We start from the raw sequence: 125,454 nt of genomic DNA on the forward strand, positions 1-125,454 counted from the left end.
AGACAAAACTAGGGACATCCCCTCTGCCCGTATCAACGCCCGAAAGAGTATCCAACAAACCGTCCAACATGTTGTTGTGTCAACAACCTACTGACGAAATTCAATTGCTTGGAGGAAGACTTCCGGCGCTATCTCACGAGCTCCAAACTCAAGTAAGTCTGACTGAACAGCCCTCTATACAGTCAGTCATTTCTCGTCATAACCCGTCATGGGGACTCGACACGATTACCGAGCGCGATGCCGTCAAAAGCTGTGAATGGAACGCCGGGCCCTTCAAGCGTTTCGCCAAGGATTTGAAAATTTCCCTTGAAGATGACGAAAACAGGAACCGAGTGATTGCACAACAACCAAACCCGTTCCAGATCGGAGATATGGTGGTCAGGGCTTCCTCGTTTCAAGTCGGAAAGATGACAGTGAATATGACGGTTCAAAAGATCCCTCCTGAAGGAAAGGAGGACGAACCATATATGGTGGCCCACATCCTTCTAAGCGGTTATTGCAATCTCATCAACACGGACAAACTGGAAGGCGTGGTGGTCCACTCACGATGGATCGAACCCTTCAGTACCTGAAATGCCACACTACCTCACTTTCCGACATCCACTCTTTGATATTTCCTTCAGCAATTTCTCTTTTCACCATTACAATTGTATTCCCCCGAGATAAATGCACCACTTGCATTTATCCAGCAGGGTTCCAGTTTTCTTTTACTAAGCAATCTTATCTTTTCCCTCCAGTAAAATCTCCGAATCAATTTTTTTTCTTCCTTTTTACCCATCCAAACTAATCTGAAATCAAAACCATACCAAGAAGACCAGTTTCAGTCAACTAGATGCTCCAATAAAGACAACACATAAATCAAGACAATCCTTTCCGATAGAAGTCTCGGGTTTATAAGTTTTATTCAGTATGAAGCCACAAGAAGTTCAGCATGAATACAAAAAGGAGGATTGCAAAACGTCAAAACAACTAAGCGACAAGAAAAAACAGCAAAAGAGAAAAACTATTCGCCAGCAAAGACTCGAATCCCTGGCGCCCCTATTTAAGCTGCTTCAGACACTTTCCCCAGCAATCCATCGGGAAGCAAAGATTCCACAAGAAAGGCGTGTCAACAATAACTGCCTCCATGTCCCACCTGGACACCGTCCCAGCAGCAGCGATGTCTAATCCCTTCCTGGCTTCCACTCCAGCAGTTGATCTGATATGCACCACCATGATTTCCCCCAGCATAACCAGCAAAATTTCTGCCGTACGTCTCAGAAACTTTCTTAGTATCCTTTTGAGGAAGATACCCTGACTCACCCATGTCGGAATCCATAGAAGTCTGGGCTTTCGCCTGTATCTTGCATGGGTAGACGGAAGGAATATCCTGGATGATTGCTCTGATTTCGCAAAACAGTGACCCGATCCTGTCCAGCGACTCCTCATGATAGGAGGACCGGCCTCCATCAACCCCACGACATCTCTCCAAAGACCTGGCGGTGCCATCATTACTAGGAGACTCCATCACGGTATCAAGAGAAGAACAGGGTTTACCCTACCTACAATCACTGGAAAGAGGAAGATGACGCAATTTCACCAGCAGTATATATATATTATACAAACCTTAAAAAAGAAGAAAGGAAAGAAGAAATGACGGGTGTAACGCTTCCGGATTTTGAATTATAAAAGAATGTCTTGATTAAAGCCGTGCATGAAGGAAGGAAATCGGGCCCACAAGGAAAAATCTCTCCACTCCCAAAGAATACGCATCTCCCTTGCTAACACCGGCTCTACCAAGTTCCAAGCTAAGCAGGGGACTTAATGTTGATGGTGGTTTTTAGACAAGGGTAAAATTGTAAAACCTTACGCATATCATGACGTCACCGGTGACGCTAAACACATTTATTAGAACATTTAATTCACTTATGTAAAAAATTACCAGGGTATCTTTTTTCAAATGCTAAACTAGGGTTTCGACACACAAAACCCTAAGCCGCACAACAGCTGCGCATCATGGCAACTATGCCAAAACCAAATCCGCACAATCGCTGCGCATCATGGCAACAATGCCAAAGCCAAAGCCGCACAATCGCTGCGCATCATGGAAACTATGCCAAAACCAAAGCTGCACAATCGCTGCGCATCATGGCAACTATGCCAAAACCAAAGCCGCACAATCGCTGCGCATCATGAAAACTATGCCAAAACCAAAGCCGCACAATCGCTGCGCATTATGGCAACTATGCCAAAACCAAAGCCGCACAATCGTTGCGCATCATGGCAACCATGCCAAAACCAAGCCGAATAATCATTGCGCTTCACGGCAACCGTGCCAAATTCGAGCTGCACAATCATTGTGCTTCACGGCAACCGTGCCAAATTCGAGCTGCACAATCATTGCGCCACACGCGCCATTGGCACATGCCAAGCGACGCTTGCGACCTATCATGCCAAGCCGTGCAAACCTAGGGCCAAGCCGTCACACGCGCCATTGGCACATTCCAAGCGACGCTTGCGACCTAGCATGCCAAGCCGTGCAAACCTAGGGCCAAGCCGCCACACGCGCCATTGGCACATGCCAAGCGACGCTTGCGACCTAGCATGCAAAGTCGTGCAAACCTAGGGCCAATCCAACACACGCGCCATTGGCACATGCCAAGCGACGCTTGCGAACTAGCATGCCTAGCCGTGCAAACCTAGGGCCAAGCCTCCACAAGCGCCAGTGCCACATGCCAAGCGACGCTTGCAACCTAACATGCCAAGCCGTGCAAACCTAGTGCCAAGCCGCCAAACGCGCCATTGGCACATGCCAGGCGACCCTTGCAACCTAGCATGCCAAGACGTGCAAACCTAGGGCCAAAGCCGCTACGCGCGCCATTGGCACATGCCAGGCAACACTTGCATTTTGGCATTGCCACCTGCACCTGATACGCAACCTACATCCAAGGCATTCCACACAAGCCATTGGCACATGCCATGCAACCCTTGCACTTTGGCATGCCGCGCCTACATCAAAGGACACGATTCCTCTCAAGATGCAAAATCTCGACCGTCGAAGGTCGCCACTGAGCCGGCACATCTCTCAAGCTCAACTTATCAAACACCAGCGACATGCTACACGTTTTCCACGAAAACACTTGAGACATCAATACATTTACAAACTGGGGGATGCTTTTTAGGGTTTTGATTTGGCGGTTTACAGCGTGCGTCATATACAAATGCCCGTTTCAAGACAGTGTATTAAGAATAAAACGGTTAGTAAATGCAGGAAGTAATGGTGAAACGCTCTTTAATTATGGAACATCAATTCCATCAAATTCCATCAATACCAAGCGTTACCACCTCTTCTCATTTAACTCATCTGTTTCTTTTTCTTACGAGGCCAGAGTACGTTTCACTTAGACTTGTATAAATAGGTCTTACCTATTTCCACCAAGACAACAAGTTTTTGGTCAGGATAAATACAATACTCAGAAAGGCAACTTTTATAGCTTCCCCAAAAGCTTTCACCTTCTGATACAAGTCAAGTACTATTCTTCCAGAATTTTTCTGGTCTCAACACTCTCTTCGCTTCCCTCCCTAAACCAGCCCTTCTTCTCCTCTTTGTGACCGAAGCAAATCCGGAATGGTCATTTCTTGGTTTAGGCCGGAGTTGTACAGATTGATCTCTCGAATCTAAAATACTCCCGAGCAGTACATTTGTTTAGGGTTTAGATTTGTTTCTCACTCACCTACCGAAATTACCAAAATCGGAAGAAACGAATTCACCCATAAACAATTACATACTTGATCATATATACCTTCCTACACTATCCTGTTATGCATAAATTCTTCTTCCTTCTAATGGAAAAAATTAACAACATGAATAAAAGGACAACATTATGCATAAATATATGAACATTCAACCAAGAAAATAACAAATTCCTTATGCACAAAGAACTACTAAATAATGCTGGGATCAAATACTTCATTCTAAACATCTCATACTTCACACCATACCGTCATTCAAATAAAATGTGCAAGCAATCTAACCAATGATTATGAACTTTAAAAATTTCTAACTATGCAGCTGATATTTGAGTTGTTTCACACAACGATTAGATATAACCATATTACTCCTCCTACAAAATTTTCAACCTTACTTAGCTAGAATTGACCCTCACATGATGAATCAAATAGAAATCATAATTTACAAATTCATAAATACTAAGCATACAACTTCAAAGCGGGTTTTACTTCATTAAGAATATCAGAAAAACATATCTAGATGCTAATTATACAAATTAAATCAGCAAATACACCTTATACATGACACCAATCATACAAAATACAACAAAACCATACAAATCCACGCATTACTGAACATGTTCTTCATACCGAAACAATTAGAAAGTGAATATACCTCAAGCTCTTCCAGAAATCCAGTAAACCCTGTCAATAAAAAAACAAATGATAATTAAAACCTAAAAATAAACAAGAAGAACAACAAATCAGAAAAGGGGATTTTTAGAAAAACCCTAGAAATTACAAACCCCAACTCTAGCATGAAAAAAATCAAAGAAGAACAAAAACGAACAAAAAAGGGGGTTGTTTTTCAAAACCCTGATTTTGAAATTACAAACCCTAACTCTACCATGATTAAAATCATAGAAGAACTGCAAAACCCTAACTTTACCTTTAATAAACGAGTTTTGATGATGAATGGTTTCATAGAAATATGGTTCAATGGTGTTTGATGATAAATGGTTTCAGAGAAATAGGGTTCAATGGTGTTATTTCTCTGATTTGGGTTTGGGTGAGAGCTGGAGTGAGACTTGAGAGAGTGAGAAGGAGTGAAAAGTGAAGTGAGAGATGTGGGAAGGATGTAGAAAGAAGAGGAATTAGAAAAGTATTTTACTCGATACTAAGGAGTTACTCTCCTAACCACACAAAGTGGGGGGAAAAGTCGCGCTAAAAAAATCTACCAGTGAAACGATCCTACCCAAGTGTCGTTGCACAAGTCAACAAAGGTCCAGCCAATATGACGAATTGACTTTAGTCAACGACCCAATATATTGTGTCCTTGTAAAAGTCAATTAAAGTCCAACCATAACGACCACTTGACCTTAGTCAACGACGCGTTACGTGTATAACGATTTTTAGATACACTTTCTGTGTCGTTTCATAATGTACCAGATACCTCATTTTCCACTAGTGAACTTCGTAAAGACGAAGACAAGATCCGATGCTCCCAATTGGAGAAAGACTAACTTGCAAAAGAATAGTCAATCCAATTCTCTTCCGAGAATTCTAGAAGAGAGTGATGGAAAGAAGGTTCCGACTCTTCCTAAACGCACTCAGAAGTGGATACCGAAGAAATACAATGATGTTTTGAGTGTGAAAAGGAATGATCTTCCATAAAACTCCATGGTTATGGAAAAGGCAGTATCCATGATGTTGGAACTTAACAAGTTTTTTGGAAAAAAGGAATTGGATGTGAAAGGTTCTAAAACTGATCTCTTTCATGATAATCCAAAGGTCACTTATAGTGAGCAAGACTTTGTTCACCCCAACGCAACTTGATTGTGTTGGAAGTGCATCCTCACCAATGAATGCCCTGCTTTGTATATGGTGAGGGAAGCATAAGAATTGGGGCACACAGATTATGTTCGCTAAGGTGGTAGAATTCAATTGTATTCATATAAAAAGGTATGTCTATAAAATTGAGCATGATTTGTACTTTTATTTGCTTGGAGAACTTATAGTGATTCACATACCTTACTAATCGTTTTTTTCTACCTAACTTGATCTTTGTTTAAGGTTCTTAAATGTTTAAGTTTGAAAATATTAGTTCGGGATGTTTGGACTACATGGTACACATACCAGGTATGCATAACATTATTTAAAATCAAAATTCAGGGGTTTAAGTTCGCGGACTTGAAAAATTCGTTTGCAAACCCGTATGCATATTTTCCTGTAGACGTCGATATTCGGTGAACTTGTTTTGGACGTAACTTCTTCGTCCGAACTCGGAATGAACTCATTCTTTTTGCATTATCTTCCTCTTTAAATTATCTTGAAAATGGAAGGCGTGGTGGTCCACTCACGATGGATCGAACCCTTCAGTACCTGAAATGCCACACTACCTCACTGGTGTGACAAGCAAAGACACACAAAAGCTTGCAAGTATACAAGGCCAAGTTATGATATAGAAGGTAAGCAGGGGGTCAGTCCACAGGGATTGGGAGCATACAAGAGAAACCTAATCTAGCAAATGATGTAAAACAAGGCAAAGCAATATGGCATACAGACAAGAACCACAGCAGCAAGGAAAGAACCTAGTAAAGAACCACAGCAGCAAGGAAAACAGACAAGAACCAAGGCTTGGAAGCCAAGGGAAGGTGAGGATTGTGCACTGATTTCAGTGCACAAAGCTACAAATTCAGGAAAAAAAGAAAAAGGCAAGGAAAATAACTGAATTGAAAGCACACAGAACTGAAAATGTAAGTGACTGAGAAGGAATTGGTGGGTAAGCCAAGGCTTAGGATCCACCTTGTGTCCTAACCAAATGACATGTTTCTAGGTTGAGTTTGATCCTATGCATACATCTAGAAATAGAAGAATACTAAATTGCTCAATAGTCTGCCCCTAGCATTGGCTGTCTTTTGACAGCACAGCCAATCACAGGCACTATGTGCATTGGTATCTCCCATTTGCTCAAGCAAAACAGAGCATGGAAGTAACTATCCTAGCTTCTAGTCACTTGACAGTGCACAAGGCTTCAGCTGAGCCTTGGCCTGATGCTATTTAGCTCATGCTAAACATGGATAAAGCAATAACATTCATCATATGTGATAATTCAGATACAACTAGCAACATTTGAGATAACTAAAAACATATGCAACTTTCAACTGTCAACAGTTATGCAAAAATCAGAAATTGGAATTGCAAAATTAAAATTGTTCTAATTCTCTACTGGCTAGTCCAGAGAGATACACAGTGTCTTTCACACACTCCACATAACACCAATTTATACCCCCCTATCAGAATTAGGGTTCACAGCCCCTTTTCCCCAAAATCAGAAAATCAGGTGAAATTGATTTACCTAATGTTGATGAGATACTCGCTCCATCTCGTCGACCCACTCTCCAATTACTTCTTCTCGTTCATCTCCTGCTCCAATTGCTGCTCTAACATCAACTTATATCCCCAATTTCTCACCTAGGGTTTCAGTGATGAGAGATGAGAAATTGAGGAGATTAGTTGATGAAAAAGAGGTAAAACGTGATAGTGATGATGGGTTTAGGTGTGGTGGTGGTAGAGTGATTTGGGGAGAAGATAGTGGAGTGATTTGGGGGAAGGTAGTGGTGATGGAGACGGACATGGTGGTACTGTTGCAGAGAGGGGGGGGGGGGGAGGAGATGGAAGGGTGTGTTTAGGGTATAGGTATAGGTACTAGGGTGTTGAGCAGGTGTAGAGGATTTTGATGTTTCGCGAAGCTGGACCGATGGATGGGAAGATGGTAGATCTGACGGCGATGGAGGAGGCTGAGCGACCGTCGGATGAATACAACGAAACGAACTACGATGGAGTTAGGTGTGTAGTGTAAGGCGGAGATATCAAACTTCGATGCACAGCAAGGGAGCGACCGTCGGATGCTTCTGAGAACTGATCTGACGGCTGAAGACGCAAGCGGGTATGGATTTGGGTTTTAGGCTTTTGGGTATAGAATATGGGTTTGGGAAATGAGTTTGGGCTTGGAAAACCTTGAGCCCACTTCTTCTTTAAGAACAACTTTCTTCTTCTTGAGCCCATTTCCAGCTTTTTGGACGTGCGCTCCATTCTTTGCGGCTTCCTTGCGTAATTTCTCCCGGCTTTTCACCACTTTTCTGCTCTTTTTGCTCCGCAACTCATCCAATCTTTATTTATTACCTAAAAATGCAAAATTAAGTAAGAAAAATATTTATTCTTGAAAACAATGAAAATACAGAATATGGGATAAAATGTAGAATTAATGCATAAAAGATGAGTTAAATGCCAACAAAAAGGGATAAATATATACAATATTTGGCACTCATCAAATACCCCCAAACCTGAATTTTACTTGTCCTCAAGTAAAACAAAACTAAGGAAATCCTAACTATACCACTGTCGCTGGTCTCTCGAATGCATTTAGCGTATGCACTAAGCCTTTTAAACCACTAAGTGTCCCTAGTGGACGAGTTGAAGTCTCGTGAAGGTTTGCTTAGAACGTACCTACAAAGTTCTAGGTCAAAATATAAGCTCAGATTCCATCAAATGTGACATGTGCAAAACAGTTTAAGCTCACAGCAAAATGGAGATGTCAATCTAGCTATCGAAGGCACAATCCTAGCACTGATAACAAAAAAAGACATGTGATAAGAGTGTAAAGTGTATCTACACATGTGTAAAGAAAGATCTGAAGTTGACTACTAATCACCAAGAGATAGTTTCTCAGGCTAAGAACTGAGGTCGAAATCTAGCTAGCTGTCCGGACTTTACGAGAATTGTGAATGAGTTGGAGGTATTTCACAATTACTCGCGTTGTACATCAATGGCATACACCCTCCTTGCTTATTACAAAAACAACAAAATGACTATTTACATGACTCTTATTTACATTGACTATTCTCTTTTTATTTTTGGAACAAGAGATGATGGAATTGATAAATACTTGATTTTTTTGTATTTTTCTGATATTTTTTTTTTTTTTTTTTTTTTTTTTTGAATATACATCGTTTTTTTTTTTTTTTTTTTTTTTTTAAGGAAACACTTTTGATACATATACAAAAGGAAACAAAATTACATGACACTTTGCAAGAGGTAGCCCTTTTTGATGCACCCAGTTAAATTCGATGGTTGTCTTTCTTAATGTAACCTCCACCTTCTATCCCAACCAACCAAAGAACAAGCTAGTCAAGTTTCGTTCAGTATTCTAAAGTGATTGGCAATCGTAACTTCCTATCAAACACCTTGAAGATCGAGGCCATACATGTATTGGTAGATCGTGCGCGTGCAAATTTCTTATCACTATGTGAATTGTGCTAGAATCAGGGTGCCTAAATATCTAGACTAAGACTCCTAATAAAATACATATTTGCACAAGAGTCAACATTTCAAGGTAAATGAGCTCCATTTTTATGATTTTTTTTTTTTTTAATTTTTTTTGATTTTTAATTTTTTTTTTGGAATTTTTCAATTTTTTCAAAAAGAAGAAGGAGTTCGTTTTCAATTATGGCAATTATCATGGTATCTACTCTATACCCCCAAACCTAAACTAAACATTGTCCTCAATGTTTCAAAATATGGAAAGAATTATAAAACAATATATGAAGAGGAACATGCTGAGTAGAGTAAAAGGAGAGAGAATACCCGATTGTACGGCGGCAGCTCGATTAAAACTCCGTTATTCAAGGCAAAAATCCATCATATTAGGAGTCACAATGGATGAGCACAAAATATACAAAAGGAAATTTAACTAACACATTATCTACAAGAAAATTTGGTTTTTAATGGGATTGGACTTTTTGGAAAAAATTTGGTTTTGTTGGGAAAATTTGGTTTTGATGGGAAAACGAAAAATTTTGGTTTTTAGGGAAAGATTTGGAAAACTTTTTTTATTTAGGGAAAGAGTGGACCAGTTTAGTCCACATAGACTGGGTCCTCCAGGTTGGTTGTTTCAATGTCGGGTGGAAATGGCTCAAGGAATGGCTTTAATCTCTGCCCGTTGACTTTGAAAACGTTCTTGTTGGAGACATCCTCCAGCTCTACAGCTCCATGAGGAAAAACTGTGCGTACTAGGTACGGACCCTTCCATCTGGAACGCAGTTTTCCTGGAAAAAGATGTAATCGGGAGTCATACAGCAAGACTTTCTGACCAGGAGTGAAGGATTTGCGCAGAATACGCTTATCATGAAATCTTCATCTTTGCTTGTACAGCTTGGCACTGTCATAAGCCTCATTTCTCAATTCTTCCAACTCGTTGAGTTGAAGTTTCCTTTGAATTCCAGCTTCGTCCAGAGAAAGTTCAGCTCTTTGATTGCCCAGTAGGCACGATGTTCTAATTCCACAGGTAGATGGCACGGCTTTCCATACACTAGACGATAGGGGGACATGCCAATTGGTGTCTTATAAGCTGTTCTATAGGCCCACAAAGCATCATTCAATCTCAATGACCAATCTTTCCTGGACGGGTTGACCGTCTTCTCCAGAATGTGCTTAATTTCCCTATTAGACACTTCCACTTGTCCACTAGTCTGAGGGTGGTACGGAGTAGCAACCTTGTGAGTTATGCCATACTTGCGTACTAAAGACTCAAAGTACTTGTTACGAAAATGTGAACCGCCGTCACTGATGATAGCTCTAGGGGTACCAAAACGTGCAAATATGTTCCTTTAGAAATGAAAGTACCACCTTGTGGTCATTTGTTCTGGTTGCTATGGCTTCTACCCACTTAGAAACGTAATCAACTGCGACTAGGATGTACAACTTGCTGTCAGACATGGGAAATGGACCCATGAAGTCTATCCCCCAAACATCAAAAATCTCCACAATCAAAATGGGGTTCAATGGCATCATGTTTCTCCTCGAAATGCTTCCTAGCTTTTGACAGCGTTCACAAGCAACACAATAATCATGGCAATCCTTGAACAATGATGGCCAATAGAATCCACACTGCAAGATCTTTGCAGCGGTTTTCTTGGCACTGAAATGGCCTCCACATGCTTGGTCATGACAGAAAGATATCACATCTTTCTGTTCAGTGTTGGGGACACATCTCCTAATGATTTGGTCTGGACAGTACTTAAACAAATATGGGTCATCCCAAAGGAAATGTTTGACTTCAGCCAGGAATTTAGAGCGGTCTTGTCTCGACCAACGTGAGGGCATCCTACCTGTAGCGAGGTAGTTAACAATATCAGCAAACCAAGGAAGGTCTGAGATAGACATCAGCTGTTCATCTGGGAATGATTCTCTAATCAGCTCACATTCATCAATAGACTCTAAAGTTAATCTAGACAAATGATCAGCAACCACATTCTCACAACCTTTCTTATCACGGATTTCGAGATCGAATTCCTGTAATAAGAGTATCCATCGAATAAGGCGAGCTTTAGCATCCTTCTTGGAAAGAAGATACTTCAAAGCCGCATGGTCTGTGTATATGATGATCTTAGACCCTATCAGATAAGATCTAAACTTGTCTAATGCGAAAACGACGGCAAGCAATTCCTTCTCGGTAGTTGAATAATTGAGTTGGGCATCATTAAGGGTTTTGCTAGCATAGTATATCACATATGGTAGTCTATCAACTCGCTGTCCTAAAACAGCACCAACAGCATAATCAGAGGCATCACACATAAGTTCGAACGGAAGCTTCCAATCGGGTGGTCGGACTATAGGAGCGGTGGTGAGAAGGGTTTTTAATTCCTCCCATGCCTTCACACAAGCAGCATCGAAATTGAAGGCAACATCTTTGGAGAGAAGACTGCACAGAGGTCTGGAGATTTTGCTGAAATCTTTGATGAATCGCCGGTAAAAACCAGCATGACCTAGAAATGATCTGATCTCCTTCACAGAGCAAGGTTGTGGTAGATGTTGAATGAGGTCAACTTTAGCTTTATCCACTTCAATTCCTTTTCTGAGATGATGTGTCCTAGAACTATTCCTGAATTCACCATAAAATGGCATTTTTCCCAATTTAGAACAAGGTTCTTTTCTTTACATCTGGATATCACGAGGGCAAGATGCTTCAAACATTCGTCAAACGAGGAACCAAAAACAGAGAAATCATCCATAAAGATCTCGAGAAAACTATCTATCATGTCAGAAAAAATGCTCATCATGCAACGCTGAAAAGTAGCAGGTGCATTACACAACCCGAAGGGCATACGTCTATAAGCAAACGTCCCAAATGGACACGTGAATGTAGTTTTTTCCTGATCTTCCGGAGCAATGTGAATTTGGTTATAACCGGAAAAGCCATCTAGAAAACAGTAGTGACTGTGTCCAGACACACGTTCTAGCATTTGGTCAATGAAAGGGAGCGGGAAGTGATCCTTCCTTGTTACTGTGTTCAACTTCCTGTAGTCGATGCATACTCGCCATCCTGTGGTTGTACGAGTAGGGACTAATTCATTCTTGTCGTTCTGAACTACAGTAATGCCTGACTTCTTAGGCACAACTTGAATGGGACTAACCCATTTGCTATCGGGAATTGGGTATATGATACCCGCATCAAGTAGTTTCAGGATCTCTCCTTTGACTACATCTCTCATGTTAGGATTAAGTCTCCTTTGCATTTCCCTCGATGGTTTGGCATTCTCTTCAAGGTTAATGTGGTGCATGCAAATGGTGGGACTAATTCCTTTGAGATCTGAGATGGTCCATCCTAAGGCCTCTTTGTGTTCCTTAAGTACTTCTAAAAGCTTACTTTCCTGTTCCGTGTCTAAACATGATGAAATAATGACAGGTAAAGTATCAGAAGAACCTAGGAATGCGTACTTCAACGTACTAGGCAATGTTTTCAATTCAAGCTTGGGTGGCTCAACAATGGATGGAATAAGCTTGGAATCAGAGAGTAGGGGTTGTTCCACTTCATATTTCCTTTCAGTGACGTCCATTTGAGGTACAGATTCGAGCAGAGATAGGACGTCACTACAGTATGCATCATCATAGGAATCAGGGTTAAAGTTCTCCATACATGCTTGAAAGGGGTCGACGGATAGAATGTTAGTCAACGAATCTTGCATTAATCCTTCAATCATATTAACTTCATGCACATCATCATCATCAAGATTCACAGGTTGTTGACTAATATCGAACACATTCAATTCTACCGTCATGTTACCAAAAGACAGTTTTAACACTCTCCATTCCGACAGTTGATGATCGCGTTGGACGTAGCCAAGAAAGGACGTCCTAAGATGACAGGAATGTGACAGTCTGGGTTTTGTACAGGTTGAGTGTCTAAGACAATGAAGTCTACGGGAAAATAGAATTTGTCAACCTTGATCAAAACGTCTTCGACCACTCCACGAGGAATCTTGACAGATCGGTCTGCCAGTTGTAGAGTGATAGATGTTGGTTTCAACTCCCCAAGACCTAACTGCTCATAAACAGAATATGGCAGTAGGTTAACACTTGCACCTAGGTCTAATAACGCTTTATTGACCGTGTGTTCTCCTATAGTGCAAGAAATTGTTGGACATCCTGGATCCCTAAACTTGGGTGGAGTTTTGTTCAGAATGATGGAACTCACCTGCTCAGCTAAGAAAGCACGTTTTTGCACATTGAGCTTGCGCTTTTGAGTACACAAGTCTTTGAGGAATTTGGCATAAGCAGGGATTTGCTTGATTGCTTCAAGAAAAGGAATGTTGATGTTGACTCTCTTGAACAGATCTAACATCTCATTGTAATGGGTACTTTTCTGTTGATAGATCAATCTTTGAGGAAATGGGGCAACAGGAAGATGAGTTGGCAAAGGGACATTCACAGCAGTAGAATTGTCAGATTTTCCAACTTGCTCAGATTCTTTGGTTTTCTGGGGTTGTGGAGACAGCGTGGAATTTGTATCAGATTCATTAGGTTCGCCCACGTTGTTCTCGATGACTTTACCACTTCGGAGGGTGGTAATGGCATGGATTTGATCAGGTGAGGTTTCAGTGCAGGATGTTGTGCCTGTTTGAAATATCCTCTTTGGATTTTGTTGGGGTTGGCTCGGAAGTTTACCCTTTTCTCTCTCACATATTTGATCCATCTTTTGATCTAGATTTTTCTGACTTTGCATCAAACTCTGGAACATTTCCTCTAGGGTGGATAATCTCTTGTCGGTATTGTGTTGAGGATATGATTGTTGTTGAGAGTTTGATTGTTGTTGAGGGTTTCTCGGGTGTTGATAACCTTGATTGTTCTGATATCCCTGATTGTTTTGATAGCTCTGATTGGGTTGAGATGGTCCTCCTTGAGTGGGTCCTTTTGACCATGAAAAGTTAGGGTGGTTTCTCCATCCTGGATTGTAGGTCTGTGAATAAGGGTTATGCTCTGGTTTTTGAAACATGGCATGTGCCTGTTCAAGCCTAGACTCCTGGACTGCAAGCAAATCTGGACAATTTTGGAATTGATGGTTGGGGTCGTTACAAGCAGCACAAACAGACGAAGCGACATGTTCTCGGAGAGTAGTGGTGGAAGGTTTTGAATTTTTATGTAGTTCTAACTCTTCTAATCTCCTAACTATTGATGCCATGTTTGCTCTTCCCTCAAAATCCGCTTCAATCCTAAAAGCCTTTGCTTCGGATGTAGTCTTTCTGGTTTCACGGATGGATTCCCACTGTTGCGTCTTTTCAGCTACTTCAATCAAGAAGTCCCAAGACGCGTCAGCAGTTTTATCTACGAATAGACCATTACACATCGACTCAACCGTTGTTCGGGTGGACACATCTAGACCTTCATACAAAATTTGCACAAGTCTCCATTTTTCAAAACCATGATGGGGACATTGGAGCAATAATTCATTGAATCTCTCCAGGTATCTAGCTAAGGTCTCACCTTCTAATTGCACAAAGCTATTCAGACTTTGACGAATTGTCGCAGTCTTGTGGTTCGGGAAAAACTTTTTGAAAAACTCCTTTATGAGGTCATCCCATGTCATGATGGATTGAGGCTGTAAAGCATAGAGCCAGGCCTTTGCCTTATCTTTCAGGGAGAAAGGAAAAAGCCTTAACTTCAGGGTTTCGTCGGTCATTTGAGTGAAACGCAGAGTTCCACAAATTTCCTCGAATTCTCTCACGTGGTGGTACGGGTTTTCATTCTCAACACCTCTAAAAATAGGAAGCATCTGTATTGTGCTTGATTTCAGCTCATAATGGCCATTAGCCTCGGGCAGCAAATACAAGAAGGTTGACTGGCTCTAGTTGGGTACATATAATCCTTGAGGGTACGGGGTTCTCCCATTGTTTCTGGTTGATCTGGACTGTCTCCCTCAGAACTTAGAATTTCGATAGGTTCGTCTGGGTTAATTCTAACAAGTCTGTTTGTCTGGTCTCTGTAGGTCACAATCATGTCCTAGTAGGTACCTTAACTAACATGTTGGTCAGACAGAGCAATCGGAAACAATTTGGCCCACAAGGGTTATGAAGATTTGGTTTTGAATGGGTTTTGGTTTAAAAAGGGATTTTGTTTTGGTTTAAAATTGGGCTTTGGAAAATTTTGAACTAAACCTAGCATAAATTAGCACAACTCATAAAAGAAAATAAAAACAATAATAATAATTAAGACAAGCCCATAAAAGAAAAAGAAAAATAAAAAAAAAAAAAAAAAAAACAAAAAAATAATTACAGTCCCAAATATAAAAAAAAAAAAAAGAAAAAGAAATAAATAAAAATTATTACAATCCCATAAATAATTAAATTAATTATTACAAGCCCGAATTTGAATTTAAATGAGGCCCAAGTGGGTTAACTCATGGGTTAGGCTTACTTGTTTTTGGAGGGAAGCCCAAAAATAGGCTTTTAGTCCCCTTTTAGTTGCACAGCCCAGTTGGGCTTTATGATCGTCCTAAGCAGCTCACGCTCAAGCCCAGCAGCAATTGAAGTGACTCAGCAACACAAGCCCAGCAGAATCTGCAGCGAAGCCCAGCAGAGAATGAGGTTACTAAGCCCAGCTCAGTTGGTTGAAGCCCAGCAACAAAGGTTGGATCAGAGCCCAGCAGCAGAGGGTGCACAAGCCCAGTTGACAGCTTCAGTTGGCAGCCCAGTTGGCTTGGCAGCAGGTTTGGCAGCAACAACAGCAGCAGCAGCAACAACAGCAGCAGCAGCTTGGCAGAGAAAGCACCAACAGCAGCAGCAACAGAGAAAGCACCAGCAGCAGCAACAGCAACAGCAGGCTTTGGCTTTGGCTTGGCAGCAGCACCAGCAGCAGCAACAGCAGCAGCAGCAGCTCAGGCAAGGTGGTACCTGCAATGATCACAGAGTGCAAAGATAGTCAGGCAAGTGTGCAATGATCTGCTGCAATGATTGCAAGCAGAGGGTTGCAATGATAGTGAAGCAGGCCTGCAATGATTGCAAGGCAGAGATGCTAATGGAACTCAGCAGTGGCAACACCACTCCCCGGCAGCGGCGCCAAAAACTTGGTGTGACAAGCAAAGACACACAAAAGCTTGCAAGTATACAAGGCCAAGTTATGATATAGAAGGTAAGCAGGGGGTCAGTCCACAGGGAGTGGGAGCATACAAGAGAAACCTAAGCTAGCAAATGATGTAAAACAAGGCAAAGCAATATGGCATACAGACAAGAACCACAGCAGCAAGGAAAGAACCTAGTAAAGAACCACAGCAGCAAGGAAAACAGACAAGAACCAAGGCTTGGAAGCCAAGGGCAAGGTGAGGATTGTGCACTGATTTCAGTGCACAACAGCTACAAATTTCAGGAATTTAAACAAGAAAAACAGGCAAGGAAAATAACTGAATTGAAAGCACACAGAACTGAAAATGTAAGTGACTGAGAAGGAATTGGTGGGTAAGCCAAGGCTTAGGATCCACCTTGTGTCCTAATCAAATGACATGTTTCTAGGTTGAGTTTGATCCTATGCATACATCTAGAAATAAAAGAATACTAAATTGCTCAATAGTCTGCCCCTAGCATTGGCTGTCTTTTGTCAGCACAGCCAATCACAGGCACTATGTGCATTGGTATCTCCCATTTGCTCAAGCAAAACAGGGCACAAAAGAACTATCCTAGCAACCTGTCAATTGACAGTACACAAGGCTTCAACTGAGCCTTAGCTTAGTGATATTTAGCTCATGCTAAACATGGATAAAGCAATAACATTCATCATATGTGATAATTCAGACACAACTAGCAACATTTGAGATAACTAAAAACATAAGCAACTTTCAACTGTTAACTGATAAGCAACTGAAATTGAAATTCATTAACTAAAAATGGTCTCAATTCTCTACTGGCTAATCCAGAGAGATACACAGTGTCCTTCACACACTCCACATAACACCAATTTATACCCCCCCTATCAGAATTAGGGTTCACAGCCCCTTTTCCCCAAAATCAGAAAATCAGGTGAAATTGATTTACCTAATGTTGATGAGATACTCGCTCCATCTCGTCGACCCACTCTCCAATTACTTCTTCTCGTTCATCTCCTGCTCCAATTGCTGCTCTAACATCAACTTATATCCCCAATTTCTCACCTAGGGTTTCAGTGATGAGAGATGAGAAATTGAGGAGATTAGTTGATGAAAAAGAGGTAAAACGTGATAGTGATGATGGGTTTAGGTGTGGTGGTGGTAGAGTGATTTGGGGAGAAGATAGTGGAGTGATTTGGGGGAAGGTAGTGGTGATGGAGACGGACATGGTGGTACTGTTGCAGAGTGGGGGAGGGGAAGAAGAAAGAAAGAGGAGAAGAATGGGTCGATAGTTTAGGGTATAGGTATAGGTTGCTAGGGTGTTGAGCAGGTGTAGAGGATTTTGATGTTTCGCGAAGCTGGACCGATGGATGGGAAGATGGCAGAACAATCTGACGGCGAGATGGAGTGAAGCTTGTAGCGACCGCTGGATTATATAATACAACAAAATCAACGACGCCAGATGGAGTTAGGTGTTGTAGTGTTAGGCGGAGATATCAAACTTCGATGTACAGCAAGGGAGCGACCGTCGGATGCTTCTGAGAACTGATCTGACGGCTGAAGACGCAAGCGGGTATGGATTTGGGTTTTAGGCTTTTGGGTATAGAATATGGGTTTGGGAAATGAGTTTGGGCTTGGAAAACCTTGAGCCCACTTCTTCTTTAAGAGCAACTTTCTTCTTCTTGAGCCCATTTCCAGCTTTTTGGACGTGCGCTCCATTCTTTGCGGCTTCCTTGCGTAATTTCTCCCGGCTTTTCACCATTTTTCTGCTCTTTTTGCTCCGCAACTCATCCAATCTTTATTTATTACCTAAAAATGCAAAATTAAGTAAGAAAAATATTTATTCTTGAAAACAATGAAAATACAGAATATGGGATAAAATGTAGAATTAATGCATAAAAGATGAGTTAAATGCCAACAAAAAGGGATAAATATATACAATATTTGGCACTCATCACTCACTTTCCGACATCCACTCTTTGATATTTCCTTCAGCAATTTCCCTTTTCACCATTACAATTGTATTCCCCCGAGATAAATGCACCACTTGCATTTATCCAGCAGGGTTCCAGTTTTCTTTTACTAAGCAATCTTATCTTTTCCCTCCAGTAAAATCTCTGAATCAATTTTTTTTCTTCCTTTTTACCCATCCAAACTAATCTGAAATCAAAACCATACCAAGAAGACCAGTTTCAGTCAACTAGATGCTCCAATAAAGACAACACATAAATCAAGACAATCCTTTCCGATAGAAGTCTCGGGTTTATAAGTTTTATTCAGTATGAAGCCACAAGAAGTTCAGCATGAATACAAAAAGGAGGATTGCAAAACGTCAAAACAACTAAGCGACAAGAAAAAACAGCAAAAGAGAAAAACTATTCGCCAGCAAAGACTCGAATCCCTGGCGCCCCTATTTAATCTGCTTCAGACACTTTCCCCAGCAATCCATCGGGAAGCAAAGATTCCACAAGAAAGGCGTGTCAACAATAACTGCCTCCATGTCCCACCTGGACACCGTCCCAGCAGCAGCGATGTCTAATCCCTTCCTGGCTTCCACTCCAGCAGTTGATCTGATATGCACCACCATGATTTCCCCTAGCATAACCAGCAAAATTTCTGCCGTACATCTCAGAAACTTTCTTAGTATCCTTTTGAGGAAGATACCCTGACTCACCCATGTCGGAATCCATAGAAGTCTGGGCTTTCGCCTGTATCTTGCATGGGTAGACGGAAGGAATATCCTGGATGATTGCTCTGATTTCACAAAACAGTGACCCGATCCTGTCCAGCGACTCCTCATGATAGGAGGACCGGCCTCCATCAACCCCACGACATCTCTCCAAAGACCTGGCGGTGCCATCATTACTAGGAGACTCCATCACGGTATCAAGAGAAGAACAGGGTTTACCCTACCTACAATCACTGGAAAGAGGAAGATGACGCAATTTCACCAGCAGTATATATATATTATACAAACCTTAAAAAAGAAGAAAGGAAAGAAGAAATGACGGGTGTAACGCTTCCGGATTTTGAATTATAAAAGAATGTCTTGATTAAAGCCGTGCATGAAGGAAGGAAATCGGGACCACAAGGAAAAATCTCTCCACCCCCAAAGCATACGCATCTCCCTTGCTAACACCGGCTCTACCAAGTTCCAAGCTAAGCAGGGGACTTAATGTTGATGGTGGTTTTTAGACAAGGGTAAAATTGTAAAACCTTACGCATATCATGACGTCACCGGTGACGCTAAACACATTTATTAGAACATTTAATGCACTTATGTAAAAAATTACCAGGGTATCTTTTTTCAAATGCTAAACTAGGGTTTCGACACACAAAACCCTAAGCCGCACAACAGCTGCGCATCATGGCAACTATGCCAAAACCAAATCCGCACAATCGCTGCGCATCATGGCAACAATGCCAAAGCCAAAGCCGCACAATCGCTGCGCATCATGGAAACTATGCCAAAACCAAAGCTGCACAATCGCTGCGCATCATGGCAACTATGCCAAAACCAAAGCCGCACAATCGCTGCGCATCATGATAACTATGCCAAAACCAAAGCCGCACAATCGCTGCACATTATGGCAACTATGCCAAAACCAAAGCCGCACAATCGCTGCGCATCATGGCAACCATGCCAAAACCAAGCCGAATAATCATTGCGCTTCACGGCAACCGTGCCAAATTCGAGCTGCACAATCATTGTGCTTCACGACAACCGTGCCAAATTCGAGCTGCACAATCATTGCGCCACACGCGCCATTGGCACATGCTAAGCGACGCTTGCGACCTATCATGCCAAGCCGTGCAAACCTAGGGCCAAGCCTCCACACGCGCCATTGGCACATTCCAAGCGACGCTTGAGACCTAGCATGCCAAGCCGTGCAAACCTAGGGCCAATCCGCCACACGCGCCATTGGCACATGCCAAGTGACGCTTGCGACCTAGCATGCTAAGTCGTGCAAACCTAGGGCCAATCCAACACACGCGCCATTGGCACATGCCAAGCGACGCTTGCGACCTAGCATGCCTAGCCGTGCAAACCTAGGGCCAAGCCTCCACAAGCGCCAGTGCCACATGCCAAGCGACGCTTGCAACCTAGCATGCCAAGCCGTGCAAACCTAGTGCCAAGCCGCCAAACGCGCCATTGGCACATGCCAGGCGACCCTTGCAACCTAGCATGCCAAGCCGTGCAAACCTAGGGCCAAAGCCGCTACGCGCGCCATTAGCACATGCCAGGCAACACTTGCATTTTGGCATTGCCACCTGCACCTGATGCGCAACCTACATCCAAGGCATTCCACACAAGCCATTGGCACATGCCATGCAACCCTTGCACTTTGGCATGCCGCGCCTACATCAAAGGACACGATTCCTCTCAAGATGCAAAATCTCGACCGTCGAAGGTCGCCACTGAGCCGGCACATCTCTCAAGCTCAACTTATCAAACACCAGCGACATGCTACACGTTTTCCACGAAAACACTTGAGACATCAATACATTTACAAACTGGGGGATGCTCTTTAGGGTTTTGATTTGGCGGTTTACAGCGTGCGTCATATACAAATGCCCGTTTCAAGACAGTGTATTAAGAATAAAACGGAGGAAATGCAGGAAGTAATGGTGAAACCGCTTTCATTATGGAACATCATTCCATCAAATTCCATCAATACCAAGCGTTACCACCTCTTCTCATTTAACTCATATGTTTCTTTTCTTACGAGGCCAGAGTACGTTTCACTTAGACTGTATAAATAGGTCTTACCTATTCCACCAAGACAACAAGTTTTTGGTCAGGAAAGCATATACTCAGAAAGGCAACTTCTATCTCCCCAAAAGATTTCACCTTCTGATACAAGTCAAGTACTATTCTTTCCAGAATTTTCTTCTGGTCTCAACACTCTCTGCGCTTCCCCCCCTAAACCAGCCCTTCTTCTCCTCTTTGTGACCGAAGCAATCCGGAATGGTCATTTCTTGGTTTAGGCCGGAGTGTACAGATTGATCTCTCGAATCTAAAGTACTCCCGAGCATACATTTGTTTAGGGTTTAGATTTGTGTTCTCACTCACCTACCGAAATTACCAAAATCGGAAGAAACGAATTCACCCATAAACATTACATACTTGATCATATATACCTTCCACACTATCTGTTATGCATAATCTTCTTCCTTCTAATGGAAAAAATTAACAACATGAATAAAGGACAACATTATGCATAAATATATGAACATCAACCAAGAAAATAACAAATTCCTTATGCACAAAGAACTACTAAATAATGCTGGGATCAAATACTTCATTCTACATCTCATACTTCACACCATACCGTCATTCAAATAAAATGTGCAAGCAATCTAACCAATGATTATGAACTTTAAAAATTTTAACTATGCAGCTGATATTTGAGTTGTTTCACACAACGATTAGATATAACCATATTACTCCTCCTACAAAATTTTCAACCTTACTTAGCTAGAATTGACCCTCACATGATGAATCAAATAGAAATCATAATTTACAAATTCCTAAATACTAAGCATACACTTCAAAGCGGGTTTTACTTCATTAAGAATATCAGAAAAACATCTAGATGCTAATTATACAAATTAAATCAGCAAATACACCTTATACATGACACCAATCATACAAAATACAACAAAACCATACAAATCCACGCATTACTGAACATGTTCTTCATACCGAAACAATTAGAAAGTGAATAATACCTCAAGCTCTTCCAGAAATCCAGTAAACCCTGTCAATAAAAAACAAATGATAATTAAAACCTGAAAAAAAACAAGAAGAACAACAAATCAGAAAAGGGGATTTTTAGAAAAACCCTAGAAATTACAAACCCAACTCTAGCATGAAAAAAAAAAAAATCAGAAGAACAAAACGAACAAAAAGGGGGTTGTTTTTCAAAACCCTGATTTGAAATTACAAACCCTAACTCTACCATGATTAAATCAAGAAGAACTGCAAAACCCTAACTTTACCTTTAATACGAGTTTTGATGATGAATGGTTTCATAGATATGGTTCAATGGTGTTGATGATAAATGGGTTTCAGAGAAATAGGTTTCAATGGTGTTATTTCTCTGATTTGGGGGTGGGTGAGAGCTGGAGTGAGACTTGAGAGAGTGAGAAGGAGTGAAAGTGAAGTGAGAGATGTGGGAAGGATGTAGAAAAGAGGAATTAGAAAGTATTTTACTCGATACTAAGGAGTTACTCTCCTAACCACACAAGTGGGGGGAAAAGTCGCGCTAAAAAAAATCTACCATGAAACGATCCTACCCAAGTGTCGTTGCAACAAGTCAACAAAGGTCCAGCCAATATGACGAATTGACTTTAGTCAACGACCCAATATATTGTGTCCTTAAAACAACTAAAGTCCAACCATAACGACCCGACCTTAGTCACGACGCGTTACGTGTATAACGATTTAGATACACTTTCGTCGTTTCATAATGTACCAGATACCTCATTTTCCACTAGTGAACGTCGTAAAGACGAAGACAAGATCCGATGCTCCCAATTGGAGAAGACTAACTTGCAAAAGAATAGTCAATCCAATTCTCTTCCGAGAATTCTAGAAGAGAGTGATGGGAAGAAGGTTCCGACTCTTTCTAAACGCACTCAGAAGTGGATACCGAAGAAATACAATGATGTTTTGAGTGTGAAAAGGAATGATCTTCCATAAAACTCCATGGTTATGGAAAAGGCAGTATCCATGATGTTGGAACTTAACAAGTTTTTTGGAAAAAAGGAATTGGATGTGAAAGGTTCTAAAACTGATCTCTTTCATGATAATCCAAAGGTCACTTATAGTGAGCAAGACTTTGTTCACCCCAACGCAACTTGATTGTGTTGGAAGTGCATCCTCACCAATGAATGCCCTGCTTTGTATATGGTGAGGGAAGCATAAGAATTGGGACACACAGATTATGTTCGCTAAGGTGGTAGAATTCAATTGTATTCATATAAAAAGGTATGTCTATAAAATTGAGCATGATTTGTACTTTTATTTGCTTGGAGAACTTATAATGATTCACATACCTTACTAATCGTTTTTTTCTACCTAACTTGATCTTTGTTTAAGGTTCTTAAATGTTTAAGTTTGAAAATATTAGTTCGGGATGTTTGGACTACATGATACACATACCAGGTATGCATAACATTATTTAAAATCAAAATTCAGGGGATTAAGTTCGCGGACTTGAAAAATTCGTTTGCAAACCCGTATGCATATTTTCCTGTAGACGTCGATATTCGGTGAACTTTTTTTGGACGTAACTTCTTCGTCCGAACTCGGAATGAACTCATTCTTTTTGCATTATCTTCCTCTTTGAATTATCTTGAAAATGGAGATTAGAACCATTGAATTTGGATGAGTTAAGATTGGTATTTGTCCTGTATCTTGTTTTTGAGTGTTTTGCGCCGTTTTGTTGCACTTGTTCCACTTCTCTTGGACTTAGGCACTTGGATTCATGGAGTAGTACTCTTCTAAGCTCATTTATATCTTTAACAAGAATATTTTTGGTAAATCACAAAGAAGGAAGTTCAAGAATGGGCAGTAGTACGCATTAATATGGGAGACTTGAATGTTCACAATCATGGTGCATGGTCGTTAATGACTTTGTATGTTCTTCTTTGAAAATATTTTTATACGCCTTTGGTAGCTATTATTGGTGTAAATACGGGCGAAAAAGATTGGTTCTACCCTCTAAGGACAAATCATCTTATATGTGCATTACAATCGATTTGTTATATTGCAATTTGATTATGGGATATGTATTGTTTGCGTCCGTGAACTTGTAGGTCCCATATGCTGTCAAAAGTAAAGTCGTTCATGAATTGGTATTCGTATTGATGAAAGTACGAATGGACTTTTGACAATTACAAATGTTATGCCTATGCAGTCATGTATTTGATGGAAAATATGACAAAATCTTTTGTTTGACAAGGATAAAGTCTATTATGTCGTTATGATGGAAAATAAAATAGATCCTTGTATGTTATCCACGATATTTATCTTCATTATCCATTTTGTTATGTTTCACCGTGAAGGCTTCATTCTGTGTCGTATGTTGAGCACGATACAACTAAGTCGATTCCTTATTGGATTTGTCGGTTGTTCCATAAGATGCTATATGTTGAGCATTATGAACTAAATTAATCATCAAGGTTGGTTATTTAGTTATTTGCTCCGAAAGTCTTCTTTTGTCGAGCAAAATCTTTTGACAATTAAATTGATTACTTTTGTGATTAGTTTGGTTGTTTGTATTCTAATTAGATTAACTATGGGTTCTCTTGTAATTAGTCTACTTGAGTTTTCATATGTTCCACAAATCCTTGTTTTGAGTATATGAATGGCTATACTAATCATGTTCTTTTGGTTAATGTAGTCGTATATTCCGTAAGGTTTTTCCTTATGTTGAGTATGTGAACGATTAAGTTAGTCATCTCCGTATGATTACCTTAGTCGTAGCTCCGTAAGTTTACTTATGTTGAGCACTTTCAATTAAATTGATCACTTTTGTGGTTTGATTTAGTTGCGTATTCCAATTAAATTAATCATGGGTTTTCTTGTGATTAATTTGGTTGAGTTTTGGATATAGAAAATCATCTCTATGGTTTTTACTGTCCAATTAAAATATCTTTCTTTTCTTTTGAAATTAAGGTCGCTCTAGTTGTTCTTTCGGGAATGACATCAAATGGGGGAGAGTTATTTTGAACTTGTGCTTAATGGTAATATCTTGCGGGGTGTGCGGCTGTGGAATTCTATAGGGGTTATCTTGTATCTTAAAACTCCTTGATGAATGCATTTAGCTTCGGTTTTAAGATTGCATCTAAATTAAGTTGGTATGTATTTTCTTTTAGTCTATGAAATGTCTCTTGTGGAAATTTCATTATGATCCCGTTCTTGTACCTTTGCCAATTTTATTGACAAAAAGGGGGAGAAATAATGTAGTTCACACTACAAATACATAAGGTTTTCGGATCATTGTGTAAGTGGGAGTGGTTTCCATGATCGAGATGGAGTATTGACTAAAGGGGAGTGATACATATCATTGTAGTATTATTGTTAAAGTAGTGATACAAATGGATTTTGATGTTACATAATAATACCATGACACTGTATAATGATGATCGAGAATCTCGATTTCTCTCATTGTTATAGCTATGGATCTTCAACAACGGTGATGCTAAACTTACAACCTTTGGGATCATTAGAGTACTTGGAACGACGAATATTTCAGGGAACGTTGAAGATTAGACTATGGAATAGGATCCACTAAAGTTTATCTTTTTTGTATTCCATATGTATTAATAGTTTTGTCACTAAAATTGACAAAGGGGGATATTGTTAGAGCATAGCTAGGCCAACCTCGCATGCGTTGCTATCTCAAGCATGTATGTCAATGTTAGTGATCAAAACTATGAGTCTTGATTTCTAGCCTACATAGCTAAGTCTCGGACTAGGATAAAAAAGTGTAGTTGATCTCAAGGACTTCATGGAGATTTATCATACAACGAGAAGATCTATACAAGGAACCATGGAACTTCATCAAAAAAAAAGTATGTGAAGACTTGAACATATCTATCACTCAAAAGTCTATCTATTCTATCTCCTACTTCTTATGAGAAAAAAGTCGTATGCTATATAGACTAGATCATACACATTTGACATTTCAAGCTGAGCATTCACTGCTTATCTTTTTCTCGAAATCATGTGTTGGTAAAGCGTTTCGCTTTGATAAGTTTATCTTCACCTAGTGACGAAAGTCATGAAAAGTTTCAATCACTTTGAGAATTGCTCTGACGTGAATCGGTTTGTGAATAACGTCTACATAGCGTCCTCTGAGAATGTCTCAATGATTGAAATGAGAGTTTAGATCACATAACCATGTATTCCTTGAACCGAAGTTTTCGAACTTTGTTGATCAAGATAAATCAGAAGGATTGTGGAATTGGCTTGCCAAGTCCGCGAACCCAGTCCGCAGACTCGGTCCGCGAACTGTCGGAAGTTCTCGACCGAGAATTTCTGCTGGATTTTCCAAAACTCGTTTGTGTGCCCAGTCCGCGAACTCAGTCCGCGAACCCAGTCCGCGAAATGGCGGAAGTTATCTTTCCGAGAATTTCTGCTGAGTTTGGAAAACTCAACCGATTAAGTTAAGTCCGCGAACTTGTTTGTGAACTTAAGAGGTTATGATCTAAAGATGTGCTCTGAACATGAAACATTAAATTACTAAGGAATGTTTTATGCAAACCGTGGCTATAATGTTCATGAGACGATTCAATCGAATCAAATCATCTTTGTTTCAATTGTGTCTTGTGTAGTTACATAAGATCTCATAGCAATTGAACAACTCTTTAACTAGTTCATTTGAGTCAATTGAACTAGTTATGGTGAAGAAGAACAAGGGTAATATGAAATGCTCATATGGTTAACCTTTTTGGTTACTATGTTGAACCAACATACACGTACACGTTTGGGCATGGTTTTCGCAAACCCAGTAAACGTTTACCCAAGTGTGTGTCACAAGCTAAGTTTTTGATCTAACGGTTGAGAAATATTAGCTTGAATCTAAATCAGGTTTTCATCTAACGGTGAATAAGGATTGCTTTGTAACTAAGTCAAAACCTTGATTTGAAGGTTATATAAAGGAGACATCTATCTTTGAGCAAAACTAATCCCCACACGTCCGTGTGATACTAGTGCGCTCGCTAGAGTCGATTCTCCTTTAACCTTTGGTTTTCTTCTCTAAAACCAGGTTAACGACTTAAAGATTTCAGTGGGATTGTGAAGCCAGACCGATACTACTTTTATCGTAGTTGTGTGATACGATCTTGCATCTTCTATCGTACGAGTACAATCGATTGATTGGCTTGAGATCGTGAGAGTTCTCTTATAGGCAAGATAAAGAAGTGATAAACATCTTCGCCTCACTATTTATGATTCCTCGAAAAACTTCCTGTGTAGTTAGGAAGGATTGTATAGAGGTGATTAATTAATCTAGGTTGTTCTTCGGGAATATAAGACCGGATTATCAATTGGTTCCTGTTCACCTTGATTTTATATCTTAAGATGGAACAAAACCTAGGGTTTATCTGTGGGAGACAGATTTATCCTTTGATAGACTTTTCTGTGTGAGTAAGATATGTTTATTATCAAGTCTGTGATTTTTGGTTGCAGCAACTCTTGGTTGTGGGTGAGATCAGCTAAGGGAATCAAGTGCGTAGTATCCTGTTGGGATCAGAGGAGTATGAGTACAACTGTACCTTGGATCGGTGGGAGACTGATTGGGGTTCAATTATAGTTAAATATGAAGTTGGCTTGGAGTAGGATAGTGTATGTAGCGGCTTAATACAGTGTGTATTCAATCTGGACTAGGTCCCGGGGTTTTTCTGCATTTGCGGTTTTCCTCGTTAACAAAATTTCTGGTGTCTGTGTTATTTCTTTTCTGCATTATATTTTATATAATTGAAATAATACAGGTTGTGCGTTCGTGATCATCAATTGGAAATCCAACCTCTGGTTGTTGATTGATATTGATTGATCCTTGAACATTGGTCTTTGGTACCGTCCAAATTATCTCTCTTTGATAAAGACTCACAGATTTCTATTAGCTTGAGTAAAGATCAAATCGAGAGATTGAGATATAAATTCTTTGATATATCTTTTTATTGATTGAGTCTGACTGTCTAGTTGATTCTCATAAAAAGTATATTGGATTTTGTCCATACAGATTGCTAAGCGAAATATTGGGTGTTCTTGTTAGACCCCCGCTTTTTCAGTATGCAATTTGGTGTATATAGATTCCCAATGGAACATGATAAGGAAACATTTCTTCCCAATGGATACCAAGTTCACCGAATTAACATCCAAGATGAAAGCTGAGACCAAGAAGTTGACTCTTGAGGCCATTGTCCAGTCCATAGGAAAATACGTAGGGTCTGAAATGAGGAAAAATGACAAAAATAACCATAATGATGAAAATGTTAAAGAGGATAGTTTAGAAGAGGTTAAAGATGACATTTTCGATGAAATGGGAGAGACCATGGCACGAGAAAAACAATTGTCCCAGAGGCTCAAAAAGATTGAAAGGACCTTTCAGAAAATGGGTGAAGGTACAATAGATACACATGAGCGATATCCTTATCCCGATATACGTTTTCCTCCTTGCTTCAAATTTCCGAAATGGATAGACATTATGGATCTGGATGCCCGAAAACCCATATTCGTATGTATGTCGGGTATTTAAAACCATTGGGCATTAATGATGAGTTATTAGTACAGTTATTTCAGAAAAGTTTGGCCGGTACGGCCTTAAAGTGGATGATGAAGACAGACCCAAGTCTAGTTTCGACTTGGCAGGATATGGTCGATATGTTTGTGAGACGGTTTATGTTGGTCCCTGAAATTCAGTTTACTCGGAAACACCTGGAGGCAGTCAGAGAAGAACCCAATGAGGCATTTACAAAATTCTTTCCACGTTGGAGGACCAAGTCGTTAGAGATCGATGAGAAATTAACCGAAGAAGAGATGGTAGATATTATAATGAATTGTTTTAACCATGAATATTGGAACCGACTGCTATCATATTACCATTCAACATTACATTCTTTATGGAAGGCGGGTTCACAGATTGATAATGCATCGGACACGGGAAGAATGACAAAATTGACCAACCTAGAGGACTCTAATGGAAATAATTACGGAAGGGCCACATTTACAGCCTTGATAAAACAGATTAGGAAATATTTGATATCTACTCTTTCTAAGAATAATCATAAGGGGGTGCAATACACAGATTACAAAAATTAATACATCAAATAGACATCGCTAAAATCAGGCTGGATAATCTTTATAGATAATTGTTTCAAGAAAAAGGATTTATTTATGAGCTAGCTTTCATTTATTATTTTCACTTTCTGATGTTCGACTAGTCTTGTACCTTTGATTTCTAGGCATTTGTGTCGGGTATTATTTGTACCTGATTCTTTAAGCATATATATGAATTCAAGAGTTCTTTTTCTTATAAATCTGCTCCTTAATACTACCTTCGTTTCTGGAAAAATATTAGTTTTACTTTTTCATTTTAGCTTAAAACTAGGCCAAATTGAAAACGTGGAAATAACATTTTTCTAGAAATGGAGGGAGTAATTATTTAGTTAGAATGAGACAGAGAAGACAAATATTGTTTTGCACACAAGTCATCACCATGACACCATTCATTCACTAGTGAGTTGTTATGGTTTAACGCTGAGTAAAGCCCAAGCTAAACGTATTGTCATTTGTTGTTCAATGGTTCTATTTCTTCTTACAAAGCCCATAACTACTGTTTTTTCTTCTTTTTATGAAGCATGCCAATAACTACTTGTACCACGTTCGAATAACACTTTCGACGTTGAATTTATACCTTGCCTAGTTTCCATAAATGCAGGGTCGGACCTGAGATTTGGCTGCCCCGAAGTGATGGTAAAATAGTTGCCCCATCCACACTGATACCCTTAGTATCCTTTGTTAGTCTTGATGAAAAATCAAGGTATAGAGAGACAGAACAAAGAGGAAGAACAGACGGAAAAGAAGAGAGACTACATTGTGTTTACTTATTTTCACTATCATTAACAAAGGAAAAAACAGATGCCTTTATAGGACATTACAACCACGACTCATCACGTTAAGCTACCCTAAAGACTAGGAACCATTAACACCGTAACTACACGATTCTTAACAGAGTCCCAACTACTGACAATATGTGTCCGTGTTAATACTAGTCACACAAGACCAAGTCTAAGACTTACCGAGTAGTTTCACCAAACCCCTTCTTTAACAAGCTAGAGCTGCGACTCTTTTCAAACCAAATCTATTCTCTCTAATACTAAAATTGGGATTTAAAGTTGTTTATGAACAAATACTAAATCAGTAAACAATGAACAATTGAATTGAGCATCTAAAGTTTTTCCCTAAAATATTAAATTTGGATTTTTGACTTGGAAAACTCAAAAAATTAAATTGAATATATATCATGATCTTTGTATCTATATAATGAATATCTTGCATCAGTAATAGTTTATCTCACCATTCAGTTAATGGTCGTCGAGTCTGGTCGATGGCACTGACGGTAACAAAGAAAGAGAAAAGGGTCTTAAACCAGAGAGAGAACTATTGGGGGCTTGAGGCTAAATTATGATTTTGACATTTTTTTAGTCTTCTATATTACTACTTATTTACAGTGGAGGGTCTTTGAACAAAATTTATATTTTTATTCTGCTACTTCACTTTCTTACTTATTAGTCCTTATTTCATTTCTAATCACAGTTTAAACCAGTTTTCTTTTGTTATTCACGGTGATAAATGCCTTTAGAAAATTACTTCTTTTTAACCCTTACAGTTGGTCTAATTTAACTGAAAAGTAAAAACAGCTAGCAAACTTATGGTAGGTGGTCTGCCTCTAAAAAAATTGCACAATCAATGTTTTGATGTGCACTTTCTTCTAGTTTTTATCTATTCTAAAAATGCACCACCATCAGTCATTTCATAAGTTCCATTATCCCTTTGTTGGCCAAACTTCCAACCAATATCCCTTTAACACCCTCATAAGAGTTTGAGCAGTGATCTACCTTGACCCCAATCACCATTACCATTACTAGTTTTGCACTTAATAATCATAATCTCCATTTTGCAATGGAAAATGATGTCATAATCCATGATAATTACCTTGTCTTACACTCTTTAACATAATCACAATATGACTTTTAACACCAAAGTTAACTTAATTAACCAATCGACTTGTTACTAGTACGGTGAATTGTAACGAACGCAAAGCGTGACTAGTGTCGTAATACAGTGCCCAAACTATCGGTCGAATCAAAGACGCCATATCATATTTTTAATTAAAAACTTAGAAAAATTTAAGGTGTTTATCATAAGAAACAGTCGAAAGTACTTAAGAAAAGGCGATTGAAGAATGCAAGTCGTGGCGTTATGCAAGTGATGGGGAGGTGGGCATTGTCCAAAAATGTAGTTTTCATGGCTACTTTCAGGTTAACATCATCAACCTAATCAAATATACAAATGCATATGGCTAATGGTAGGAATATATAATGATATCCTAGTCAGACGCATTAGAAATTGTTGGGCATCAAACTAACACCTAACTAAATATTACATAAAATTTTCTCAAAACCGCAGTAGTTTCATTTGGTTTGAAACTGTGTATAAATAGTGCCTGTTTTAGTGTAAAAATCAGAATCAACAACTTCTTACTCCTGAAGTTTGAATCAATACACAGGGAATGGATTAACCATGCTGGAGAAGCAGGGCACGTGCCGACCGATCTTCTTGTTGAGAGACGGAGCTCCGCACGTGCACTAGCTCTCCATCTTGGTTCCATTCCCTTGAAGGCAAATTGCAGAATTCATCTGTTCTGTCATGGCGATTCCATCCAGATAGTTTGCATTATTTACTGAGGTCAGCTTCGTTCTTGTTATTTGATTTTGACGAATTTATCCTCGGATCATTTTTATTTTTTCTTTAAAATAACAGGGTATTTTAGTAAAAAACCACAAAATCGTCATTAAAAATTGAGTTCTTTAAATTACCACCATATATATATATATATATATATACTAGCATTTAAGCTAGTGCATGGGACTCCATTTCGGCTCGAACAAGGTTAGCATAAGCACCATCAGGATGGGAATCCATGAGTTGTTGGTGACTACCAAACTCAACTACAGAACCACTTTGGACCACAGCTATGCGGTCTGCCTCTCTGATGGTTGAGAGTCTATGAGCCACCACTATAGTGGTGGATAACTTCGAAACCCTCTTTAGAGCCTCCTGAACATGTTTCTCTGATTCCAAGTCCAATGCACTGCTTGCTTCATCTAGCAATAATACATTTGATTTCTTCAGTATGGCTCTGGCTATCGCAATCCTCTGTTTCTGTCCACCTGATAATTGCACTCCACTTTCTCCTACCTGCATTTCCAAATCATAAAATTTTCATCAGAAGGTTCAGGGATCAGGATTCAGGCTACCGGCTAGCCAATATCAGAGGGTTCAGAATTCAGGATTCAGATTACTGACTAGCCAGTATCAGAAGGTTCAGAATTAAGGGTTCAGGGTAATGCACCTCTTCATGCACTCATACATATAGGTCGTGATTTTTGGTATAAATTTATAAAAAAATTCAATGTGTAATGCAGGATTACCTCGGTGTCATATCCTTGAGGCAGACTACTGATGAATTTGTGAATATAAGCTTCTTTTGCAGCTTCTTCAATTTCAGCCCAAGATGCATTCGGTTTGCCAAATGCAATATTCTCTCTTATAGTTCCAGCAAACAATGCCGGTTCTTGTCCAACCAAAGCTATTTGTTCCCTCAACCCCTTCACATTCATCTCCCTGATATCCACCCCTCCTATCATAATCCTCCCTCCATTTGGATCATAAAACCTCTGAACCAACCAAACCACGGTCGATTTCCCAGACCCGCTTCCTCCGACAAGAGCCACCATAGTCCCTCCTTTCACCTTCAATGAAAAATCTCTCAACACAATCACCTCTGGCCTTGATGGGTACCAAAATGTCACCTTCTTGAAGTCAACATTTAATGGTTTCGATCCGTCAATCTTGTTTCCCTTCCCTTTGTCGCCATCAATCAACGGTTTGCGGTTAATGATATCAAAAACCTCTGGAACAGCAGTAGCGGCCCTCGATGTGTCAGGTGCAAGACCTGCTAATTGGCCGACTGAGAATGAACTTAGAACCAAAATTAAGAAAATCTTCGATACTTCACCAAAACTTGCTTGGTCGCTCTTTATCAAATAAGCTCCGAACCATAACGTTAACGTGTAAGCCCCGTACATGGAACCTTGAGAGAATCCGAGTGCTAAACCTAAGATTTGTGACCGTTTCGCAGATTTCTTCTGCGGCTCTGACAAAGCTTGGTGGAAAGAAGAAACTAATCTTTCCTGAGCTGAAAATGTTGCGACTGTACGAATATTCGAGACTGCACTTGCCGCAATATTACTAGCTTTCGCGTAGGAACTGTTGTCTAATCGTGGTCCGACATTTATGATCAAGCTGAGATAACTTGCTCCAAGAGTGAACGGAGTTAAAGCCGCGGACAACAGTGTCAGTCTCCAGTTAAGGACGAATGATATTGCAAGTCCAACAGCAGCAGAGGCTACGCCCATTAATAACACCGAATATCTATCGCCAAGAACGGAACGGCAGCCGACACAGTCCATCGACAGCCTCGAAACAAGAACTCCGGTGGAATTCTCGTCAAGATCGAACCAACCTGGTTCTTGCTTTAGGATTGATTGAAATAGCAAGTCTCTCACTCTCTTTGTGAGTTTTGTTCCAGCCCAGCCACATAAACCTTGTTGTCCTGTCATAGAAATGATACACCCAATGCCCAAACCAACCAAAGCTAAACAAAGAACCCCAACATCTTTTTCGATTTTGGAAGTCTCGTCATTGAAGTAGATTTCGAGAGCTTGGCCTAGAATTAGTGGGAAAATAGAGAGTATTGCGCCAGCATGCATACCCAACAGAAACCCTAGCATGAGTTTAAGAAGCTCCGGTTTTTGCAACTTCCATATCTCCAACATTTGAATCTTACTTGGTTTGGCTTTCTGCGTATCGTCTTCTGCATCTATTTGATGTTTGCGTATGGGCTTTGCATAACTCGTTCTCGATATATCATCATCAAAGGATTGATCATAAGCTGATGAATTCTGCGCCATACTGTGTTTTGGGTCTGGTTGAGGTGCTGTTTCAGAAGCAAGCTTGACGAGGTTGAAATATGGTCCAGCTCTGCCCATTAACTGATTGTGATCACCAATGTCAACTACCGAGCCATTGCTGAGGACAGCAATGGTGTGTGCATGTCTAACTGTTGCTAGCCGGTGAGCAATGACTAGAGTTGTACGGCCAGCGGATATCCTGTCGATGGATTTTTGAACAAGAGTCTCTGACTCGGGGTCTAATGCACTGGTGGGTTCGTCTAGCAGAAGGATTCTGGGATTTTTCACCATAGCCCGGGCAAGCGCTATTCTCTGCTTCTGTCCTCCAGAGAGTTGAGTTCCACCAACCTGCACACAAGTGCCAAATGTTCCATTATCCGAGTCAGATGTCGTTTGTGAGTTAGGTTTGACTCGCGACTTGACTCAGACACGTTTGAGTCAGAAAATAAAATGTTCCTGACTCATGCGAATAAGCCACTGACTCACATATTTTTGAGTCGGTTGAATCAAATCTGATTCAAAAAACAAACACATTGATTTAAATCACGACGAGCTAAATGATTTCTGTCATATCCAGATGAGTCAAATTTAAAAGAAAAAAGAAAAAACATGATGGAACTGTACAACAGTCTGGCATCTTATAAATCTTGATTCTAGAGAGGCAGGGAGATACAGACCTGAGTGTCATAACCTAGCGGAAGCGCAGAGATGAAGCTGTGGCAATTTGAAGCAATACAAGCAGAGATAGCATCATTCTTAGTTGCATTTTCATGACCCATCATCACATTCTCTAGTATTGTACTGGCAAATAGAACCGGCTCTTGGCCAACCATGCCTATCTGGTCCCTCAACCACTTCACTTGAAGTGTCCTTAAATCATGACCATCCAATTTGACCGTACCTTGAGTAGGATCGTAAAACCGCTCGATTAATGCAAAAAGAGTCGACTTGCCGCCACCACTGGGTCCAACCAGTGCAAGAGTCTTTGAAAGTGGAACAACCAAGTTTAAGGCTTGAATGATCTGCGACATGGGTCTAGAAGGGTACGCGAAACTCACATCTTTGAACTCAATCTTCCCTTTAACCACACTTGAAGGAAGACTCTTCCCTTCTTTCATGTTGTATGGATCAATCTCTGGGATTCTGTCAATGATTTCAAACACACGACTCGCTGCCACCGTTCCTTGCGAAAATTGTGCCAAATACGATAGCGACAATGCCAAACTCCTACACAAAGAAAAATGGTGGTGGCAAAATGTTATATACCTACAAAGTGACTCCATGTCTGGATCTGACTCGGCACGAGTCTGTTTTTCGGTTTGAGTTAGAAACCTGACTCGAGATCTGACTCAAGCCAGTTGAGTCAAAGAATAAATTGCCCATGTCTTGCATATTTTTGAATCAGTTGGAATCTGACTCAATAAACATACACATTGAGTCAAATCCAGATGAATCAGGTGATTTCAGTTAGATTCATACGAGTCAAACCCATAAAATAAAATAAAAACAAACATACGTCGGTAATAAACAAAGATGCAAGTACTGAGTGAGTGAGAGAGTACCTTCCCCCCACATTGACACCGAAGAAACAAGCAATGGCTGCACCACCAGATATCTCATTTCTAGCAACTAACTTAGAACCATACCAGAAAGCTAAAGCCCACGTCGAGTAAGTAACCAAATAGATGACTCCAATACCAGCACCTTTAGCAAAACCAATCTTAATCCCAGAAGGAACTGATTCCTCCAACAACGTCCTGTATTTGTGTACCAAACGGTTCTCGGCCACAAATGAGATGACTGTTCTAATCGAGCTTATGGCTTGCTCTGCTATGTTACCTGCTTTTCTATATGAAAGTTCTTCTTTTGTACTTAAACCAACGTAGATTGCTTTATACGCGAAACCGCAAAACATAGTCACTGGGGTAACTGACAGAATGACTAGTGCAACCTTGTATGACTTGATGAATCCAACAATGTATCCGCAAATGAAGGTGAATATGTGATGTACAAAATGAGGCATCTGTAGCAAATCCAAGTATCATTTATGTGATTCAACGCAGTAATAAACATCGAAAGTTGCAGTAAGAAAACAAATTACATATTTTCTAGTTTTTACATCTACTGTAAATTAGTTCTAAAAAGCGTATAACCATGCTCTCTCCGTTTCAGAAAAAATGATACTATTATTCTTTTTTGCAAAAATATAAAAGCTATCAGTTTTTTTTTTTTTTTTTCTGAAATGGAGGTAGTATATGCCTAGCATCATTGAGTATACAACATCATACAAGTCAATATAACAAATATTTTTTGTCAGTGTCATCCGGCCGGCTGTTTCAAAAATACAATATATATATATATATATATATATATATATTTTGTTAACTGTTGAAATTTTCTTAGAAATATCCAATCATTTTCATTGTTAACTGGAGATTAATATTAGATAATTCCCATAGGAGCTAACAATCTGACATTAGTCCAATTTTAGCTATTTTTAGTATACTCATGAACAGATAGCTAATCGAAGTAATCGAACAAAACAAATGAAAAAAACAAGCTAGGGAGATATTAAAGAGGGAGAAATTGTTTACCTTTTCTCCCATGACTTCTTGGATATGAGCAACATCGCTTGAAATGCCATGCATGATATCACCAGTGCTAAGATTGGTGTCAAAAAACCCAACATCTTGTCTTAGTACTGCTCGTAAATACTCTCTTCGAATACGTTGCGCTGATCTCTCCCCGACCATTCTCCAGCATGTTATCTCTGCACATAAACATATACAGTACATGAAAATGCCATCTATACATGCATCCGTGTATGCATGAACTAGGCTAGTTCAACTAGCTCTGGTTGTCTTACCCATGTATGCTCCAACTGCCACTAGAGCTGCAAGTCCAGCCATGAATAGTGACACCTGAAACAACAATCAAGTCCGTAAACAGAATCAGAAAACGAAGATAAAATTGCAAAAACAATAAAGAAATTTCTTTTTTTTTTTTGCAAGGAATCAGTTTACCGAAAATTGATAAATATTCTTTTGTTTCAGGAAAAATGATACTTTCACTAAATTTGGTGCATTTTTATGTAAAAACAAAAAAAAAAAATGAAAATATCACTTTTTCTGAAACTGAAGTAGTAAAATATCGGAAGAGTTGAACATGTATACCTTCCCCACGTCATGCATCATCTTGTTCTTGTCGTCCGTAGCTTCGATAGCAATCTTGTTAACAAACTCCCCAAATAGAAATGAATACCAAGGAAGTGATCCTCCATTGATGAGAGCTCCCAAACAACCAAATATTATGAGAAGTATATCAAACTTTGTGGAGTATTTGAACAAACTCAACAGCCCAATTTGCTTACTTATTATCCTTCTATCATCCTCGTCTTCTTCGTCATCATCGAACCTTGAATCTTTACTAGAAACATCAAACCTTGAATCTTTACTAGAAACATCATCGTCGTCGTATATATCGTTATGATCAGCACCACCCATGTGTTTCCAGGGAGCAGCATGACCATGGCCATCATGACTGCGTTGTTCAGAAACAGCTGCACTATAGGCATCATTGTCGATAACCACCATGTTCTTTTCTTCAAGATGCTCTTCACCATAATTGTATCTTTGTTTCCGAGCAGGCAACGTATACTCATGGCCATAATCAATATCATCATCATATTTTTCCGCTAAAGGACTATTACCAGCATCAACACTCTCTCTGATGATCCTCAGCCGGTTCGGAACGTCATGACGCTTCCAATGCTTAGTACTAGCCACAGAATCATCACCATGGTTACTATAACTTTGGACAAACGATGAACTAATATTATCCCTAGCTACATAGCTCTTTAGCTCAAGCCTACTAGACGATGAAGGTGTGTTGTATGTGGCTGAATACGCAGGATTAGTGTAGCCACGGTGAGAAAGGTAAAAATCATTGGCCGAGCGTCTAAAAACACGAGAACCTTCAAAAGGTGTATTGGTACCAGTGTTAGACCAAGGTGCAGGGCTGAAAACAGCGCCAAGGACGTTGTTATCGTCACGCCATCCATTGGTAGGGTTGAAGTGCCATGAAACTTCATCTTGCCATGATGTGTCATTAGGTGCTGAGATATATGTACTTGCAGGAGATGGGTGGCGTCCGAATCTGCTGCTACGCCTTGAATGCGTACGAGATCTAGAGCCAACTGGTGTAGTCGAAATAGATTGCTGGCGTGAATCGGCTGGTGTGGTGTAGTGGCGTTGGCGGCGATACTCACGGGATCGACTCGAGGTAGAGTAGAATGAATCACCCATCTCTCATGAATAGATGAGCAATATTGAAATCTGAAATGGTGATGAGCTAAAAAAAAAAACCAAAACTGATTCTTGATGATGATAAATTATGGATGGTGGGTAAAATATGGATATATAAGGAGTAGAAAACGTATTGTCGAGAACAAGGGACAGCAACTTAGGATTAAAATATGATGAATTACTATTCAACTTTTGGAATGCAATGTCTTGGATTAACCCGCCTGCATGTCCAGAATAAATAATCAATGGCCTACGTTAGATAAAGAATCAAATCTTGCAATAATTTGATGACATGCAAATGGGTAATAACAAGCTGCAATAACATGCCAATAGTACTAACCGAGTAAAATAACCAACCAGAATAGCCTAGTTGGCTAAGGGCCTCAAATTCATAGTTTGAGTTTCAATTCCAGTTTGTTGATCCATTGAAAACTTCATTTTTAACTAGAAAAATATAAAATTCACGAGCAACGAACGTTTATATGGATAATGATTTTTTTTCCTTATAACATCTAAACAGACCCACTATTTAGACAGCTTAAAAACTGACTCTCCTTTTAGGATACTCGGAGCAGAAGTTAATATCCAAAATAAAAAAAGAAAATTTCTATTTTTGTAAAAGTTCTTCCCAAATTTATTCCCAACTTTAGTTTATGATTTTTCTAACTGCTTCTAAAATTCAAAAAGCCACAGTGCGCAACTATTTATTTATTTATTTATTTATTTTCTGCGAAATGGTTCTTTTATAAGAAGTGATTTGCAACTGGTATCTACAGGTTCGGAGCAAGATAAAAATCCCTCACCGACTTGGTCCATATGAAATCACTCGTTCCTTTACTCTTTGGCCCTTTTTGCTTGGTTTGTTCACTGATGTTCAGGTTTTGGAAGAGCCAGATTCTATTAAAACAAATAGTGTGTCAAAAATCATTCCTTAATAAGAGTTTTCTTCTTGTCATTCTAATTGATTGATGTCACATACGTAATTCATATAACCAGCTGATAAGCATGTTTAAGGGTAATGATAAAATATAGCCGACGACCCATGATCAAATCGGCATGTTCACTTATTCAGAATGATCCAAGGGAGTAAAATGAAGCCGGCTAGAGATACCTCAGAGGATTGTTCATTTGAATTCTTGACAAAAATTTTATCGGATCAAGGAAACTTTTGTACTGTAACTCTGTAACTTCGCTTTTGACTCACCGGAGGTAGGTTTTCCGGCAGGATTCAGGCGCACGAAAGTCAACTGTATTTGACCAAAGTCAATCACTTATCTGTAACATAACAGTTAGTGTGCACACAACAAGCTCCATCACTATATCGTGTCATAAGACACATAACAGTTGGCGCAAAGAAGCCCAGTCGCTATCCCGTGGTTGAAACAGTTGGTGCATATACAAGAAGAGAAAACGACAGGTTTTGATAGGATTCTTGCTGTTTCAAGTAATTCAGTTTCATTGTAAAATGAAATCTACAACATTATCAGCAAACATCAATACAAACAAAATGAGATTCTCCCTTCTCGATGAATCTACAACCTGTAAAATGAGATCCTTAATGTAAAATAAAATTATTTCGCATTGATTTGTTTTTATTTTTCCTCCTGTAACAAGTTTCTTTCGCATTGATAAGCACGGCAAGGGGCCCTAAAGAGACAAACTCATTCAACAAGGCTAACTAATATCACATTGTTGACAGTATCCAAAAAAACCGACAGTTTTGCCATAAAAAGAAAACTAAAGACTAAGTGGAGATATATTTGAGAAAACATACTAATTTATTTTCCTCTGACTTTAACATCTAAAGTCCATCGAACCTTTCCCTCTGGCAGCGGAATTGACTTCGGCAGATGCAGTGGCACCTCAAATGAGCCCACAGTTGAGAAGGGCTCAGGTAAGTACAAGTTTTCTGGCTGGATATTCACACAAAGTTGCCTTGCCACCTGACATGGTGTATGAACAATATTAACATTTTGAGGACAAAAGCTACAGCGAGGGTTATCATCCGCAGATGAATTCTTTTATTAATACAACATTTTTCCCTAACAGTGTACATAAACCGTTTAACCATATTTCAGTAAAAAGGGAGGCCCTGATCTGGAAACATACTGCCACTTCAATATGTCATTACCAATCAGTGTGGACTCAACAAGTTCTGAACAGCAATGAGTGGTTGTAAGCCAATTACCTTAGAGGTTAAAAATGACAGAGCCCTAAATCACATTTTGAGCCTCTCTTCCAAAAAGATGCTAAATTCCTAGGCATTTGTTATGAGAAAATATTTACAGAGAAAAAAAGAGGATGCGTACCTCAGCCGCAAGCTCATCTCTGGTCACAGGTGATTGTAATTCATATACGGTCGTACCCGACTCTTTGTTTACCCGAATCTGCCTCCTTAGTACCTATAAAATTCACATCACTAGGGTTATGCTAAATTGAAATATCTACATAACATCATATCTACATCATCAAAAAAGATGAAAAAATACAAAATGAGTGAAGCATCAACCGGTCATTCATTAACTACCAGTTCGCAGCACCAAGCTGGAAAAGTTCAAACTTGGCTTAAACTCTAGTTTACACACCCAACAACCATGCATTACAAACAAAGCAGTAATTGCATCCCTGGCAGTGCAGATGTGACAAGGTCTAACATAACCCCACACCTTAACTCTGTCATACACAAAATTAAGTTGATCATATACTATCTAATTGATACAGTTGAGTAAAAAATAAAAGAAATGGGGGAATTTGCATACTAATATCAGTCCAGCAGGCAGATACCATGGAGCTCAATGATCTAAAAGTGCGGTAAAAGACACATTCCAACTGAAGCAAAAGCACTCATGGAAGCTATCGTACCGGCCAAAACAACTACAATTGCAAGTTCTGGGGATTGTATAATTGTAATGGATGCTGTACATCAATATCTAAACTAAGATGGAAAGATTCAATCCTTATCCCGGATTTCCTTCTGACAAGTCTCCTTTGCAAAATTGAAATGTACGTAAAACTCTAAATGGGATAACAGCTTAGTTAAATAACACCAATGCACAAATTGTAAGTTTAATAAAAGTTCTGTTTTTCACAAATGAAAGAAAGAAGAAAGAGAACCCACCAGTCGAGCATTATCTAAGCGTTTAGCTGCTGTTTGATATTCTTTCATCTTATCTTCCTTCGTCTTAGGAACAACTTTCACCACCGTCTCCACTTCCTCAGGCTGCTGAAGCTGGTCAAACCATTTAAACAAGTTAACGAATGTAAATCTAGCTGCTCATAAAGCTGCACTTAGAAGTTCATGACTAAGTCTTGACAAGAACATATATATAGAATTATGAAATGATTATTCAAGCTGGCACATAAGCATCAATGGATTTTCAGTGCTACGCATGCTTGAATTTACTCATTTTATCTAGGGAATTGAGAAGGAGATCCAAAATAATTTCCAACCATGTAAGTAAAAAAAAACGAACTACTGCTTAACAACTCTAATTGTGAGAAGATGTTTGAAACAGCACAGAACGGGAGAAAACAACAGAATAATGAGAACCTCCACCAAACAACCCTCACTACTCGTCAAAAAGTGGTAACAAGAACAAAATAGTTATCAGACAAGTCAAGTGAATACTACCATGATAAAACTTTTCATAAAGGGTTCTTTGCTAAATAGTCATAATGAGCTTGACTACCATGATAACACTTGTCATAAAGGGTTCTTTGCTCAATACTCATAGTGAGCTTGCCGATGCACCCGATAAAAAGCTTACAATGGCTGAACAAATTTTTAAGCCAAGGTGTTCTCCTAAATGAGTGGTTCCAAAAATATGAGGCGCAAGTAGAAGGGAGAAATGACATCCCAGTGCAACCCATCCGCGCATAATATCAGCATTTCTAATTCACAACAACTATTTGTTATAGATGCGCCTAAGTGACAAAGTAATTAAAACTACTACAGAACAGAACGGAAAATACTAGGAGTACTGAGAACTTCCACTTAACAACTCTCACTGCTTGTCACAAGGCTGTTACCGTAAAATAAAGCAGTAATCAGATGAGTCGAGTAAATATTAACTACAATGACAAAACTTGTCATAAGGAGTTCTTCGCCCTGGGAAAGCTTACAACAAATGGCGGCACCATTTGCAGGAATACATTCAGAGCATAGGGTGTTCTCCTAAAATGTGAAGTAGTCAAATATGGTCCCTAAAATAAGCGAGCACATGACAACACAGTAAAGTACATCAGAGGCAAAGTAGAAGGGATATGATGACATCCCAACGCAAGCACCTTTGCCCATAATATAAGCATTTGTAATTCACAACACCTATTTTTTACAGAATCAAAACAAACCTACTCAATCAAATTAAAACATCCACAGGGTACAAAATTGAAGATGAAAAACCTTGCGTTGTTGTCTGATAAGGTAGGCATACTTTTCGATATTTGGTACAGCAAACATCTTCGGCATCAAGTGATTCCTGAAATATCCAGGAGCTACCTCCACAGTCTCACCAGCCTTCCCAAGCTTCTCCACACTCTAATAAACAATCATAACATAAAACACCAAATCCCTAATTATCAATAAGACCAAATCACAAAACTATTAAAACTGAAAAATCTCACAGAACATTAATCATTATCATCATATAAATCTGCTTACCGTAGTAAGAATGACTTCCAATTTTCTATATCTAAGTCCTTGACTAGCAAACAGCAGCGGATGAGTTATCGAATCGGAACACCGTTGTGGCCTAATGAGTCCCCGTAGAACATTTCTGCCACATCGAATGTGAGCAGCCATTGTTGAAATCCTTCTACTAATCCTTGATTACCTTTCCTCCTGTATCAATCAAATCGACAAAAAAAAAAATCAAATCGATAAAAACAATGTTCGCAAAACCCCTAAATTAAGAAAAAATTGGGGAAAATTGGAAGAAAAAAAAAACAAGAAGAAAGGATTATTATGATACTGACCTTAGAATCTTACTGTGAATGTTGAGGAATTGAAATATTGGATCCTGATTTTGGATTTGATGATGAATCTCCTCGCTCAGCGATAAAAGTCTAAAACCCTCTTTGGCTCTGTGTTCTGAGAAAGTGAAAATGAAGACGAAAATGTGATATGGTGTTTCGGAAGGGTATTAAAGTTACGGCGATCCTTAAATCAGAGCCTTTAGATTGGGGTGGGTAGAGGAATAGAGGTTTTGAATCCGTCGGTTTTATAAAGTAGGAATTACCTATAGGTACTAATATAGTGGTATTAGTTAGTGGCAGGTCCACCCACTAAAGCCCAGTAATCGGAGGTCCATAATTAGGCCTGTCAATATTTGTTTGATATCCGGTATCCGTTTCCGAGTATTCGAGATCCTATAGGATTTTATCCGTTTTATATGATATCGGATATCAGATCGGATATTTTATCGGATATTTCTTCCTTAACATATCGGAAACGGATTAGACCCTATCCGAAATGTTAATATCTGATATCCGATAGTATAGGAACTTATTTGTAATTTATCCTAATTTCGAGTCTAGTATCGGATATTGTCGGATAAATATCCCATAAGTGTCAATTCTGAAAATGTTTTACAAGGGTTTTTAAGCTTTTTTGTTATAACCGGATACTATCCGATATTTATCGGATATCCGACGGCTTAGCCTATCGGAATCGATATCTGATTTTGATATCCTATAGGATATTATCGGATATCGAATATTCGGTAATGCTTAACATGTCGGATATCGGATTTCTAAATATCCGACGGATATTCTTCCATTGACAGGCCTATCCATAATTAAAAAAAAACATAAAAATGGACCCAGTTTGTTAAGTCCAGGTCTTGTACACGTGCGGAACCTATTAAGTAGATATTCAAATTTCCCGAAATAGCCTTCTACTATAACACAAATATAATCTAGGTATTTTCATTTTTCTTTTCATGCTCAGATCCGTTATTCTCTCTCCCTCTCATCTTCTCTGCTACTGCCTCTTACGAAATCTTCTCTCCAATTCATTTTTTCTATGAAGATTGCTTACGAATATCTTTCGTGGTTTCCAGGTAATCTTCTCTCCATATTTTTTTTTTGTTTCTCAACTGAAACATGAAGATCTGATCGAGTTCGTGACGTTTTCATCTTCGTATAATGGATGCTTGATTGTTCTTTTAGGGTTTTTAATATCTAATCGTTTTATGAATGCTTGGTTGTTTATTTTATTTTTACGAAAATAGTTCAGATCTAGATGAATAATCACGTTTTTTGTTCATTTCTTCAGTAGATTTGATTATATCAGTTTCATCTTGTTGGTTTTAGATTTGTTTGAGTTTGTTTTTGTGTATGAATCGACAGTACGTATCTACAGTACTGACAAAAACCTAGCTTTACAAACTTTTTTTATTTGATTCACAATTACATATACAAAATATATAAATAAAAGTGTTTCAATTCTGTTTTTGCATAGATTCGTTAGTTGTTTTTGACATACAACTGATTTTTAGATTATGAATCAGCAGTACATATATGGCATACTGAAAAATTCTGCTTTGATTTTGTTAGTTTTTTATAGTATTATCACTTTTTTTTGTCTGATCCAGAAGTATATATATATGAAATACTGAAATAAAAGTGTTCAGATTCTGATTTTTCATATATACATTAATTACTGCTTTGGTTTGTTATTATTTTTTATAGAATTTTATCACTTTTATTGTTTAATCCAGGAGTACATATATGGAATACTGAGATAAAAGCTTTTCAGAAGTACATATACGTCATACTGGAAAATATTTGCTTTTGATTTTCTCACTTTTCAGAAGTACATATATGGCATACTGAAAAATATTGCAGTACATAGATGGCATACTGAAAATTTTGTTAATTTTTATGGTTTTGTTGCCTTTTTTTTTGTTTTATCCAGAAGTACATATATGGAATACTGAAATACAAGAGTTTCAGAAGTACATATATAGCATACTGAAAAATATTGCAGTACATATATGGCATACCGAAGAATATTGATTTTATTTTTTTATTTTTTTTTATAGTTTTATTACTTTTTTGTTTGATCCAGAAGTACATATATGGAATACTGAAATAAAAGTGTGCAATTCTGTTTTCACAGATTCATTACTTATTTTTGACATGAAATTAATTTTTAAGTTATGAATCAGTAGTACGTATATGGTATACTGAAAATTGCTGCTTTGGTTTTGCTATTTATATAGTTTTATCTTCTTCTTCTCCTTTTTAATTCGGAAGTACATATATGGAATACTGAAACAAAAGTGTTTCAATTCTGCTTATTCATAGATTCATGAGTTTTCTTTGACATGCAGTTGATTTTTAGATTATGAATGCAGTAGTACATATATGACATACTGAAAAATACTGGTTTGATTTGGTTTTGGATTCTCTGAAATCGATTTCCGAATGTTATAGCCTAATAAATATTGAACCTTTTTTTGCAGGTGGTGTTTGTATGGGAAATTAAAGGAGAAATGAGAGTGTGGGATACAAGTCTATTGCTAGTTTGTTTGTTTTTTTTTTTAAATAGTTTTATCATTTTTTTGTATAATCCAGAAGTACGTATATGAAATACTGAAATAAAAGTGTTTCAGTACTGTAATTTTATAGATTCATTACTTGTTTTTGACATGCAGTTGATTTTTAGATTATGAATCAGCAGTACATATATGGAGTACTGAAATATACTGCTTTGGTTTTGTTATTCTTTATAGTTTTATTAAAAAAAAAATTTGATCCACAAGTATATGTATATGGAATACTGAAATTAAGAAATAAAAGTGTTCGATTCTGTTTTTCATAGACTTATTACTTGTTTTTAACATCTATTTGTTTTTTAGATTATAGATCACCAGTACATATATGGAATACTGAGAAATATGTTGTTTCACACGTGTTTAGTTGTAGGGTATAGTAGTCATTTTCTTGATTTAAAAAACTTTGGACTTTAGGATAAAGATAAAATCCGGTTGGACCTTACTATAAATAACTATATGGGCTTAGGACCAAACAACAAATTTTCCTTTTATAAACGAACTTTGATCTGAATCTTATTCAGTATCTTGACTTGCTTAAGTAAAATGTTAATCTATTTTTTTTAACTAATGTATATTTTTTTAATCTTCTATTAAAATAATAAGTGTCATCCGAGGCTTTTATTAAAACAAAGCAAAAAGTGTTATTTACACGTAAACGGGTGGGAGTCAAACCTAACGTATGAAAAAGAGATCCGCCTACTTTGTTATTAATGTCATAGTTAGTTAAGCAGTTCCTCAATCTCTTCATCAGAATAATCAAATCATCTCCAAGCTCACCCAAAGTTGAGAATGCTAAGGCTAAGCTATGGTCTTCTAGTCTAACAGCTAGATTACCATTCCACGTCAGCTGGGGTCACTTCCCAGCGTTGTTTGGTTCAGTGCTTTAAATTTCAGCCGTCAGAACGAATTTTGTGATTTTTGTGATCCGTGTGATTTTTGTGAGCGCTGAACCTTTCTGCGTTGTTTGGTTCAGCGCTTTAAATTTTTGTGAGCGCTGAACCTTTTTGTGATCTATGTGATATTTGTGATTTTTGTAATTGGTGAACCGTTATGCGCTAAGGTCACTTTTTCAGTTGAATCATTCATCGTTTCAATCTTGGTGTCAGTTGAACTGCGAGCACATGTTAGGAGAGAGAACTAATGTTAACTTTTAGACAACATTTTTTTTTTGAGTTGCAATACTTAATTGCCAATCTAACAGCTCAATCTAGATCATAGGGCTTAGCCTAAGGCACTGAAGCAATAACCCTGAGATGTACACTTGTCTAGATATTTGTTACGTTTATGAGTCACTGCTGCAGAAATCGCTTTCCCTGGTGTAAAGGTGTGAATGCCACCACCAGAGAAAGGTGAAACTTGAGTGACGTCGAGACAAGTATCCTGACCATTTTCCCAGTTGTATATGAGTAAGTCAGCGGGCATGAGTCCGTTGTTGTTTTCGGACCAAAAACCTAATGACACCTACTTCCAGGCAGCCACGCCACATCTATAGCAAATATCCATCAGTACATCTTGTACTATAGCAAAAACATGCATATCGCGCCCGCAACATGAACATGTAGCGTCTTCAGGGAATAGAGGTATGCCTAAACGGTACATTGCAACTGCCCGGAACTGGCGTGGCCCAAGTGTTTGATTAATGACCGGTATGGGAATTGCCTTTAAAAAATCCATTGCGTGATCCATTTTATTAATCTTCCATAAAATTCTGTCTCTAGCTGTTAGTGCGAACTTGGATGGAATCTCCTTCCGTACAACTTCCAAGAACTATGGTGCAATTGTTTTCATAGGATGTGGGGTAACACGGTTTACGTCGAACTCCGAGAGATGACAGGCCTGCATGTAATTGCTGAGAGCGTATTGATAGTTGTAGCTTGGCGTAGATGAATTTCAAAATGGTAGATTGCAGGTGTTGTGTCTGGGTGTGAGAGGTTAGATAGCAATAATGGCTAGTATCGGCCATGGTGTATACACCAAAACCTCCGTCTTTAATAGGAAGTGTCATTAATCTATACTGAAGAGGACCGAAACCTGTGTCGTCGCCTGTAACCAGATGCCGAAGGATATAGAAACAAATGCTGGTCGTAGAAACGTGTAACCTCATGTATGACATCAGGTTTAGTGGTACGCAAGGTGAAATATAACCTTGAAACTCCGGTGCAATTGCGCAATAAAAGAAGTTCACTTTGTGGACCCTTTAGCTTCCTTACGGAGTTCATAAGGTGGACTGTCTTCTCAACTGTCCGAATTACCAGATTGCTGCAGTAGTGAGTATCAAGACTATCACATGCCCTCCTAATAATTTGACACCATTGCTGGGTCGTCCTATATTAGCAGGGAAATCCCCGGCTGTTAAGCTTCTCGCATATGTGTTCGGGCAGAATATGTCAGTCTTGCTAATATTCAAATGCAACCCTCTTGCAGCACCTTCCCTGCGTATTATGTTGAGAGCCTTTGCTACCTCCATTGTGTCGCCTATGATCGATGATACCATCATCAAGGTATCAGGAATGCATGTCTAAAGAACATTGGGCAGCAATATTACGTACTAAAGGATGTAGAACAAGAGCAAAAAAGAGAGGTCCAAGGGGGTCTCCTTGTTGTACTCTTTGAGAAGAAGACATAATATGGTCATTGTAATATAGCTTTGCAGGTTGAGAGCATAGCGGAATTCAACCCATTTGGATATTCTAGGACATCTAGTTCTAACCTCTCTAAGTAAACATGTTCTATCATCCATGTTAATCTATTTGTTTTTTTTATTAGTATTATACTAGATCGAAGTATTGAAGGACTTTTCAAACCTATTTTTAGATCAGAAGGCAATTTATGATTTTGTTAACACATCACGTTTTATGTGTAATTAATCATAAGTGGGAATGAATTGTGGTATGCATGTATAATCCAAGGCAATTGAAGATCTAAAGATAAGAATATTTTTCTAATTGGTTTCCGTATCTCGTGATATTTGCGCATAGTATTGATCGACTGGTATTTGACTAAGATCTAATTTATCATTGGTAAATTTGATGAATCGTCGTGGAAAACTTCGGTTTAATAATTTTTGGATGGACCATGATGTAAGTAGGTGAGTCGACCTTATCAACATTAATTTGTTATTAGACCTCACATTTATTTAATCGCCAGAAGCTGGGGAATTGGGTGACATCGACATGACATGTAGTGCAACTGCAGTTCCCGCAACATAAAGTAGCAAATATGCTTTCTTTTTATAAAGTAAAAACAAGTACGAGGTTGGTGGCACGGTGTGTTCAAGGAAACTGCTTAAAATCAAAATAAAATAAGATGGATTGGGTAGGACCATCCTACTGTCCAGAACGAAAAGCTAGCTAACACTACAAAACACAAGGCTTCTAGGGACGGCCATTTCTGAAAAACCGTCCCTAGAAAGTAGTAGTTGGGACAGCCACATTGTAACCGTTCCAAGTGACGTGTATTTGGGACGGTAAGCACAAATCATCCCTATTGCTCCATTAGTTGGGACGGTTTGTATCTGAGCGTCATTACTGGTCCACTAGTTTTCGACAATTTTTCTACCAATTCTCTCTCATGGTTATAATTTCATCTTCTTTTTCTTCTTCTGAAATCAGTTTTGAAATCCCTAGAATTAAACCTAGACTTTTCTTTAGAAACTTCTCAATTCCAGATCTCTTTTTGTGAAATCGATCTTCACTTTCATCTCCATCTCCGCGAAGTCGTTCACATCTAGCAGACTCATTATGCAAACTTGGGTAAAAATCTCATTCTCCTTCTCTTTCCCTTTGAATTTTTTTCGATCTGTTGTTTGAAGCGAAGAATTTAAGGTTGTTCTCGGGAATTCGCAGTGTATTATCGACTCATTTGCTCGATTTTGAGTTGAATATGTTATTCGTTTGTTCAATTGGAGAATCTTATTCATTGAGTTTGATAATTTTGAGTTGAATCTGTTATTTTTTTGTTTAATTGGAGCGTTTTAATGATTGACTTTGATAAGTTTGAATTGAATCTGTTATAATGCAGGATTTATTGAATCTAGGGCAAAGTTTTGCTAGGATTCAAGGGTTGAAACTTTGAAGAAATTTTTGGTTTTCATTTCTTAGAATTCATTTTATTCTGGTTTTGTTGTATTGCCTTCTTTGTTAAAGCTAATTCATTTGATGAAGCTCATTGCACTAGTATGCTTCCAGTGAAATTGGTGGTTAATGGAGAAGTCATAATTAGGCTACTTGAATTGAGTAACAATTTTGTTTTAACACTTTCAGAAATTTGTACTTGTTTGAGTGTTTGACCTCAGCTTCTTCTCATGCCATTGACATTACAAGGGAGGTGAGAATTCTTTTCTTTATTCTTTGAGCTATGATTTGGGATACTAGGATTTGAATGAGCCGCAAAATTGTTTTATCTTTTTTACATTTTTTCATTTTGTTGCTTCGCATTTTATGCAGGCTATACGGGAGGGAGATGATGATGTGGTTGCTGTTGGAGGCGATGGTACTCTTCATAAGCATCCTAAGCAGCTGTTATAAACATGTGTTTTGTAGGTTATTCCACTAGGTACTGGATCTGATTTTGCCAGAAAATTTGGCTGGTTGGTTGCTGCTTCTCCCACTTTGAATAATTGAAAATTAGCCCTTGTTCGTCGAATGATATGAATCTTTATGGTTTCTTTTGTCAGGAAAAATGACCCACATGAAGTCGTACAACATATATCTAAAGGTGTTACACCTTTTATCTTCTCTGTTCTAATAGTTTGAGAAATTATGTGCTTTCATTCTTGATCAGGAAAAATATGGCACAAGCTTTGCTAAAGAATCGTTACGTGTATATTGTTTTTCTTTTTTAACATCTACAATTCTGTGTTTCTAGGTTTAAGGACTAGAATAGATATTGGGGATGTTAGTGGTGAAAGTGGAGAACCTCATTACTCTCTTAATGTTGTTGATGTTCACCTGTAAGGCCATCTTCCTTGATCAAGTTGAGAAAGCTACATTTAGTATTTACTGAAAATCTCACCCTAGTGTTTTGTGGAAGTCTATAGGAGTGAAAAGGCTGGATATTACGCATCGAAGTACAAACAATTTTGGAACCTTTGCTATGTTACTGGTGCATTGAGGAGCTTCATGGGGCACAGTAATCGGGACCTCAGGATCAAGGTCAGTATATGATGCTCTAAAATTAGCTATTTACACATGGAAGGTGATCTAAATGCCAATGTTTAGGCTATAAGATGTTAACAAATGCATTAAATGCTTTAAACATTCTAGGCCAATGGGGCCGACTGGGAATTAATTCCTCAAGTAACAACCCTCTGTGTAGGAAATGCGAAGTTCTTTGGTGGAGGCATGAGAGTGAATTACAGTGTACTGCATCATTTAATATTTCAAATTGGTTACATCTTCATGGACGTCGTTGGTTAGATTGATTGACCTTATCCATATACTGACAAACTAACTTGGTATGTTTGTATTTTGAACTCCAGGACCCTCCTCGAGAAGAGATACACCAAGCAATTAAGCGTGGTAATGCACACAACATTGCCCTATTTGATTTATTCATTTCCACTTTATTTTAAGAGTAAACATGAACCAAGTATATAAGTTAAGATGCAATTTGTTTGGTTAATACTTTGCTTTCTTTGTCCGCTTTACATCGATCGATGACATTTTTACTAACTTTGGTTTGTTGCAGAATTTCGACCAATGCCTTAAATCTCTTGTCCCCACTGCAAAGGAACCTGCATACTGGTGGTTTCTTGTCAACTCATCTCAGCATGGATTAACTTTTGTAGTCTGAAACTATCACCTTTGGGTTGTTTTTCAGATTGTTTTTTTTTTGTATGAGACTTGGTAGTGTAAATGACTGAATCTTTTTGTCAACAACATGATTTCATGAATGAGAATCTATTTTGGGATAAAATGCAATCTGGATGAATGTTTAACAGGGTAAAGGGATAGGCATCCTGCCAAAGAAACTGAAAAGAAAAATTAAAATATTTCAAAATTTAGCAACGCATTTCAGGTGTTGCTAATAGTCATTATATGACCGTTAGAAATACCTTTGGCCTTTGGAAAGACTTGCCTTTTGGTGAGGATTTGAATTCCCTTCTCACTAAGATGACCAAGTCTTCTATGCCACAGCTCGGAGGTTGAATCTTTGTCAGCAACATTCAACTCACCTTTCAACACCTTCACTTGTGTCTTATACAATGTTCCACATTTCTTTCCTCTTGCAATAACCATGGAGCCCTTGGTTAGATTCCATTTTCCATCACCTAAGTGATTGTTGTACCCTTCATCATCTAACACTCCTGGTGACATTAGATTCAAACGAAGATCAGGTACATGTCGTACATTTGTGAGAACTAATGTACAACCAACACTGGTCTCGACCTTCACATCACCCATTCCAGCAATCTTCGAAACACTACTGTTTCCCATTCTGACTGTACCAAAATCACTAGCCTTGTAGGAGATAAACACATCTTCTCGAGGAGTAGCATGATATGATTCACCTGAATCCACTATCCACTCTGAGTCGGAAACTGCAAAAGCACATACATCATTACAATCATAGAATGAAGCAATATCACTACTTGTTACGGCAACTATAACATCATTGAGTTGCCTGTCATTTACATTCACTTCCCTTGGTTCTTGTGTCGGCTTTCTGCATTCATTTGAATAATGATCATTCTTATAAAAATCCACGTCTTCGATAGACTTTGATTTACTTCTCGACTTGCCACGGTCAAGAGCTTTGCCACAAGAAGATTTCTGATCCTATAACTCCTTTATCTTCGACCACAAAGAATATGCTAGTTTCTCACTAGCCACATGATGAAAAATATAATCATTAACCCATTGCAGAATGAAACTAACAACTTTACGGTTAGCAACACTCCTTACTTTATCTTTTATCATCTTAGGCTTTACTCATTTGCTCTCTATTGGACCATAGAGATCTTCACAATATAAACAATCCTCCATCTTATCCTTCCATATCACATAGTTCTCGCCGGTCAAAATAACCATTCTATTACTAGTAATAGCTTCCGTCATTGCACATGATTAGCTCAACCCAAAAGATCTGATACCACTTGTTGGGGGAGACTTGCAAAATCCGAGCCGCTATGTGCAATACGAAAACCACACAAGCAATGAACCACAATTTGGAAATAAAACAACTCTGACGATATAAGAAGCAATCACACAACACCGGCAATTACATGGAAAAACCCCTCCAAGGTGAAGGATTAAAAACCACGGGCAAATCTTCCACTATTATCAAACAATGGGCTACACACAACTCCCAAGTTGGGGATACACTCTTCTTCAATGTGTATATAACACTTGTATAATAATTTGCCTAAATTACACTCATCCAAATTGATGGATCAACAATTCATTCACCTAATAATAGAAATACTAGATGAGATTCACAAATTAAGAACAATAGCAAGTAATTGAGATACTTACTATTAGGATTTGATCAAACCCTAGGTTTTCCCCTTTTGAAGAGATGTGAAATTGACTGAACAATCTTCGCTACACTAACCAATAGATCCTTAGCTAAGAACCCTTTCTTCTTCTTCAAAGATTAACCCAAATCTCACTGAAGATCAACCCCAATGGTGGCTACTCTTTTTCTCCCACTCACTCTCTCTCTCTACCTCCTTTTTCTTTTCTTCACGAACTGAAGAAGATAACACCTCTTGGATGTTTTCGATTGAAAACATATACTCCCTCCGTTTCACAAAGATAGTCCGCTTTGACTTTCTCAAAATATTAAGGAGACCATATTATTTTACTTGACTACCCTTAGTTACTTACCTATTTTATTTTAATAAAAATGCTAGCAATAAAGACAATCCAAAATTGTTGTGAGAATTATAAATACGAAATATAAAAGGAAAATTTAAAAGATATCGAATTTATGAAGTATAAACTTTATAAGGAATTTAATTTTTAGAGTTAAATGTATATTTCCTTCAAAGGAATGAAGGATATATTTGTTTCCTCAATTATACTAATTTCTTTGATATTTTAGATTGGGTCACGTTAAAAATGGATTTATGATTGTAAAGAATTCAAGGGTATATTAGAGAGTTCATTAACAGAATCTGGACGGTCTTTCAAAATATTAAGGAGACCATATTATTTTACTTGACTACCCTTAGTTACTTACTGGTGGCAAAAGGAATATGTCCTAAAACTACGTTTTATCCTAACCTGCAAGTGCACAGGATCTAAAGTAGAAAGTGAATAAGCAGGGGTTTGTCCACAGGGACTTGGAGGGAGCTATTGTTGTTTTCCTAGAGATTTATGACAAAAAAAGATTTTTGTGTTGTGTTGAAACACAACTGAGATGTTTTGATGTAACTGAATTAGTGACAGAAAGTAAAGCAAGGTAACAGGGTACTAAGGCTTCAAATCCACCATTTTACCTATGCTAAGGCAATCTCAGTTCAATACTGCTCTTGTCCCTTTTATAGTTATCAGTGAGCTTCTTGGCTCAACTGACTAACTAGATGGCAGTGGAGGTTCTATGCCTGCTGCTCATCAAAGGGTTGGGTTAGAAAGGAGGCTAAAGACACTAAGATAAATCTAAACCTTGTGGTAGTTGGGGCTCTCACACTGCAACTACCCGCAGAGAAGCCACTTAGGTGTTTTAACAACCTAAAGGATGTTCTAATCACAACTAAAGTGCTTTGATTAAGACTATCCTAAACATTTCAGCACAACAAGCACAATATCTAGCTTGGATTAAATTAGCAGAAGCATCATGATTTCATCTCCCCCATTAAACTAGAACATGATGAATTTGATGAAACAACTGAAGATTAAAATGAACTGATATTGAAAACAAAATTAACAGTTGAGGTCCTGGCTATTCCAGGCCTCTTGGTGGTGCTCTGGCTAGTCCAGGCATGTCTTCTAACACACACCCACACATCATATTTATAGTTACAAGCTTCAATTAGGGTTCTACACAAGTTTTCCCCAAATCCCCAAAAACAGCAGAAATTAGGGTTACTGATTTACCTAATTTGATGGGATGATTCGTTCCCATGTCTTCGACCCATCCTTCCTCTGATCTTCCTTCTCCATCTCCTGTTCCAACTGCTCCTCTAGCTCGAGCTATTTTATCAATTTCTCTTCTTTCCTGTCTCTGAAACCCTAGGAGAGAAATTGGTATGATAGCTGGCTAGAAAGAATGGGAAATAGATGGGGTTTCGTTAGGTAATAGCCATGATGGCTTTTGGTGGTGGTTGTGGCAGTTGAGGAAGGTGGTGGTGATGATGGTGGTGCGGCAGGGTATGGTGGTGTTGCAGAGGGTGAGGGAGAAAGAGAAGAAGTCGATGGAAAATGGATTGGGGTGCGTTTGTTTTGGGTTATAAACCTAGATGCTAGGGTGTTGAGTGTTTCATCAAGTTTTGATGATTCGCAAAGAGAAACCGTTGGATGATATGAGATGAGTTGGATCTAACGGCGAGATGGATGCAGATCTTGAGCGACCGTTGGATGCGAAAGTACAACGAAACTGACGGCTCAAGATGGAGTTAGGTGCTATAGTGTTTTACAGGAGCTTCAGATTTTGATGCACTATGATGAAGAGACCGTACGATGCTGAGATGATCCAATCTGACGGCTGAATATGAAGGCGGGTATGGATATTGGAAATGGGTTTGGGTGAGGGTTTTGGGCCTTGGGTATGCCAAGCCCATATCTTCTTTAAGAACAATTCTTCCTCTTCAAGCCGAGTTCTAGCCTTTTGGTCTTGCGCACAACATTCTTCGCAGCTTCCTTGTGTGATTCCTCTTGGCTTCCACCACTTTTCTGCCCTTTTCCGCTCCGCAATTCATCCAAACTTTATTTGGTACCTAAAAATGCAAAATTAGTTAATAAAAATATTTATTCTTGAAAACAATGAAAATACAGAATATGGGTTAAAATGGAGAATTAGAGCACAAAAGATGAGTTAATTGCCAAGAAAAATATATATAAATATGCACTTTTTAGCACTCATCACTTACCTATTTTATTTTAATAAAAATGCTAGCAATAAAGACAATCCAAAATTGTTGTGAGAATTATAAATACGAAATATAAAAGGAAAATTTAAAAGATATCGAATTTATGAAGTATAAACTTTATAAGGAATTTAATTTTTAGGGTTAAATGTATATTTCCTTCAAAGGAATGAAGGATATATTTGTTTTCTCAATTATACTAATTTCTTTAATATTTTAGATTGGGTCACGTTAAAAATGGATTTATAATTGTAAAGAATTCAAGGGTATATTAGAGAGTTCATTAACGGAATCTGGACGGTCTTTCAGAATCTGGACACAATTTTAATACTGACGAAAAAGGAATAGAGGACGGTCTTTCAGAAACAGAGGGAGTACTTAACTAGGTCACTTGTTAGGTAAACTCCCTTAATGGCTAATGGGCATTCATTGCTAGGCCACCATAAGGAGTGACCGTAGCCCAACACCCTTTTCTCTAAAACTATGTAACCATCCAAAATCTAGGTGCCGGTCATGATCCCGTAGGTTTGGGGGTTTGGTGTTATGGATGCATTTCGAATAAAATGGGAAATGATTAAAAAACCCATCATTTCAGGACCCTTTTAATGTTGTGTGCTGCTATGGCTATTATATGCTTTTTTGAGAGGAGTTTATATCGGAATCTCTTACTGACATCCTTTCACAGCATGCAACTACAAAGGAGAAGTGCAACGAGAATTAAGGATGAACAGAATTTACTAAGAGTGGTAGTCCACATTTCACAAATAACACCTGCCCTTATAAGTAAATCGACCTTTGATTTTTGTCCTTCTGGAAAAGTAGATTCATCCTAGAAGGATGGATGGTGCCATGGTGGTGTGAACCATCGACAAAACTAGCCCAACTTCCCATTTGAATATACAAAACACCTGGAGATCCGCCTTGGTAAGAATGGGATAAGTTTTAACATGGACGGGACACATGATTGCTGGATATTTAAGGTTTTGACATGGAAGTATAAACATAGACGACACACATGAATATTGCATATTTAAGGTTTGACATGGAAGTTCAGGTTCGTTGTTATACGGGCATACAGAATAACAAACCCGATACCAAGAACGAGACGCAATTTTATGACCCTAGCCCGTGCATTGTACGGGCCTGAAAAAAATCTTGTAATTAAATAAGATGGATTGGAGATAGAACCATCCTACTGAGTAAAACGGATACAATTTTGTTTGTATTATTAAGCTTCTGGATGCTTTTTGTCATATGCTGCAAAATACTTGTACTTGAAATCGCATGGGACGAATGTATAGGATCTGTCTTGGAAAAATTTATACTTGAAAAACTAACGCGTTGAGTTTTTAACATTTTAAGAAATCATCAACAAATTTTTATGGCGAAGATGGAGAAAGTACTTTTTTTTTTTTTTTTTGGTAAATCACACTATTAAGAGAAACTAGGTGAGCCTAACAAGCCGAGGGTAGGCTCTCCCTCTAATATCAGCTAACAACATACATTGCAAACTAGAAGGAGGGTTATGTACCCATTTCCTTCAAGAGATTGCTCACTAGCAGACTTTGCCAAGAAATCAGCTACAAAATTACACTCTCTATACCTATGGTAATACACAATATCGTAAAAAAAAACCACTAAGGACTTTAGAGAAAGTATTTTAAAATGACACGCAGAACCATGTGAAAAGCAAAGTCCTTGCATATTTGTGTTAGAAGCAGAAGCAAGGGTTCATTTTCATGTCCATGTCAATGACATGTATACACCGATGGTAGCGCTGACATTGCTTCATTACATATGAGAATGATAGTGGCATCTTTGGGGATAACCATCAATGTAGTTACGGGTTTTCCCACAACTACACCCGTTGCTAATTCCTAAATCTACATCTTGTTCAACATGAAAATGAAGATAAAAGACCAAAACTGTGAAGAAACACAAGAGATTTTTACGTGGTTCGATCTACGAAACGATCTATATCCCAGGATATTCACTATGAGTATGGAATTACATTGAGGTTACATGAGAATCCATTCAAGGGGGTTTTGTGTTATAGTTGTATATCTAAGTGGTAATGGTTGAAAGAAGAAGAAGTAGTAGAAGATATTTTGTGGTGTTCTCTTTCTCCCCACTGATTTCTTTCTCTTGGTCTCTCTCCCAAAATTGATCTCTCCTAATACAATGTCTTCTAGCTCCCTATATGGGTGGTATTCACAATAGAAGACAACCAAGACTCACATGATGTACTACTACATTCTGACTTTATTTGTCTTACTCGCCAGGTTATCCCTAACTGTCGCACTATCCCTTGGTCTTCGTGCGTCCCTATGAAGTTGGTCTTCGTATTATCTTCAACGGGTAACTGTTCTTTGTCTTGTGCGATATTTCGCCCCTATATTTTATCTTTTTTCTCTTGAGATTGCTTGAAAAGTGATCTTAAGAGAAAATTCTTTTTGATATTATTCTCGCACGAGATGCATGAAAATGGATTAGCTTTGGATTGCCGCGATGATGTTTTACTGTGACTTTGAAGATGTTGTTGTTGCTGCGGAGTTCCTTCCTCTTGGATTTAATGCGAGATGACTTTTGCTTCATATCCTTTTGTTGTTGTTGAAGATTCGTGTTGTTTTTGGGCGAGCATTCTCTTTTGAAATGACCTAATCACGAAGATAGGGAATGCGAGTTTGCTTGAAAAATATTTTTCTTCTTCTGCGATGGTGTTTTTGCCTCAGCTTGTCATATAGTGCCTTTGACTCGGCTTCTCATATGCTTTGCTTCGGGAAGATGAAGGAACTAAAAATTTCTGAAGCAAAAGTAACTTGATGCCTCTGCCTCGTTTTGAAGTATGCAGTCTTATGCGAAATTCGAAGTATAAATCCTTGAACTATTTGAAGTATGAAGTATGGATTATCATCTGAGAAGCATAATTAAGTAACAAAGTATCGCGCGAGAAGTATAATAAGAAGTATCGTGCCAATAAGAAGTATTGCGCAAGAAGTACAATAAGAAGTCCGAAGTATTTGAAGCATCGATAAGAAGTATGAAATGTATGCTATAAATATATGCAATGAGTGTATGCAATATTATATATGATGCATGGAGAGGGCGACACCATTGAAATTTAATTACTCTGTTTTGAGCAATTCTCAATAATCCAATCCTGTCGACGAGTTCGCGGAAGCTACACACTTCTGTTGAGAGGTAGTCTGACTTCTCGCCTTATCAAGGTCTTTCCATTTCGCCTTGTTTCAATTTTTTGGCGGTACTTGTCTTTGCCAGGGTCTGCTACTAATGTTGTGCGAGAAGTATTTTGCGAAGAAGATAGTTATCTCCCTTGGAACGTATCGCAAGTATAATATAACCGATTAAAAGTTGTGTACGAAGTTGCCAAATCAAAAACTGAATGTACCCAGATGGGACAGATAGTCATAAAAGAGAGAAAAAAAGCCGAGAAAGATATTATCACCAACCGCCCATGGTGGTAAAGATGCACATAACACAATTTGCATGACATATCTTTTTGTTTTGCTTTATACGCAAGTACCTTACTCTTACGTACGTATTCACATCTTTTTCTACATAACATCGCCATATTCGATCCAAATTATTCAACATCAGAGAAATCTATCCACTTGCAAATATTGAGTTGAAGTTTTTTGTGTCAAACAGTCGATCATGACATCATTACTAACATTCTTCATTCCTTCACCATTTTTACGTCAAATTTGATGGACCATGACGTTTTGGGTGAAATTAGAGAATAGCTAATTTCGGGCGATGAAATGGACTTGCAAATAGCTAATGGCCGAGCTCTATTTGGAAAAAAAAATTTAGTTATAATCAGAGTTAAGCTTTTATTATTAAATTTCTGCTCACCTTGTGTTGCACTGTTGTTTATAGTGGTGAAAGCTTTGAGAAACTGAAATGTTGGATGTCTGAATTTTCTTATCAAGTGATTCTTTATGATTTGCGAATGCATATACGGAAATAGTGGACTGAAGTGAATTTGATGCAATGATACAACATGTCAGGCAGCCAAGCAAGATTATACTAAGTTACACTACTCACTAGCATGTTGACATTGTTAGCCTCTGTGACTGTTAAGACATTGTTTTTTTCTTTTTTTGACTTTGTTGTAGCCTGCTGTGTACTTTCTTTTGCATTCACTAGACTTGGAGTAAAATCTTTAACTCTAAACATTGTGCGTGTGTGGGTTTTAACTTTTCACTGAACCTTTTGAACTTAACCTTAACGTTTTAACTCTGTTTTTTCAAGCTTTTAGTTTTTTTTCCTAGTTATCGGGATAGAAATCCGATATCCGATAGCTTAACCTTAACCTTATCGAATTGGATTCTTTGATATCCGTCGGATGTTATCGAATATCGGATATCCGATAATCCTTAACCTTAATCTTATCGGAACTGCCAATATCCGTATGGTATTTATCCATTGTCAGCCCTAGCTAATCAGAGTTAAGCTTGTTGCTGTATGCATTACACCATTATTCAGACATTTATTTCCGCAACTAAATTAGAATAATCTATTTGTTACACCAGTATTACCACTAATGGAAGAAACAAGTCAGAGACTCGAAGTTGCATTTCCATAATTTTCTACATGCGTATGACAAACAGCAGCTGTATGTAATTGTAATACTAGATGAAAGCCAAGTGTGAAGCTTAAGGTTATTATAGTCAATTTAAACTAAAAAGTCAAAGCAGCTCTTCCTCGTAAACTTAACTCACGTTCTTTTTTGCGCTTGTATTTTCTTTTTTATGTCTCACAATCATAGTATCTTTTTCTTCTTTGCGCCTGTATTTTCCATAGTCATAGTATGTTTTTCTCTCTTCGCTTGTAATTTAATTTTTCTTGAGAAGTTGTTTGGTTGGATCAGCTGCAAAACAACTTGAAATTCTTTCGGGTGTAAAATAATACTATAAACTTAAGAAAATGATATTACCGTTGAAGGATACCTAACTGATTATTAGAAGAGAAAAAGAGGATTAACAGATTAAGAAATCCTGTTGACGATGAACCCGATCCGAGGTTCCGTCTTCTTAACCCGAAATTCTGAAGCTGTTTTGTTCTTAGTTTTTTCTTTGTTTTTTTTCATCCAATTTCTACATATTGGAAGGATTAAAAGCCTGTAATAAAGTATTAAGTATTTAGTATGTTTTAGTTGAAAACTTTTATTTGTTTCTGAAGTATAAAATGGTTTACTTCGATCAATTCAATGGTTTAGAATAGAAATGAAAATAAAAAAATAAAAATAAAAAATCAATTTTGGGCGAGAATGATAGAGAAATTGATCAGCCACGATCGATTGGATGGATTTTTCGAATAGTCTTCATCTGGTAACTTGTTTGTCTGATTGTATCTTAATGAAACTCGTCATCAATTTGATTGATTATATAAGCTATCATCTTAATTTAATCAAATTGAGAAAACTAAAAAACTGATTTTGAGGTTTTTTGGACATTCCTTGCAGTCACAGATCCTGTATTGTAGGCCATAATACAGCAATTTGAAACACTTGTTTTGCTGCCCCTAATTGTTATGCCCTGCTATCCTAATACTATCACGAATTCAGGATGCAAAAACAAATTATTTTTTCTAGACAATTTATTTTCTTTTTTTTCTTCTTTTTCCGGGTAGAAGAGAATCTGTTTAGTACAGTAATGAAGCATACATGATGATCAAAAAGAGTGACAGAAGCAGAATAAACAAGCAAATATGAAAAAAGTAATGAAGCTAACAAGAACGTGACATGCTCAGCTCAGGGAAAAAGACTTACTCGGGAGTTACACCAGTGATAGAAGATGAGACCGGAGCAGACATGATGATCAGAAAACAGAAGAAGGTAGAGAAGAGAAAAGTTCAGTCGAAATAGAGAGAGAAAGAGTGAAACGTTAGATCTGCAGAAGAAGATGAAAACATAAGTAAAATTCTCTTTCCTAGAGTATTATTTATTAGACAAAAGGGGCTAATAAATACGAGTGGTCTTCCCATCTGTTTCTATTTAAGTGATTAGTCTGTACTACTCATTTGTGAAAGAAGAAACGAAATTGAAGCTTATCAAAGTGTCTGCCATCAGTTTGCACAAAGTATATGGACGAGTTCTGTTTTTCATATGATGCTTGCATGTTTTCATGGCTTGCCCCATGCAAAAGCCAAAAAAAGAACTAAGGGACGGAGAGATCATTAATGGACCACTGAGGTAATCACTCTACTATTAGAACATCTCCAATAGAGTAAGAAGGTTTTATTTTTGTACGACACATGGTATTTTAGACCCTCACTTACATTAAAATTCATAAATGCGAATTCGTGTACACTTCTTAACGAGTATATAATTCACATTTGAATTTGTGCCCTTGATTTAATTTAGGGAGTTATGTAACGAGGGTCGTGATTCTAAACATGAAGAGTAATGAGACCATCAGTTAAATAATCAACCAATCAGAAGAATATGTGAGATATACACTCGTTAGAGGGGTGTGAACAAATTTGGACTCTAAATTCATCTCTAGTATTGGGTCCTATTAAGTAGGAAGGATGTCAAAATAAATATGAAGGTCTCGGAGAAAGTCTTATTTAGACCTAGGAAGTGACCTCCACGTCATATTTTTGACCATATTTTAAATTTTTACTTTTAAATAATTTTTTGTGAACCAATAGGAAAAAGGGAATCAATTTTATCATTATCCAGAAAAATAAATCCTCAAAATAAGACCACCACTGTTGGAGATAGTCCATGAGAAAAGCGTTGCTATTTTTGCCACATGCATATGACCCCATAAATAAGGATCTAAATAAAATTTCCACGTAGGATTTTTAGCACCCACTGTTGGAGATGGGTAAAGGCCTTAAAATTGAATGACACCTAGGATGTTAGACTTTTTTGCACCAAATTTCCATCTCCAACACAAGGGTGAAGGTCATAGAGATACAGTATAACCCCTATAAAATAATTGTGTGGGGACCGACAAACTTTATCAGTTTATCGCGATATTAAATAACGAAAATGGGTCATTTGCCAAAAAAATATTTTTAAAACCTGGTTCAAATGGACGAGTAAAAATTAGTTTGGGTGAAATGGACAAAAAAATAGCAAGGATGAAACTGGATTCATTCTGACTTAAACTTAGAAAATAGGAAGGATGAAACCGGATGCATCTTGATGTAAATTTAAAAAAAAACGTAATTGAAAACGGGTAGGACGAAACTGTTTACATCCTGACTATTTTTGTATTTTTGTCCATTTAAACAGTATCAAAATCTAGATATCTTTTTCACCCAGAATTTGTTGATTTTGGTCTTTTTAACCAACTTTGTGTATTAGATAATCGCACAAATTAATAATCATTAAATTATACATTAATTAGTTTATCAATATATTGTCTTGTTTAATTCTAAAAAACAAAAATCAACAAAGTAAACCAATACAACTTATTCCTTTGCAAATTGTTCTCGTCATTGTAAGATTTGTTCAATGGATGACACCATATCAAAGAATCCAAGTGAATCGTTAGATAATAAATGAACTAGAGAATTGCAAAATTTAATCAATGGATTGAATTATCAGAGTCGAACGAATATTGAATTTCTTTTAAACAACCCTCAAAAGGATATTATTTCAGATTTGTTAATCGACGAAGAAATAATTCAGAGTGTCATGGAAAATATGAAAGTGATGATTTGGAAGTCAAAGATGAAAGTGTAGTTACAGAGCTACCTTTACGTAAAGAAGCTATCAAAGCTACAAACATATTGAATAGGTTTTTATTGTATCAGGAAATGACAACACTAAAAACTGTTTTAATGTTATGAAAAATCCAAGATGAAATTCAACGTGACATCAATTTTAAGAAAAACCAAGTCACAATTGAATCATTCTTTAGCAAATTAGCATAAATATAAAACTAAATTTATATAAATTGGAGAGTTATTAATTTATATATTCAAAGGGACCTATAGACAACTAAAATAATTATTATTTTGTAAATTTGGCGAAATATTAATTTAGCACGTTGGTCCCGACTCGGGACCGACAAAATTTATTAATTTATCTTGATTATTAAATTATCGCGGATTAAATTGTAGGGGTTCTACTGTAGATGACATGACTAAGTGGGGGTAATGGAGAAAGTGCAATTAAGACTTCCTCTATGACCTTGGGTCTTAAAGGCACATCATTATTTTGTCTCTAAATTCAAATAAAATTTGTTAGATAATACATTGAGGTCTGTATTAAAATTTTTTTTGTCATTTAGTAATGACACACACATAATAATGTGTTAATAAGACCTCCACATAGGATGCCCTTAGAGTACATGATTTGATGCATCACCAACTTCAAAACGAACTAAGCTCCATTATTCTTAGAGCTAGGGAAATGATAAAATGCATGCATCATGGCACATTACTACTTGTGATCGAGTTAGTCTTTTGCTTGGGTAAAGACATTAGAAGTAAATCTAGGTCACTCCTTATCTAGATATTTATATTAATACCTAAATTACCCTCGTGATTAATTTTGGGTGATGATTAGTTAGTGTTAATAATAGTTAGTGTAATGATTAGTGAGATGATTAAGTTAAAGATAATTAGTGAGATTAAACAATCAGATGGTTTTTTTTAAAGAAGTAGAATTATTGAGAGAGTAAAGTTAGAGAAGATGAAGAAGGAAAACATGAAAACGATGGATTTTACCAACCACAACCGGAGGAAGGGTATTTGGGTACCCAGGTATGCTTCAAACTTAGATAATGTTGGTTGAATTGCTCCAAACTTTCAAAAAAAATGAAATTTTTTATGTAGATTTGGGCCAGTTCAGTTACCATATGTCAAGAACATGTAACTGAACACACCTGAAAGTGTAGTTTGGTTACGTTTTCCAAATACGCAGGTTACCGAACTCGCTCGTTAATGGAGGATTTGATCGTATAGTGTAATGTTCGGTTACCTAGAATAAAATGGTAGGTAACCGAACTTTGAACTTAACAATTTATTTGGGTACATCTTGTGTGTTCGGTTAGTTCGCAAACTTCAACGCAACCAAGTTCCCAACCAAACTGCAGGTTAAAAGTAACATAGTGTTAGAAGTTCGGTTGGTTCGCAAACTTCAACATATTTTGCGAATCAACCGAACTGGGCTTATATATGCATATATGCAATTAGGCAAACGTTCGGTTGCTACGAAATTTATTTCTCGGCGAATTAGGTAGAGTTCGGTTACGAAGTTTTAAAGGTAGAGTTCGGTTACAAAGAAAACTTAACATTTTTGCGAACGAACCGAACTTGTGGACTTCTCATTATTTTCGTAAACTAAAGTTCGGTGATATCCTTATTTTGCGAAGGAACCGAACTTATGGACTTGTGTTGTTCTAATACAAGGAGTTCAGTTAAAAGTACTTTTTTGCGAATCAACCGAACTCTGAGTACGGTTTAGAAAAAATTAATTCGTGATAACCGAACTTTTCTCTGAAAAAAAAACCCTCCATTAAACCTCTCTGCAACTTCCATTTTCAACTCATTTTAATGATTACTTCTCATTTATTCAACCAAAAACGAGTGACAAGTAATGGGTGTGAGAATATCTTTGTTAATGTTTTAAATTAATCTATATATATATAGTGGTGGTGGTGGTAATCGGAGGTGGTGGTGGTGGAAATCGACGGTGGTGGGCGGCGATGGTGGTAATCGGTGGTCAGTGGTGGTGATAATCGGAGGTGGTGGTTGTGGTAATCGGTGGGTGGTGGTGGTGATAATCGGAGGTGGTGGTGGTGGTAATCGGCGGTGGTGGTGGTGGTAATCGGTGGTTGGTGGTGGTGATAATCGGAGGTGGTAATCGGTGATGGTGGGAGGTGGTGGTGGTTATATATATATATGTGGTTACTGGGTTGGTTTTAAATTAAATTAGGTTAATACTAGGTTAGTCATTTCAATGCTTTAGGACACCCCTTATAATTATAGGGAAGGTGGCCTAATAAAACCATGGTCCCCTCAAAAAAATCATGGTCCCTAAAAAATCGTTCTTATAAAAGCCACGTTGATGACCATGAAGGCCCGTTCACTGCGGCTGGCCCAAGATTTCGTAATTCACAGAGACATTGGTTGAGTGAGTCTCTTTTTACGGTTTTCCGTCTATAATCAAATTCTTAAAGCAAATAAACTTCATCTTTCCTAAGGAGCATTTCAAATAAATAAATGCACCCATTAGTGCAGTGTACGTACATACGTAATCAGAATAAAGCTCCATGTCCTTTGCTTACTTATATGAAAGCTACGTTGATGGCCATGGATTCATTGCAAAGTACCTCTTGGCCCTAGAGTTCGTATTGCACTATGCGAAGTGACGCAAAAGGTTTATTACTTACCTAATAGTAGTTTAATCATGCAAAGAGAAATGATACGACAACTTGTGTATGTATCATATGGGTGTACCAAAATGGTGCTCATTCATAACTCAGCTGACGAAACCTAGAGGATTTGTTTTTATTTTTACTATCTAAAATCTACCAGCTCATGTTCGTACGTCGTCCCCAGTATTTTTGTTTTTACTTTCTATGTAAAATGTGTTGGGGAATAACAATTAAAATTGATCAAACAAATAAATAATAAAAGAGGCACTTATCTGATTTTCGTGTCTTCTCGTTAGCCAACTGTTGATGTCTTGAACATCCTGTTAAACAACATAAAAAGAAGAAACTCGAATGGTAGATTGAGGCGCATGTTCAACATACTGTCCTTAAGACAAGAATGCCCGGCTACACTCTGAAAAGATGATGCTATAGCCCTACGGGTACATCTGCCTCCAAGATACAACAATCTTAACAAAGTTTGAATAGCACATTCAAATTTGTCCTACTAGAACTTGGCAGCGGAAAAACTCATGAAATCGTTAGCACTTAAACCCTCGAATCAAACATCGAAAAACGAAGAAGAAGTACTCAACACCAGGGGATATAAGAGAGGTTTTTCTATCTATATCGGCAATAAAAAGAGGTTCTTCTTATATAAAACCCTAACCCAAATCCAAAAAATATATGGTAAACTTATCCCTTAAAAAACTAAGAGATAAATTTGGAAGGTGTTTTTTATTTTTGGAAAAACCTTTTTATTAGTAATTTTTATTCACATAAAACTGTATTTTTTCCAACAATCCCCCACATGAATAAAAATACGATAAAACACGGAAAATAAGAAATATCACGAATAGGCATAGGTGTCCATAAGGTCTTGAACCTTTGCTTAGTGAGAGGTTACTTGAACTACTTATTAGCCAGTGTCCATTAGGTCTTGAACTGTCTAACATTTGGTGTAACTCGCGATAACAACCACACATGATATCTCCAAGGTTGCTGCCAAGCTCCGCCGTTGTGTCCATTTTGTCCCTGGACGTCTTGTTTCTCAGAATGCTCTAGAGAATCAGCTCATATTCTCATAGAAAGCGACCCACTTCCTCATTCAGATAGGTGAGTTCCATTAAGAGTGTTCACTGCTACACCCCACTTCAATCTTAAATTGAAACTATGGAACTCATTAAGACTTATTAAAAGTCATCCTTCACATGCAGTCACACTATCACATCTACACCACAGGGAAGGGACAGAGAATATAATTCTCTGATAGTGTTTACCTTTACCCGCCATAAATTAGTTGTCTCATTCGAAACCTTGATCTTGGGATCTCCAGTCAGCAAGGTTGAGTATCCTTCATGGCAAGTTTATTTTATATGAGCTTAAGTCCCATTCCCCCTCGATGTATAATTACGAACTATCTCTTTAGAAAATCCTTTCGTCAAAGGACCACTAATTTTTCTGTTGACTTCCCTAAGTCTGTGAGGTTCTCTTTTGACTTTACATGTCTACTGAGACCTCTTTTTGACTTTACGAACCAACTAAAATTACTTCACTAAAGAGTATAGTTGTCTTACCGAATTAGCCTTCTCCGAGTATGTCTAGACTTTGTCATTGCTCATTTACTTTAGACTCACATAGTCAATTGAGTTTCTGCAATGATGGCCACAGGCTTCGGTCACAGAGAAATATCTTCTAAGAAGCATCTTAGTAATCATTCGTCTTCCTCTTATGCTTGAATTAAAGCACACGAACTTTGATTTCTTCAATATAAGGACTTCCTTAGACAGACACTCCTTAAGAGGATACACACATAGGCTAAGATTTATACATAGCCTGAAACAACAACGTCTCTTAAGGTCAGTACAATATGTATTACATACACAATTTAAGATGTACCTCAAGTATCACAAATCTCTAATCAGATCATCCAGTAATTCTCTTGAGATACAAGGGTATTTGTATACACCTAATATACTGCACATTTACAACACACATTAAACGCATCGAGTTTGACAAAAACCATTTCCTTCAGAATTTCTTCTGGATCCTTTCGATCCTTTAGATCATATCAGCCATCTTGGTCTGTCAGTCAAATCGTAAATATATCACATATTTCATAGGTGGTTGTAAAGCATATATCACATAATTGAAATTAATTATGTACCTCATGCATTCAAATCTCTGGTCTTCTAATCAGAGCATCCCTGTGATTTCCCAGGTTAAACGCGGATATGCACATCTGTTTTGCAACACGTACTAAACACGTTAGACAGAAACTACATAAAAAAAATATTGGTTACCTACTGATCCTTTAGACCATGTCAACCGCATATTAGTTTCCTGTCAAATCTGAAGTGGTCCATAATCACGTGTCTTTCTTATATTCTTCAAGGTTGTTTTATGCATTCATCATATACCTCTCATCGTTGATGGATTGCAAGATCACATGTCTTATCCCCCACATTTAAATACTTCTCTTAAGAATTATTTAAGACTTACCTCTTGGTTTGAGCAAGTGCAAACCGACAGCAAGTACAAGAATCAAGCATGAATAGGTGATGCTCTTCCCCTGAAACGAGCTTCACTATACCTTTGCATGCTTATTCAAAAGAATTGGAAAATTAACTTTCTCATACCGACGAGTACCGTTGTACCTTTCGCATGATTTTATTGATGGAGAAAACACTTTGATTCGCACAATCTAGTGATTCCAGTTCCCGCATACATCGCTTCGTCTTTGCACGTAAATTGTTTCCCCTCTTAACAAACCCGATGAAAAACTTTACGCCGCTTAACACCATCACTGGCCATCATGAACAGTATTTTGGACTCCTCATCATGCTCGTGTGGTGCCAAATCTTCTACTAAAACGGAATAAGACCTTCTGGATCTCATCCATACGCTCATGAGTGTGTCTGACATCTAAGAAAACCATGATTAGACGAGCTTCTTTGGAACTTCCACAACCATCCAATATGTAGTGGCATTTCTCCTCCTTGATCTCTCATACGACCCATGAGAATCTTCACAACATCTTTCCCAGACACGGTATTACGGTAACGATCTGAGGCAGTATACCTCTTCTGATCAATCTTGTACTTGATATCTCTTAACTTCACTACTGCAACCACAGGTCTATCTGTATCTGGTCAGCAAGTATGACAAGGTCATGTAACTCATTCTCTACACGTATAATTACCCCAAAGCTCGTGTCAGCAAGCATGACAAGGACATGTAACTCATAATCCCCAACTCTGGTGGTAGCTCCAGAAGTTACTTCAGAGATTCATGAGTACCAGAAACAGCCTTCACATGATCCTCGAGCTTGAAGTATTTGCAAACATATTTTTCATGCACAACAATTGTTGTATGCAGGTCCTTCCTATTTGGTTTCATATTGAGGTTACCTTCTTCAACTTTTTCAACCCATCCGCTCAGATTTATTAGATCTCCTTTGAGAACAATAACAGAATCACCCTTCATATAATGGCATTTTCTCCTGATTTCTGGTGAGGTGGACATTGCAGACTCACTAAATATTTGAAGCTCATCAAAATATGGTTGAATATTTTGATATTCAATTGATCTCAATGGAAAAACACAACCATCAAACTAGCTTTCTTCCCGCAGAACAAAAACTGACCAGTGTACATCCCCTCAGCCGCAAGGAATAACTCCTTCTGATGCTTGTACCTGAATGGATGACGGAAGGTAACTCTAGCTAATGGTGCACCACCTCCTCGATCATGAATGATTTCAGTAACTACACCTAATCATGGCAAGATAACGCTCATCCCTTGTCCAGATGAAAATCTCAGCACAATTTAGAATGTTATTGTTCTAAGGAGTATCATTACTTCTCTCTGTGTTGCTCAACTACTTCTGCGGACAGTCTGGTTACCGTAACTAATTTCTTCTGAGTTTTAAACTCAGTCAAGCTCTGCATTTTCTTTCTCTGTCTCTAACTCTGTTCATAGCTCAGCTTCCCGTCACTGCCAAACAACAGTTTCCTCCTTTCTTCGCTGCTAACAGCCAACAAGCCCTTTAGCTCGAACTTATACTACCAGACCTTCACTGCCATTAACCATCCCATCGCAACTCCATCACCTGCCACTTCTAATGACTTCCAACACCTACAAATGCTTTGAGTCACTTGTCAGTACTGAATTATATTCCGAAACAATGTAGAATTTCCTGAGTGGGATGGCTACATTAGGGATCCTAACGTCATGTTTGCGGTTGATAACGAAAGCAGCCTTTGAAAATTCCAGGAGTAGTCTCCGTAAGGGGGCAAGTAAGTGTCACATCATTAGTCTTATAACTAACAAGCGTATGTATAATGTCCAAATCATTATTAGGATTTCTGAAATTTGTATTTCTCCCAATATCTTTTCTCAGTGGTGTTTCTGTCAATCGCCACATCTTTTATGCTGTTGTGTGCTCTCCTCTATGCATTTATCTTCGCGAAACTACCAATTGTCAAGTACTTTCGATCCAAGGCATCTTCGGAAGGGTCAAAAAACAGTTGTAACAATTGATGCTGTCAACTTCTTCTCCCAAACATCAAGTACAAATTTTGATGCATTTGCAAAGATAACAAACATGTGGTGACTATCGAAAATCCATGAAGATGTCTCACTTGAAGCTGTTTCGACGGCTCTAATTCTGTAAAAAAAAATGTCAACATGGCTTCGGATCTTGACAGATGTTCAATCCGTCAAATTTACCACTAATGGTGATGCTAAGTAATTGCTTGTTGGATCTAAAGCCGAGAGTCCTTTGTAGAATCTAGAATTTGGACAACAAACTCTTCTCTGGCTGATGGTGTAGGTGGATTATTAAGACTATCAAAAGAAGAAAACCCATAAAATATTAAAAGCATCTGATCTGCATCCATCTTAGGCCCATAGCCATCTAAAAAGCCTATTTGCTTCCAAACGTCGGAGGTTGGATTTATACGCCTCTGTGGTTGCATCTACAACGATCTCTGAACCACCAAACGATTCTGTAACACCTAGCCGCGGACACTTCAACATCTATAATAAGCACATGCTCCAACAGCTTTACTGGCTTGCTTTATTACGAGTATTATCAGATTGACCCGCCGAAATTAGAGGATATACAAGATATCCCATATAGGCCCCTGATTTAAAACATATATTAACCAGTTAGGTTCATCACGATCACATGTAAACTTAAAAAAGAAAAACAGTCGATGTGTATAGTACGAGAGATACTTATCAAACCCAATTCGATTCTTTCTTAATTGTTATTCTAAGATTTTTCTTGTCTTAAGATTGTTGGGGAATAACAATTAAAATTGATCAAACAAATAAATAATAAAAGAGGCACTTATCTGATTTTCGTGTCTTCTCGTTAGCCAACTGTTGATGTCTTGAACATCGTGTTAAACAACATAAAAAGAAGAAACTCGAATGGTAGATTGAGGCGCATGTTCAACATACTGTCCTTAAGACAAGAATGCCCGGCTACACTCTGAAAAGATGATGATATAGCCCTACGGGTACATCTGCCTCCAAGATACAACAATCTTAACAAAGTTTGAATAGCACATTCAAATTTGTCCTACTAGAACTTGGCAGCGGAAAAACTCATGAAATCGTTAGCACTTAAACCCTCGAATCAAACATCGAAAAACGAAGAAGAAGTACTCAACACCAGGGGATATAAGAGAGGTTTTTCTATCTATATCGGCAATAAAAAGAGGTTCTTCTTATATAAAACCCTAACCCAAATCCAAAAAATATATGGTAAACTTATCCCTTAAAAAACTAAGAGATAAATTTGGAAGGTGTTTTTTATTTTTGGAAAAACCTTTTTATTAGTAATTTTTATTCACATAAAACTGTATTTTTTCCAACAAAATGCACCTACCCTCATCTCTTAGCCTGATGTGTCTTCCTTTTTTCGTTTCATAGATATGTCATCCACGACGCAGACCTACTCTATGAACTTATTATTGACCTCTTCATTCTCTATATAACATTACTCATGACATCCGAAATATTCACCATCAATTTCTCTCCTTACTCCAAAGCTTCTCGGCCTCTCTACAATCTGCTGTGTCTAGATTGGGATTTTGAAGAAGAAGGTTTATCTCTCACTATCTTTCTTAAAGTGTCTTTTCATTTCAGACATTTTTTGGGTTTGATCTCCCTCTATACTTTTAAGTTTGTGCTTGCTTGTTATATTTTTCTTGTTCATTAAGTGCTGATGCTGTTTTCTGTTTAAATCAAGGTGACTAATGGGTCTCGGCTTAAAAAGGGGTTTCATATGGGAATGCGGTGGTAGAGATGCTTAGAACCCCGAATCAAGAAACAACATGATAGTATACTCTCTCAAAACAGTGGTAAGTAACATTAATCATGATATTGTTTATTGACTTTTTTTTTAAAGATGCTATTTTTATTCTATTGTTATGATTGGGATTGAAATATGACCAGGAAGTAATTTCCTAAGTATTTGAAAAAGATGCACTGCACAAAATGATGGCAGTGTTTTTTCATTTATATATCTCCTATAGTTTTGTTGATAAAAAAAATATAAAAAAAAAATGATGAGAGTGTGATTATTATGATTATGAACAATTGAGACTCCAAATGCTATCATTTTGATCTCTTTGCTCAAGCTTACATCTCTCGTAACTGCATGATTCAGGACGAAATGTCCAGGTGGATGCCTTTGTAAATTCTTGTTTCTCTGACAGGTCTATCTCCTCACCAACCGGAATTCCTTTACTAGGTAAGCAATAAAATATTCGAGATGAAGTGTTGCCAACCTTAAAGCCGGGCACATTCTTCTGCCAACTCCGCTCCGAACGGCATCATTTTGATTTCCTTGCTGCCGGTTACATCCGACAGTTCTTCATTGATCCTGCCATCTAGTTCATTTATAAATCGTTCTGGTTTGAAATCCATTGAATCGCGACCACAAATGTTCGGGTCGCACCCGATTTCAGTGACCATAAAGTTGATGATCACATCTGTGGGTATGATGTGACCATCCAAGATCATGTCTCTGGTCACCGCGTGATTAAGGACGAAATGTCCCGGTGGATGTCTTCGTAGTGCTTCAAGGACGACAGCTTTCAAATAGGGAAGTTTCTTGAGATCTTCCTCTTGTAAGAATATTTCTACGTATAGAAATATTTTCTTGGACCACGTAATAATTTTGGTTAATTATAAAATATTGCTAATTTATGTCGGTTATCATTTTTGGGATTATTTCCTAATATCTCTTCTTTGATGGACGGTCAAGATCTAATGCTATTAATTAAATCCTAGGAATTTGGTCCTCCTTTTACCTATAAGAGGAACACAATAGCCATCGATATTGGATTCGGAGGTATTGGGTTCGGAGAATTGATTATTCATAACGTAAGAGGTGAAGAAGGAGAAACCATGACCTCCACACAATATTTCCGCTGCTACTGAGATCATCAGGGATGTACTACGGATTAACACTAACAGATATTCCGTATAAATTATTCTTGTATATAATTATCGTGTGATTATCATGAAGTTCAACGATCCTAATTTAAGTATCTATAAAATTAATACTTATACCTCTTTGATATCATGATCAACAGAAGCATCAGACATTTGTTTGATTTCACAGAATAACTTCGACTGAATATCTTGATATTTGGCTAAATTAGACAGCTTCCATTGTAGAGCTGTTGACGAAAAAGTTGAATTCCAAATGTATGTTGTCGGGATATATATTCTTATGGTTATCTCATTTGGGTATGCATTTCATTTCTAGCCTCTTTGCACTTTACATTTAGGTAAGTGATAATATTAATATCTCTTCTTTTCTTCTTTTTTTGATGAAGAAGAAAGATTCAATTAAACAGTGAAGAGAAGAATATACAAAAATTTCAGCTTAAGATGTTTGATATGAAAATAAGATGCCAATTGATATTGATATGATAATAAAAATATATCTTTCTCAACTTTTTTTTTCTTTTGATGACTAAGAGCGACTGCAATGGTACGACTAAACTCAAAGATCAAAGACCAAAAAAAAAGACTAAATATGAGTTTAATCTGTATTGTGACGTTATGGGGAGAAGACCAAATTTGGTCGCGCGTAAAACAATTTTACGCATGAAGACGGGCGGAAGTATTAGTTACGTTTCATTTCTGCGCGGAATTATAAATTACGTTTCAAACGGGCGTAAATATAAATCACGTCTGTTATCGAGCGTAAATATAAATTACGTTTCGTATGGGGCGGAATCTTAAATTCCGCCCGTTGATCAGACGGATTCCAAATGACCGCTCGAAGAAACGTAAAAATAAATTCCGCCCGAGTTAAACCGTGATGAATTGTACGGACGGACATCTGCTGTCCGCGTGATGAATTTGTCAGGCGTAAAATATTTTTACGCCTGAGACGGGCGTATCCAAAATTTCCGCCCATTAGGTTTTCATTAGGGCGTACTCTTCCTATCCGTCTGATGAAATCGGGAGAAGAATAGATGAACTGAAACTGAGAATGGGTACTGGTGGAAGAGATGGGCTGAGAAGGAATCTGAGTGTTTCAAATTCAGATACTGAAGAATTAGAGCAAGAATCGAAATGGGTTGGCCTTGAATTCGTGGTTGGTTGGAGGATTGAAAAGAATAGTTGGAATTAGGGTTTTGAATTATATTTTTGAGAAGATAATGATGTTGCTGTGTTGATGGGGTTTCTGAGCTATGTATTATGATCGGAAGTAGAGAAAAACGACAGTTGTTGATGTTGGTTTAGAGCAGTAAAAGTAAGAGATGGTGGTTGATGCTGTTAGATGGAGGTCTTGCTGGTCTGTGCTTGAATGAGATTGCAGGTGGTGTTATAGATGCTCATGGTAGTGATCTTGTGTTGGCTCAAGAATATTTAGATGAATGCCTAGGTTTCAAATAAAAATTGAGGTGTTAGAAGTTGATACCGACAGTGAGAAGTGGTTGCTGCCATTGGTTTATGGATGTGATGAAGAGAGGCTTGTAACTGTGATATAGCTGAAACTGAGCTGCATGTGTTGGCTATTCTGGTGGTAATGGAATAGATGAAATGAATCAGGTGCAGTTGCAAAGCATTTGCTGAGTTGGGAAGATTGCATTGTAGGAGATGAAGATACAACAATGAAAGAATAGTTGTGACTGCACAATGGACTTGGATGATGCTGTTATATTGTGAATGTATGGAGACATTGCAGCTGTGTGTGATGGTTCTGCAATGGCTTTGGCAGTGCTGAGATTACAGGGATTGGCAAGGGAGAGTTGCATCTGGAACTTTGTGTTGGTGTTTTGAACACTGAAATGAGATGCAGTTTGAAGTGATTCTGGTGGTAATTTGAGATTGCAGGTGACCTGGAGTGATGGAATGTAAACTGGTGCAGCTTGCTGGTGATGGCAGTCGAATGAAGCGGAGTTGATACTAGTGCAGTTGCAGTTGGAGATGGGATTGTGTTATTGTTGCAGGTTATGCTTTTGGCCTGAGATGGAGTTGGAGGTTATGATATGTGTAACGTGTTGCCACTGTAATTGGTTATTGAGAATGGTTGAGCTGCATCGTAGGTGGATCTGGTGGTTGTCTGCTGGCTGGTATTAAAGCTTCGTTCTGAAGCCAACATATACAAGAAATAAAGGGGTTGTCAGGTTCAAGGAAATACACACAGCTACAAGGAAGAGATGAATGAGTTGATTCAAGTTGCAGGCAAGGAATGGAGTTAATGGGTACTGGTGGAATGATTGAGATGCATATGAAAGTATGTTGCTACTGTGTTCGTCTGAGTTGCAGAATGCGGTGATAGTGGCAGTTGGGAATGTGCAGAATGTTGCAGGCTAAGGATGGTTGATTTATGTTGATTGTCATGAGTCTGTAATGGACTTGAATATGAGTGAACAAGAAAGATTGAGAAACTAGAATTGATTACAGATGAATGAGCATGTGTGCTGGAAAAGATACAAGATGAATAGACATCATGGCTGGATATGCAGTGGTGATGTGTAATGATTGTGCAACACAATTCTGGCCTCTGCAAGATTGCAATGGCTTAAAAAAAAAAGTCTGTTTGATAGGGGCGGAATTTTGGTGTCCGTCCCAGAGAGGCGGAATTTTGGTGTCCGCCCCAGAGAGGCGGAATTTTGGTGTCCGCCTGGCAACGCGCGGAATTCTGCTGTCCGTCTCATCAGGCGTAAATTTATGTTACGCCCGCAACAAACGTAAATTTGAATTCCGCCCCACCAACATACGTAAATTTGGTTTACGCCCGTTAACAAACGCAATTTAAGTTTACGCCTGACAACAAACGGATTTTAAATTTACGCCCGACTATATTAGGATTTGGGATTTGGTCGCGACTAAATATGGTCTGGATTTTGATCGTGGGCTGGGTTTTGATCTTTACTCCGTCCCGCTGCGTTAGAAAATCAACCCAAATTTTTAGTCTTCCTCGCCCATTGTGGATGCTCTAACCCATTTGTGTAGTTAATATCCGCAAGATCCCCTGTGTGTAGACTTCAAAGATATCTATAACAAGGAAGTGATGAGATTATAAGCTGGGGATATTTTTTTTCAAGAAAACATCAATGTATTTGGTTTGGCTTAGATATCGTTTTTATGTTTGGTCTGCTCTATTTTAGTAAGCTCGTTTTAAACTTGGTTCTTTGATATTTTCAAGTTGGTGTTCATAATCTTAATTTCTGATATAGTACTACTGTTCATTCTTAGATTGAACAGCATACACTCTTGAGTGATTTCAAGTATTCTGCCGTTCTTTTCTTTTTGTTTGTAATTATTTTGGTGATACACAGTTGATTTCCAAACCGAGATGGTTACCCATAACGAATTTTGTGTCAGAGCATACTGCGCAATAAAAATTATCATTCTACGAAAAAAAATCAACAAGAAATTAGTAATAAATTATGGGTATTGAGGCGGATCATTGATTAATGGGAAAGCAAATCAAACAGAAATAAAAAAAGGCGAAGCCATTAACGTGGTTCGCCAACATCCACGGAGAAACCCCATAGGGTGAAATAGATTACTGATCTCCAAACAGATGATTCTGGGATAGTTTACATTTACATGATGAATTCTATTTATATGTGATAGGATATAAACCTAGTAACAAACGGTGAAATTTATCTATCTATATTACAGTATTAATAGCCGACTTGATCCTATAATCTTGCATGTGCCTTGACCGAACACTTGTTTATCTTGTTTGTAGTCCACGGTAGTTAGATCATACATATCTTCTGACTTAGTCTTCTCTTCACCGATATAATATTCCAACACCCCCCTCAAGTTGGACATGGAGAGAATTCTAGGGTTCTTACTCCTACGTCTCTGCCATTAACGGCAGTTGTAGATGCAATTGTAATTATAACCTCAACTCTTCTTCCATATGATTCCTGCCGACATCTATCAAATTTAGTGTTCAATTTTTCTTTTTTGAAGTGTTCAATTTGATAATATAGATTTATCAAATGTTGCATTTTTTTTTTAATTCTTTATACTTCGTTTCATGATTATTCATCCTCTTTTTTTGCACTTGATCTAGGGTTTCGTTTGTTTAACCTCTCCAAACATACACAAAAAAACGGCGAGACAGGGTAAAATTTGAAAAAGCTTGGTACAGTATGTAGAAGCCACAAGAAACAGTGCTTAAGGGACATATTTGTGTTTCCCTTATCTCTTCTATATTTTGATGTTGATTTTGTACATTTTCCATAATTTTTACAACATGAATTGTTATTTGATTTGTATTGTGGTTGCAAGTTTCCTCACAATCACATCCCGCTATAACTAATTCAGTTCTCAAGTAATCATAGTAAACTTTTTGTTAACCGACTAATTTTCAAGAATGTTTACAAGATGGATACAAGTATTACAACAATCTTACATGTTCCTAGATTTACTTTCTCTTCCCTAATTTCTTGTCCAACACTCACTAAAGATCTCTCACAAGTAATGACCTCTCTCTTTTATATTGGATTTTACCTAATGGACGACAGCTAAGAGATCCTTTATTTTCGGAATCCCTGCGCGATAAACTCGCTCTTGTATAATCACTCGTTCTCGCACAGATTACTTTATCGCACAAATCGTCACACTTTACTCGTGACTTCTGCTGACATCATCTGGTGCGTCATCTCAACTTTGTTGTGTGTGATAGTCTTCGTTTAAGTTATAGTCTTCACTTCGCATTATTCACTAATGTGTGCAATATTCTACTCCTACATTCTGCCTCTTCTCATTTCGCTTATTCTGTAAGATGAGCGATATGAGAAACTCCCATCCTATAATATCGCATATGCTTGTCTTTTCACATTTTACTTTGCCGACAGTTTTCCAGGATTCCTCTTTTCCTTGTTTACGCGTGTCTTTAACCTCTCATTTTCTGACAAGTCTTTTTAACCGCTTGTTTCCATCCATTCATTTTCTCGCATTAATGAGAAGGAATTTCGAAACACGAGACACACTTTCCCTATATATATCTTCCTTTATCTTCTCTTTCATTCTTTTTTACTCTCTTATTCTTCTCCATCCTCTCTGTTACTGTTCTTCACTGTCTCTCCCACAAATCTTGATTTTCATCAAACAATCATCATTCCCATTCTTTTAAAAGAAAGAGTAAGAAATCTAAGTGATATTTGTAGCTCTTTCAAGGATAAGACCTTATAATCAATAAAGAATACATCTTCTTCACGTGGACGTAGGTCTTCATGGCCGAACCATATTATTTGCTTGTTTTAATCTTTACTTTTCATGTTCTTTACATCTTTCTTATCTTGAATCTTGAATGTTTACATAGTTTATAGCCTTTGTAGAATTTACTTGGGTGTAGCAATCCGAAAAGATGCAACTACGGCCCCGAAAAAGAATAGAACTTGTTCATGTTTTGGCGCCTAGCGCCTCTTGGGCGACTCATGCGCCTACGCGAGCGCCCAGGGCGCCTTTGATAACATAGGTAGATATTGGATCATCCGAGTAATTACTGTCAGTGGCTTTTACTATGCCGTTTGGTCCAGTGTAAGCCGCCCAATGACTATATCGTTTGTTCCAGTGTAGGCCGCCCAATAGCTATACCACGCACTGGTTGAGATCAAGTCTTGTACATGCATTCATTACACGTAAATAGTTCATAAATGATACCGTTCAATATCATTTATGAACTATTTGGATTTTCTAAGTTACCATGTTATGCAAAACTTTGCATATGAGCATAGTGTTACACGATTTACGAGGATTAAAATCACGGTATAAATCTTACTATAATAAAGAGAAGGGGTAGTTTTCAACCGCCGCACAGAAAGAGTCGAAAACGCCCTTCCGTGTTTTAAAATTTCTGCCAGTTTTTTCGTTGATTTCAAATACATACATACTATAAAAAATCTAAGCATTCTGTCATCGTCCCGACACACTCTAACCATTAACAACCGAGCCCCAAAATAGACTGTGTCTAACCATTCCTGATCTTTCTCGAATCCTAATCGACTTCACATACATTTCTATCAAGAAATTTGAACTTTATTTGTATTTCCCAGACCAAGATTTCTCTTTGTATTTCCCAGACCAAGATTTCTCTTTTTTCATCCTTATACTCTTCCAAATCAAATTCCCCAACCTAGCTTATCAAATTCAACTTCAACACATTCTGGAACAAATTTACATGCTCTGGATATTCGTTCCTGGTAAGAAAATACTAGACTTATTTTGATATGCTCATTACAGTTTTTGAGCTGTAGCTGTTTGTGAAAATGTCAAACATACTATAATTCAAATGTCAAACGTATTATAATTCTATTCAACGGGTTTATTTCCCTCGACATTCTGAGACTAATTTAGTAGGACAGCAGCTTGCTTAAATATAGTTTTGGAGACACATAACCTTGATAAGAGTTGTTTTGGTCATCTTTGATTGAGCTGTTTGAGGTAATATAATTGTGTTGGACATTGCTGGACATCTTTGATTGGCTGTCTTCGTGTATCTTTATGTTTTGTAGCAGGGATCTGTGTGCTTATTATAGAAGCCACTCAAGGTTCTATTTGCTGGGATCATATTACCAAAGTTGGATCTGAACTATGGGGGACGATATAATCCACAATGGGGTATACGAAAATGAAAAGTACATACTTATTTATCTTACCAAATTCCCCAACCTGAACTATTGTTTCGCTTTGTTACACTCAATGCCAAAGGCCACATCATATTCCTCTTCGGGAGTTGTTTATGCTCCAAGTCCGATAGAACCTTTTTAAATGGCTTAAAGCACCCGTGACTATGAAACACTAAGATATAGATTTCTCCATTCTTAGGTACCTTAAGCATGAGCTAATGTGCAGTTATCTTATTTTAGGTGTGTTTGTTATTTTTAACATTACATATTTGGTTAAGCTTAATGAACTAAGCATGAGTATCCGAGTCAAGTTTTTTATGTTCACCTGACAGATTTCAACCTCACTTTGTCAGCAGCATTCATATGAAGATCACCCAGTGGGATGGCGCGGCAAAATAATTTAGCCATAACAAGGATGAGCTAGAATGGAGTTGAGCAAACACCTCTGGACATTATAGTTTCATCAACATATGTCAAACAATATGTAGGTCTGTATTCTGATCCACTATACCTATGCTCTTCCATTTCAATCCAATTTTAGTCATATGAAACCTTTTATCTGAAGCCAACTTTAGTCGTCCAGTTCCCGTCAAATACGAAGTACGGAAGCAGTGAGTTGCTTTTGCATAGTTATAGGCCTCAATCAGATTTCAGTTCCCGTCAAATACGAAGTACGGAAGCAGTGAGTTGCTTTTGCATAGTTATAGGCCTCAATCAGATTTCAGTTCCCGTCAAATACGAAGTACGGAAGCAGTGAGTTGCTTTTGCATAGTTATAGGCCTCAATCAGATTTCAATACCGGAACATTTGATTCTTTCCAAACTTTGTTAAAAAATTTCAAACCAAATCAAAACAAAAACACTACTGATAAATTTTGTTGCTTTAATAACCATCTATTAATATCACTGTTGTCGATGTACTTTTCACTCTACTTAGATGCCACAAACCTTTGTACTCATTTTCACTACTGCCGTTGCAGTTGCTGCAATGTTTGATTGTATTTTTTTTTAATCAGATAGCGCAGTATCATATAAACTGTAAGCACATAGATGAGGTAAACTGGTTGATTACAAATTTTGATGTTGCTGATTAAGGTACGTTTAGTTGGCGGTCATTTGGTGCGTATGGATACATTGTGCTGCTTTCGAAGGAGGACTTTACCACAAAAGTATTGCAGTTTGTTACTCCTACGTTTAATAGGTTTTGTAACGTAACGACATGTCGGCAGGTGCATCGCACATGCGTCTTTGCTAGTAATTCATAAATGATTCCGAATTTCTTCTTAAAAATTTCAAATACACGTTCATATCCTTCCTCAAAATTTATTTGCTTCTTGTTTTCTCGGATAAAAATCAGATTCGAACTTAATGCAATAAAATTCAGTCCGATCAGGTGAGTTAGAAAACAGAAAATGACTGAGTTAGATTTAGACGAGCTAATTGACATCATGATTTTTTTTTCTTGACCCATCTTGTATATATCTGACTGAAATCATTTGACTCACCTGGATTTGATTCAATGTGTTTATTTTTTGAGTTAGATCCGACTCAGATTCAAAAATACCTGAATCAGTAGTTTGATCCCATAAGTCAAAGGCTAATTCAAATAAATCCGAATAAGGGGTAAGTCTGAATCAAGTAACGAGTCAGATTTGACTTAAACAAAACACAGACGGTCTGACATCTGAGTCGTTCAGATCAGGGCCGAACCATATCAAGACGCAGAGTCAAAAAAAAAAAAAAAAAGAACAAACTTAATGGTTAGAGCTTCTTTAATGGTTGTTGTACGTATTTCCTATGTGGCAACACAAACAAGATATCTTTACTCCAAATTTTTCTTAAGTTTGGGTGAAAAAAATTATTCATCTCCAATGTTGTTGTTTGTGATCATTTTCTTATTAAATGTAAATTTAGTTTTAGTAATTTTAAGATTTTATTAGATCTAACAATGATTATTTATCGTATTAGAATTAATTTTAGTAAGTAAAATATATTTTAGATTTAAAAAAGCTGACTAGGATGGTAGACAATGTCAAAGGGAATGTGGGAAACTAGACATTCCCCTTGACATTTTTTACCTAAAGTCATGCATACATTGATTTATGACATCCGGGTTGGAAAATGATTTTAGAGAAAATGGATGTGCATCCTAACTGGATTTTGACATTTATCTCCACACAAATGACATTGGAGAAACTCTTAATGACACTCGCCTAACTCCAAAAAGGGTTTAACTATCTGAGTTTCTTGTGATTACTGGAAATCCATCAACACACCCAAATGGAATGTAAGTAAGATCTAAGATATGATAAACACAAGAACTTAAATTTATTTATTAATCTCAAGCGAAATACAAGTTACACTCGTGAGTTACCAGGAAACCCTAATCCCTTCTCTAAGCCTATGAATTATAAGGAAACCCTAACTCTCTATCTCCTATTCTAGACCATTCCCTCTCCAAAGATCCCCTCTTTACATTGCCCCAGTGTCTCTATTTATAGCCCCCCAACAACCCTAATGGTATACAACCCACATTATCTCGCCGAGGTTACTTTATACTTCGCCTGGAGCATATTCCATAAAATTTCTCCCCACCTTTCGTTGACTTCACGTGGTCTTGTCGGGACACCTGTCCTATTTCTTGCTGGATAATTTATCTACTTCGCGTCTTGCCTTCTTCGCCAAGTAAACACTTCATGGCTCTGCCTTAATGATGAGTGCCAAATATTGTATATATTTATCCCTTTTTGTTGGCATTTTAACTCATCTTTTGTGCATGAATTCTACATTTTATCCCATATTCTGTATTTTCATTGTTTTCAAGAATAAATATTTTTATTAATTAATTTTGCAATTTTAGGTAATAAATAAAGTTCGGATGAGTCGCGGAGCGAAAAGAGCAGAAAAGTAGTGAAAAGCCGGGAGAAATTACGCAAGGAAGCCGCGAAGAATGGTGCGCACAACCTCATTTTCTACACACAAAAGCGCCTCCATTCTCAGCCGTCAGATCAGTTCCCAGACGCATCCGATGGTCGCTCCTTCATAGAGCATCAAAATCTGAAGTCTCTGCCAAGCACCACAGCGCCGAAATTCCAAGCCTTCAGATCAGATGGTAGTTGAATCCAACGGTCGCTCCCTTGCTGTGCATCGAAGTTTGATATCTCCGCCTTACACCACAGTACCTAACTCCATCAAGTACCGTTCATTTTGTTGTATCATATAATCTGACGGTCGCTCCAAGCTTCACTCCACATCACCGTCCGATCTACCTACCAGCTTCGCATCCAATGACTCAGCGTCACAGAACATCAAGACTCGATGAAGCCGCCTCACACCCTAGCAACCGAACCTATACCACCTACCCAAACAACCCCCTTCTCCCAAACAGTCGAGCCATCACCTACACCACCCCCCTCTGCAGAACCATCTCCCTGAACCATGTCCTGCCACCATCTTCTTCACCTCCACTGCCACCACCACACCGCCACCAAACACCACCATACCACCAACTCTCTATTCTACCTAAACCCATCACGTACCATCTCTTTAATCATCATTTACAACCCCAATTTCTCATCTCTCTGCCTGAAACCCTAGGTGAGAAATTGGTGATATATATGATGATTAAAGCATCAATTGGAGCCGGGGAGGAACGAGAAGAAGCAGGAGAAGATTGGGTCGACGAGATGGAGCGAGAATTTCATCAACAGTAGGTAAATTAATTTTTCACCAAAACCTAATTTTACTGACTATGGGAAAAATTGGGGAAAACAAAAATTATGTGTATGGGGTATAAATGGGTGTTGGGGGAAGTATTAGGGAGACACTATTTACCTCTCTGGACTAGCCAGTAGAGAATTTGCTAAAATTTTATGAATTTCAAATTTCAGTGTTCTTCTCAGTTAACAGTTGCAAGTTGTTTATGTGTTGAATTATCTGATATGTGCTAGTTATGTATGAATTATCTATGTTAGTGTATGCATGTTGTCACTTCATGGTTAGCATGAGCTAATCATCTTCAGGCCAAGGCTCAGTGAAGCCTTGTGCACTGTCAAGTGTGAATGAGCTAGATAGTTACTTCCTGTTGCTATGTTTTGAATGTGCAAATGAGAGAGGCCAATGCTCATAGAGCCTGTGATTGGCTGTACTGTCAAAAGACAGCCAATGCTAGGGGTAGACTAGTGAGCAAGTTGGTGTTCTTTCATTTCTAGTTGTATGCTTAGGATTGAACATAACCTAGACCATGTCACTTGATTAGGACACAAGGTGGATCATAAGCCTTGGCTTACCCACCACTTCTCTTTCAGTCAATCTTAATTTCAGTCACTTTTAATTTCAGTCCTGTATGCTTGTATTTCAGTCACTTTTCTTGCCTTTCATTTCCTGCATTTTGTAGCTATTGTGCACTGAAGTCAGTGCACTGAACTCAACCTGCCCTTGGCTTCCAAGCCTTGGTTATTTGCTGCTTCTTTTAGCTGTTTCTTTGCTGCTTTACTTTCCAAGCCTTGGTTCATATCAGTTACATGTTTAGCTCACTGCCATAGTGCATTGTCACACACCTTAGCTAGGAAAACTTCTCATATGCTCCTCTCCCTGTGGACAAACCCCTACTCACTCTTTTACTACAAATATTGACCTTGTATACTTGCAAGCATATTGTGTGCATCTTAGAATTCACACCAAGTTTTTGGCGCCGCTGCCGGGGAGCTGGCTGCCATCTTTTTGAAGTTTTCAAGCTGCTGCTAGTGTATTGTGTGTGCATCAAAGTCTGTTGTTGTTGTTGGCCCTGCCAAGCTGTTGCTGCTGCCAACTTGCTGCTGCTGCTGCTGTTGCTGCTGCCAAGTCTGCTGTTGCCAACTGAAGAGCTGCTGCCAAGCTTGCTGCTGCTGCTGCTGCTGCCAAGTTGCTGCCAACTGCTGCTGCTGCTCTGCTGGTGCTGTTGCTGCTGCCAGGCCTGCTGCCAACCTCTGCTGCTGGGCTTGTGCAACTTCTTCTGAACTGGGCTTGTGCAACTTCCTCTGAACTGGGCTTGAACCAACTGAGCTGGGCTCAGTAACCTCAACTGCTCTTGGGCTTGCAACTTCAGCTGGGCTCCGTTGCTGCTGCTGCTGGGCTCTGCTACACTTGCTGCTGCTGGGCTTGGACGTGAGCTGCTAGGACGATCCTAAAGCCCAACTGGGCCTTGCAACTAAAAGGGGACTAAAAGCCTATCTTTTTGGGCTTCCCTCCAAAAACAAGTAAGCCTAACCCATGAGTTAACCCACTTGGGCCTCATTTAAATTCAATTTTGGGCTTGTAATAATTTATTTAATTATTTATTTTGGGATTGTAATAATTTTTATTTTCTTTTTCTTTTTTTGTTTGGGATTGTAATAATTTTTTTTTATTTTCTTTTTTTGTTTTTCTTTATTTTTTCTTTTATTTTTCTTTTTTCTTTTATGGGTTTGTTTAAATTATTATTATTGTTTGTATTTTCTTTTATGAGTTGTGATAATTTATGATAGGTTTAGTTCAAAAATTTTCAAAAACCCAAAATTTGTAAACCAAAAACAAAATCCCTTCTTTAAACCAAAACCCATTCAAAAAACCAAATCTTCATAACCCTGGGGCCAAATTGTTTCCGATTGCTCTGTCTGACCAACATGTTAGTTAAGGTACCTACTAGGACATGATTGTGACCTACAGAGACCAGACAAACAGACTTGTTAGAATTAACCCAGACGAACCTATCGAAATTCTAAGTTCTGAGGGAGACAGTCCAGATCAACCAGAAACAATGGGAGAACCACGTACCCTCAAGGATTATATGTACCCAACTAGAGCCAGTCAACCGTCCTGTATTTTGCTACCCGAGGCTAATGGCCATTATGAGCTGAAATCTAGCACAATACAGATGCTTCCTATTTTTAGAGATGTTGAGAATGAAAACCCTTACCACCACGTGAGAGAATTCGAGGAAATTTGTGGAACTCTGCGTTTCACTCAAATGACCGACGAAACCCTAAAGTTAAGGCTTTTTCCTTTTTCCCTGAAAGATAAGGCAAAGGCCTGGCTCTATGCTTTACAGCCTCAATCCATCATGACATGGGATGACCTCACAAAGGAGTTTTTCAAAAAGTTTTTCCCGAACCACAAGACTGCGACAATTCGTCAAAGTCTGAATAGCTTTGTGCAATTAGAAGGTGAGACCTTAGCTAGATACCTGGAGAGATTCAATGAACTATTGCTCCAATGTCCCCATCATGGTTTTGAAAAATGGAGACTTGTGCAAATTTTGTATGAAGGTCTAGATGTGTCCACCCGAACAACGGTTGAGTCGATGTGCAATGGTCTATTCGTAGATAAAACTGCTGACGCGTCTTGGGACTTCTTGATTGAAGTAGCTGAAAAGACGCAACAGTGGGAATCCATCCGTGAAACCAGAAAGACTACATCTGAAGCAAAGGCTTTTAGGATTGAAGCGGATTTTGAGGGTAGAGCAAACATGGCATCAATAGTTAGGAGATTAGAAGAGTTAGAACTACATAAAAATTCAAAACCTTCCACCACTACTCTCCGAGAACATGTCGCTTCATCTATTTGTGCTGCTTGTAACGACCCCAACCATCAATTCCAAAATTGTCCAGATTTGCTTGCGGTCCAGGAGTCTAGGCTTGAACAGGCACATGCCATGTTTCAGAAACCAGAGCATAACCCTTATTCTCAGACCTACAATCCAGGATGGAGAAACCACCCTAACTTTTCATGGTCAAAAGGGCCCACTCAAGGAGGACCATCTCAACCCAATCAGAGCTATCAAAACAATCAGGGATATCAGAACAATCAAGGTTATCAACACCCGAGAAACCCTCAGCAACAATCAAACTCTCAACAACAATCATATCCTCACACACAATACAGACAAGAGATTATCCACCTTAGAGGAAATGTTCAGAGTTTGATGCAAAGTCAGAAAAATCTAGATCAAAGATGGATCAAATATGTGAGAGAGAAAAGGGTAAACTTCCGAGCCAACCCCAACAAAATCCAAAGAGGATATTTCAAACAGGCACAACATCCTGCACTGAAACCTCACCTGATCAAATCCATGCCATTACCACCCTCCGAAGTGGTAAAGTCATCGAGAACAACGTAGGCGAACCTAATGAGTCTGATACAAATTCCACGTGTCTCCACAACCCCAGAAAACCAAAGAATCTGAGCAAGTTGGAAAATCTGACAATTCTACTGCTGTGAATGTCCCTTTGCCAACTCATCTTCCTGTTGCTCCATTTCCTCAAGATTGATCTAACAGAAAAGTACCCATTACAATGAGATGTTAGATCTGTTCAAGAGAGTCAACATCAACATTCCTTTTCTTGAAGCAATCAAGCAAATCCCTGCTTATGCCAAATTCCTCAAAGACTTGTGCACTCAAAAGCGCAAGCTCAATGTGCAAAAACGTGCTTTCTTAGCTGAGCAGGTGAGTTCCATCATTCTGAACAAAACTCCACCCAAGTTTAGGGATCCAGGATGTCCAACAATTTCTTGCACTATAGGAGAACACACGGTCAATAAAGCGTTATTAGACCTAGGTGCAAGTGTTAACCTACTGCCATATTCTGTTTATGAGCAGTTAGGTCTTGGGGAGTTGAAACCAACATCTATCACTCTACAACTGGCAGACCGATCTGTCAAGATTCCTCGTGGAGTGGTGAAGATGTTTTGATCAAGGTTGACAAATTCTATTTTCCCGTAGACTTCATTGTCTTAGACACTCAACCTGTACAAAACCCAGACTGTCACATTCCTGTCATCTTAGGACGTCCTTTCTTGGCTCTCCAACGCGATCATCAACTGTCGGAATGGAGTGTTAAACTGTCTTTTGGTAACATGACGGTAGAATTGAATGTGTTTATTAGTCAACAACCTGTGAATCTTGATGATGATGATGTACATGAAGTAATATGATTGAAGGATTAATGCAAGATTCGTTGACTAACATTATCGACCCCTTTCAAGCATGTATGGAGAACTTTAACCCTGATTTCTATGATGATGCATACTGTAGTGACGTCCTATCTCTGCTCGAATCTGTACCTCAAATGGACGTCACTGAAAGGAAATATGAAGTGGAACAACCCCTATTCTCTGATTCCAAGCTTATTCCATCCATTGTTGAGCCACCCAAGCTTGAATTGAAAACATTGCCTAGTACGTTGAAGTACGCATTCCTAGGTTCTTCTGATACTTTACCTGTCATTATTTCATCATGTTTAGACACGGAACAGGAAAGTAAGCTTTTAGAAGTACTTAAGGAACACAAAGAGGCCTTAGGATGGACCATCTCAGATCTCAAAGGAATTAGTCCCACCATTTGCATGCACCACATTAACCTTGAAGAGAATGCCAAACCATCGAGGGAAATGCAAAGGAGACTTAACCTAACATGAGAGATGTAGTCAAAGGAGAGATCCTGAAACTACTTGATGCGGGTATCATATACCCAATTCCCGATAGCAAATGGGTTAGTCCCATTCAAGTTGTGCCTAAGAAGTCAGGCATTACTGTTGTTCAGAACGACAAGAATGAATTAGTCCCTACTCGTACAACACAGGATGGCGAGTATGCATCGACTACAGGAAGTTGAACACAGTAACAAGGAAGGATCACTTCCCGCTCCCTTTCATTGACCAAATGCTAGAACGTGTGTCTGGACACAGTCACTACTGTTTTCTAGATGGCTTTTCCGGTTATAACCAAATTCACATTGCTCCGGAAGATCAGGAAAAAACTACATTCACGTGTCCATTTGGGACGTTTGCTTATAGACGTATGCCCTTCGGGTTGTGTAATGCACCTGCTACTTTTCAGCGTTGCATGATGAGCATTTTTTCTGACATGATAGATAGTTTTCTCGAGATCTTTATGGATGATTTCTCTGTTTTTGGTTCCTCGTTTGACGAATGTTTGAAGCATCTTGCCCTCGTGATATCCAGATGTAAAGAAAAGAACCTTGTTCTAAATTGGGAAAAATGCCATTTTATGGTGAATTCAGGAATAGTTCTAGGACACATCATCTCAGAAAAGGAATTGAAGTGGATAAAGCTAAAGTTGACCTCATTCAACATCTACCACAACCTTGCTCTGTGAAGGAGATCAGATCATTTCTAGGTCATGCTGGTTTTTACCGGCGATTCATCAAAGATTTCAGCAAAATCTCCAGACCTCTGTGCAGTCTTCTCTCCAAAGATGTTGCCTTCAATTTCGATGCTGCTGTGTGAAGGCATGGGAGGAATTAAAAACCCTTCTCACCACCGCTCCTATAGTCCGACCACCCGATTGGAAGCTTCCGTTCGAACTTATGTGTGATGCCTCTGATTATGCTGTTGGTGCTGTTTTAGGACAGCGAGTTGATAGACTACCATATGTGATATACTATGCTAGCAAAACCCTTAATGATGCCCAACTCAATTATTCAACTACCGAGAAGGAATTGCTTGCCGTCGTTTTCGCATTAGACAAGTTTAGATCTTATCTGATAGGGTCTAAGATCATCATATACACAGACCATGCGGCTTTGAAGTATCTTCTTTCCAAGAAGGATGCTAAAGCTCGCCTTATTCGATGGATACTCTTATTACAGGAATTCGATCTCGAAATCCGTGATAAGAAAGGTTGTGAGAATGTGGTTGCTGATCATTTGTCTAGATTAACTTTAGAGTCTATTGATGAATTGTGAGCTGATTAGAGAATCATTCCCAGATGAACAGCTGATGTCTATCTCAGACCTTCCTTGGTTTGCTGATATTGTTAACTACCTCGCTACAGGTAGGATGCCCTCACGTTGGTCGAGACAAGACCGCTCTAAATTCCTGGCTGAAGTCAAACATTTCCTTTGGGATGACCCATATTTGTTTAAGTACTGTCCAGACCAAATCATTAGGAGATGTGTCCCCAACACTGAACAGAAAGATGTGATATCTTTCTGTCATGACCAAGCATGTGGAGGCCATTTCAGTGCCAAGAAAACCGCTGCAAAGATCTTGCAGTGTGGATTCTATTGGCCATCATTGTTCAAGGATTGCCATGATTATTGTGTTGCTTGTGAACGCTGTCAAAAGCTAGGAAGCATTTCGAGGAGAAACATGATGCCATTGAACCCCATTTTGATTGTGGAGATTTTTGATGTTTGGGGGATAGACTTCATGGGTCCATTTCCCATGTCTGACAGCAAGTTGTACATCCTAGTCGCAGTTGATTACGTTTCTAAGTGGGTAGAAGCCATAGCAACCAGAACAAATGACCACAAGGTGGTACTTTCATTTCTAAAGGAGAACATATTTTCACGTTTTGGTACCCCTAGAGCTATCATCAGTGACGGCGGTTCACATTTTCGTAACAAGTACTTTGAGTCTTTAGTACGCAAGTATGGCATAACTCACAAGGTTGCTACTCCGTACCACCCTCAGACTAGTGGACAAGTGGAAGTGTCTAATAGGGAAAAAGCACATTCTGGAGAAGACGGTCAACCCGTCCAGGAAAGATTGGTCATTGAGATTGAATGATGCTTTGTGGGCCTATAGAACAGCTTATAAGACACCAATTGGCATGTCCCCCTATCGTCTAGTGTATGGAAAGCCGTGCCATCTACCTGTGGAATTAGAACATCGTGCCTACTGGGCAATCAAAGAGCTGAACTTTTCTCTGGACGAAGCTGGAATTCAAAGGAAACTTCAACTCAACGAGTTGGAAGAATTGAGAAATGAGGCTTATGACAGTGCCAAGCTGTACAAGCAGAAGATGAAGATGTTTCATGACAAGCGTATTCTGCGCAAATCCTTCACTCCTGGTCAGAAAGTCTTGCTGTATGACTCCCGATTACATCTTTTTCCAGGAAAACTGCGTTCCAGATGGAAGGGTCCGTACCTAGTACGCACAGTTTTTCCTCATGGAGCTGTAGAGTAGGATGTCTCCAACAAGAACGTTTTCAAAGTCAACGGGCAGAGATTAAAGCCATTCCTTGAGCCATTTCCACCCGACATTGAAACAACCGACCTGGAGGACCCAGTCTATGTGGACTAAACTGGTCCACTCTTTCCCTAAATAACCAAAAGTTTTCCAAATGTTTCCCTAAAAACCAAAATTTTTCGTTTTCCCATCAAAACCAAATTGTCTTCCCAACAAAACCAAATTTTCCAAAAAGTCCAATCCCATTAAAAACCAAATTTTCTTGTAGATAATGTGTTAGTTAAATTTCCTTTTGTATATATTTGTGCTCATCCATTGTGACTGCTAATATGATGGATTTTTGCCTTGAATAACGGAGTTTTAATCGAGCTACCACCGTACAATCGGGTATTCTCTCTCCTTTTACTCTACTCAGCATGTTCCTCTTCATATATTGTTTTATAATTCTTTCCATATTTTGAAACATTGAGGACAATGTTTAGTTTAGGTTTGGGGGTATAGAGTAGATACCATGATAATTGCTATAATTGAAAACGAACTCCTTCTTCTTTTTGAAAAAATTGAAAAATTCCAAAAAATTAAAAAAAAAAAAATTCAAAAAAAATTAAAAATAAAAAAATCATAAAAATGGAGCTCATTTACCTTGAAATGTTGACTCTTGTGCAAATATTTTTATTAGGAGTCTTAGTCTAGATATTTAGGCACCCTGATTCTAGCACAATTCACATAGTGATAAGAAATTTGCACGCGCACGATCTACCAATACATGTATGGCCTCGATCTTCAAGGTGATGGATAGGAAGTTACGATTGCCAATCACTTTAGAATACTGAACGAAACTGGACTAGCTTGTTCTTTGGTTGGTTGGGATAGAAGTGGAGGTTACATTAAGAAAACAACCATCGAATTTAACTGGGTGCATCAAAAAGGGCTACCTCTTGCAAAGTGTCATGTAATTTTTTTTCCTTTTGTATTGTATCAAAAGTGTTTCCTTCATGAAAAAAAAAAAAAAAAAAAAAAAAAAAAAAAAAAACGATGTATATTCAGAAAAAAATATCAGAAAAAAAAAAAAAAAATCAAGTATTTATCAATTCCATCATCTCTTGTTCCAAAAATAAAAAGAGATTTGTCAATGTAAATAAGAGTCATGTAAATAGTCATCTTTTGTTGTTTCGTTGTAATAAGCAAGGAGGGTGTATGCCATTGATGTACAACGCGAGAAATTGTGAAATACCTCCAACTCATTCACAATTCTCGTAAAGTCCGGACAGCTAGCTAGATTTCGACCTCAGTTCTTAGCCTGAGAAACTATCTCTTGGTGATTAGTAGTCATGACTTCAGATCTTTCTTTACACATGTGTAGATACACTTTACACTCTTATCACATGTCCTTATTTGTTATCAATGCTAGGATTGTGCCTTCGATAGCTAGATTGACATCTCCATTTTGCTGTGAGCTTAACTGTTTTGCACATGTCACGTTTGATGGAATATGAGCTTATATTTTGACCTAGAACTTTGTAGGTACGTTCTAAGCAAACCTTCACGAGACTTCAACTCGTCCACTAGGGACACTTAGTGGTTTAAAAGGCTTAGTGCATACGCTAAATGCATTCGAGAGACCAGCGACAGTGGTATAGTTAGGATTTCCTTAGTTTTGTTTTACTTGAGGACAAGTAAAATTCAGGTTTGGGGGTATTTGATGAGTGCCAAATATTGTATATATTTATCCCTTTTTGTTGGCATTTTAACTCATCTTTTGTGCATGAATTCTACATTTTATCCCATATTCTGTATTTTCATTGTTTTCAAGAATAAATATTTTTATTAATTAATTTTGCATTTTTAGGTAATAAATAAAGTTCGGATGAGTCGCGGAGCGAAAAGAGCAGAAAAGTAGTGAAAAGCCGGGAGAAATTACGCAAGGAAGCCGCGAAGAATGGTGCGCACAACCTCATTTTCTACACACAAAAGCGCCTCCGTTCTCAGCCGTCAGATCAGTTCCCAGACGCATCCGATGGTCGCTCCTTCATAGAGCATCAAAATCTGAAGTCTCTGCCAAGCACCACAGCGCTGAAATTCCAAGCCTTCAGATCAGATGGTAGTTGAATCCAACGGTCGCTCCCTTGCTGTGCATCGAAGTTTGATATCTCCGCCTTACACCACAGTACCTAACTCCATCAAGTACCGTTCATTTTGTTGTATCATATAATCTGACGGTCGCTCCAAGCTTCACTCCACATCACCGTCCGATCTACCTACCAGCTTCGCATCCAATGACTCAGCGTCACAGAACATCAAGACTCGATGAAGCCGCCTCACACCCTAGCAACCGAACCTATACCACCTACCCAAACAACCCCCTTCTCCCAAACAGTCGAGCCATCACCTACACCACCCCCCTCTGCAGAACCATCTCCCTGAACCATGTCCTGCCACCATCTTCTTCACCTCCACTGCCACCACCACACCGCCACCAAACACCACCATACCACCAACTCTCTATTCTACCTAAACCCATCACGTACCATCTCTTTAATCATCATTTACAACCCCAATTTCTCATCTCTCTGCCTGAAACCCTAGGTGAGAAATTGGTGATATATATGATGATTAAAGCATCAATTGGAGCCGGGGAGGAACGAGAAGAAGCAGGAGAAGATTGGGTCGACGAGATGGAGCGAGAATTTCATCAACAGTAGGTAAATTAATTTTTCACCAAAACCTAATTTTACTGACTTTGGGAAAAATTGGGGAAAACAAAAATTATGTGTATGGGGTATAAATGGGTGTTGGGGGAAGTATTAGGGAGACACTATTTACCTCTCTGGACTAGCCAGTAGAGAATTTGCTAAAATTTTATGAATTTCAAATTTCAGTGTTCTTCTCAGTTAACAGTTGCAAGTTGTTTATGTGTTGAATTATCTGATATGTGCTAGTTATGTATGAATTATCTATGTTAGTGTATGCATGTTGTCACTTCATGGTTAGCATGAGCTAATCATCTTCAGGCCAAGGCTCAGTGAAGCCTTGTGCACTGTCAAGTGTGAATGAGCTAGATAGTTACTTCCTGTTGTTATGTTTTGAATGTGCAAATGAGAGAGGCCAATGCTCATAGAGCCTGTGATTGGCTGTACTGTCAAAAGACAGCCAATGCTAGGGGTAGACTAGTGAGCAAGTTGGTGTTCTTTCATTTCTAGTTGTATGCTTAGGATTGAACATAACCTAGACCATGTCACTTGATTAGGACACAAGGTGGATCATAAGCCTTGGCTTACCCACCACTTCTCTTTCAGTCAATCTTAATTTCAGTCACTTTTAATTTCAGTCCTGTATGCTTGTATTTCAGTCACTTTTCTTGCCTTTCATTTCCTGCATTTTGTAGCTATTGTGCACTGAAGTCAGTGCACTGAACTCAACCTGCCCTTGGCTTCCAAGCCTTGGTTATTTGCTGCTTCTTTTAGCTGTTTCTTTGCTGCTTTACTTTCCAAGCCTTGGTTCATATCAGTTACATGTTTAGCTCACTGCCATAGTGCATTGTCACACACCTTAGCTAGGAAAACTTCTCATATGCTCCTCTCCCTGTGGACAAACCCCTACTCACTCTTTTACTACAAATATTGACCTTGTATACTTGCAAGCATATTGTGTGCATCTTAGAATTCACACCACTTAATACCCTGATGGTCCTCCTACTTTAGTTCGGGGCGTGGAGCTTTCTCGCGCTTGGAATTGTACTTCGCCTTCTGATACTGACTGATTTGACAGGTCACTAACGAGGATATTTGACTAAGATTCCCTAACTCTTCTTGGTGTGACACGTGGCGATCCTATTTCGTGTACCTACATTTTGCCTTTTCTTATTCTGTCCAAGTTGCTGCGAGGATGGAATAAGAACCGGTTTAGATTCCTTAACCTCCACGTTCTCCATCCATGTGCTTCCATGTGGCCACGTTCTTTGTGTAACCTCCTGTCACCGGTTGCCTTTACTTCGATCATGCCATTTCCGGTTTTGCCGGTCTCTTCTTCCTGCTATAAATACACTTCTCAACCCTTACTTGGATTTCTTTTCTGCTTCTCCCAACCTCTGCTCTTCCCTTGCTCAGTGTTCCCTCTCACCTCTTACCGTGTTTTTTCGAGACCTTCTGCTTTCTTTACCACCATGTCTCCCAAAGGCGCTTTAGCATCTACTTCACTCAAAACCCTAGAGGAATTTCAAGCTGAACTCCAAGTGTTAGGTTTAACTTTAACCCCAGCTATCGATTCTTTTCGTGATCCTGTTGTTATTGCTACCCAGGAGATGGAGTTGAATTACCGATGGCTTGGTTTGGACACCTGGTCTGCTGATAAGGTGATAGTTTCCTTAGGTCAGTTGAGAGCGGGATTTTCCTTCCCTCTGTATGATCCTTCAAACCCTATCTTCCTGGAGATTCTCGGTAGGCTGCAGTGCGGGGTTTTTCAGCTTACTGGTAATGCGATTCGTATCGCCAACGAGTTCAAAGTCCGTTCTCGTGATGGTATCTCGCAAGTTCCTTCTTCGGCGAACGAATTTGACTCCCTAGATTTTAACATAGACTCTTTCATGGACAACCATTCAGATGTGTTTATAAGCATCAGGGAGCATCAGGAGTGGGGTCTCGAGCTCGTCAGGAAAGTGGTCTCTCCCCCCGTTAAGGAGCTTATACTGGATGTGGATTCCCAACTTCGTCTCTCTGTTGATGACTGGGAGAAGTTTCCTTTAGTAGGCGACGGTCCTTTCGTCTGGGGTTACGACGAAAAGGGCCTTCCTCGCAATGGTCCCCTTCCCAGAAATTGTTACCTCACGGGATGTGATCCCTGGAGACTTCGCTGGACTGCTCCTAGCGAGGTATGATTTTTCCTATTGCGATTTGTACCATTTGGAACTATCAATTGTACTTATGCTTCTAAATTTGTTTTAGTATGTGATGCCCGCTGCTGGACTCGTCAAAACGCGACAGGAGAAGAAAGTGGTTGCTAAGAAGACTCCCTCTGAACAGGTATCATTTTCGTCTATTACTAGCGATTTTGTGATAGTTGTCTATCCTGACGTCATGCCTCTTCGCAGGATGAACTACCCACTTCTGGGGTACCCAAGGGTCACAATAAACGTTCTCACCGTACTCCTCCTCCTTCTTTTCAGGTACCATCATTATCGCCTTTTATTTGTAAATTTTATCTTTTTCGTTTTTAACTTTTGACTTCGAAGACGGGTATTCCTCCGTCTGGTGCGCCTAAGAGGACGCGAAAGACCCTGGATGTGGATTCCTTAGATGCAATACAGCCTGCCGCTCTCCTTGGTCGTCCCGTTCGCACTAAGCAACAATATCCTTGATTTCGTGCTCCTGCTCCTCCTAAAGAAGTTGATTCAGTTACCCGTTCTAAGGCCGATGATTCACCTGTTCATCCAAGAGTTGAACGTCCTAAGAGTTTTCTGGAGGTACCTCCCTCTGGCGAGAAGGGAAAGCAACCCGTCCAGCCTGCAATGTCAAATCCTATCTTCGACCCTGACATGCAATTCCTTCAAGGTATCTATCACAAGGCCCAAGAAGATCCGGCTATGAGATCTCTCGCTTTGGAGTCTTTGTCCACCTTTGTTTCTGATGACTTCCTCTCCGAAGACTCGTCTGTGCTTTTGAGTGGTTCAATGAATCTATCTCTCCATCAACACTCTGCCTTGATGAACCAGGTGATTTCTTTGTGCCTTCTCTGCTATTTTTCCTTTTCGGTTCCAAGATCTATCTTCTGAGTTTAAGTTTCGCTTCGCAGGAAGTCTACCGTCACATGGCCACCCTCATCGAAATTCGGCTTGTTCGCGAGATAGCTAGGAAGGATGAGGCTAAATCAAAGCTTTACCGGAGGACCTTCAGAAAGAAACAGATCATTCCCTCAAGCAAAGCCAAAAGATAGAAAAGCTTCTGAGTAAGTTATTTTTTCTTGGATATCCCTCTATTGTTCTTGCTTTTGCTTCCAATATTTTTTTCTCTTCTGTTGCTTTCTATGGCCTTGTTCAAATCTTCTCGCTCCTTTTGCTCACCTCTCCCCAGGCGTTCACGTTTTTGCAGATAATGTCTTTCCTTAGTTCGTGCTTCTTCCACAACATATCTCTCCTCCTTCTTCGACTGAACTTCCAGTATCAACTAAGATTATGTCTATTTCCCAAATTCTCCTTGTCTCAGCTTGCTCTTCTTTCCATCTGGAATATTTTCCGGGTCCCAAGGTCACGACCTAAGGATTTGTGTGAGAAATTTCCCCATCAGGATGCATCCTTTGCCGAGAAGGTTATCTCCCTCTTCTGCCATTCTTCTAATGGCTCTTTCGTCATGACGCTGAATATTTCATTTCCCTCGAAATCCCTTTTGTGAACTCTTTTAAGCACATTGTCATGAAAGTCTTGGAGACTTTTTGCCGCATGAATTATTGAATTACAGTTTAATTTTTATTTTCCTAAGTCTATCTCGATCCGGTATACTGGTTGATTCTCACGAGGTGGCGGTGGTGGCACATAGCTCTCTAGGAAATGCGCGAGTTTCCCTTGGTCTATCAAGCAAAGTATAATTCGCCGAACGTTCCTGCAATCACCTGTTTGGTGCCCATGAAAGCGATGATACTTACAGAATTCATGACTTCGAAATCCTGGTGAAGGCTCTCTTCCGAAATTTGGTGGGCCCGGGATTTTCTCCGTCAGCACCATTTCCTCCCACACTTTTTCCACAGTTGTGTTAAGTCGTGGAAGTTTCACATCTTCAAAGATCGGTCCATTGGAACTTCTTTCCCCGTATCTGGGTCCCTGATTATTCATAGGTTGGTATCCCGCATTGTAGCTTCGTGTCTCATGATTTCTTCGTTTCGACTCCTCATACCTTTGTTGATCAATCCAATCCTGATCTCCACTCGATCCGGACACAAGCTTAGTTGGGACGGGAACTGCTGGCCCTCCCTTTCCTCGCCCGAGTTCATCCTCTACTGTGTGCACCGTCCTTGGTAACAGCCTAGAATTCCCTTCTTTCGCTGGGGCCAGCGTCATTTCACTGACCTGCCTCTGCTTGTCCTCCAACGCTATGTATTCCTCCTGGTACTCCCTCAGCTCATTCATCGTTATCGAGTTTCGAACAATGAATATCTGTGTGTACAACAGGTCCGTTGGGATCAAAGCATTCACGAAGGCTAAGATGAAGTTTCGTTCATCAACTCTACCTGCTAACTCGCTACACATTGTTCTCCATCCTCCTCATGGTGACGGCCTCTCATCACGCTAAGACTCCCTTCGCCTGGTCGTCGTCTTTGCTCCTCATCTCGGATAAGGTTCGCCTGACGTTGCAGTTCGTCCTCCTGCCTTTGTTCCTCCTCATGTCTCCGCCTTTGATCTTCCCATTGTGAGATCTCCAGTGCTCTTCTAAAGTCTCTTTCTTCGCCGACATCCATTCGTCTTCTTCTTCTTCGTCCTCCTCCATCTTCTTCGTGGTCATATCTCCTTCGCCATAGTTCATCTTCCTCCGAAGATACAATGTTTCCTTTCAAATCTATGGCATTCATCTCCATGTTTTCGTTAAGTTGCAGGTTTTGTTGCCTCAACCTAGCATTATGCCTTACCAACTGCACCTGCTGTTCCGCCAATTCCCGGTCCCGTTTCCGTTCACGGTGAAGCGTCTCCCTTAACTGGTCTAACGTCATGTTTTCTTCTCCGATATTTTCTTCCATCTCCTCGCGAGTCATCTCCTCCTCGACAACGGTGTCTGTATCAAATGTGTGCACTGTACCTTCCCTGAGGCCATCTTCTTCTGTCTGCCGCTGGTTCTCTTCTCGTCTGTCTCCCACAGCTGATGTTCCGGCCCGTTCCATCCTTCCCCTCTTATCTGCCAATCGTTTGCTTTTCCTTATTGCTATCACATGCGCTGCTCGATATGATGTTCTAGCCATCAACCTATCCTTATTTCAATATCAACTGAACTTTTTCCAACCCTAATTATCTAGATCTCCTATTTTCACAACCTCGACTTTCTTCTAACTCTTATATGAGGATTGACCCCCAATCTAAGATCCCTGTTTCTGGACGCCAAAATGTGATTACTGGAAATCCAGCAACACACCCAAATGGAAAGTAAGTAAGATCTAAGACATGATAAACACAAGAACTTAAGTTTATTTATTAATATCAATCGAAATACAAGTTACACTCTTGAGTTACCAGGAAACCCTAATCCATTCTCTAAGCCTCTGAATTACAAGGAAACCCTAATTCTCTATCTCCTATTCTAGACCTTTCCCTCTCCAAAAGATCCCCTTCTTTACATTTCCCCAAGGTCTCTATTTAAAGCACCCCAACAACCCTAATGGTATACAGCCCACATTATCTCGCCGAGGTTACTTTATACTTCGCCTGGAGCATATTCCATAAAGTTTTCCCCACCTTTCGCTGACTTCACGTGATCTTACCGGGACACCTGTCCTATTTCTTACTAGATAATTTATTTACTTCGCGTCTTGCCTTCTTCGCCAAGTAAACTCTTCGTGACTCTGCCTTAATACCCTAATGGTCCTCCTACTTTAGTTCGGGGCGTGGAGCTTTTTCGCGCTTGGAATTGTACTTCGCCTTCTGATACTGACTGATTTGACAAGTCATTGACGAGGATCTTTGACTAAGATTCCCTAACTCTTCTTGGTGTGACATGTGGCGATCCTATTTGGTATACCTACATTTCTAATGTGCCGAGTCATTGATTAACTCGGTTAAAGGCACTCTTTTAGAAAACCCAAAACCCTCACCCTGATTTCTTTTTATCCCAAATTGGAGTTTTCCAACAAATCGTAGAAATCCCACTTATAATTAAGCGCTGAAGAAGAAGAGATTCTGAAAGTTTCCAGCTTGATCTTCATTTCATCTTCACTGAGGTAAAAACCCCTTGGTTTCTCCAATTTATTAGAAATAATGAATCTCCGTCAAAATTTTTGAATGGGTTTTTCAACATCACCTTGATTTTCTTTTCTATATGAAATCATGAATCGTTATCTAAAAATTTCAATAGGGTTTTTCAAAACTCTTTTTATGCTATGGCAGAGGCAGCATAGGGGGCAATTGCCCCCCAAATGGCTGCTCACCTAACCAGTGAACTAACAAATTTGTTGATACAGGAGAGGGGATGAGGAAGAGAAGTATTTCAACAGTGACTCACATTCTATGTGGCAGAAATGTTCTACGGGGACTGATTAAGTCACAGCTCTGTTCGGATTCGATAACTCATATGTTGATGTTTGCTAGTCAAGGTCTTAGATATAGAATATTGGAAGTCACTCTTACTAAGGTAAGCAAATTTAAATGATAATGATGAAGGTTCTGTGAGATTTTTCAGTTTCAGTGGATTTTGTGATTTGGTATTCGTTAATAACTAGGGATTTGGTGCTTTATGTTTTTGATTATTTATTTAATTGCGGAGAAGCTTGGGAAGGCTGGTGAGACTGTGAAGGTAGCTCCTGGATATTTCAGGAATCACTTGATACCGGATATGTTTCTTGTACCGGATATCGAAAAGTATGCCTACCTTGTCAGAGAACAACGCAAGGTTTTTCCTCCTTCCATTTTGCACCCTGTAGATGTTTTAATTTGGTTGAGTAGGTACATTTTGGTTCTATAACATTGTTATGAATTAGAAATGGCTTATATTACGAGCTAGGTGCTTGTTTCGAATGTCATGACATCCCTTCTACTTGTGCCTCTGATGTATTTATAGTTTCGTCATGAGCTTGCTTATTTCAGGAACAACTCGTTTATTAGAACACCTTTGGCTCAAAACTTAATTCAGCCAAATATTGCAACCTTTTTCCTGTAAGTTTTCCATGAATACATAGGCAAGCTCACTATTGGGCTGAGAACTCTTTACTTGCTCGTCTGATTGCAGTTTTATTTTCTGGTAACAACCTTGTGACCACATCTAATTCGTATCTGTTTTTCAATTACCTTTGCACAAACTAAGATGTTAGGAGCAATACTCCATCTGTTTTACTTTCTCGTAGTTTGTAACTTATATTGGAACTTTATCTTAATCCCCTAGTTAACTCGAGAAAAAGTCAAGAGTGTATAGCATTGATCCCCTAATAGTCATGCATTTGTGCCAACTTGAATGATCAATTCATTAAAATCACTTTGTTTAGATTCCATAACATCATAAGCCTTTCACGTAAAAAAAAAAAAACAAGCTTTTAATCCTAATTATGTTTTCGCACATATATATGGAATGGTTGTTCTGGTAAGTCAATGTTGTATACTTGTGTCTTTATCGGGTTTGCATCGGTCTTTTTTTTTTTTTTTACTTTCCTATTGCCCATGCATAATGCATTCACAAATACCATGATTCTCGAAGCATTTATATGAAAATTACGAGTGAGGTCTATTTACAGTTTTGTCATGAGCTTGCTTATTTTAGGAACAACTCGTTTATGAGAACACCTTTGGCTCAAAATTTATTCAGCCAAATATTGCCACCTTTTTCTGTTAGTTTTCCATGAATACATAGGCAAGATCATTATTGGCTGAGAACTCTTTATCTTGTGACGACATCGGTAGAGGTTCTCAGTCTCTGTTATTCCGTTTAGTGCTGTAGTTTTTTTTTTCGAATCTGTTTTTCGATTACCTTTGCACAAATAAAGATGTTAGGAGCAATAGTCCATCTCTTTTACTTTACATAGTTTGTAATTTATATTAGAACTTGAATAAAAGTCAAGTATGTGTAGCATTGATCCCCTAAAAGTCATGCATTTCTGCCAACTTGAATGATCAATATTAAAGTCGCTTTGTTTAGATCCCATAAGCCTTTCACATAAAACAAAACAAGCTTTTAACTAAATATGTTTCGCACAAATAGAATGGTTGTTTGGTATGTCAATGTTGTATACTAGTATTTTTATCGGGTTTGCTTCGATCTTATTCTTTTTGTAATTATTTACTTTCCTATTGCCCATGCATTTGCAAATACCATGATTCTCGAAGCATTTATATGATGAAATTTTCCTAAATGGCTAAAAATCATGCTGTCTAACCTAAAGTTATTGAGGAAAGAGGCTCCGCTTATCAAGTGGATCACTTAATCATTCATCTTCTCACGTAAAAGTGGATGGCGGTGTATTGCCATGTTATGATGATAAGCCTCTAACTGATCCGTCCAAATTCGCAGGAAACGTTTCCTCTAGTATCACCTGGAGTGAATGACAGGGGTGAGATACGTTTGATGCCTGCAGATGTGATGAAAATCTCTGGATCTTCTTCATCTGCTTCTGCCGCTTGCAGCAGCTTGATGCAAGCTAAAAGGGGAAATTTGCTTGGATAATTTGTCAGTAAAAGAACCTCATGGAACTTCTAGCTCTACTTTTAGGCGAAGAGGGCGCCCTGGAGAAATTTTTTATGCCTCTTATGGCATGTGCAATCATCTATCCAACTGAAGTTCATTTATTTGTCTTCTACTCCTGACTGTCAAGACTACTGCTGGTTCAACCCAGTTATCTGTTGTGCGCTCTGCCAAAACTGACAATCCTCAATTAAAGTTGGTAGGAAATTTTGTCTCCTGGAAATAAAGGTTGCATAAAAGTAAGACATTCAGTAGCACAAAAATGATTTTCTGTACCAATCTGTTTACTTGTTTCTTTGGCAGAAATTGCACCCTGGTAACATGGGCGTGGATGCAAAGCAGGTCACAAAGACCCTTGATGTTTGTGCTTCTCAGCCAGACAGTAATGATGAGATAATTCCGATTACAATGTAAAAACTCAGTCCAACACTAAAGGTTGCTTGGACTCTCAGTGAGGTTACGCAACTTGTGGAGGGTGTCTCGAGGTATGGAGCTGGCAGGTGGTCTGAAATGATCAAGCGACTTGCATTCTGTTCGTACCAAACTTCTGCCCATCTCAAGGTATGTCCACCGAAACATATCCTTGCACTTAGGTCTTGCGAATTAAAGTTATAAAGACGGTTACCATTTCGACAATGTGAATCTTTTGAGGATAAACTTGCTAAGAGCCATCTACGCACATTCTTTACTTGTGGAGATGCGAGTTTCCTCTGTTTTATTTGGATTTATTTTTAATAATCTGTTTTATTTTATTTTATTTTACAAGACTGAATATATTTCTCTGGATTGGCGACACTCATGCTTTTTATTTTCTGATTTGTGGACAATAACTTGCAGAAGAAGAACACGAGGAAACAAGGTGCAATGCCCATCCCAGCACACATACTTTTACGTGGAAGAGACCTTGCAGAGAAGCATTCACAGGCACCCCCTGATCTATGTGGAAAAGTAGGAGGTGGCAGAGATGGAGTACTAAGGCGCCAAGTGTAAAAGGTCTGGTTTCTTGTAACTATATACTCCCTCCGTCCCTAATTAGATGACCTACTTGGCTTTAAGTTTGGTCCCATAAATAGATAAACTATTTTTGTTACTATAAGAAATATGTATAATTTGATAGTTATGTTTATATTCGTTACGTAGGTGTTTTAAAATGCTTTTCAACCGTATAAAGTTTACGAAAAACCGTGATATAGTTTAAGAGATAAATCATTTTCAAGTTTTACTAACATCATTGTCTTAAAAATTGTGCAAACTACGAGTAGGTCATTTAATTAGGGACGGAGGGAGTATTAATCTTGATAACCTATTCACTCCCTAATCCTAAGATTCAGCAGTCAGTCAACTGATATCTCTCATCTGTAAATCAACGTTCAGCATCATGATCCCTTCTACACCCCTCACCAATATTTTGCTTTAATATTTTGCCAATTCTAAAGTAGAAAGCATCACTGGACTAGTAGATATGACTAGTAGCTAGACTATAAATAGGCAAAATACAGGCTTGCACCAATATTTTGATAATCACAACTTGCATCCATCAATGGGTTGGTTATTGATGATCATAATCACAGTACTCTCTCTATGTGCAATAACTTTAATCAATCTTCTTCTTCTTCGCCAAACTCGTAAAAGATTACCACCTGGTCCTGTTTCAATCCCAATCATCACAACTCTCCAATGGCTCAGAAAACCATCCGCAGATGTAGAACCAACTCTCAGAAATCTCAAAGCTAAATATGGACCAATAATAACTTTATCATTTGGTTATCAGAAAATAATTTTCATTTCCAACTCAAGTTTAACTCATCAAGCCTTAATTCAAAACGGAGCAATTTTTGCTGATCGTCCGCCAGCACCACTGACATCCAAGATTGTTTCAAGTGATCAACACGTTATTAGTGAAGCTTCTGGTCCTTTATGGAGATTACTTCGGAAAAATCTTACCGTTCAGATTCTTCATCCATCAAAATTCAAATCATTTGCACCGGTTCGAAAACGGGTTTTGAACATAATCAAGGAGAGTATTAAAAAAGAATCTAATTCAGGGCAAAACCCTGTTCTTGTTGTTGATCATCTTCAATTCGGTATGTTTTGTTTACTTGTTTTTATGTGCTTTGGGGAAAAACTTGATGAGGAGAAAATTAGACAAGTTGAATCCGTGCAGAGAAATCTCTTGTTAGGTTTAAGTCGGCTTGAGATTCTAAATTTCTTCCCTGAATTTGTGAGTAAAATAGTTTTCAGGAAAATATGGCAAGATTTTGATAATTTGAAAATGGATCATGAAAATGTACTAATTCCATTAATCCGATCAAGACAAGAACTGATCAAGAAAACTAGTAGTGGAAATCATCACGATGATCAGAAATCTTGCTTAGGGTTCTGTTATGTTGATTCTTTATTAAATCTTGAAATACCTGATGAAGAAGGTGGAAGCCGAAAACTTACTGAAAAAGAAGTAGTAAGTTTGTGTAGGGAGTTTCTAGATGCAGGTACTGATACTACAACAACAGCTTTAGAATGGATTATGGCAAATTTAGTGAAATACCAAGATATTCAATCCAAATTATATGATGAAATCAGAAAAATATCTGATGATGATGATGATGAGATACAAGAAGAAGATTTGAAGAAACTGCCATATTTGAAAGCTGTAGTTCTGGAGGGACTAAGAAGACATCCACCTGGCCATTTTGTTCTAAATCACGCAGTTACTCAAGATGTAGGGTTAGATGGATATGTTGTGCCAAAAGAAGCTGTAGTGAATTTCATGGTGGCAGAAATTGGTCGGGATACGAAAGTATGGGGTGAAGATTCAATGGTGTTTAAACCTGAGAGATTTTTAAATGATGGTAGTGTGAATGGAGAATTGTCAGATTTAACAGGTAATAAAGAGATTAAGATGATACCATTTGGAACTGGTAGAAGAATATGTCCTGCTTCTGGTTTAGCAATGCTGATTCTTGAGTATTTTGTTGCTAATCTCATCAAGGAATTCAAGTGGACGCCGAAGGCTGGAGATGATATAGATTTGTCGGAGAAACAAGATTTTATTACAATGGTCATGAAGAATCCACTGTGGGCTCATGTGTCTCCAACGGAACATGAATAGGCTTTTGTCTCTCTACCAGCGGCAGGGGTACATTTATTTGTGTCCAACCAATATTTGAATTTGGATTTTGATTATCTTAAACTGCGGTGTTTATGATAAATTATTTTTTTTCTATTTTTTTTTCCGAAAAAGAGAGAAATCCTCATATATATTGATTAATGCCCGTCCTCCAACATATAATGAGGAAGAAAATTAATTACAGTGTCATACTAGAAATGGTATTCAAGATTGTTTAGAAGGGTTCTTGAAGTTTCCCCCTGCCCAATAATTGTTCACAACTAAAGTATTACAGTGGGTTGAGATATGAGCAGCTTCAGTTAAGTCAAATCTGTTTTTCAAGATGAAGCCATTCACTTTGAAGTTTATGCAATTGTTTGGTTGTATACCGAAGTCTTCACTAATTATGTATGTTTGCTCTCTCGCTTCTGTGTACATTCCTTTAAAATACATGAGAGTAATCTCGGAGTCACTTCGGAAAATGATGTTGTGGCCGCTTCATTGTGTTGTCCATTGAAAAGAAGCTTCGGCAGCCTTAATCTCTAACTCTTCTTTTGTTTAGCAATTAATAGGTAGTCCCCATGCTTCTGTTGAGGTACCTGTCATGGTTGTTAAAGTGAGACCCACACCAGATGTTCTAATAGCATTTAGCATTGTATTGATAAAGCAATGTCTATTGTGACAGATAAAAATTTCTTATGGTCCGCGGGGTCTCCAGTTGTTGCTGGCCCTTTCTTTTCTAGGAAAGAGTTTGCATTATGTTATAGTCAACTCTACTAATATTCAAGAGACTATTGATAAATTTGACTATGTTTTTAGCAGTTATAACACTGTTTTGTTTTATTTTTTGGAACACAAGGTCACACGTTGCTTTCCATACATGCCAATTGATGATGCTACTCAAAACTGATCATTCCATCACTTGTCCATTTCTATCCTGATTATTAAATATGTCATTCAGCCATTCATGAAAAGTATTAGACCCATTAACAACACATTACATATCAAAATTCAGATGCATTCATATTTGACTGACAAAATTACACTGGATAAACAGGTGAGTAAGGGTTTCATCTCCAAAATTGCATAAGTTACAAGTAGTGTTGATGTTTGGTAATATGGCCGCAACTCTCATGCTATTAGGAAGTATGAAGTTGGCCGCTTTCCACATAAACATTTTCACGACAGGAGGCACCTTCAAATTCCAAAATTTGCTCCATTCCTTATTTCCATTGCCAGAAGATTTGATAGAATTGTATAGAGATTTAACTGAGAAAATACCTTTGTTGTTTAGGTTCCAGTGAGGTTAATCTTCCATGCTTATGGATGGAATTTGGATTCGCAGAATGTTGTCAATAGTGACCTGGTCAAAGCAGATGGCCAACTTGGCTAAGGCCCAAGTTTTCGTAGGTGTTATTAGTTGACTTACCTTCAAAAGTTTGTTGCTGCTATGCTATGTTTGACCAGAGGAGGTTTGATATTTGGGATACAGTAATCATCCCAAATGTCGATACTTTCTCCATCGCTAATTTTCCAAATACAGTTTTTCTGAATCTGGTTTACTCCTTTTTAAGATTCCTTTCCAAATCCAATTATCTTTTTGTTTTGCCTTAGAATTTATATGCAAAATGTCATAATTGGGAAAGTGTTTTGCTTTTAGAATGGAGGCACAAAGAGAAGATGGTTTTTCTTTGAGTCTCCATCCTATTTTAGCTAGCATTGCACGGTTAAATTCTTTTATATTCTGAAGACCTAACCCCCCTTTTTCAATAGGTTTACAAACAGAGTTCCAATTTTTCAAGCACACACCTTTCTTACCATTTTCATTCAGACCATGCTCATTTTTCCCCCACCAGCAATCTCTTTGAAGTTTAGTTATGGCTGAAAATGCGGGAGTCTAACAACCACACCCAACAATTTATTTGGCAATCTGAGAGGACTTACTCCAATACACTTTCTAGAGAATCAACTAGACAGTTAGACTCAATCTATAGTAAAGTATATGAAAGAGTTTTGTATCTATGTTTCACAATGTAATCAACAAATCAAACAGATAGCAATCCGTGAGCATGATTATTATGTGAAACAACTTGAACGGTACCAAAGACCAATGTTCAAGTGTCAATCAATGTAAATCAACAACCAAAGGTTGAATATTCTAATTGATTGATCTAAACGCACAACATGTGATATTCCAATTATTATCTAGAATAGAAAACAAAGCTTGACTAAGTTAGGTTAGATAAAGAGTGGCCGAGATTTGTCCAGGAGGGATAAATATACGGCCGTGATTTTTCAACTAACCATTATAAATACTTTATTAATTAGTGTCCTATTAGTTGCTCATGATCAATATAAATGAAATAAAAATAATCACACGTGTAAGTGTCCATAAAAGTAACATATTAGCCTAATTTGGGTTAAGCCGAAGGAATCTTGCATATAAATAGATGGGTTCATCATTCTCACACAAATCTTTCTTATGATTTCTCCCATAAAAGTAACATTTAATGACCCATTAACGTAAGTCCAATATAATAAATATATTAAATGATTAATATAATAAATACCTAACTAAGTAGTGTTTCACACTAAATGATGATGAGAGGTGATTTATTAATTGCTCATAAAAATGTTTGTTCACTAATTGCTCACAATAAATAATTTACTAATTTTTTTCATTATAAAATTTCTCTTAATTAAATTAATAAATTTGTATTTCTATTAATAAATAATTTTGATAAAAACTGAAACAATATCAATAGACATTAATTGCGATAACAGGTTGTGGAAGCGGTGGCGGAGGTCGAATGAATCACCAATCTAATAATATCAGTATATATTAGTTACGACACGGGTTAAGCCCTATAAACACATAAATAACCACTAATCTAAGGAACAAGTACAAGAAACCTAGATCTTCCGGTAACTCATATAAGGGAACAATATATGTTTTGTTTATGCAATCCCATTAAGCAAAATCAATGCTAATACTTTGTTACTTCACTTTCTTATTATTATCATTTTGATTTTGAAGAATATAAAGCACAATTTGGATAATTTTGCCTATGTAAGTGGTGGTTCAGATTTGTCCTCACAAGATATAAATTTAGGGATGTAATCGTTTGTCATAAGTGACGGTTGTGATTGTGATTCAAAATGTATCTAACGGAAAAAAAATTATCATGTCATCAAGGTTCTATAATACTTCATAATAAATACTCTATTAATTTGCCGTGACAATATTTTATTAAATGTCAAATTAAAAATGATAATATATAAATTATTCTTCTAATGTTGATAATAAATATATATTATACACTCAGGATTAGTTTTGTATTGCTGCGAGCTTTACAAAAGTATTTTTCCGACGTTATTGTGCCGACCTATGCAAAAAAAGCAATTGAATGGTTGCCGTTGTACGTTACTGTTCCGAGCTTTGTAGAAAAAAGCAATTTAATGGTCGAAAATTATAAATAAAGCTAAAATTTATTCTAATGGGAAAATACCAGGTTTAGCTATAGTTAGTGAGAAAATGACAAAAGCAGACATATATGTATTATTAAATTTTGCTAATTAGTATTATTACTAAAAAGTATTATATTTCTTAACCACTTTTTAAAAATCAATAATTGCTTAATATTTATCGTTGATAAATTAAAGTATATTTCAGTGGTAATAATTAATAAAGTACTACATAAAATGTAGTTTGAAAATAAAAAATAATTATCTGTAAGGAATAAAATATAACGAATAAAAATTGGTGATATATAGATTCAAGGGTGAATTATAGCATTTGCTTCGAATAATTGAATTGTTATCAGTTATAAAAAAAATGATGGGATAGAATTGGAAAATAAAATATGAAATTAGGGTGAACTATAGCATTTTCTTTTGAAGCTTTTAAAAGCTCCTTCTCCCCCACTTTTACAATTATAGATTTTGGAAGAGTTTTGCATAAAAAACACTATATGAAATTTTTGCTAAACACTAGGATGAAAAAATATTTCCATAAATATGCTTTCAAAGTACTTTACCAAAATTAGTTAGATTGACTAACAATTATATAAGTGGTCCGTAATGACGGTGGCAAGTATTGGTTTCAGTGAGTAATTTCGCATCGTCTCACGTATTTCTTGCTAAATGGTTTCACGTTATTTTTATTCAATAATGATGGATAACATAATTTATTATTAGTAGAGCCTATTTTTATTAGGTTAAGTACTTAACGATTTGACTTACTAAATAATCATGGTTTTATTATTTTTATGCAACGAATAACGTCACATTTGGAAGCGTAATGTAGTAAAATACAATGGATGACCCGCTATCGATAATGTCCTCACTTAGCCACTGCGGTCATCTGATAGTATGAAGTTTCCAATGGTCACTGTTGCGGTCATCCAGCAGAAGCTTCTCAAGAGGTCGCCCATCCCAGGATTACTCAATACCGAGCATGATTAACTAAAGAGATTTTTCGCCAACTATGAAGCCAATTATGTTTAAATGGTATCGGTGTTAGGAAATGACAAATCATTACATATATTCCATTTGACGAATCCTACCTGTCGATTCGGAGTACTATAACACCACCAACTTAATTCGGAGACGTCCTCAGCTCCGGAATATGTTCAATCCTTGACTCTGGCATTTTTTCTCATTCATGAGACCCTTTCCTGACACAATATGTCAAACATACTCTTTCACCCTCGACAGGTAACCCTTGGTGGACTATAATACCATTTGTAAGGACTTGATCCTCTGCGAATACTGTCCCCACTTAGTCATTGGGGTTATCCGACAGTGTGGGATTTTCAACTGAATTGATGCGTTCATCCATCAATAATTTTCTGGGAGGTAGCCATACCTAGATTACTCTCACCCGATAACGCAAAATACAATGCTTTTTACCAAATCTGGATCCAACTATGTTGACAAGTCCACAATGTTACGACAGGACAAGTCATTACCTATATTCCATTCGGCGAACTCTTCCTGTCGAATTTAATTTCGTACATAATATATCTGGGAAATTTGAAAAACTAGAACTACATCGTATATGAATAAAATGGTTGTCATCGGAAATGACTTAACATTTTAAAATATGTTAGATTAAGTGAATGAATTAGATTTTTATTATGTTATTGAAATAGTAAGAACATAAAATACGTTATGTATTATTGATCCAGTTCCGAGTTTTACTCTTTTCAGACTATTCTTAAAGAAAAAAAAACAACAAGGATCCGAACACTGTTAATCTACACAATTATTCTTGAGAAGTATGAGTTCATGTGCTGCAATTTTGTTACAACTTACATAGTTTAATGTTTTGTTTCCGCTCAGTTGTTGGAGGATATGGCGCGATAAACCACATATGTATAGCCAGGGATAGTCCCTCATGGAATAAAGAGGAATGCATGTGGAGCTTAATAATCTTGGGAATCTCCAGACATAGCACCAAGGCATTTTAGTTAAAAACCCCACACCTCTTATCCCAAGGTGGTCAAGTGGGGTTCGGAGTTATGTGGTCGGGACCTGAGTAGTGTCTGATGGTCCGTGAAAATCCTAATAATTGGTATCAGGTTAGAGCTCATGGTTGGGGATATTGTCCGAACGTAGAAGTGGTTGCGGATGTCATCCGGTTTAGGTCGAAAGTGGAATCAGACTCAAGGTGAAGCAGGCAAGGCCCAAAGTTGAACTGGCGCTCAAGGTAGAGTTATTTTCTCAGCCATTAACTCATGTGGAGAAGGGTTCTAGATGCGCAAGGAGATGATCAAGGTTGAACTGACGCTTGAGGTGGAGTTAATGTCTCACACACTAATTTGGACTTAGCAAAAAAATTAAAAAATCTCACACATTAAATCTCAAGTGGAGCAGGGTTTTAGGTGGGAAAGGAAATGCTCAAGGTGGAGTTAGTACTTTCCTTCTCATTAACTCAAGGTGGAGTAGGATTCCATGCGCATAGTGAAAATAATCATGATCGATGGGTAGCATATACAAATGGTAGTCATATGATGGAGTCTGATTGGACTGGTGAAGTGGTTAAATCTCGCCAATGTGGAGATTGTTGGAGTATGTGGCGCAATAAACCACAATGTATAGCTAGGGATAGTCCCACATGGAAGAAAGAGGAGTACATGTGGAGCTTAATAAACTTGGGCATCTCCTTACGTAGCACCAAGGTATTTTAAAACCCTACACATTTTATCCCAAAGTGGTCAAGTAGGGATAACATCAGTGCTATGTGGTTGGGCTCATATATAGTAGGTTCCTATGGTCCATGAAGATCCTAACATCGTTCACTAAAATAAGAAAGATGCAGAAAGGTGATACCATTTCAAATGATCGATAAGATATCTTTGTAAACTAAAAAATATATAAAATAATGTTTTTTTTGGGACAAAATATGTAAAAAATAATTCTGATGTAATTTCATGGCTGGCTTGAGAATACAATTCGAGAAATAATATGCATAATATGGGAGAATGTCAAGGCGGAAAATAATGAAAATGATTTGTGGAGTGAAGAATAAAAAATATTTATTGTTTTTTTTTTGTTGCTTTTGTAATGATAAGAAGGGTAAACCTGATACTAATAAATATTATATTTAATATTCAAATGTCTGAAAATGCATAAATAAATAAAAATTATGCCCGTGTCGTTAAGGCACGGATAGGGATATGTGCTTCAAATGTATCCATCGATTCATACATGTCGTAATTGTATGAGAGAATAAAACCGATCGATTCAGGTCTAATGTTTTGAGGAGTTGGTTAATAAACATGTCCTTATCCTCAAATCTTTTAATATTGTGTATGTAAGTCATACAACCCTTTGAGACAAGCATAGTTAATCGTTAGAGAAAATCCTATGGGTAGTAGAACATTACCTCGTTCACTATTTCAAAAAAATATCATCAAAGATCATTCACCGAACTTGTAACAAAACTAAAAACACCTAAAATTACTTTAAAATCAATTAGATTAATCTTGCAAAATCTGTTAGCATTAGAATTTAATTTTTCTCTTTGATATAAATTGTTGGTTTCCTCATTTACATAGATTTGTGTTTATTTATTTTCCTAAAATTTATAATAATATTTAATACTTGATCCATTTCTTTTCTTGTCTGTTTACCTATTATCATGAACTATTTCTCAAGCATGCATAATTACACGAAGTTGGGGAGAAATTATAAAAACATATATCATGACAAAAAAGGGGAATAAAGAGAGATGTGAGAAACTGAATCGATTACAATTATTTTATGCGTAGCCTTGCATAATCCGATGAAGTAGGGAGAAATAATGACAGAAACAAAAGCCGTGACAAAAAAAGGAATTAAAGAGACATGTGAGAAACTGAACGGATTACAATTGATTCGCGTGCATCCTTGTGTTTGGACAATTTTTTTATAGGTTTCATTTTTCTTCGTGCCGCGAACCCGGCAAATCTTAAAATCACAACATTTTTTTTTGGAAAAATCTGGCCTTTAAAAACTATTTTATTTTTAAACAATAATAAAAATAGTAATTTGAAAACTAAAATCAAACTAAAACAAAATAAAAAAAAATTAACCAAGGGTGACTAAATAATTTACCTTTCTTAGGACACCTTTTCTCACCATACTACCACTACTTCTTCCACTACCACCGTTATCCCCACCGCCGATCCACCACAACCACCCACCATCACAACCACCATTAGTGCTTAATTTACCTATCTTATGACCCATTTTCTCACCCTACTACCACTGCTTCTTCCACCACCACATTATCGTCACCACTCCACCAGTCTCACCAATACTCACCACCATTATCCGCACCACTGTCCACCATCACAACCACCATTAATGCTTACTGATATGGTTAGTATCAAATAAATTCATTATGTATCAATAAAAATATATTCATTTGATTAATTAAAAAATATTTATTATGAAATATCAATTGAATGTTTAAATTTTAATTAAACGTGATCATTTATAGCGATAGATTTATGTTCAGCAAGTATAAATTTTTTCGTTCTTTATCTATCCTAACTTGTCCAAATTTTGTTTTGTATTCTGGAAATGTAATCAATTTTATTTTAATACTAAAAACCATGATTTATTCTACCGGGTACAATAAATAGCTAAGATTCCATTTGGGTGATCCAACGGTCATGTCATATTTTCTTATATGATTAATTAGTATCCTCCTCAAAATATTTGTGTTTTGTCCTTACAAGTTGTGCTAAAATCAGGAAACTACATCTATCACAATAAAATGTTGCCCATTTTGCAAAGACACAATTTGAAAAAATGACGTCCGTAGATTTATCCCTCCTAGACAAATGTCGGCCGCTCTTTATCTAGCCTAACTTAGCCAAGATAAAATATTTGTGTTTTGTCCTTACCAGTTGTGCTAAAACATAGGCAACCACATCTATCACAATAAAATGTTGCCCATTTTGTAAAGACACGATTTGAAAAAACCACAGCTGTAGATTTATCCCTCCTTGACAAATTTGGGCCTCTCTTTATCTAGCCTAACTTAGCCAAGCTTTGTTTTGTTAGGTATTTATCGATGCATAAGGCATTACTCCATAAAACCCGTGCCTTACATTTGCAGTAGACTAGGTCAAGTTATTAACTAATAGGAATGACAATTATTAACTAGTTTACAATGAAATCAAAACTATTAGTTTGGCCAAGTTAGCATGTGTTAGTGGTGGTTAGGATTTGTCCTCAAAAAGATAAATCTATGATTGTAGTTATCCAGACCACACCCTCATCTCACACGTATAAGTTGTGCCCAAGATTTCATCTCCCAATTGATAAAACTATTAGGTATGGTCAAATAGTTTAATTATCAACACAAAGCGGTGTAGTCAGGATACTGTGTTGTATACTCTTTGTTTTATTCTTTGTAATCTACTCTGCACTTTATTTAGTGCATAGCGTCCCAATTGCCCTTCATGGGGTTTATCCCCGATCTTCTTTCTAGACAAATCTGGACCACCAGTTATATAAGCAAACTTAGTCAAGCTTTGTTTTGTATATAGAACCCATAATGAGGATGTAAATACCTTGATCTAATTTATTTGTATGAAATCTTCTTTGAATCAAACAAAAAAGATTATATTTGTTGTGTCTGATATTAGCAAATTGTCAATTCATCCCATAGTATACCAAGGTATGAGTCTACAACACCAAATAATGGCACTGAGCCTTAAGTATAGGGGCGGAGCCAACCCATGACAAGGATAGGAAGTTGTCAATATTGTGGGACTATTATCCTCTTGCAAATTTTAACATGATGTCAGAGTTAGGCCCGTATGCGAGATGTGGGCCGGATTATAAGTAACCGTGGCTAAATGATACTTGTACACACATGATCTAACTTTGATCACTCGTACGTAGGTCCACGTGTTAGCCCGAAATATTGGCCTTACACGTGAGAGTATAATAGTCCACACCACTAGTTTCCGCATAATTAATTTAAATATAATATTGAAGGACCACTCCACTCATTGCTAATTGGTTTTGAGTTGGATGCCTGCAGACTTTAACAAATATTAAACCTAATTCTTTGCTTTTTGCCTACCCTCAACATTTTTTGCCTCCCTGCAGAGTTTTTGGCTCTGCCTCTGCTCGAGTCATTAGAAATATGTACATTATATATTATATTTATTTTTCTTTATTTTTCGTGTCATGATGTTTATTTTCAATGTTGAATTGGTATATGCCATCAACGAAAAGAAAGTTAAGTAGAACGATAAATGGGTCATTTGTCCAAATATTTTTAAAACATGGTTCTAATGGACGAATAAAAATTATTACGGGCGAAATGGACACCAAAAAAATAGCAAGGATGAAAGTGGATGCATCCTGGCTTAAACTTAAAAAATGAAGAGGATGGAACTGGATGCATTCTGATGAAAATTAAAAATAAGAAAAAGTATTTGAAAATGGGTAGGATGAAACTGTTTACATCCTGACTATTTTACATTTTTGTCCATTTAAACAGTATCAAAACCTACATGTCTTTTTCGCCCAAAAATTGATGATTTTGGTCTTTTTAACCAATTTTGTGTAAGTAAAAAACATGCAAAGGGTGGATAATTAGTAGCCAAACTTGTGCTCCACCCGTCTTAGTAAGGGTTCTGACTTCTGATTAGTTGACATATAATGCATTTGAATTATTGAAAATGTAGTAAAGTCTCCTCGATTTATTATGGTCCAAGTATACATATTTTGACAAAACTTGCACATTGTGGAGACTAACCTGAATTGGTAAAGAAAAACTAAAGGCAAAATAAATGAAATTTGACTTTTTGTGGAGTTGGAATGGAAGGAAAGTGAATGTCAACTCGTCATGTCTTGAATATTATGATGCATTATTCTTTCTAGAAGAGGCTAAGCTAACGCTTTAACGTAGCAGCTACGATATTAACCCACTTTTCGAAGATCTTTTCCTTCTCTTCGGTGTCGAACATCAATTGCAACTATAACCTGCTTTTTTGCGGATCGCCAATAAACTCGTGGCTGATTAAGCAAATGCTAGAACTGATTAAAATATTTATGCGAGTTTGGCACTCTGGGGAAATTTGTCACCGATGTTAACATTTCTACCAGAGAGACGCCAGTTTGCAAATTTGCATAAATAAATATGTTGTCGCACGTAATTTAGACGAGGGCGAGGTTAATTAGAAATGCTAAAAGCAAAAAGTGCAGTGATTTGAATTAGTAGTGAAATACTGAAACTACTAAACCGCTGCTTCACAATCAAGATAAAAATACTGACGTGATAATGATTTGCTGCTTTATTCATCTAACAAGTAACCGAATACATGTATATACAATTCATGTATATTTATGTAATCGAGATCCAATAAATGAAACTGAAACTCAGATCAGTCATTAGTTAATTATTACCACTTTCGTAGGAGATCTTGCATGTGATTGATTACAGTCAGGAGATCTTGATATGCAGATTTATTGATAAGATGCAACTCCTTGTCTTAAGCTAAGTCCTATGGGCTAGATTGGAGTGCTAGCAGCTAAATATCTAGCCCATAAGACTAACCCTTAGAGTAGTTGCTTTTACTTCCGTAAAATCTCAAAAATGAACCAGACGCGCCCACCAAACTTAAGGATACTCGTTAGCAATTAACTTTCAGAAGTTTGGTCGTGAGTGCATCCAATTTTTGGGTGCTACAAAGGCAAGATTGACACATTTTCAGTGATGCGCGGAGGAACGTATGCACTCAATTCTTAGGTGCCAGAGAGTTGATTTTTTTGAAAAAAAAATTTACGGATGGAGGATACGAAACGCTAACGGAAACTGGGTCATTTGTACAAATATTTTTAAAACCTGGTTTAAATGGCCGAGTAAAAATTATTATGGGTGAAATGGACAAAAAAAATAGCAAGGATGAAATTGGATTCATCCTGACTTAAACCTAAAAAATAGCAAGGATGAAACTGGATGCATCCTGATGTAAATAAAAAAAAACGGAAAATGGGTCATTTGTCCAAATATATTTAAAACATGGTTCAAATGGACGAGTAAAAATTTTTATGGGTGAAATGGACACCAAAAAAATAGCAAGGATGAAACTGGATTCATCCGGACTTAAACTTAAAAAATAGCAAGGATGAGACTGGATGCATCTTGATGTAAATTAAAAATAAAAAAAAGTATTTGAAAATGGGTAGGATGAAACTGTTTACATCCTGATTATTTTTGTATTTTTGTATTTTTGTCCATTTAAACAGTATCAAAATTTAGATGTCTTTTTCATCCAGGATTTATTGATTTTGATCTTTTTAATCAATTTTATGAAAGGCTAATGAGTATGGGCTGTGACATTCAGCCCACGTAATTCCTCTCCTTTTAATTTGTTTAGACTTTCATAGGGAACGATCCCGCTTACTGCTCACTCTTAGCTAGACATAAAAGTCGAATTTGATATTGCTGTCATGATGCGAGATCTAGACATAATCCTAATCTGTGGCATACAAGAAAATTAAGAGGCATATAAAAATAAAACAAAACTGGATCATGAAATAGCCATTGTGTATGCCGCCCATCTATCCATTTTTCATAACGGTGATTTTACCCTTATTTGATTAGGCCAGGCATAATGGTATTTCTGTTAGCTACAACTTAGTTATCGCGAAATCCAACTATTATAGTCTTTTATTTTGTTTTAACGTGGAGAAACTATTTGCTACTTTAAAGAGTTGATCATGTCTATCCCCTTGAAAGTTAAGGAAAATCACATGGAAATTAAGATTCCATCTGAAAAGTTACTTTACGGAAATTTAGTTTCCGTGTGATTTTGAACGAATACTTAGTTTATGTTTCAGAATTTCCTGTTTTTACTTCTAATTTTTCACTTTTACCTTTTTTATTTTACTAAAACTCCTTTTTTCTTATTATATCTCTATTTCTTTTCTCTTAATTTTTTACCATAAATAACATTTATCTACATCGATTGAAATAAAATTTGAAGAAAAAAAACGAAAACTGAATTTCAATTTGGCACTGTTTAGACGGAAACTGAGTTTCCGTGTAATTTAGCTACGGGAATGCCCAAGTGCACTTTATATGCAATTCACTTAGCTTGAATTATGTTATAACGAAGAGAAATGCTCTGCTATTGTGCCAGACCTTAGTGTTTGATATTAACAATTAATGTTAATTTAATTAAAATATCCTTGATTAGTTAATTTTATTTGTCATTGATATCATTAATTAAATTTGATAATTTATATGGAATCACAATGTATATTACATCGACGAAATAAGAAAACGCACAACAAGCTGCACCGCAAGCCTTTTCTGAATTGCATATCCTAACTTATGAAAAACAAATTCTCTCGAACCAGGAGTCATGACATTACTGTGCATGACTTTCTGGACTCTTTTGAGGAGTCCAACCGCCTCTGGAGCTAAAGAACCAGATGTATCAAAAGCAAAGGGGATAAAGGCATGCCCATTGTTGAGACACGCTTTCTCATGTTTCGATATCTTACCTGAGAAAGCCCTTAACACCGCTTGCCCAACTTTAAATGTTTCATGTCTGATTCCTACTAACGGAGAAACCCCAGTAAGATCAACACATGCATGTTTTCTGTTATCCCATTGTTGATGGTGGTTTTTAGCCTAGGGATAAAATCGTAAAACCGCATATCTGGCGTGACGTCTTTAGGACTATTAGCACATTTATTGAATCAATCAGCATGCTTACGTAAGAATTACCAGGGTACCTTTTTTTCTTTCTATGTATCATGTTCCACGACAGAACCCTTAAACATTAATTGACATCACCTGTGCAAAACCCTAAATTCTCATGCTACCGCGCCAAGGCATGCCAACCATGCCAACCGCACCACTGTGCCAATGGCAAACCGGGCCAGCCACATCTCCGCGCCAAGGCATGCCAACCATGCCAGCCGCACCACTGTGCCAATGGAAAACCGTGTCAGCCACACCTCCGCGCCAAGGCATGCCAACCATGTCAGCCGCACCACTGTGCCAATTGCAAACCGTGCCAGCCACATCTCCGCGCCAAGGCATGCCAACCATGCCAGCCGCACCATTGTGCCAATGGAAAACCCTACCAGCCACATCTCCGCGCCAAGGCATGCCAACCATGCTAGCCGCACCCATGTGCCAAACGGGATGCCAAGCCCTTGGCCCCGCCATGCCAAGCCAAACGCACCTAGCCATGCTAGACGCACCATGTGCCAAACGACATGCCAAGCCCTTGGCCCCGCCATGCCAAGCCAAATGCACCTAGCCATGCTAGCCGCACCATGTGCCAAACGACATGCCAAGTCCTTGGTCCCAACATGCCAAACGCACCTAGCCATGCTAGCCACACCAAGTGCCCAAACGGCATGCAAACCCTTGGCGACACCATGCCAAACATACCTTGCCATGTCCCTAGCCATGCTAGCCGCGCCATCATGCTGGCCATCCCTATGCGGCTACCAAGACGAAGGCGTGCGACAATCAAGGGTCTCCCTTCAATCCCTGGAGCAAATCCTAACTGTCCAAGGTTACCAGAAAACGCATGGTAACCTTTGGCCCGAAACCCTAGTTTGGCCACGCCAAACCGTGCCAATGGCATGCCAACCTAGCCGCGCCACCATGCTGTCCTTTCCTATGCGGCTACCAAAATGAAGGCGTGCGACAATCAACGGTCGCCCTTCAATCCTAGGAGCAAATCCTAGTCGTCCAAGGTTACCAGACAACGCATGGTAACCTTTGACCCGAAACCCTAGTTTGGCCACACCAAACCGCGCCAAGGCATGCCATGCCAACCTAGCCGCACCACCATGCTGGCCTCCCCTATGCAGCTACCAAAACGGATGCGCGTGACAATCACCAGTCACCTTTCAATCCCAAGATCAAATCCTAGCCGTCCAAGGTTACCAGACAATGCAACCTTTGGCCCGAAACCCTAGTTTGGCCACGCCAAACCACGCCAAGGCATGCCATGCCAATGGCATGCCAACCTAGCCGCGCCACCATGCTGGCCTACCGTATGCGGCTACCAAAACGAAGGCGCGCGACAATCAACGGTCTCCCTTCAATCCCAGGAGAAAATCCTAGCCGTTCAAGGCTACCCGAAACCTTTGATCTCTCGAATCTAAAGTACTCCCTTGCAGTACATTGTTTAGGGTTTAAACTCGTTTCTCACCCAGACACCCGAAATTACCAAAATCAGCAGAAATCGTTTTTACCCTCAAACACCCACCCAAAAATTAAAACATCTGCCTTCCTGAGCGTCGATCCCCCCTCGAGTGGATCAGTCAAAAAGTTGACAGATGCTTCTTTCTTCGCAGAAATACCGACTTTCCACAATATGTCATATAAAGTGTCCCTCACATGATCATGTTTATATTTAAAATCGGGGTCTAACTTACAATTAACTTCATGTTACCTATAAATATCCAAACACCCAGTGATACAAGCAGGACACCGAGTGTGTGATGGGTATAAGCGGATCATCAATCTGTATTTAAGGATGATACGGTACTCCATAGGTGACATCTTCTGCCCAAGGCTTTCAATTGGAATAGTGAGGAGGAAGTCCTGAGCATGCCCTGCTTGAAGACAACCTAAAACTACTTTTTGTCTACCCGACAACTCGTAAACTATGTCCATGTCTTTAACTACTTTACCAAAAAGAGCAGACGCCAATGTGCTCTGGGTTTTAGTGGGGGCGTTGTTTTTACTGGTAAAGCTGCTAAAGTCAAAATAAGGGAGAGTTTCTTGTAACGTCATCAAAGCTTTGTTGAAGTTGTCATCCATGCCTTCTACCTCCTCACTCCTTAATATATGATCCTGCAACCCCAAAGTTTGGACACGTGATCCTAGGAAGGCATATTGGGAAGCCTCTCTAGTAGTATATATACCCAACCCCTCCGTATCTAATTGGCAGTATAGATAACCTCCATTGTAAATCCCCAAAAAACGGACCCCCACAAACCACTATACCCTCAATCACCTCTCTCAAGCCTTTACCAAAAATTTCCAATGCCTCCACAATGAATTCTGGCTGGCAAATACGAAGTCCAAAAAGCAACTTGGAAATACACATACATGCACGCAAAAGTAGTAATTCACACTGTGGATCACGAAGCTTTGATAAAACCTGCATTAGCTCAACTGCTTTCTCTGCTTTCTTTATGTCAAGGCCCTTCTCAACATAATCCCTAATGCGGCCCTTCCGTCTGAACAATCGTAAGAGCTTTCGTTACTTCTTCTCTGTCACCAATAATAGTGTCATCGTCCAGGTACCAAGCCTGTAAAGATAAAATACATTCATCGTTTATTTTCATTTCAAGCTGGTGGAGCACTAGAGCAAATAACAACGGACCCAATGGGTCACCGTGTTGTACCCCCGCTGAGGAAAAGATGTGGTAATTTCCCACATACAGTCTTGTGGGCTCCCCATATAAGTATTCAACCCATGGGTCACCTTGTTGTACCCCGCTTAGTTAATTAATTTCTTTGTTTACTTTTCAAAAAAAAAATTAAGATTTTTTATTCATACTTAATTTTTGTCGCATTCTTTTTAACTTTTTTTTTATACTTTTTTCTCTTATAACATGAAAATGTATGATATAAAGTATTTCTCACTAATCGAGATCTTACTTCTTTTTTGTATTTGATTAACAGCTTATGATTGAATTCAAAAAACCAAGATTTATGACAACTACAGAGTGAAGCTCGACTGACAATAGAAACAAATTATCAACCAAACTTCTCATTGCATTTTATTCTGAAGGTACCTATGAACATTTCGTCTGATAATTAAACAGGAACATGTTAGCCGAACTTCACTTTATGAAGAACAATGCTAAGTCCGGTTGTCTTATTTTGTACTCAAATATGCTGAACCTAAGTTCGACAGTTACAGAGTTAAGTTCGACTAATAACTTGTCAGGAAGCTAGGTATCTTTTCACAAAGTCAAGGTTCGGTAAGTTAGAAGCCTAAACTTTCAGTACTCTTCATATACGAAGAATACCCAAGGTTCCGCTAACAAGTTATTAGCTGAACCTAGGTTTTGTAAACAATTAATTAAAAAAATCAACAAATTTTGAAAAGAAAAAAAACTAAAGTTAAGAGAGGGTATTACTGTAATTTCGTAAATTCAAGGGTATATTACCAACTTAATTCTCTCTAGGACACCCTTTATAAGCATCCATAAGATATGTTTATTAAAAGTAAACCCCAAATATTTTAGGTATGCCCAAAATTACGATTTTTTTTGATATGTTTTTTCGTTGTACTAGCTTTACATAATTGCTTTTCTATTGTATTGTGTCATGCTCTGGTGTTTTGTGCTTTGAAAATAAAACAGTTGAACGTCTGGTAAATTATAATATATAAAGTGTTGCAGAGCTAAAAAATTGTAAATTATGTTTGGTAAACATGTTAAGGTGTTGTCGACATAACTAGTGACGAAGATAGACAAGACATGTTTTAACAATTATTTTAAAATAAAACCTAATTATACTAAGATATATTTTTAATTCCATTGTTTTAAGTAAAAATAAATAATAATAATCTTTTAGATATTATATTTTTTCCTAATAATAATTTTTTTATTGTCTCTTATAAAATATTATTATTAGTATTATTATTGGATAAAGAATATTTTACAAGAAACTAGTTGGAAGCCTAACAAGCTGACCTCCAACAATGCACTACTATATTAGTTGAGCAGATTGTCGTGCTATCCTACCAGCGATCCTCATGAGGAACCAGCCAAGGGAGACGAGGCGGATAGGGGAACTGATTATGTAGAAAGGGGGGCAAGCTAACTCAACCTTCCATATCAAATTCTGCAGTACTGTGCCATCGAGGACTCGAACCTGGGACCTCCTGCAGTGCATCAAACCTTTTGAGGAACTGGGATGACCAGCTAAGCTAGGTACCCGTTTTTTCTGTAAACACCTTTTTAAATAGCTATACCAGTTCTATGAAAAAGATAACTACCAACTTTATGATTAACGTCGTGACTTGCAAGGCGCGGTTCTTCAATCGCTTCAGAAATACAATTGTATCTTGACTCAATTCAACCAAGATAGTGAAAGTCAATACACCAAAACCATACCCATGTGTTGTGCATTTGTCTAAGTGCCTGTTACATTTGCGTGTAATAGTAGAAGAAATGACATGTCCCAGTACGAAATTGCGAGTAGCAGCACTAGTGAAAGGTGACACACCAACAATATCGAAGCAAACATCTTGCCCGTTCTCCCAATTGTACACCAGATTGTCAGACGGTTTCAGATCGAATTTGTTGTCAGACAAAAAGCCCAAAGATACCTCTTTCCTTGCAGCGACCCCATCCTTATAATAATATCAACAGTAAAGTTTTTTTTATTGTTATTATTATTTATTTATTAATTTTATAAGAACAACGCCAATGGGGGCCTTTATCAGAAAGTAAATAAACAATTTTTTTTACAAGAAGTTGGTTGGTAGCCTAGCAACAAGCTGGGCACCAACACCCTTTTGAATATCAACCCCTATTACATGGAAAATAAAGTTATCTACTCTAATATTAGTGTTGTGTCATGTTAAACGATTCTTCAATCTCTTCAAAAAGGTAAGCGCTCACCTAAAATAGTGAAGGCCAAAACACTAAACTTGTATCCATGAGATGTGTATTTGCTTAGGTATTTGTCGCGTTTGCGAAGAATTACGTTTGAAATGACTTGACCTAGGATAAATATGTGTATATCACCACCTGTGAAAGGCGAGATACCGGTAACATCAAAACATACATATTGGGCTTTCTCCCAGTTGTATACTAAGATATTTGCAGGCCGCAGCGTTGTTAGAGTATTGCTCGGTCGAACATACAAGTGTTGCTATCTCAAGCTTGTTGTCAAATTTAGTGTCAAAATTATATCTTGATTTCTAGTCTACAATTAGTTAAGTCTCGGACTAGGATAAAAATGTAGTTGAGAAACAGAGTCATCATTGCATTCTACCGTTTGAAGGAGAATATCAACCGAAGCTTTTGGAGAACTTCATCAACAAAAGGTAAGTGAGGACTGAACCACCTATATCTCAAGTTATATTCACTTTTCTATCATTTGAGACGATGTTGCAAAACTAATTAGACTAGTATGCATAGACAAGAATTTTGAGTCAAGTTTATCTTGATACTTTCTCGGAATATAATAACTAATCTTAATGAACATTTGTTCATACTCGATGAATTTTGATTAAGGAGAATTTATTATTCGGAACTAAAATCATAATTCAAGTTTTATCATTCGAAAATAGCCTGGAACAGTGATATGTGTCATTGATGTTATTCAGGTATGCGTACTATGACTGAACCAACTCACGAACGGCAATGATATTTGTACCTTGTACACCTACTAACCATGTCGATTATATTTTCAAGTGTGTTTAAATTATTTCTATGAGATAATTAACATTTGATTAATTCTATATAAACACTAGACTTATTTAATCACATGTTTGTGACTCAGAGTTGATGTCTTATGTGTTCATGAAAATGAAGATTAAGATTTTAAGTTCAAACCGGCTAGTTTCGGCTAACCATGTTGAACATAGTCTTTGTACACGGTTCGGTTACGGTTTCACCTAACCGGAGTGTGTGTCTTGCTTATGTAGATCAGATTCAAAGATTCATCTAATGGTGGAAATTATTTGCTTGGTTCCAAAACTATCTTAGCTTAAACCTAAAGCAACCTGTGCTTTGAATGTCTATAAAAGGGGAACTCCAAGCAACTTGGATCTTTGAATCCCGACATTACTTTTTGATTTGGCATAAGCACATGTACTTTATTTTTTGTGAACGCTATTTTCATGCTATAATCATGCAAACCAACATTAGCGTGCTCATGCTGCTGCCTTCAGATAAGTAGTTGCTGAAGATGTCGTCATTGATATCCATTCCTCTATCGCCACCATGAGTAGACTCCCAAGTCCTAACATTTTTACTCTTTTGAACTACAATATATCAACTACTTATCTCTCTTATAGAATATACCAAGAAAATGATTGAGAGATGATAAGAGCTACAAACATGGATCTTTTACGTTTCGTTGGTGATCCTTCTTCTTACGGATGTAAATTTCTTCTCATCTTATCTTTATCAACTTCGAGCAGTTGAATAGTACTAGTAGTATAGAGACTAGACAAAACATAGTCAAGTCAAATTTGCTTGCTTATCGATTAAATTCTGGTTCAACTTCAAACCCCTGACTATA

General features: G+C 38.1%; 4 protein-coding genes and 3 long non-coding RNA genes across 7 annotated transcripts; 5 read left to right on the forward strand and 2 right to left on the reverse strand.

Moving 5' to 3' along the window:
- Window positions 1–31,769: 31,769 nt before the first annotated feature.
- On the reverse strand, window positions 31,770–38,196 carry LOC113327895 (ABC transporter B family member 19-like). The gene is made up of 7 exons (XM_026575013.1): window positions 37,066–38,196; window positions 36,759–36,813; window positions 36,487–36,662; window positions 35,455–35,915; window positions 34,570–35,119; window positions 32,351–34,240; window positions 31,770–32,117 (listed from the first exon to the last, which is right to left on the reverse strand). Exons 1-7 carry the CDS (start codon window positions 38,194–38,196, stop codon window positions 31,770–31,772), a joined length of 4,611 nt encoding a protein of 1,536 aa, XP_026430798.1.
- A 1,520-nt stretch (window positions 38,197–39,716) lies between these two features.
- Window positions 39,717–43,294, reverse strand: LOC113327741 (50S ribosomal protein L9-like). Its single transcript, XM_026574871.1, has 6 exons — window positions 43,171–43,294; window positions 42,857–43,036; window positions 42,599–42,733; window positions 41,315–41,425; window positions 40,506–40,598; window positions 39,717–40,139 (listed from the first exon to the last, which is right to left on the reverse strand). The coding sequence occupies exons 2-6, from the start codon at window positions 42,995–42,997 to the stop codon at window positions 39,975–39,977; spliced, it is 645 nt and encodes a 214-aa protein (XP_026430656.1). The 5' UTR covers window positions 42,998–43,036; window positions 43,171–43,294; the 3' UTR covers window positions 39,717–39,974.
- A 4,288-nt stretch (window positions 43,295–47,582) lies between these two features.
- Window positions 47,583–51,327, forward strand: LOC113327896 (sphingoid long-chain bases kinase 2, mitochondrial-like). Its single transcript, XM_026575014.1, is given in 10 exon segments — window positions 47,583–47,612; window positions 48,011–48,256; window positions 48,409–48,473; window positions 50,018–50,081; window positions 50,201–50,343; window positions 50,431–50,471; window positions 50,622–50,706; window positions 50,794–50,908; window positions 51,020–51,115; window positions 51,235–51,327. Coding segments are annotated over 10 exon segments (978 nt in total).
- Window positions 51,328–72,194: 20,867 nt separating this feature from the next.
- On the forward strand, window positions 72,195–72,937 carry LOC113328242. The gene is made up of 3 exons (XR_003349315.1): window positions 72,195–72,261; window positions 72,408–72,519; window positions 72,877–72,937. It is a non-coding gene; the product is annotated as an uncharacterized LOC113328242 (long non-coding RNA).
- Window positions 72,938–79,582: 6,645 nt separating this feature from the next.
- On the forward strand, window positions 79,583–83,182 carry LOC113327825. Its single transcript, XR_003349234.1, has 3 exons — window positions 79,583–79,854; window positions 80,637–80,768; window positions 83,140–83,182. It is a non-coding gene; the product is annotated as an uncharacterized LOC113327825 (long non-coding RNA).
- A 16,855-nt stretch (window positions 83,183–100,037) lies between these two features.
- On the forward strand, window positions 100,038–103,761 carry LOC113327672. The gene is made up of 6 exons (XR_003349134.1): window positions 100,038–100,139; window positions 100,380–100,549; window positions 100,685–100,807; window positions 102,416–102,785; window positions 102,890–103,147; window positions 103,424–103,761. It is a non-coding gene; the product is annotated as an uncharacterized LOC113327672 (long non-coding RNA).
- A 153-nt stretch (window positions 103,762–103,914) lies between these two features.
- Window positions 103,915–105,809, forward strand: LOC113328304 (cytochrome P450 89A2-like). The gene has a single exon (XM_026575420.1). The coding sequence runs from the start codon at window positions 104,127–104,129 to the stop codon at window positions 105,693–105,695; it is 1,569 nt and encodes a 522-aa protein (XP_026431205.1). The 5' UTR covers window positions 103,915–104,126; the 3' UTR covers window positions 105,696–105,809.
- The last annotated feature ends 19,645 nt before the right edge of the window (window positions 105,810–125,454 follow it).

The sequence above is a fragment of the Papaver somniferum genome, unplaced genomic scaffold (assembly GCF_003573695.1).
Source record: "Papaver somniferum cultivar HN1 unplaced genomic scaffold, ASM357369v1 unplaced-scaffold_107, whole genome shotgun sequence".
NCBI lineage: Eukaryota > Viridiplantae > Streptophyta > Magnoliopsida > Ranunculales > Papaveraceae > Papaver > Papaver somniferum.

Bases quoted from the DNA above. Each gene is read 5' to 3' on its own strand.
- LOC113327895 (XM_026575013.1), bottom strand. From the start codon at position 38,196: ATGGGTGATTCATTCTACTCTACCTCGAGTCGATCCCGTGAGTATCGC. The intron at 35,916-36,486 runs GTAAACAATTTC...GATTTGCTACAG, and splicing joins AAGAAGTCATGGGAGAAAAG to ATGCCTCATTTTGTACATCA. The intron at 35,120-35,454 runs GTACTCTCTCAC...TTCTTTGTGTAG, and splicing joins GGTGTCAATGTGGGGGGAAG to GAGTTTGGCATTGTCGCTAT.
- LOC113327741 (XM_026574871.1), bottom strand. From the start codon at position 42,997: ATGGCTGCTCACATTCGATGTGGCAGAAATGTTCTACGGGGACTCATT. The intron at 41,426-42,598 runs GTTTTTCATCTT...TGGTTTGACCAG, and splicing joins TTATCAGACAACAACGCAAG to CTTCAGCAGCCTGAGGAAGT. The intron at 40,599-41,314 runs GTGGGTTCTCTT...TGAATTTTATAG, and splicing joins GCTTAGATAATGCTCGACTG to GTACTAAGGAGGCAGATTCG.
- LOC113328304 (XM_026575420.1), top strand. From the start codon at position 104,127: ATGGGTTGGTTATTGATGATCATAATCACAGTACTCTCTCTATGTGCA.